Source organism: Haemaphysalis longicornis, unplaced genomic scaffold (genome assembly GCF_048455015.1).
Source record: "Haemaphysalis longicornis isolate Haplotype H1 unplaced genomic scaffold, Haemaphysalis longicornis Haplotype H1 scaffold_7, whole genome shotgun sequence".
NCBI classification, from domain to species: Eukaryota; Metazoa; Arthropoda; class Arachnida; order Ixodida; family Ixodidae; genus Haemaphysalis; species Haemaphysalis longicornis.
Window position 1 is genome coordinate 25,892,648 of NW_027526422.1, and position 121,896 is coordinate 26,014,543.

A 121,896-nucleotide genomic window follows, 5' to 3' on the forward strand; every position below is an offset into this window, starting at 1 on the left:
GGAAGAACGCAACTCTCGTCCGGCTAGGAAAACAAGTTGGTGGTGAATTCCCTCCCCCCTTCCCTCCCCCATCAGGAACCTCCACGGGAAAGCGAAGCAAGGCTCGCCTCCTGTCCAGAAGGCGATGTCTGCTACGAAGTTATACTGATCTGGCGGTGGACATAGCTTTTCTTATTCCAACCAGGTTCTTAAGGATGTCTTGTCTAGCCTAGAAACCTTTGACTAAATAAATAACAGTGTACGGCTTAATGCGGTAGGTGGTTCTCTTTCGACTGAGGCAATGTTGCGACAAGCAACAGTGGCCAAAATATAGACGATCAAGGTGAGTTGAAGTGCAGTTACATCGTCACCGCGAGCGAAGGGCACATACATTTTGCATCACCACGGCAAGCGAAGTTTTGGAAGTGCGCGCGAACTGTATTTAGGCCGCACATTTTAAAACTGGTCTTTTTGCCTTATGGGATTTTTAATCCTTATGCACTTTGTTTTGGCCTTGAGAAGAGGCTCCGAGTCGACTGTAACCGTCATGGCCAAAAGAAATATGCTGTAAAACCAATTCACTAATCAATTAGCCATTTCAAGTCACATATTTACATCCGAATAAAGAACAAGAATTGTTAAGGACATTGTTGGAAGTACCTAGGTGCTGTTGACTCGTACCATTTTTAAACAAATACGCAAACCTAGAAGTATGTAAACTTAAAATTCAGTCTTTACAATTCGTCTTTTATGAGCACATTAGCCGATGAAATGCTGCTATTTTGATAAATCGTGTGGCTTAATTTGAGCAAATTACGCTTCATAAGTTATATTTCGTGCAGCGCCAATATTCGGAATTTATTGGCTTTTCCAAAGCCCATTAGGCACAATGCTTCACGTAGACGATACTTCACTCACCAGTCTGTCCAATTTATATTGTATTATTGCTCATATTTGCAATAATTTGATGTATTAATGTGGTTCATGACGTACAAATTTAAGTATCAAACTTACATTTAGTTTTTTTTTCTATTCCGTGCAACTTCTGGCGCCCTGTTAAAAAGTCGAAGGTGTAAGCCATATTCTGGTTCCACAACCCATTAAATTCTTTTCTTTTTCATTCGAACGATAAATACGCATATAAAGACACGTTTATCCCTATCAGAAATATTCTTACCCGCTGTATTTTAGCTGACACTTTCTCTTCGAGCAATCTGCAATGTAGGCGATAGCCAAGGTATGTATTGTAACATTACGGGAAGTTTGGGCTTACGCGAACACCAGAGTAACTTAAAAAATGATGGCGACATTTTGTACAAACACAAAGACCATCTGACACGCGAAGTGTCGGGTGCTATCATATAAGAAAGAACGTGGGCACGTGCGCAAGTAAGCCCTCTCTGACGCTGTATGAACAGGAAAAAATCTAACGCCCTTTCTGGAAGTAAGATAGTTAAAACGCAAAGCTTTCTCCGATACAAATACAAAGTCCATAATGCCATCAACCAAAGCCTATACCTAGGATAACGCTGAGCCAACCGAATGTGATGTTATGATTTTGTATCTATTAGTTTGTGACTGGGCCATCTTGATGGGCTGCTTCGGTAAGCTCAGCGTTGTCGTTGATTTGGGCTTCCCATTGGTTATGCGTGTGGCGTGATCAATGTGCCATCTGTGCGCCTATTAGAGAATGCTTTTATGACCATCATCGCTCAACCGTATGACGCTAAACTGTGTTCGTCTACTACAATGGAACCCTTATGCATTTGAAGATATCACATTGTTTATGCGGCGTGTGATTCATGTGCCCTATGTGGAGACCAATTGTGTAAAGTTGGCTTTCCTGCAGTAACGTTGACTTCTCTGCAGTGCGTTTCTCACACCGGCACAATTAAGACATAGAAAGCTTCGCTTTAAACAACTTTTCTAGATACGTCCTAGCCATGTGCTCTGTGCTGATGCCTTTTATTCTGGTTTCGTGCGTCAATTTTTGTTTTTGTTTCCACTACGCGAAATTGTACGTGTAGGTTTATATTTGTGCTCCTTTCACTAAATACTAGTTCCCAGTCAGCGCCCGTCCTGTGCTACCCCGCTATGCCCTGTGTATTTTTGCGCTGTGCCACATCATCAAAGTGTGTGTGAAGCAAAAGAGGTAATTGGTTTACGTCCGAGCCGGGCACGGCGGAGCGCACGAAGCGCGCGAGCACTCCCACGCCCGTGGCCTCCGTGGGCAGCAGCAGCCGGTACTCCATGCCCCAGGGAGTCAGCGTCCAGCACACGCTACGGTGGTGCGACGGGCCGCGGACCTCCATCGCGAACTCCAATGCCGCATCCTGTTAACCACCAATAAGAGCAATTCATAGTTTATATCACGAAACGATACGCATGACAAAACTCGGCCGTTTGCCTCGCACATAATGACGTCGAAAGAGGATAGCGTTTCTGCCACCCCTGCCAGGTAGCGCCTAGTTCTTTCTCCCTGCTACCTCCTACACTCTTCCTCTTCCCTCTTCATCCTCTCATTCACTTCCCCTCTGTCCCCGTCCGCCCCTGCGTTTACTATTGCTGACTGAAACCTACCCTCCCCCCTAAAGATTCAGTTCTCTTCTATGCTCGACTTCCCCAGTTATCTGTACCCGCTTCCTTCCTCCAAACTCCTCCCACTCCTAATTTTTTCAGCCTCCCAAACCTATATTTCCCCTCCGACCCTAAATCTTGTCCACCTACCACTCCCTCTCATTTTCCACTCCTCTTCCTGTCTCCCTTCTATTCCTTTCACCCTCTTCTATTGTCCTCCTTCTTTCCTCCTTTTTTTTCCTTTCCTCCTCCACCTATTTCCTTTCTCTCCTTTAATTCCCTCCACCACCACCACTAGTTCTCCTTTCTCTTCCTCTTACATTTCTCATCATGGAGCACACTGTAAATAACGCGGCGAATTTACTCAGCGTTCCCCGCGCGGAGGTGCCTGTCGCCGGTGGGCGCGTCGGCGGTACGGTTTTGTCGTCTGCTTTAGCGACGGTTGTTCTGGGCCTGTTTAGGCGTAGCTTCGCGTCCATTACGCGCTTCCTTCGCGCGGCTTGATTAACTTGTTCGACAGCACCTCCTTCGTAACCCGGACCCGACGGAATTAAGTGGTCGTGCGGCAAAGATACGTTAAGGATTGGTTTTCAGGGAGGGAAAACAAAGTTTAGAGACCACGTAAACAAACGTCTGGCGCTAGAGAAGCGCTACATTTTGGGCACTGCTTGCCATGAATGGGACTCCCGTTTTCTAAATTGGTGAATACCGATTCGGTTGTGTTTTAAGAGGTATTACAAAAGGCGAACGGAGCAACTGGTTCCCATAAATAGCGATTATAAAAGCTCCGTAGCTTTCTCGCAATTCTCAGACTTACTAAACTAAGTAGTTTTAATCTACCTAAATTTGGAATCACTAAGCTCACGTGCCGAATTGTTTCGGTGTCTGCGCTTGTGTCACGCGTTGGTGTAGCCCCGAGCTAGCACATCAGGATGGCTAGGTTCCAATGCCTCACCCTTCGAAAGACGCTCCTCTCCGGGTTTTTTTTTTTTTTTTTTTGCCAACGCACGGCCGGGCTAGAGCGGCGGACGCCGCCGCTCTAGCCCGGCCTTGGCCGATTCTGCTGCGTACGGGACGCCGGCCCCGCGAATTCCAGGTAACGGCGGGCAGAATCTCTGGTTTCACTCTTTTTAGAGCCACGTGCATAAATTAAAGAGACGTCGCATGGGCAACTGTTGTGGATGTCGTTTAAGGGACCCTTCAACACTTCCGATAAACGTTTTCACTCTTTCCTTCGCTTCTGGAAGCACTGCGAAAGCTACAGTTATCGCCAGCACGGAGCGGCACTGCGTGATTTGCTCGTCGCACCAGATACGCCTTCCATTTCTGGTTTGCTTTTGTGCCTTTATTTTTAAAGTTGCTATCGAAAAGCGTTCATTGCTGCAACTGAAGGAAAGCCGGCCAACAGTCGCTACATGGCCTCAGTGACGTAATTCGAGCCATAAAAAAACGTCAAGACCGGGAAAGCGAGAAAAATCTTTTGAGTGAGTTTACAAGTTATCTGATGGACATAGAGCAATAATTTTTGGCTGAGGTACTTTGCGAACCCCTCATCTAAGTACTGGGTGTGTTGAGTGACAACGTACTTCAAGCCTTTAAGATTTTTAAAAAAGTTGAAAGAGGTGTTGCAGGGTCCCTTTAAGGCTTTGCTTTCCAATCCCCTTCACAACATGGATTGGAACCAATTTTTTTCTAGTTCCTGCTCAAGCGTTGATGGGAAGGGGATGAGTTAGGTAATTCCCGTGTGTTAACTTTAGTGGTAAAATTTTTTTTTATCCGAAAGCATTTTAAAATTAGTTGTAAGACATTTCAACACACGCCCCTGAAGGTCAACTCGCACTTAGCTGCTACCTCTGACTGCCGCTTTTACGAAAAATGTCCTGGAATGTTCTCCGCACAGCTAGTAGGGAAAGAAGATGCTTGTAGTTTGTTAAACTGTGCGTTTAATAAAAGGTTTCGGTGTGCCGTTTCTCAAAAATTGCGGTGCATTTATTATGTTTCGCCGGCGCTGATGTGTAGAAGGTCGTCACGCCTTGAGAACCACAGCAGACAATCACGGGACGTACCAGTGAGTATTTCTTCTTGCTGAGGTGACGGAATGGGTTGGGTACTGACGTCTCCATCCTGGAAATGGATGGCACGCTCCGGTAGATCACGGTAGTGTTGAATATCCTGTGAGAGAAACGTCGTCCCACGCCACGCACGCAGGAAATGCATAAGAGATATGGCTAAATATAAAGTGTGGCTCGAAGCGGAGGCCAAGAGCAAAAGACACCCACCGCAAAACAGCTGTAGCTTCGCTACCATGCAAGCGCTAAATTTCCCCATGGGCAAGAGGGTTGTCAAAGAAAGCACCGACATGCACGTAATATGTAGCGCAAGGGGAGGCATTTGTAAATGTCTACGTTGCCTTACACGGCGTGTATACTAGGTTTCAAAATAAGTACTTAGGTGACAATGCCTCTCAGTGGCAGCTGAAGAGACACTTGTAATTTTGCCGGCTGTCACTTTCTAGTGTTGGGTACAGTCGAACCTCGTCATAGCGAACACTGATATAGCGAATTATTGGATATAGCGAACTAAATACGAAGTTTGTTTGGTCACGCTTCGTTTCAATGGCACCTATTCTTCATATCACGGAACCGAAACCTCGAGAGCAGCGCAATATCGGCTATAACGAAGAAATATTTGGTTCCCGAGAGACTCAAAACTCGACAGCTACACTAATAAAAGCACAATTAAAAAATTGGGGCAAAACAACCATCTTTTAGTAGCTTGAAAAACTCCATAAGTGGAAAAGGCCCTTTATCGCATGAGCACTCCGAAAAAACTTCATTCCGCTCAGACTGTGAAAAGCAACCAGGCAAAGGTCAGATCCTGCTTTAAGGGGGCCATGAAGACAAAACACAAGTTCGGTTCATTCTAAAGATTGCCTCGTTAGAATCAGCCTGACACCACTTATAACACACTCTGAATTCGTTCAAATAAGCTAAATAATTAGGAACAAGGGGAATAGCCTTGCGACTCACTATCTCATTTCCCGCAACAGATCCTATGATGTCATACCAGCCAGCTCTGCGATTGGCGGAGGCTGTAAAAAGCAAACGCCAATTAGGCAGAGCTTATAAGCTTGCCGAACGAACTATTAGCGCTTAAATTTAGGGCACATTCTATTTATAGTAGTAAGAATGGGGGGATAAACAGTGGAAGTTACGAAAGCACTTGTAGACATAGAAGTACCGATGCGTACTTTGTTAGTACTGCGAGCACTAGGCTTGTTTTAGCTGCACAGCAGTCCGCCGCTTCCGAGTTGTCTTACACGCACTGGCCGATTGGCGTAAGCAACGTTGTCTTACGTGATCCCGTTTGTCGAGGATATTCCATGTTCCACGAAACGATTACTTTCTACAGTAATAAAAACAAGCGAGGTGCAAATACGGTCAAAAAACAAAGCAACGACATACAACGGTTCATGCATGAGTACGGTAGCGCCATCTGGGAAAACTGACGGCAAGCAGCGCTGCGGCCGAACCACGCAGTGCAAGTTCGTTTGTATAAGCGCGCTTATGACTTCATTGCTGACGTCCCGAAAACGCATGATTTGGCGGGTGAATCAAAAATTTAACCTAAAATGATTAATTTCTCAGTGAATACGGCATCATTTGCTGCCAGACAAGCGCTAGGAGCTTTATAAAACACGAAATCTTTCGAATAAAAAAAACTTGTATTTTGTCTTCATGGCCTTTTTAAGTAAATAAGAACGCAGGCATGTCTTGCCGAACAAACTTTGTTCTGTTGTAATTTCACGTTCTCACGTTCCTGTCTGTTTAGTTTGAAATGCCGCAAAGGGACAGATAAGGATTACCTCGTTTATAGTGGGTTCTATGCCTAAAACAATGCGATTTTTATCTAGGATTGTTGCGCGAGCCAGATTGCCGATTTGTTAGAGACGGTTTTTACCTCTACGGTTACAACGAATATCGGATATAACGAACTAATTTACTGCCCCTATACTACTTTTTTATAACGAGGTTCGACTATACTGATATTGCCTGTTTCGTTATACATATTGTCGTGTCTGATCTTGTCGTGTCTGTCGTGTCTGATCTTGTCGTGTCTGATTATACATATTGTCGTGTCTGATCTATGCAAGAAGTTTGAAGACGACGACAACGAAGGGAACACCTCCAGCCACCTCTCTTCAGGCCGTGCTGACGGACTGACGACGACGACGATGAAGAAAGTGTCTCGGGCAGTTGTGCGCGACAGCACATCCGGGCGAGCAAGAACGCCAGGCTATCGCGTGGTGTGCCGAAGCAAGGGACTGCTTCGCTGAGTTGTTGGAGGCACAAGTTCGCCTTATTAAATTACCTTCAACCCCTTCACTCACCCGGACATTTCATCTCCATTCGTGCTACGTCTCAATATCGTTGTTTCAAATTAAGTGCTTGGATGGATTTTTTGCGGCCGGTATTCGCATGCAACCAAGATTTCCCGCCGCCGCGCTTACCTAAGCAAGGATAGCAGTTCATGGAATGAAGCCTTGTAGAGAACGTTGTAGTCGAAGAGGGAGCAGAGCAACTTCTCATCCATTAGATTCACTCTCATTTCCTGTAAAAATAACAAGATATGAACATCGCTAAAGCACATATTTTCATACTCCGGTGCATGACCTTAAGAACTCCTACGTCACAGTTCTGCGGTGGTCTGTCATAAAGCACATTCACAACCAACGAACGTGAACAACAGAAAATTTTGTTGTGTATATTATCAGTTCAAACTATCTGCACAGTAACAAACGATACAAAGCCACCTTAGTACAAATAATGGTCGCTGGAAGTTCCTAAGATGGCGTACAGCTGCGATCTATTGAAAAATTATTTTTAGCAGCGGAAGCCGCGCCCCGCTTACTTTTGTCCCAGGCTGTATATCATCTCAGAACGAGATTCGTACTCAGCCTCATCGCCGATCAGCTGAGACACTATTGGGGAAGAGAAGCCAATGTGGGAAAGGGATTTTGCGTCACGAAGATTGAAGCAGGAGGTGGAGGACGTTCTGCATCCCCTTTTCTACTCACGGAGCTTCGCGATAAAATAGGCGGTGTGTGGATTACATCGAATCATGGACAAAACCGCGGCAATACGCATCAAACCCTCGTGATAACATAATCGCTTTATTCAAATGCTCGCCTTATTCGAAGTTTTAGAGGCGAAGTCCCTTAGAAACTCGGGCTGTCGGCATCTCTTATTGCCGTCGCCGTTTCATGTTGTCACGGCACTAAAAAACCGAAACACTCGTTTTCCAATGTCTCGCGCTAGAACGACTAGTTCTTGAATGACACGAGACTTTTACAGCAAAGCTGTATACCTCTACCAACAACGGTTTCATCTCCGTGGGCAAAAACGCCAAGGCGCCAAGAATACACTTACACACTTCGCCCCCTCCCCAGGTTTCACGTTAGTGGAGATGGCCCAGGATTTTTTTGTATGGTCTCCGCTGCAGAGCATGAAGAGCAAATAATCCCTGCTTTCAGCGAAGTACCGCTTATAGCAATTCAGTTTCTTGTACCGAGGGCTGTGTTATAGTGAGTGTTTCGGTGCATCTAAAACCTCTACCGCATTTGACAATAGCGTCGCCAGAGATCGGCAGGTGGCGCCCCCGTACCCTGAGGATGTGCCGGTAGGCCATGATGTTTCCGCGCGTGACTCCAGCCAGGTCTACGCAGAGTCCGTCGAAGTTGATGCGCAGGAGCAGCCGCCTCACTTTGTCCACCAAGGCGTCGCTCGACGGCTCCTGCAACCGGAACTGCTCGATGTTGCGCCACGTCAGGAGGCCGGCGATCTTGAACGAGTGCCCGTACTGCAGAGCCTTGAGTGACAGGAACGCGTCTGCGAAGATCGAAGGACAAAGCTTTCGACGGACGCTTTCTCTAGCCTCGGACCCGTTCAGCAGCGTTGAGCAAATTCAGATGCCGGATGCTTGACGCATGGCTTGCCAAATCGTCTTTGCCCTTCCGACAAAGGCAGTGCCGCCTTTACAGTTTGTATACTGCAGCTTCCTTCGCCATTTCGTACAGTAAGTAGCTGTACAAATTCCAGAAAACAGTGTCTTGTCTGTTGGGCACAGCCCTGGACTAAAGCAAAAGCACATCTTGAAAGATCGCTTATTTTCATCTCCTGCGCCCATTGCCAGGCCGTGCACGCAAGGAACTTCCACAAGCCAAGTTGCCGCGTCTCAGTGTAACACGCCGGCATGGTGTCAATCTGAAACTAAAGCAGCTACCCAACAGACCGTTATTCAATTATTCAATGGCAATTTCTGTGGTAATTAAGGCGTCATTTGATGAAGGTTGATTTGCAGTTTCAAGTTCAAACGGCAATGATACTGGTTTCTCACGCTTTCGTAATTTCTTCGTTAGTAAATTGTTGCTGCTAGTATACGAATTTGGTATATTTATATTTACTGCAACGATAACCTACGGACCTAACTCGACTCGTTTTTACTCTGTAGTGTTCTTTTAATAAAGACCGTAAAAACTGAAGTAACATTTGAGTACTTGCCGTATGACCGGACCGTGAACATGACTCTCGTCTGGTCAAATTCAACAGCATCCTTGATAACAATCACGTTGCATAGGCTGACTGGATATGGGCCCTTGTAAGTGGTTGTCATGGAACAGACAACGTTCAGCCGCTCTGGCAAGGCGTGGCCTGCGTTTAAGATCAACAAAAAAGTGTTTCAAGGCCCCTTTAAAATACGAGCAACAGAGAGCAAGTATTTTAAGGCTAGCCTGTCCGCTCTAATATATTCAGGAATGGACACCTCCAACGGTTGCTCAAGTGGAACGAAGCACATGCAGTTCTACCTCGAGTGGTTTGTGACCCGCAAATTAATTCGTTGAATAGTCAACTTCGCGAAATCGAGGAATTATTAAGCCTATAGGCAACAGCAGGGGGACACAACTTTTTTTGTTAATCAATAAATTCATAAAACCAGATTTTGTAAAATCGAGGATCAAATGTATTCGCTAAAATGCGTAAAGAAAGCAACTCGCTGTGATGGATCCGTTCATTTGAATAGGGTCAAATGATTAACAGTAATTTAGTTCGTAGTTCTAACTGCGCGATTTCATTTAAATTATTCTATAGAGCAATTACAAAACACAGTTTGAGAACGACAAGCTATACGTGTCGGCGACCAAAAATTCTGTCACTGTGTCGAGCAGAAACGGCTGCAGTCGTTCAAGTGAAATTGCAATGCAACGAACTTCTCTTGCCAGCGAAATATTTACACGACAAAGCTAATAATAAAGCAGTGAGCAATAAAGCTATAGCATAGGTACGCGGCTGGGCAAAGGCCCAAAGAAGTGCGTCCACCGACACCCGCCAGTTGAGAATCCGAGTGATAAACCGCAACACTTTAAATAGCACGAAATCAATACTTAGGAAATCCTACAAAAGGCGACATTTCAGAAATAGTTTGTGTATTGCATTACTTGCATAGACGTGTCCGCAATGGCGTTGCTGCTTGCGTACGAATCCTTGGCATTTGGACCCCAATGAACAAACTTGTTTAGACGATTACGTTAAAATCAGGCCACGCAAAGCTGACCTCGTCAACACAATTTGTACCGTAAATAAACGAAGTCATTGCCTGTATCAACCGCTATTGCCCTCCTCTTTCATGTTTCTACTAGTCTTGAAAGAGCTACAGATTTACAGCGGCTTTTGGCGTATGTTCGCAGTAGACGTCACTGCTTTCGCGCGACTGAGATACTCTTTTTCCCATCATTCTCATTGCGTCACCTGCTGTCTCCCACAGCCCAAAGCGATGTTCTTTGCCGCTTATAATCACGGCAGTTTCCTGCGAACAGTAAACATCAATAAACTTGTTCCTTCTCATTTTCTCTGTGCGCACTTTCTATCTGTACATTTAGTCGTTTCCGTTACCTTACCTGACGCTTTTACCTTCACGTTGGCAGCCGGTGATGTCAGCCCGACGACATGCGGAACGGTGTCGTGCCCGGTTGTTTCGAACTTTATACGCTTCCTTCTCAACGTTCCTGCACTTGATGTACGAGGCGTATCTGCGCTGGACGGCGTGAACACGGCCGACGTCTTTGCAGTATCGTCAGAGCCCGGTTGTCCCGTGAGTGCATGCCCCTTCCTGTCTGAAAACAACTGGCCTGTCATGGTTTCTCCGCTGTCAGGTCTTTCCGGCGTACCGCTGTCCTTGGAGTTTACAGGAGTACTTGTAGATGGGCCGATAGTAGTTGTAGACGTGTGTGCTCTCAACTCGTCATTTCCGTATTTGTATCTGATTTCGATGGTCTGCTCATGAGTGCGTTCCTCTCCTGACACCTTAATTTCATGCGCTGTTGTCTTTTCTAGCGTTGACCTTGTTTGAGCAGGGTCGCCAGTTCGAACTTTCCCATTGCTTTCTTCAATTCCCCTTGGAGGCAGGTCTAATTTCTTAGGAAGAGATAATTGAGATTCGTTGGTGGGCGCATCAGCCGCGCCTGACATTGGTATTTTTCTCTCCGGTAGAATCTCGCCGAAGGAACTCTTTGAAGAGGGTTGGTGGGGTTGCCAGTAGGTGTTACTGCTACTGTCAGGATGCACTGTAGTTTGCCTTGATACGCTATTATTCTGGCTGCTGTCTACGTCATGCTTCCAAGACCCGTTGAAAGAACTTCCGAGGGACAATTCATTTCGTCCAAGACCATCTGGGGCCGAACGGCTAATTACCCTCGAGTCCAGTTTTCGAAGCTCGATATTTATTCTGGCTTCGGATTTCCGGTCAGAACTTCTGGTCGGTTGTCGGCTCGCCGTTTGTCGGTTGCCATTGTCAATTGCCGTTATCGACTGCCGGTTGCCGTTGGAGTTCGGGCTAATTTCTCGGCGGGATTCATCTGATGGTTTTTGAAGCCCCCTAGACGCTCGCAAACCTTCGTCTTTCAGCCAAAAGTGTTCTCTGTCCCGCTTTCCTGAGTGCCTCTCACTGCCGTTATTGTTAACCAAGTCCGCGTCGTCATCGTCATAATCGTCGTCATCGTCATCGTCGTCGTTAGAGTCGTCGTTGGCCCGCCTTCCTTCGTGAGCAACTATTCCGCCTCTCAAATTGACGCCAGTTGCCCTGTTTTCGCTTCCACCGTTTTTGAAAATCAATGCCGGCACAGTCGACTGAATTAATGTCGTTTTACCTTTTGGTGACGACCTGCTCGTTGCTAAAGAGGACTGAGGGTGCTTCAGCAGTGCGTTTGACTTCGAAGACATGCTCACCATGACGGTGACCGGCTCACTTGAGACTTGTCCCTGTTTGATTGTGCTTGCCTTATCTGTTGCTAACGGCACCTTCGATGAAAGATTGAATGACTTTACGGAAAGAGCTCCTGCCGAACTTGTTAGCGGAATCTTCCGTCCAGTTATGGCGCTAAAATATGGCGTGGTTCCCCTTTTTTCTATCAATTCTTCCCAGGACTTCCTGTCGCGCGCTCTGTGGGCGAACAGCCAGTCCAAAATGCCGATTTCATCGGTTCCATGTTCTATCTCAGACGTCCCGCTCCTGTCAAGAGCTTGGTCTTTCCCTCCGAATAACCGAGTCGAGTATCGCCCAGACTGGAAGAGACGCGCCTGGGAATCTTCCGGTAGTTTCGTCTCTTCTTTCAGCCACGCTGTGGGCAAGGCGCTTTTGTTTGAAGCCTCACAGTGCGAAGAGTTGAAACAAGATTCGTGCGTATGTACTGTGCCGATATTCAGCCCCAACGTGTCCGTAATTCTAGCGCCTTTAACCTTCTCAGTCACGCGAGCCGTGCTCGGCTGGATGGAAGTCGGATTTGCGCGGAACTCTTCGTCACGGCGGTGGAGACCACGCGCGACGGTGGACAACACGTCCTCGGCGAGTCCGCTCTCATCTCGCTTGCCGGCACTCGTACCGGCGGAGTCGAACGCCGATGGCACAGTGCGCGCAGACCCTGTTGATGCACCTCCGGCAACGTCCCGCACTGTTGCCCCGGTGATTTTGAGTCGTCTGCGGAGCACACGTCGCACTCGGCGCCGGCCAATGTGCCCTTTGGCCATAGGTCCTTGTGGCGAACTGCTCGCCTGAAGAGGCTGCGGTGGTGGTTGCTGGACCATTGGCGGCACATGCGGCTCAGGTCCAGCTCTCTTTGCCTTCCCAGGAGTCTCCTGGGCTTTCCCTGTAAAAGGTTTATTTCGAGATCACCAAACAGGGCAAGCATATGGCGTTCGCGTGCTAAGAACCGACGTATATGCAAAGGGTCCCACGGAAACTTTCCATCTGAGGCGGTATTGTCGTGTTTGTCCGTTTTGAAAACGTGCGTTTTGCGTCCGTTTTGTTGTGACGTACTTCCAGTTGTACGAGGGCTTTGGGTTGACTTTTGCGCAACTGTTCTTGTAAACACATTTTAAACGAATAAGTCTATTCTAAGCTATCTTTTATGCGTTTATCATTTCGCCGGCGAACCAACAACAAGGCGACGAAAAATCGTCTGCTCCGTGAAGCCGCGGCTCAGCTCCGCCGTGCTTGTATGGCGTCACATGCGGGTGTTCGCTTTTAGCCAATCAGGGCTTGCTCAAAACAGACACTTTTGAAACGGACACAAAACGGGCAAAACACAAGAATACCGCTTCTGGTGACAGGGGGAAGCCATGAAGAGGCGACGCCTGCTGACAACGTAATAAATAGTCAATACTGTATTCGTTTGCATAACTTAATGACTCAATCGAAAATCTTACAACCACACTCTACCATATTTCTTACGCGTCGTGATGAACAGATCCGAATAGTTCCGATTCCTTTTAGTGTCAAACACTCGTATATACCTAGTTCTTCCGACTCGAAACGTCAACGACACGCTACCTGCGAACCGTTTTCTTTCAAGCCGCGACGCTGTAGCTGAGATTCTACGTCTAACAACGTGCTTTCGGCTTGCCCCGTGCCGTACAATTAGGAGAGAAACGAAATGAGGAAGTGGCGCAGTAAGCGCACCGCGGTAAAAAAAAAAAAAAAGAAATCTTTTGCATCTGCTAAAGCTTTTGTATCTCTTACGGATGGGAAATGGCTCGCTTTGTACGCGCCCAAAGTAACCAAACCTTGCTTCGGCATGGTGCTCGGCTGTCCTTCGCGCAGCATCCGCTTTGACTTAGTCTTCGACCGCAATCGTGCTAGCGTCGTCGTCGAGCGGTGCGTGCGACGTGTCACGACGCGAACTCTTCGCACGGAGCCTTTGGTGGCGGGGACGCGGCTCCCGGGATCGTGCGGGGAGGGCTGCGTTACTCCCGCATCCTCATCCGGGGCGGCTTCGGCGGCAGGCGGCGCTGACGGCTGCGACTCCCGTTGTTCCGCTTCATTGTATGGCGTAGACTGCGCGATGTGCGAGCTCGCTGCGGGTGCATTCGAAGGTCCCGAAGAGGGAAAGAACGATATTACAAGTGCCCAGTATTCATCAAGTGTAGCTCATATTTATTATGTGAACAGCCCGCGAACACGTGGGGCTTGAGCTTCAATGTTTGCCTGAACAAACATTCTATTCTAATGTAGTTACTGGCGCCGGCGGAGTACAGTCGCCCAAATCTTTAACTAGCGCGCGCGAGCGACGACCTTTCTCTGCATGAGCGCCATATGACGGGGCCAAGTTGCAAGGGTGTTGAGGCTAAGCGCTTGCTCAGAAAGCGCGCTCAGCTGGGCCCATCGTCTGCTAGGCTGTTAACGTCACCCCATACAATCGTGCTCCAAACGAACAGGCAGCGTGAGTAAGCGAATACTTTTTCGCAAAGTTTATGCTCCGAAGGTCAACGTTGCCGCAACAAATCGAGAAAAGTAGATCTGAAGATACCCCGAAGACGCCCAACCATGAAGCCGAAGAACATAAATTATTCATGTGCTACTTCCTGGCGTAAATGCTTTTTTCATCTGTAGGAAGGTCAGTTATTATCAATTTATCAATCATGTGTGCTGCAACGCTGATCTTCGAAACATAAAATACTAGCAAAATCATTCGCTTACTCACGCTGCCTGTTCGTTTCCAGCGTGCTTGTATGGGGAGACCTTCTTTAGAAGGAACAGCCTAGCAGACCATGGGACCAGGTGAGCGCGTTTTCCGAGCATCCGCTTACACCCACAACCTCTTCGCAACTTGACCTCGTCATATGGCGCTCAGGCACAGAAAAGTGGTCGCTCGCGCACGCAGTTAAAGACTGGAGCGACTGTAATATCGGATGCTGCATAAGAAACTGACAATACTTCAAAGAACATGGTATACCCTCGTGTGAAACATATTAATTGTTCTTTTTATGAATACTCTATCTGTGGTGAGAACTCTAGAAAACAGACGAGACACGGTAATTGAAAATGCTGATTAGAATTTCTAACTAATACTCTGCCTTATTTCTTCATTTAGGCCTGTGATTGCTGATAAGCAACCTGAAATTTGAAGTCTAGAACGAGTGTATAAGCGTTCCATTTCGTATTTCAGCGAATTCGTAATGTTCGCAATACAAGTTATAAAACTGGTGATCTATCCGACGGTAATATATGGCTGCGGCTTCTCGAACAGAATATATTCTGCCTTCTATCCTTAAAGGGGACATAACACAAAAGACAAGGTTCGCTCGTTCTAGATTAGATAATAGAGAAAACGGCGGCGGCTCGCCAGCCACTTCTTCACAGTCTCCTTATGACGTCACAGCGAATAGTCTCTGTGATTTGCAGCTGCCGACAAAACGTACCAACAGTCTTTATTACGCTGTTGTAATGGCTTCTGTGGTTCTATTTCGTGGAGCCGCCTTAATGCTATAACGGATTTGCAACTATTATTCTCTTACTTCCCCTATGACCTCAGTGATGGCGTTCTGTGGCGGGAGATTTGAAAGTTTGTTCGCTCCTGTCCCCACTTCTGTTCAACTTGGCTCCCCTGCCGTTGCCCAAGCTTTCCGAGTCAATAGATGGTCTGGGCCGCGCATTGTATGCCGACGACATTACCGTCTTGAATGCGAGGGCAGGGTCGAATGGCTGGATGGAAGACACACTTCAAAAAGATGCCGACACGGTCAACAGCTATGAGAAGGCCTGTGGCCTTTTCTGTTCGCTTCAAAAGTCGAAGCTGACCATTTGTCAGACCACGTTCATCAGGGAAGCGAGCAGAAGACATAGTAATCGCTCTGGGGGGGATCTGTATCCACCCGGTACCTCAATTCAGGATCCTGGGCCTCCTGATCAAGGCAGACGGCAAGGCAACGCCCATGATCAGAAAAAGCAAGCTGGCGTCAGACCGGATCTTGAACATGATCAGATGCGTGGCACACAGGTGGAGGGGTCTGAAGGAATCGGACACGTTGCGCCTCGTTAAGGCCTTGGTTATCTCACGAACTGTCTACGCAGCACCGTACAAGCAACTCCGCCAAAAGGACCTCATACAACTTGACACAATAATCAGGAAAGCCACGAAGCAGGCCCTCAGTATTCCCACAAATCCATCCACGACAAAACTACTTCAAATGAGTCTACAACACAGCAGCCGAGCTCGTAGAAGCCCCCCTATCCAATCAAATGGCCCGCCTTAGCCAGACCAAGGCGGTCAGAAACGTCCTCCGCAAGATGGGATTAAGAATCACACTACACCCGCCACGGCCAATTACCGGAAGAATGGACTGAGAAGCTGGAACGCAAACCACTACCGCACAACATGAACCCCAAAAGACACGCCGGACGACGCGACGCCCGGGCAAGAACCTTCTTCAGGACCCTGGAGGAAGACGAAATTGTCCTATACACAGACGCCTATCTACCCAGACACTCCACGAGGGCAACGTTCGCGGTCGCCGGGCTGGAAAAGCTGGTCACTTGCGCATCAATCAACACTCCGTCTTCGGAGGAAGCAGAAGAAGTGGCAATAGCCCTCGCACTCGTGCAACCTAACGTCACCAAGATCATTACGGACTCACAAGCTGCGTACGACTACATATGCGGCTGGGCGTCCTTTGCGGCACTAAAAATCCTCGAAAAAGCTACGCCTCCTAAAAAAAATGTAACTAGTTTGGATCCCAGCCGACTACTCAGTTGAGGGCAACGAATATGCTCAGCAATCGGGCCGAGTGCTAAACTCCCGGGCTATCGAGTAGGAGGCAAAGGGATGGAAACCCAATTACAGGGATGGTAGGGAGACATTCCAACACCACCACTATTCCTTGACCAGAGACAAACAAACGATACACAATTGAACCTCGTTGTAACGAACATTGATATAGTGAATTATCGGCTATAGCGAACTAACTAAATATGGACTTTGGTTGGTCACGCTTTTTTTCAGTGACACTTCTCCTTTTATAACGAAACCGAAAACGTGACAGCCGCGTGATATCGGATATAACAAAGAAATATTTGACCAGGAGGCTGAGAAGATAATTGTAAAAAGCCCGGTAGTCCTGAACTGAGGCCATTTTGTTCGTGGACATTGTGGAAAACTTCATCCTGTTCAGTGCTGTGAGAATCCACCAGACGCAGATCACATCCTTCATCAAATCAATAAGGACGCAGTCCTGTTTTGTCTAGTGAACTCTGTTCTGTTGTAATTTCACGTACTGATGTTCCGATTCATTGAGCTCCAAATGCAACAAGGAGAAATGTAAGGGTTACCTTGGGTATAATGGGTTCAAAGCCACAAAAAATGCATTTTTGTATTAAGTACTTTTGTGAGAGCCAGATTGTCGATTTGATTTGTTATAGCCGAGTTTTCATCTACTGTTATAACGAATGTCGGTTATAACAAACAAATTTGCTGTCCCGACACTACTTCTTTATTACGAGGTTCGAATGTACGGTTTTGAAGGTACGTTGCGCTTGCTGTGAACACAGAGACGGGCACGGAAAAAAAAACGTAGACTTTCACGAGAAACGTAGTACGGGCAAATCCAGGCAGGCTCCTTCCTCCATCCCTGCCTCCAGAGCAGAATATACCCAGAAAGATACGAGAACACATGCCCTCATGCAACGCACTAGGCACCCTCTGACGCGTTATGGCTTGTATTCACTGTAGAGGCGCGCATGCGGGCAACCATGTGAGTGCGCCGTCATTGGTTACGTCGTGCTCCGCGGGATGGCGGTACTTGTCCGTGCTAAGCATGTGATGTCTGTTGGACGTTCTAAACTCTACCAAAGCGAACGCAAAGTAATGCCTCGAGTCTATTGTGAGTGCGATTAAAAGCACCCGTGTTGACACCACCAACGTTACTTATTCTGGTAACGTTGGACACCACCGTTGAGAACCGGGTTGAAACAGAGCAGACGACGCACGCCGGTTTTTTTTTTTTTTTTTTCGGCGTGCGGGCGCAGTGGCACAAGCCGTGCCATGACTGGGGCGCAGCGGCCATGTCTGTTGCCGTTTCTAGTTTTGCCAAGCGAAGGAAGTGATAGCAAAACTTTTCAATGAATACTACCAATAGGAGAATGCAATTTCTTCAAAAACTACTCCTCCACCTTTACCCGTAACTAGTCCCCCTACTAACCCCCCTCCCCCTCTCCTTACGATCGAGCAATGGGAGATCTTGCTATCCAACCCCACCCTGGAAGACCAGGCTTTGACTGATCCACAAAGCCCTTGCAGCACTGGAAGCATATAGAACCCGTGAAGACGGAGCCACCCAATCGGGTGCTCAACGCGCTCGTTTTCATTATTGATCAATAAAGTTGTTTCTCTCTCTCCAAAAATTTAGGGTTCGTTTATTTTGCGCGGGAAAACAACCTCCTTCGGGGCCGGGGTGGAGTTTGGCGATTTATCGGAGGCTACTTATTTTAAATAAAACGTGTGTGTTGTCTTCACGGTAAATATTAGAGTTTTTGAATTTCCACCTTATGCTCACTTGTGGCGCCCGCCACCGCTGTTATACTGTTTCACCCGAAAGGAAAGTTTTACTTAACTATTTGCTGAAACACCTGAAGTGCATTTCGTGGCAGAAATGCCATGATACGCTTTTATATTGTCTGCTTATACGTGCTCTAGTGAGCTATAGAAAACAAACTGGGTATGTGGAGTGCAATGTGGAGTTTAAAGCTTCACGGTTTAACTGCTTTAGGAGCGCTCGTGTGCAATTAAATTACTCAGAAAGGCGATTTAATTCAGGAAACTATTGCTGCCTCAAGCGCTGTTACTGTCACATTACTATGTAACGACAATAAGTGGCTGCTGGTAAAATAATGAGGTTCGTTTAACCGGACAACAGTACGCAATTTTAGCGACAAGTTCCGAGAATCGTATACTAATGCGTCAGCAGTCCTACGCCGCTTCTCTTCTTTGTTTTTTTTCCTCCAACAAATGATGCACATTTACATTATTATAACGCTTGAAGGTGTTAATTTTGTCAATTGTACGTTTTTGCACAAATACAGGGATTTACGTGGCCGGTGTTTATTCACAATATTTTTTTTTTCCGTGTTTCAGTTTGTTTTTCAGAGAACCTTCTTTTCCCTTCGTCGTGTCAAGACGGTGTTAAAAAAACATTTCTGATTTGGTTAGTTCGTTAATAATGCTCCAGGATTTTTTTGTTTGCTTGTTTGTCTTTAAAAATAATTTTCGGCCAACTATTTTCATTTACGCACGATTAAATGTGTTAACTTTGCCAATTGTGCATTTATGTGCAAATGCAGGGCCTTGCTAATAAAACCAGACTGGCCGCTTCGAGAACGTATGTCAGTGACGTTCACAGCGTTCAAACGCGCGTTGAAGTCACGCTCCTTACCAGGCGGCTTGGTGGGGATCATCATGACGAAGAGCGGTAGGCAGCCGGCGACCAACAAAATGAGAGGTAGGTATGCAAAGATTATTCTGACAGTGGCCATGTGTGAAGGAAAAGAAACGGGAAACGGGGTCAGAGACTGCTCGATAATCCTGTTCTTTCAAAGGATGTGACGCACTCTACGAAAGCCACCACCTAATCCCAGAAATTTCCCCTCCATGCGTACATCCACAGGAGGGGAAAAGTCGAACAAGAAATAGGTCGTGTATCTGCCTGCTTCGCTGCAAATGTCGCTGACAGGCGATAGCCTTCCGCCGCCCCTGCCGTGCAACCCCCTCCCCCCTGTACGATCCCTCCTTCCAACCCCCTCGCTCTCCCTTCACCCTGGCTCCGCCCATGATGAATGCAGCGGAGGTTTGCTCAATTTAATTCAATTGACAATTAATTCAATTGTTCGCACTGCTCGCGTGCCATCAGTTGGGACGTTTTGTTTTCGTTGTGCTTGGAGCAGCTCAAGTCATCTTCATCTTTCGTTTTAGTGTTTGCTTTTGTATTATTTGCGCCACGCCGGTTCCACTGCTAAGCCTCATTATCAGGCTTGGCGGAGCGGACGCTTCCACGCCGCTTCGACGCGCCCCTAATCTCCAGCAGCGAGCTGTGGAGAGCCAGGAGATTCAGGAAACCGTGGCTCAAATAAAAGCTCTCTCTCTCTCTCTCTCTCTCTCTCTCTCTCTCTCTCTCTCTCTCTCTCTCTCTCTCTCTCTCTCTCTCTCTCTCTCTCTCTCTCTCTCTCTCTCTCTCTCTCTCTCTCTCTCTCTCGACAACATTAACCCGCGTCCTTGGGCTCAGCAGAGCAAAGCCTATAGTTACGGCGCCACCGCGGCGTGTTCACCCGTTTTTGGCCGGGCGGCTAAATTAAGTGACACACAGACAGACAGACAGACAGACAGACCCAATTTTCGTGTCTAATGAGAAAGTCTGTCTTCTATAAAAGTAACGTGTTGCGGTTAACACGGTTACTCGTAACACCTAACCGCCGACTCTGGTGTGTAACCAGCGAACGGATATATGAGCACGGAGCCTGCGTGGGCGGCACTGCCGCGCATGCAGTGATGAGTAATGACGGCATAGCGTAAATTTAGGCTCGTTCCCCCGGGTCTCCGTCACCCACCTCCCTCAGCAAGCGCGCTGTCGCCGTAGTCGTGGCGCGCTGATGAGAACGCGCGGCCTGCTGTAAGCAAGCGACGGGGAACATGGCCGCTTTGTCCCAAACCATGCAAGTTCACACGGCGGAGAAACTCAACACAAGTCATTTTCTTTGCGTTTTTAAATCAATAATTGCACATGGGCACCAACTAACGTCGGAGCCATTTTATCTTGTTGTTATACCACTCAAACTTGTCCAGGGGCGGTATTCTCGTAACTGTCCCTTTTGAAAACGTCCCTTTTGCGTCCCTTTCATCGTGACGTACTTCCGGTTAAGAAGTGGACGTGGGCAGCATGAAGGAAGGTTGGCAGTAGGTTTGCTGCGCTTGGGTTACGTCCCTTCCGGTTGTTTGCTGTTAGCCAATCAGGGCTCGCCAAAAGGGACACTTTTGAAAGGGACGCAAAAGGGACAAAACTCGAGAATACCGCCCCTGGTCAACGCTGACAAAGGTCCGCTTGAACAAAGCAGCTCGGGACTCGCTGGTTTTCTGCTCACTCGCCACACACCTGACTCAGTTTCATCGTTTAAGAATACATGTTAGCTGGTTTGACCAGCGACTATATCTCGCATTAGCTGACACTTGCCGCACATAAATGTCCGGCAAGAGTCAGCGAATGTTCATTCTAAGAGGAATGAACATTCGTTTATTCCTATAGGAATGAGTGTTCACTCCTATAGGAATGAACGCCCTTACTCTCCAGCGCAATGGTTGCAAAGTCAACGATGTATATGCAAAATGTCTAGATCGGACGGCACAAATTTCGGGACTCGGTAGCGGGGACATGGCCGAGAGCATTTTATTGGTCGTCGCAGGGCATGGTTACATGCGTACTGCATGCGAGGCGGCGACCACTTTCCTGCTCGACCCGCCGCGGTGGCTCAGTGGCTAAGGTGTTGTGCTGCTGAGCACGAGGTCACGGGTTCGATTCCCGGCCGCGGCGGCCGCCTTTCTGATGGAGGCGAAAATTAAAAAAATTAGCCCCATCTTCCCGAAGGGAACGCTGAGTAGATGCGGAGCATCTCGGAGTTCCGTTGTGTTTCCGTTGAGTTCGTAGAACTTCATCGGAAGAACGGAGTGAAGCGGAGTCAACCGCAGCAAGCGCTGAACTGAACGCGCGCAGCGCGCTACCCGATTTACATTCAAGGTTGAAGGAGAGGAGACGAGAGGAGGAGAGATGCGCAAGCGCCGAGCATTCGCACCGACGAAGCTCAGGGTCAGCCGCTCGCTTCAGGCGTTTGCGCTCAGCGCCGCGTGCCCTTCGCTGCGCAGCTTTGTCTTCAGTGGACGTAGCGTTGCTGTTAGTTCATGGGGTGGTGCTGACGCTTGCTTGCGCCAACCCACTAACTGACGGGACTGTTGCTTCCATCACACTTCATCGGAAGAACGGAGTGAAGTGGAGTCAACCGCAGCAAGCGCTGAACTGAACGCGCGCAGCGCGCTACCCGATTTACATTGAAGGTTGAAGGAGTGGAGACGAGAGCTAGAGGAGAGCTGCGCAAGCGCCGAGCATGCGCCAGAAAGCAGAAGCGAGAACGCGGGAGAAGCGAAAGCGAAGTGCACGCAGCTGGTACGAGAGAAGAAGTGGCGGGAGTATCGCGCAGCTGTGGGAGAGAGGGAAGGAGGAGAGTTGCGCATGCGCAGTGTGAGTGCGGACGCCGACGCGGGACATGCCCAGACTATAAGATGCTCCGCATCTAAAACGCCCGTGTGTGCGAGATTTCGGCGCACGTTAAAGATCCCCAGGTGGTCAAGATTAATTCGGAGCCCTCCACTACAGCGCGCCTCATCGCCGGCATTGCGTCGGCGCGTTAAACTCTACAATCAATCTACTTCCCTGGTCGACACACGCGCCTGCATATATACGAAATGTCGGCAAGTTGTTTCGTTTAACTCTGTCGCGATAAGCACATACTGTTTCTGCCGCAAAATGCTTCGTCATTAGCATAGCTATACGCTTCAGCGAAACCCTGCTGTTGATATTCCCCGTGGAAAGTTTCTTGGCCGCGGCACAGTGCCTCGAAAAAAAACTGTGATTGATTCCTCTGTCATATGAATCGGTGTGCAGCGAAATCTGCAGTTGAGCATGATTTGCGCGTCAGTGGCTGTCTTGTAGGTGTGCTTCGCGAGTGACGTCCTGCTGGCGGGTCGCTTCGGCAAAGGTGTACTGGCGTTATTTCTGTGACGGATATGACGTCAGTGAAATCTTGGGGTACCGCGGCATAAAACACTTTCGTGTTAAAATATACAACCCGAAAACGAACAACCCTAAGTATAACGAACTCTTTAGTACTAAAGGTTGATTGATTGATTGATTGATTGATTGATTGATTGATTGATTGATTGATTGATTGATTGATTGATTGATTGATTGATTGATTGATTGATTGTAGGGTTTAACGCGCCGACGCAACGCAGGCGATGAGGCGCGCCGTAGTGGAGGGCTCCGGATTAATTTTGACTGCCTGGGGGTCTTTAACGTGCGCCGAAATCTCGAACCCACGGGCGTTTTTGCTTTCCACCTCCATCAGAAAAGCGGCCGCCGCGGCCGGGAATCGAACCCGTGACCTCGTACTCAGCAGCACAACGCCTTAGCAACTAAGCCACCGCGGCGGGTTAGTACTAAAGGTTGCTTCCCCGCAAGAAGACCCTGTATGCAGGGGTGCACCCTTTACAGGCAGACCACTTGCTTTGTTGTACTGGCGTCACTTCCGTGACGGACATGACGTCAGCGAAATCTTTGTGTATCCGGGAATAAAACACTTTCGTGTTAATATTTTTAGGCGCAGTAGTGTGCGTGTTGTGCGTGCAGTGAGCACGAGCGTACGGTGGCTACACCACAGAGAAAGAACCTTCTCTATGGCTACACAATGGTGGGGATGACGTCAGCTGGAGAAACCGCGTGTAAATACACCTGTGCCCTAATAGCGTCCTCGATAAACACGCACCGGTGTTGCCCCCAAAACCACCGCGGTGCACAGTGCCCCACGACGATGCGTACCGGCATGGAGCGTTGATCGAGGACAAAGGGGGCGGTTCTACCCAAGCACCATTTCTTAATCTAAGAAATCAACTCATAAAAATGTTCGCAAGTGGCAATACATCACTGTAATGAGAGACAGCGCTATTAGAAAGTGATATTTATTGAAGGACAATGGTTATATGTACGCACAACTTAAATCCGTCACACATGCGGGACAACGTACCGCCACCGCTTCCACTAAACAGCTACATACAAGCTTTTCTTTCCTCCATGCTGCTTCTCATCTTCGTTTGAGCCATAATGCGAGTGCCTGTTTTGTTCCGCCCTTCCGATACAGCAAAACAAGTAGGTCTTCATGGTCTAGGCACTCCAGTGACAGTTCATGATAATTCGATCGAACGAAACGAATGCCAATCCCCAATTGGCTGGCAATGCATGCAGCCTTCTTTGAAACATGGTTAAGTAGCGCGGTAAGGACGGGACAAAAGTAGAGACCACACAGGACTAGCGCTAGCATTTCACAGTTCGAACCAACTAGCCCACATTTACGCGTTGACAAGCCTTCTTTGAAGTACTTGAAGTTTGCGTCCTCATTTACAATCTCTGGCCGCTGTTACCGCCCTTTCGGAGCCTGTCGCATCGTTGCCCGATGAATTCACAGGCACGTCATCCTTGTCAGCAACAGTACAAAGCTCCTTCCGCCTTGACACGAGTGTGTCGATGCGCTGTCGCTGCAGCAGACGGCGGAGGAAGCCGCTTCGCCGACGTCGTCCGCGATTCATCTCGGGATTGCTCCCCGGCGCACCGTCGACTCTCTGTGCCCCGGTGTGCACCGGTGCGGTTTATCGAAGATGCTCTTAAGCCTTGTTAAGCTTTCCGTGGACAATAGAGCTCATGGAGTGTAGTGGAGGGAAAAACGTTTTATTATTATTATTATTATTATTATTATTATTATTATTATTATTATTATTATTATTATTATTATTATTATCGCAATGAGTGCTACTGTAAGCGGTGGTTGGACATCCTAGACCGGTAGTCTACCCTCTGCTGCGGCGATCCGTGCGCGCGTCACAAGAAACTCCTGATCCGCGAGCTGGCCACTGAGCAGCAAGCCCTCCCACTGCTTGCAAGGGTGTGTGGTTGTGGGGGGGAAGGGTTGGCAGGGCACATCCAAACCAAATGAGTTGTTGACGAAATGAAGTCAATGAGCTCTTGTGTGCTTGCAACGAGGTTCAGGAAAACGAAATCCACCTCACAATTTGTCATTAAGTATTTAGAGCAGAAATAATTGTAAAAAGCCTGTTAAAATAGACTTGGAAACCAACAGCACACTAGTCACCACAAAAAAAAAAAACATTGCGCATGCATTTTTTTTTTTTTTTGCATTAGAGTTTGCGCCCGTTGCGAAACTTAAAGGAGTACTGACACGAAAGTTTCGTGTTACGTTTGTTTCGCTGCTATGGGTGCCTATTACCCCACTAACCATAGAATGGCACATTAGACGGTCCATCGCAGCGTAAACAATCATTTAGGGCGTCGTTTATTCGCGTCAGTTTCGGTTTCGACAAAACGAACGCCGAGCGGTTGCCATCACAGGAGGTAGCACCTGACGTCACCATTCTTGTTGCACCGCTGCCGGTCTGGACCTGTCTGGACGCGCGCGAGAGAGAGCGCACACGCTCGCCCAGACCGGCCGAGGTCTTCACGCACCAGCGCGCGCCAACCGCAGCCAGCGCGTCGGCTTTGTCACGGGAGCCCCGACGTCGGCAGTTTGGGGAACGCAGCAGATGATGCATGCTGGCCCGCTCTGGGCTTCCTCGTGCGGGCAGAGTTTAAAATTGATTTTAAATATGTTATACTGAACGGCTACTATTGAAACTTGCTTGGAGATATCTCCTGATACAAAGGAAGCATTTTAACTAAGTTATCTCAGCTTTGAAATTTCGTGTCACTACTCCTTTAAAGCTGCCCCCCCACCCCCCCTCTTTTTTTCCTCCTCCTCATGCGGCAACACTGCCGTCCGCATATCCGTGGGTCGCAATCAGCAAGGCGTATCCTCTCAGTCGCATTTTTACCGCTAAACCACGCTGCCGAACTCAGGGTAATGACGGTAACGAAACCACACGTATCATGCTTCAACAGTTACACAACCGAGAAACAAATGGCTTCCCGAATTTTCGTGTAGGGGCTTCACGGAATACTTACTTTCTTATACAGGCCCTGTTACATAAAGATTCTGCATGCAATGAAGAAGAAATTAAATTTAATCAGCACACAGGAGACAGGAAACCTGGCATTTACTGTTTGCAATGCAAAAAAAAATTGGAAACAAAACAAAACGATCATGTTCTCTTATCAAAATGATGGATATTACACCCACTCGCCTGCCGAATCTTTAATTACAGCGTCGAGAAAGTCTTTGTCGTCTTAGTTGCCATCGTTGCCTTAGTTGCTATAGTTTCTGAGTGCTACCAATTACCTGCACTAATTAACGTCCATAATCTCAATATCTTTTCCCGCGCTTCTGCTATTGGCCTGATCCTGTCCGCTTGTTTGACACCTTCATGTCGCTGGCCACGCGTGCGTAACGTAATCGACATCAAATGAAATTCAAGCGCGTAAATGTGCACAATGAAGAGAATATTACCAGAATTACCAGAAGCAAACGATGCTTTATTCACTGCGAAATTATTCAATGTAAGTCAAAATTTTCATTCTCGCGCTAAATCGTGCGTTTGGTGTGTTTCGACAACGCTTGCAGTGTTATCATAAGAACAGGTATTTCAGCTAAGCTTGGTGAGGAGCGGAGACTTGTTTATTGTTAGTCTACCTAGATGGCTCCACCACACCGCGGCAAACTGTTTTCTGACTTTGGTTTGTTTGCTACCGTATTTAAACCTGGCTTGTTTTTGTTCATGGAGAAAATAATCGTTTCGTGAAACATGGTGCTCGCTCGAAAAATATGGTCACGTAAGAAACCGTCGCTTGCGTCAATCGGCCAGTGTAGCCTGAGACAACCCCAAAGCCCCGCAGTCCTGTGCAGCTAAACTAAGCATAGCGCGCAGTACCAACAGCAGTACGCATCAGTACTATGCTTACGCGTGCTTTCGTAACTTCCACTGTTTGTCCCACCATTCTTACTGATATAAAAAGAATGTGCCCTAAATTTAACCCTTTCAGTCACCGTGTCTCCATATGGAGACGCGACTTCCTTCGCCGTTTTCCTCGTGAAAACGAAAAGCGTTCATGCTGCAAAGCGGTGCGGCTGATGTTCGTAACCTACGGAAGTGAAAGGTAGCACCTGTGATGCGGAATGGCGGAACCGCACTCATAAACATCGTTTCAAGACGGACGCCACCAAGTTTTGTGGGAGCTCCGGTGTGTTGCCATCCAAAGTTCTCTTTTACTGCGGTGTAAATCATTTATAAAGGCTAAAAACACATCTTTCATGTGCAGAAATTATTATTTCACCTGCTTGTTTTTGTAAACTGCGTAGGAATATTTATTATTTATATAGGGAAAAGCAACATTGAGTAATGGTGTCTCCGTATGAGCCTGGACGCGACGCCATTTGCGTATTAAGTAGTCTAGAGAGACTGAACTTTTTTTTATTACCTCTATGCTATTTTTCTTACCTCTAGACGCTTGACAATGCTAAACCTCCATGTATAGAATTTTTATGCAGTAAATATAATAATTCCTGACCGAAAGGGTTAAGCGCAAACAGCTCGTTCGGCAAGCTTATAAGCTCTTCCTAATTTGCGTTTTCTTTTTCCGGCCTCCACGTGCGTGCGTGCGTGCGTGCGTGCATGTGTGTGTGTGTGTGTGTGTGTGTGTGTGTGTGCGATTGTGTGTGCGTGTGTGCGTGTGAGTGTGTGCGTGTTCATGTGCGCGTGCGTGCGTTCGTGCGTGTGTGTGCGTGGGCGCACGTGCGCGCGTGTGAGTGTGTGCTTGCGCGAGCGAGCGTGCGTGCGTGCGAGTGCACGTGCGCGAAATAAGCTCTCATGTATTGTTTATAGGCAGGCGACTACGATAGTCAAGTAATCTGTTAGGCTTCGACGGGTACGAATCAATCTTTGAATCAATCTTTTTTTTTGCGTTTTATTTTAATATGTTTAGGGGTCTCAAGCACCTACTGCAATCTCGCTACCAAATAATTTGCCGTGAGTGATAAGGTCACGGTTTTCTGCGATGCGTTTCACACCGCTGTGAATGAATCTACGCGTATTTTTTTTTTTTTTCGAAACACTTTCTGAATTTCTAGATTTGCTGGGGTAATATTCTGCACATAACTCGTTGGCATGACATATTAAGGGTATTATTTTTTCGGTGAGCAGTTAAGGTGATCCTAATATCTGTGTGCGCAACATCGGCCGTAAGTAAGTTGTTCGGGATATTAGTAATAAACATCAAGTAGAGAACTACCAATCGTAACTTTGGTAAAGATTTCTATGACATTACTTAGACCACGTAAATTTATGGTAGACTAAAAGGAACACACCGAACATGCGTTCCAAGCTTTCCGAACAACATGTACGAGATTTTCAGAAATAAAGCCGGAAAACGTGTTGTGTTTTGGAACCATGCGTGACTACAAAAAAGAATACTGCTGTGCAATGGATTCACTCATGCGTCATAGTCTACGTCGAAATTCAAAAGGCACCAGAAACTACGTACCTAATGGCACCAGTAACTACTTCTACCTCTCTCCTGCATTGGTGTGCGGTAACTTTTCTATTATTAAACATCGCACACAGGCTGCACGCGAAGGCCGAGTTTTCGTCGTCTGGCCCCGCCCGCGACAGGGAAAGCCGGGAAAGCGACCCTGGGCTACGTGCGCTGGGGCGAAAAACGCGGTCACGCCCCCTTTTCAACTTACGCTCTCTCCGGACGATTGGGACGGCCGGAGCAACGGCGCGCCGCACGTCGCCGATCGCGGAGGCCACGTCCCAATCGGCTGCATAGCGGTCGGTTCCTGTGAGATCATTGCAGGCCACGAAAATGCACGATTTAGCGGGAAAATCAAAATTTTAACTTCAATTCATCAATTTCTTAGTGAATAAAGCATCGTTTGCATTCGGACAAGCGCTGGGGCCACTATAAAACACGAAATCTTTCGAATAACACAAACTTGCATTTCGGCTGAAAATAGAAAAAACTTGGTCTTAGTTCTCTTCAAAGTTCAACAAATGAGGCTCCTTGTGGAGGACAAGAAAACTGCGCAATGAGTCACGAGACGCCTATCCGTGCCATGCACTCACTGTGTTCTCGTCGCTGCTTTCCTTACTTTGCGTTTCTTGCTCATTTTCTGGTAGCCGGTGGCTTGGCCAGGCTTGGCTCTTGGCTATCATTGTCTCATTACCTCGGACAGGGCGCTAGTTCTCACGATCACTGAATTGCGCGAACGGTAGCTGTGACCACGGGCGGGTTCAGGTTCTTTCTGAGGGGGTGGTCAGCTTCCATCATCGGTTACGATAATGGGGTGTAATGAGGATAGTATCAAGATAGCAGCCTTTTTATTCACCCAAATTTCGCGAAACCAGACATGCAAGAATACAAAAAAATCATCCGCTAGACTTTTTCTACGACCTGTGGGGGGGGGGGGGGGGGGGGGGGGAAGGGTCATCTTCTTGAGGGTTGTCATCAAATTCCAAAATTAGAGGGGGGTGTCAGGACATCCGGACGCCCCTCCCCTCTCCCCCTCCTCCTGGATCCGCCAACGGCTCTGACTAACACTGGATATGCACTGCCCCAGAAGGACGTCCTTAGCCATCATGACGGGTAAGATGACACTGCCTTCGGGGTGACGAACAAGTATACACTCTTGTGAATTTCCCGGACGCGAAAACCCTGCGAAGGGCCGACGCATGTCTTAAACACTTGTACTAGCGTGTGGGTCCGTGCTAGTTGGTTCATCTTTACGAAAAAGCATCTCTAAGAAACGGGTAAAAGGACGAGGGAAATGACGGACACGGGCTCGTCACTGGATTGTCACTTGATTGAAAACGAAGCTACGCGGCTGCCGCAGTCATTTCGGAGCGTAACGTAGTTGGCTGTTTCCTATCCCACAAGACTGTTAGCTAGTGCACGCTTCAAACGTATGCTGTCTCGACGTGCTACACATGCAGGGGCGCAAACGCCTTTTTCTTTTTTTCCTTTTTTTTTTTTTTTTGCGGGTTACACATATAGGAGCGTCGTAACGGGTATGACGATCCGGGAGGAGGCAGTTGATTACGCACTGACCCACCCTCCTATCTCGGCGTCTTCGCTCCCGCTCCCAATTTTCACTAGCCCCCAAAGACTTTCAGCGTCATGTAATCAGATGTAACCTGCACTTATAACTTATAACTATAACCTGCCGCGGTTCGTATCCACTGTGCGTCAGATACTTATTTCTACCAAACCGACATGATTGCTCCCAGAAATTGGCGGTCTGCGCTCCCATTCCCTCGTTTCTACAGCAGTTACTGGGAGAGAAAAAAATCTTACTTTCGGATGGCTCGGGCGCTAGAAAGGAGATAAATCAAACATCAATAAATCAAACAAAGAATTATGAGCTGCAAACGCCCTGAAGACGGGTTGCGTTAACTACACACACGCTAGTTAACAGGCTTCGCTTGCAGAAAAGACAAACACTTGCAGGAGATCTCGCAGTCGCGAATTATCATCAGCAGTGCACGTATGTATTACGCCCGGACGCTAGCCAATGTCTACGTTTACAGTGATATATGTACATCGATTATGTGTGCCATTTGTGTTATCTGGATGTAAACCAGATAACCAAACTATAACTGTCACCTTTCCCACGTATACTCTGCTAGAACAGAGTGAACCTGCCATTATTTATGTTCTTGCGAGGCCACACGCCCATATAACTACAGCGATGTGCACGCCGAATCGACAGCAAAAGCTGACAGGCTCGCGATGCGCAATTACCAAAGTTAATTACCAGGCCACCTGGCCCTCGGCATCTCGTTCTATATATGCAGTCTATCGTTACGTGTAGTTTATCGCTATGTCAACTGAGGTAAGAAAAAAAAAATAACGAGAACGTTCTGCAACGTACGAGATCCGATACAACCAAATTTCGCGATCTCGGAAAAATCAGGAGCTGCACTTTAAGATTATTGTTTGTTTAGCAATAAAAGCCAGTTATTGGGGCGCACGGTAAAGCATTTTCACTGATTCTGCCGGCCCTATTAAGTTAGGAAGTGTCAACCATAACAATTACCGTCAGAAATTTCTTACGGCAGTCGCCTCTCATTGGCTAAGCACGCTACCCCGGAGATTCTATGGGGCAAGTATTCCCTAAAAAGACGTGCCTGCCGCTGCCCCTGTAGCGCTGCGGTATAGTACTGGCTTTTAAAAGAAAAGGCCCAAGAGTCCTTTCTTCTTCTTCTTCTTCTTCTTCTGCTCCTGCTTCTTATTTTGTCAATGTTTTTTTTACTCTGGTTTTTACTATACCAAGAGATCGACGCTTAGGGCTTCTAGAATGGGTTGGATCACGTTTAATATAGGCTGTGTTCTGTGTCGTTGGGCTGAGTTAGATTAGGTTTGTTGCAGTTGGGCTGAATTTTGGTAGGTTATGATGCGTTCAGTTAGGTTACGTAAGGTTCGGTGAGGTTATCTTATGTTAGGTTACGCTGGGATGTAGTATTATTCAGCGAATTTTAGGCCAGCCAGTTTTTATGGAAACTGCCGTGAGAATTTCTCGGAGGTAATTCTCACGGCTGCCGTGAGATTAGACGTAGCCATTAATTTATTTTAGTTTGCATAGGTTTTAACCAGGCTCCCGACGGCGGAACTAGAAGGAGCCAAAAGAAATACAACTCTGTTCTCTTTGAAAGTACATTTGGTAACTCACTCAGCTATTTCTAGCCACGAAAGGCGCTTTTAACCCCACAAAAAGCAAAACATAAAACAAAAACATGCAAATTTGAGCTAGTGACGTAATAAGGGCATAAGTGACGTAATATGGGCCAGCACAAAAAAGCGTAGTTATCAGTGTGCTAACTGCGCGTTAGCATCCAAGTGATGCGATCATAACCCAAGCAACCACCGGACGTCCATCGGTCGTCCAACGAACGTCCATTCCGGCTGTAAAGGACGTCCGTACGACGTCCGTTTCAGGGCCGATGGATGTACCATGTACGTTTGTTTGTTTTTGTATATTTTGGGCATGATACACGTACATCACACAGTACATTACAATTTTGATCTTCTGTCGAAGTGAACGGGGCTATAGGCGTTCGAGACGTTATGTCGAGGACGTCCGGATTTAACACTTCCGTACGTCCAGTCGGACGTCCGAAATTGGACGTATTTCGGATGTTCAGTGAAAATTTCCAGAATCACATGACGGGAAGGTTATGTTCCTACAACAAATACCCCACTACACAAGACCAAGGCACACCCGGGCAAACAGGCATACATAAACACAGTGAACTTGCTTCACGTGTTTCGTTAGTGGGTTTCAATTCTTATATATCCTTCCCCAAAGATATCAATCATCATTAGAGTCGGTGAGGTGCTTCAATGAAGTAAAAAAATTAGGCTTAATTTTATAAATATGCAAATGAAACTTGCGATGTACAAGTCCGGGTGTTGTTGTACAAAATCTTTTTAATTGAAAAGCAAAGTAGCTTTTTTGTTTTTGCTTTTATTTCAGTTTAAGGCATTATTTTATGGTCGGTAGTAATTTTGTGCGTTCGCTGGCGGATGTCATTCGGACTTGTACATCCGTTTCTGGATGTCCGCTGTACGTCCGAAAATGTACATCCAAACATGGACGTACAGTGGCCGTCCAATCTGGGCATTGGATGTTCGGCTGTATTTCAGATGTCCCACGGACGTCCGTGGTTGCTTGGGAAGAGGCCCCATTACAGTCGCCCAGTCATGCTGCTTGGCGGCCGCCAATCGCACAAACAAGATGCTGTGAATTCGTCACTGCTTCATCTGTTTCATTTAAGGGTGTGGATATTGCGCCGGCAGCTGGAAATTTATCGGTCGCGCGCCGCGGCAGCCGGCATTTCATTTTTCACGGATATTGTGCCGGCAGCGGGAAATTGATCTCTCCCAGATATTGGTACGGCTGTGTTGCACTTAGTTATTAATGTGTTCAAAGAACAACGAACGCGATATTTTGCGCCACCATTGACTGGTCGTGACTGTTACCGCATCCTGCCGGCATTTTTTTGCCGGAAGTCGGCAGTCGCGCCGACGCATTTATTCTTACGCATATGCTTTTTTCGCGTATGTATTTTAAGAAAATATCTAACCTAACCCATACTAACCAATAAAGGCAGGTCCTACTCCATTTAACCTAACCTAACCTAACCCAACCCAACACACAAAGGCAGGTCTCGAATAAATAATGAAGGCAGAATTTCGCAAAAAAAAAAAAAAAACGAGTTTCTGAACAGTGAATAAGGGGAAGGAAATCACAAGTAACAAAGTTTTAAAAAATCAAAACAAAACATTGAACAATGCTGATTCGAACGTGACCACCTCGCGATCAGAAACCAGAGCACAACCACTGCGTCACACTGACCATGGCGGATCCGGCGCCTAGCAGACGCAGACATGTCAGTCACAATGACATAAGCTTGAACAACCAATCAGAAGACAGTGCCGGCAAAATATTCCTACCGGCCAAAGTGCCGGATGCCGGCAATAACCCACTTCCTTCATTTAACTTGTATTTTGTCTACATGGCCCCTTTAAGCGCGCAGCTTTCCAAACGACGTAAGGCTCTGCACTCCTTCCGCTGTCTTTGTCTCAGGCAAACCCGAATGTAATCTGGTTCGGGCGCAGCAAAAAAATCGCGCTACACCGATCATTGCTAACGCAATGGCGGAAGGGGAGAGAGTGCACGGATACCATAAAAGGCATGGCTAGATATCCACATACGATCCACCCAATAAGGCCCGGTGATAATTTAGGCTGGCTCAGACATGTTACTAGAACGCCGTTGTACACTGGTCGTTGCGATCATTTTGCAGCGGGATATCTCGACGGCGTCTTCCAAACTACACAGCGTCACTTAGAAGTTAGACTGTGCTCCAGAACCACACATGTTATCGGCGCGAGTAGGCATGTATTTGTTAAAAGTATATGGTACTTACAGTCCGATTTCATATTTAAAATGAACCGGGTGACCTTGTGCCACGGAGCGAGGGGGCTGGTACGCGCGCTGGGAGCCGGCTTGTTCTTCTTCTTGTTCTTCTTCTTCTTTGCCTTCTTTTACCACCTTCCGTTGCCTTTGTATACATGTACTGCGCGCATGTACAAACGGAAGGTGTGGCCCAGAGGGTTTGACTCCGTTTGGCACAGCTCAGCAGCGCTACCTGAGCAATCCCTACGCCTGTGGTGGCAATGGTGACGCGGGAAAAATTAATTTATCTAAGAGCCAAAGACATCAGGTATATTGCGTATTGGTTCGCTCAGTATCAACATGTCGGATTTTTATCGTGAAACGATCTTTGCCCTATTTCGCCGTCGTCTGGCGGAGCGCGAGTAGGGAAGGGGGAGAAGGATAGAGCCGAGGTAAGGGAGGACTGGAAGTAATTGGATTTGATTAGATTGGATTTGTTTCTGTGAGTGTTGGAGCGAGTGACTAAAATATGCAATATCAACCGAAGAAAGCAAAAGAGAAAAAAAAAAAGAGGAAAGATGAGTATTAACTCTATGGATGGGGGGCCTTTTTTTAGTTCGAAAAAAAATCCGCCTGCTGCCGCCGCTGCTCGGACCCGTGCTATCAGGTGTTCTTGCCCCTCAGGCCACGAGCGTCTCAGCTCGCACCACCACTCCTCCAAGCAAGAGGAACAAAGAAGCGCTGGGTGGCCTATAGTTGCGTCTAGTTCAGAGTGCTCTTTCGGCTTTAGCTGGACGTGGGGAACAGCGCATACTATGCTGAAGGTCGTGTATCCCTCTGCACCCATCGTACTTTTTAGGTGATGTTCCCATGATTTTCTAACAAGCGCACTGTCCATTTTCTCTACGACATCAATTTTTTACACCTTATCTCTTATCGTGCACACTGATCCCCTGGCCCTTTACACCAGTCATCTCCACTGCCTTTTAATTCATTTGACGAATATTTTAACTGCAATGCTTTAGTATTTGCTTTCACACCAATCTCATGAAGTACCTTGTTTTTGGCGCTCTTTGCCCCTAGTCGGCCTTGCACCATAAAAACCAATCATCATCATCATCATGAAGGTCGTGTATGAGACGGAAAGTGTCTTGTTCTTTGAGTCTGTGACGTTGAGTACAGATGCGGCGGATGATATGCGTTAGCTGGGTGATGTGCAGTCGAGAGAGGAGAGTGGCCCCTGAGCCGTCGGCTTGGAGTCGGACAGCAAGTAACCGGAGTGTGGTCACTTGTGGAGTAGGTGTGGAGGCGACAATGACTAATGGTTCTGGGCTTGCTTGTGGGGATCCACCATGGTAGCAGCTAGGAGGAGGGCAAGCAAAATCTCGGAATAACCGCGTTACGCCAGAGCGCAGTGAGGGAGGGAAAGCGAGAGTGATGGAGCACTGACTTCACTACAGAGAAGGCAAGCGCAGCATGCAGATGGCATGATTTGCAGAGCACTGACGCCATACGCCAGACATAGCTGGCACAGTGAACTAGAATAGCTGCAGGAGCACGCGCCTCACCGCTCAGCTTTTCATAACAGCCGAAGGATCTCATTGTCATGCAAACCGTAAACAATGAAACGACCCCATAAAATAAAAATAGAACAATAGGAAACAAAGAGAAGATAAAACATTATTTTTATTGCTTAATTTTTTTTGTCACCGGGTGCCGTAGCAGCCTGCATTTTGGTTGGCCATACAGAGAGTGAGATAGAGAAAGAAGGAGTGGAAGAGAGAGAATGACGTTTTTATCGAAGAGGAGTGGTTTGTTAGCATATGCAACTAACATCGCTGGCGTATAGCCTGGTGTAGAATCGTTCTGCTACCTTTATTATCTCGTCCGAGTTGTGCGTAATGTTACCCTGCTCGTCTCTGAGTGCGTACATCCTGTCTTTGCCGATGGCTAGCTTCCTCTTAGTAGCTTTCAAGCTTCCCCCATTTGCAGAGGTTCCTCGATCACTGCCATGTTATACGCACGAATGACGTTTGTTTTATTCTGTTAATCAGTTTCCAAGGCTCGGATAATTGAATCCGATCTGCCGCACTTTACACTTTCAGGCTGCAGAGGTGAGGGGTGGATGACCTACAAACGTACAAAAAGAGAGAGATAGCGAAAGAAAATTAAAAGGAAAACTAGAGAACAAAGGCAATACGAGCTCTGGCGGGGCGTGCGCAAAAAATGAAAGCCAATGATCCTCGTACAGTTTCTCAATGATACCGATGTCGTCCGAAGAAGAGCGCAGTACCTGGGAATATTCGCGTTGCTACAATTTATTAACCCCAGGAACAATGACTAACTTTTTCTTGCGACTCTGAATCCCGACGACTCTCATTTCATGCGGTGGCAAACTGGTTAACCCATCAATGGAAAATGAAGCCGCGATGGTGTGCTTGCTTGCGGTATGCCAACATGCATACAAGGCAACACACAGAAGCACAATTAAAATAAATCAGGTGGAATGCTGGTTTTGCCAAACGCTTCATAAGGCGTACTGCTCGATGAGGTGTTTGAGCACTCTTAATATGGCCACTCATATATTACCGTTAGTATAGGGAACTTTCTTGCAAGTACATGCATATTTATGAGCTATTTCACTCTGTGAAGGTGGGTGCACTGGGTGGCCAGCGCAACTGAAGCGACACAGAATTCTAAACAAGGGTACGAACTCTTCACGGAGAGAGAGAGAGAGAGAGAGAGAGAGAGAGAGAGAGAGAGAGAGAGAGAGAGAGAGAGAGAGAGAGAGAGAGAGAGAGAGAGAGAGAGAGAGAGAGAGAGAAGTTAATTCGGCTGTGAAGGTAGGAGTGGATCCTTATTCCAAGAAGGCATGTGTCGCCGGCGCCGCCGTAGCCCAGGTTACAAGGAGTGCTTGGTCCTCCAGGTGACCGCAGGTCAACAGTATTTTGACCTTGGAAAGTGTGCAAGGAAGTCGACTATCCGTTTGGCGACATCATTCAAGCTCGGTAGATGGCCTGGAATCGGGGTGCAGACGTACTCATTTCGTGGTGGAGAATCGGGGCGCGGCAGAGTTGTACACGTCTCGCGCACTTGCAAATTTCGACGTCCCCGGACCTCGGCGTCTAACGTTGACGGGGGAAAAGTGAAATTCAAAATGGAAAGCGGCAACTTGTGCGCGTAGCCAAATAAACGAAACAAACAAACAAGCAATTGCACGCACACGCACTGCACGCACTGTTAGCGCTATGGAATGCCTCGCGCTTTTGCATCATATTCAGGTTCTTAGTTTTAGCATGGCCCCATTTGCCGGTGAGCACAAAAAATCCACGTAACTATACCCTAGCTATAAACAGAGATTCGCCGTAAAAAGAAGCCCTGCACGAAGTTTCACATTTGGCGCCAAATAGTAGTTCTCGTTCTCCGACTTCAGGCGGCGCAAACGTATCGCTCGCTTCCTGTTTCCTGTTGTACGTAAATTTGGTAAATGAGCGGCATAGAAGGATGGTGATGAACGAGAGGGGATGTCTGACTGCAGGTTGAGGCATGTTCAGCTCAAAAGCACAATCACTGGCCAGTCGCAGGGCCGATTGCTAGCGCGAAACTTGGAGGATGACCGACTGGCCCCGATGAGTGAAACCCGGTGATGGCAGCGATGGGTACACGGTCGAGGCGACGGCGATTCCGACCCACGGGGTTTGAGGAATTCGTAAGTCCCACATTTGTTTACTCGTCAGCGATCTATATTTTAAAGCGTTAGACTGTCCGGAAGTGTCTGCGCTTCTTACCGCATCTCGATATGTCACCTCTCCTGGCTCGTGCATTTCAGGGAGGGTATATGTCCGCAAAAGTTCAGAAGTTGGAGCAGCAGTTCATCAACAGTGCCCACAACGAAGTCGACTCGAGTCAGGAGAGATCAGATGGTATATTCAGCGGAATCAGCGTGTTCGTGAATGGCTACACAGGTAGGCTGCTCGGTCGCCTCACATTTGGGGTCACCGTGGGACGCGGTTCGCTAAAAGAACTCGGCGGGAAAAAAAAGAAAGAAAAAAATCGCATACACTTCGCCGTAAAACCGGTTGGTTTATGAATTATTTTGCTTTTGATGTGCGCTTTTCGCAGACCCTACCGCGGAGGAGATCAAACGGATAATGATGACTCACGGCGGCACATACCAGCATTACTACAAACGCCAGCCCAACTGCTACATGATCGCCACGAATCTCCCGCCAGCCAAGCTAATACATCTGAGGGACTACGTCGTCAAGCCGAGCTGGATTTCTGATAGGTCTGTAAGATTTCTCATGTGTTCGCTTCTTGTGAGTGCTGCTTGACTTTCTGGCCTAATTTTCTTTTTTCATCATTGTCTTGCACTTTCAGCGTCCAGGCTGGCAAGTTGCTTCCTGTCCAAGACTACCTCCTTCATGCACCTGATTTGAAGAATGGCCAGCAGAAGCTCAATGTCATTCGTTATGACAAACCCTCAACCTCCTCTGCAGCGGCACCAGAAGACACGGCTCAAAGCAACCATCAGGACAGCTGGCTCTCCCCCGAAAACAGCCATGATGAAGATGAGTGCGCGGAACATCACAGTGAGAACAGTGCACGCGAGGAACCGAGGAAGCTGAATTCGCAGCGGTACAAAGTGGGGGATCCCAGGTTCCTGGAGGAGTTCTACGGAAGGTCGCGGCTCCACCACATATCGACGGCCAGCATCAAGCTTAGGGACTACATTTCTCAAAAGCGCGCCGCTTGCAATGGCACCTTCAGTGGCATTGAAGAGCTAAAGCAGTACCTGGAATCAAAAAGCTCGCGGGAACAAGTGCCTCTCGGTGGAGATGTGGTCTTGATGCATATTGATATGGACTGCTTTTTTGTGTCGGTTGGCCTCCGTACAAGGCCACACCTGAAAGGTGAGATTGCGTTTGAATGGAAACATCTGCGCTTTTGTGGTGTTTGCCCCTAGTTTGTAACGTGCTGTTCTCCACGTATGGCTTCCCGTTATCCAGCGCTCTGTTTCCACAGAAGTGTTGCATAGGAGGGGGAGGAGGGAATAAGGAGCGTCCTGTTTCCTCCTCCTCCAAGGAGTGTCTCCTCCCCTTGCTCCTCATCTACCCTCACTTCATCACACTTTTAGGCACTTGCACCCGCTGCGGGGCTCAGTGGCTAAGGCGTGCTGCTGAGCATGAACAAGGACGCTGGTTTCATTCCTGGCTGCGGCGGTCGCTTTTCTGGTGGAGGCAAAAAGCAAAAACGCCCGTGTGTACAAGATTTTGGCGGACGTTAGAGATCCCCAGGTGGTCAAAATTAATCCGGAGCCCTCCACTGTGGCAAGCCTCATTGCCTGTGATGCGTCGGCGCGTTAAACCCCACAATCAATCAACCAATCAATTTTTGGGGGGGCTCCCTTGGTTGGGGATGGAGATTGCAAGCAGGCTGGTTGCAGAAAGAATGTGCAACTTTGGTGGCAGCAAGTGCAACTAATTTTGCCGTTAAACCTGATGTATGCCTCGCACCAAGCAAACCTCTCAAAACTTCACCCATTCGTACATCACAGTGTCCTTATAGCCGTAGTTATCATCACTGTGATCTACCTGCTCGTCACTGACTCAGGAAGCAGAATTGTGAATGTAATCTCAGTCCTGCTGTTAGTAAGGTATGATGCCAGTTTATCCTGCTGCTTATGAGAAGCGGTGTGGGGGAGTTGCACGTGAATGATGGGCTTGTCTTATGTGGGGCAGTAATGTATCATTCAGCAGGATGAAAGGTCCTCAAGCAGAAAGAATAATGGATGTGTGCAGGGTTGCCACTGGCAAGCCTGAACAAGCCGAAAGGAGCCAAAAGGAGCCATGAGATTTATTGTGGCACCAAATTTGTAGCGAACGTGAGAAATAAGCAGTAAATCATGCGAGCATATGGGCCTCTGCTTTGAAGATCCGCGTTGCGGGTGTATGTATGAAGCCTGCCATCAAAGGTGTGTGCCATTGGAAAATGAATCTGCCCCATGTAAAAAGCCATCGGCATTCATTGGCGGCAGCCAATATAGAGTGCTGTGTAGCAACACTGTTCTGTTGGAGTATGAAGCCTGTCACGCGAGGTCATAGAGAGAATGAATGCCACGCAAGCATGGAAACGTGCTGCTAGGAAACACCCAGGATTGTCTGCGTGTTGCACTGCAAGTGATAGTGTCTTGGAGCACGTCGTCTGCTACCGGGTGTAACCCAAGCGATGGTCTCCCGCTCATGCGCTGCCACTCACATTCATCTTAGTGAAAAGATTTTCAGTTTTTAAAGACAAATCAATCGTAAGCAATAAAATACCGGAACAGCACTTGGCAGAATAAAGAGCTTGGAATCTAGGCCCTCTTTCTCGATCTTGAAGCCAGCAGTACTTTATGAATAAAACAAAAAATGGTTAAAAGTTCAGTGTATTCGCATGCACATGGAATTATCTGGAATAGGTACTGGTATGGTCAAAGTAATTATTGCACATTCTTTTCCACAGCTTGCTAGGCAAGTTGTTTTTTGTTGAAGCCGCATCCCAAATTAGAAACAACGCAAGCTTCATTTTGCTTCTGAGCTTGTTTTTCTTTTTTATCAAGTTCACAGGAGAATAAACTTGCTTGGAATCAGCATTAGAGACGGGGAGCATCGAGGCCTTCAATGCATCTTGTGCCAGATGCAGGAAAACACATTATTCACTAGTGTCCACAGAAGCTCAAGCATGATGACCAATCAAAGGCATTGGGCACCATCTAGAATTGCCAGATTTGTGATTCCAGCTCAGTGGAGGCTACCTGCATTTGTTGGATTTGTTATTATAGTGTGATTGAGAAAATTTTCAGAAAATGAAATGGCAGCTTCAGTTAATCGTTCTGGATCTTTGTGCAGCTTCAGCACATCCTCCTGGCTCTTCACAGAACTTACACCTTACGCTTCGTCTCAGCATGGTTAATATATTAAGCACAAGTTCGGGCTCCGGTAGTTTGCACTAGAGCGCATAATAGTTTGTACACAGTGCAAACTGTAGTGAACTTCTCTAACTTAGGCAGCGATACTGGTAGTACAGTATGTCTGCGATACTGCTCTTCCATTTACATGGCGATAGTTTGGATGCAGCTACGCATGTGCGGCGAGACACAAGGGAAATGATATCATGTGCATGTTACATCCCCCACAAGTGTAACGGGTCTGGTGGGAACTTGTGCAATGTTTTTTCCATGGCTTGCCTTAACGCCATCCTCTTAAAAACATGGCTGCAAAAGGTAGAGCGGCTCCAACACATGTCGGAAAAAGTGTCCTCGGAGCAGCACTGTCGAAACACCACGCAGGAAGGCTTGGAAGTACTGACTGGTGCTCTTGAATACATGTTGCCATGTACACCAAACTGGGTCAAAAGAATTCAGAAAGGAGCCATAAAGTGTTACTATAATGATTATGTATTATCTTAATTTATTTAGATATTTTATTGTGTACAGTAATCAAACCTCAAGTTTATTGCCTTTCCATGGTGGGCAGCATAGTAACGATTCTCAGTTAGTGTGCGTGGAGGTTCCTAGAGCATGACGACAAATTTTTTTTTTCAACTGGAAGAGAAATGGTGCCTGATTGCAGGACATAATATCTGGATGCACATCAAAGTCTTGGGGGAGTTATCAGGCCTTGTCCACCTGATGGGGAGCAAGTGGGCTGGTTGGTGCTTTAGTAGAATGTGAAAAGCACTAAAAACGGGACGTAAATTTAAGTGGCACACACAGTGCACACAAATGGCTCAAAACACAGTACGGTGTTTGTGCCAGTAATGAGTGCAGTCGTCTTTGTGTCTATTAATAAGTGCACCTATATGACATGGAAACAGTAGCCCAGGCTGAATCATTGAGTTTGGTCTATCCTTGCATTTATCCGCTTTCATCCTGGCTGAGCTCTCACCCTTCAGTGGTTGCATCTGTGCATATGATGGAATGAAAAAAAATACTGGCCTCTTTCCACTGCCAAGTGATCCTCTCCCAAGCTTGTAATCTACTTCCCACGCCCTTGCCCACAGCCACCACTTCTCTGCTTCTTGCATCCCCGTCATTTTGTGCACCTGCCTTCATCTGGGCTCGCTTCATAGGTGGGGGACTGTACAGTTTCGTTTCTCTTGCTCAGGTAAACCGGTAGCCGTGTGCCACGGCAAAACCTCTGCCAGTGCCGCTAAGAGCTCCTCGCAGGCCGGTCCGTCCTGGGCGGACTCTCAAGGGGGGAGTAGTGAGCTGATGTCTCGGTCAGAGGTCGCAAGCTGCAGTTACGAAGCCCGGAAGGCCGGCGTCAAGGGCGGCATGTACCTGGGACAAGCGAGGAAGCTGTGCCCGGGCCTCATGGCCATACCGTACGAGTTCGAGAGCTACGACGAAGTCTCCAGGCTTCTGTACGACATTGTGGCAAGGTGGGCCTCACACTTGTTGCTTTGACTGCACCGGTGTCTGAAAAAAAATTTTTAAATGAAGTACCACTTGTAGTTTGTAGCTGCTGTAGTTTTGTGGTGTATGGCTGTCATTTGTGGTCGGATACCCCCTGTTACAGTCCTTAGCCTGGTTGTTGAGGAACGGTGGAGAAGGGGACCAAGCATTTCCCTTCAATCATTCATGCACGTGATTAACTTTGTTAGGAGCTTTTTGAACGGCTAGACTTTTTAAATTAGAATGAATCTCAACAGTCCATGTGTCTCCTATAGAGAAATACTTGATCATTACAGAAAAGGCAGGCTTTATAATGCGGAAGTGCATAAAACCCTCAACAAGCAGCAGGCCACAGCTTGGAGACGAATTCAAACTGGGATTTACGCAAATCCAGTCTTACATAGCTATTACTACCTACGTATACAAGACGACAAGTGCAAACACTGCAAGCAGAGAGTGGATTTAGAACACATCATCTGGTCCTGCTCCAAAATAGGTAAAACTGATCAGAGAACACTCATTATAAACACTCGAGCAGTGGGAGGCAGCCTTGGTCAGCTCGGAAGCTGACATCCAGCTACAAGTAGTACGGATGACCAAAGCTGCCGCCAGGGACCAAGGACTATTGGCTGATGGCTGAGGGGGAATGGGTGGGGACTCTCACCTCTTCTACTCCCAACCCCTTACTGGGCAACAATAAAAGTTTTTCCTCCTCCTCCACCAATATCACTGGTGTACCGCATTGAGCCACCCTCTCGCCCATGCTGTTTAACGTGGTGACGCAAAATATTGCAGAATGTCGCGAAGTTCTTGTGGCGAACAAACCTTGAAGGAATGTTGCAAACAAACCACTATGTATGCTGATGACATCACTTTCTGGGTTGACCCTCAATGTACCGTGCTCACCATGCGTGATGTAATCGACACAATTCAGCAAGGACTTGATGCTTTTTTTTTTCTTTTTTTTTTATTTACTCATACTGTTGGCCGGTGAGGCCGATACAGGGTGGGGTTACAAAATTCTTACAAAATAAGCACGCACAAAAGCAAACACATACCGTATTTACCCGATTCTAACGCGCACTTTTTTTCCGAAAAAATAGGCCGAAAAATCGCATGCGCATTAGAATCGGATACAAAACCGAAACTGCCGAAACAGCGGAAATTTTGTCCCACCCATCGCCATCGCCATCTCAAGATGGCGCCAAAGCTTTTAGCAACGATTTTTCGGACGCAGCAAGCCTAGGCGCCTAGGCTTTTCTGTCGGAGTTCACACAAATCGTCAAATCATTTCACTTACGCGCTTGATAACAGCAATGGCAGCAGCGGCTCCCACGTGTTCAAAATGAGCGGTCGGCTGAAGCGTGCACCTCTGGAGAAGCTCTCGGGATGGGCGTGCGAGGCGTGGGCCACGATCCGATAGACCATGGTTGAACGTCCATTCAGAAGTGTGGCATCCCGAACGCGCTTGAAGGCACCGAGGCCGAGATGTTGTGGTCAGCGGAGAGCGACGAGGAGTGATATGAGTGAGATTACTTCGGGAATAAATCGCCCATTTCTCCCGCATTCGTTTGTCTGGGTCACAAAGTCCCGTGCGCGTTACAATCGGAGGTGCAAGTTTTTTCGGTTTTTTTGCCAGGAAAATCGGGTGCGCGTTAGAATCGGGTAAATACGGTAATCGTGCATGCCTATATTATTGCACAAACAATGCAAACAAATAATGCCAAACAAACGCAAAAAAATGCAGACAAGCGAATGAGTACAATAAAGAAATCTATACATATACATATACATATACATATACATATACATATACATATACACACACATGTGTGCAACCATTCATTCTGCACTGCTAACAACGTAGATTAGGTCCATTTGTACTTGGGCTCGCAAGAAGGCGGTTCTCAAATTCCGAAGCAGTCCGAGATAGAACGACAGATTCTGGTAATGCGTTCCAGTGACGTATTGTACGTGGAAAAAAAGAATATGCGTAAAGTGTTGATGCGGAGTTGTGGGACCATGAAAGCGCGGCTATTTGTATTTCGCATGTCTCTACCTTGTCTCGGAATTAGGTATTGGGTTGTTTGTATTTTAAAGGCATTCTGGGTAAGTAGAAAGAAAAACTTCAGGCGCGCATGAGTGCGGCGATCTGCTAGTGTTGGCAAGTTAAGAATTTCAAGCATATCTGAGACGGACTCAGTGTATGAGTAATGTGATAATATGAACCGAGCCTTCTTTTTTTGCACTTTTTCAAGCTTATCAATCAAACCTTTGTGATGCGGATCCCAGATGATGCTAGCGTATTCTAATGTTGGCCTGACAATTGGTAGATAGGCAGATAGCTTCACCGATGGGGGTGCCAGTTTTAGTTTTCTACGCAGAAACCGGAGCTTTTTTTTCGGCAGCTGAACAAACATTGACAGGTGTCTTCCCGCAACTGTAATGTGTTCGTCTCCAGAAAAAGACAAAATGCCTCATCATTGGAGGCCTCGACCACCTGCAGGCACAAATACAATTTATGCTGAATGGCCAACCCATCAAGCGGGCTGCCGAAAAGTGGCTCCGGATACTTGGCGTGCCACTCCATGAAGACGGAGCAGCTACAGAGTGGATCTGGCAGATCAAATATGTTTGGAAGCAGCAGCCTCACATCAGTATGAGAGTTTGAGGCCACTTCGGAGGAGCAACAATGCAGGTCCTGCACACACTTATGAGCAACAACGCAGGTCCTGCACACACTTATGCAGGCCGTGCTGACTTCCAAGGCTATGGTGCTACGTGCTCTGCCCTAACGAAGGCACAATATGGCCGATTGGAGACATTACGCCGCGAAAGCCTGAGGCTTATTAGTGGTTTACCTAGGCACCCCCACGCGGAAGAACTCTACCACTATGCCCAGCTAACCCCACTCCTCGCTATTAGAATGGAGAGGATGGCTGCCCCGTCATGGAGAGGATGCGCTGTGTGGATGGCTGCACTATTGTGGCTGAAGGCCATAATAGCGCAGCCATTTGCAGGGGGAGCTCATGCACAACTTTGCTTCTGGTCGTCGCCTTGCTTTCCCTGCAACCGCAACCTGTCAGAGCCCCTTGGGAAGACATCTTGGTTCGTGTGCCAAAGCCTCTCACACCTGCGTGGCCACTGCTGCACGCATTTATCTCCGAGACGGCGCCATCTTCACTGCAGCGGTCCTTAACGAAACAACCCTGTGTGCATCACTGTTGTGTATTGACGGCCAGATGTGCATGTCCCGCACAATTCAGTTTCTTTGTCCACCAAGCCCGTGTCATGCATGCCTCGAAGCAGTTCTTCTCGGTGCGTAGCACATTGAGGCATCTTATGGTGCTGGTGACAACCAGCAATTTACCGCATTCACGGACAGCCATGAAGCTCTTGATCAACTTGGCCAGACCCCATTTGTTGGAACTACACGTGATCTCATAAAGACAATTTGTCGCAGACTGCGGGACGCACACATTACAGTCGTTTGGGTAGACTGGGTACCGGGACACGCAGGCGGGATCTGGAATGAGACCACTTACGCGTGCCCGAACGAGCTTGTTGAACTCCGCTCCCACCCTGCGTTACCCGTCCCATTTGCCTGATACGACCCCGACCCCACAGAAGCCAAGGCTGCAGCCAGGCACGTGTCCGAGCAGTCGCTGCAGAATTAAATCCCACCAGACCCCGCTCCCCTGCCGGTTGGATTGTCCTGCGGCACAGAAGTGCTTTTCTACACAAGGCACGAGCTTGGGCCGTGCTCACCAACGATGTGCTGGCCAAATGGCGTGCCTATATGCCAAAGCGCCACCACCATGCGTCGAGGATCAGCAACCTGTGGCTGCTGTTGCCTGCGCCTCCTGCTCCACGGAAGCCACGCCCAGTGTACACCACATGTTGTGGGAGTGTCCCAACCTCCAAACACTTCGTTTAAAGTGTTGTCCACCCAGAGTCCAGCGGCTTGAAGACTGGACAACGCCGCTGCAACCTGCCAATACACGGCAGAGGCTGCTTTCTCTGTAATAGTTTGCATGCTCCTCAGGCGTCGACCATTGAATGTACTGGGCTGAGTGGAACCACTTACCTGCTTCCATCACATCAATCACCGACACGACTAACTTCAAGACGACCATACATGCGTATCTTTTTTTATATTGCTCCATTTCGTTGTTGTTTGTAAAATGTTTTCATCACTTCTCTCGGAAATGCATTGCCTTGAGAGTAAAGTAAATAAATTAAGTAAGTAATGATTTAATAAATCATAAACCTTTACGCCCCCCCCCCCATTTTTCTCAATACCCCAGCTGACCGACCGTGTCCACCTTTTCTAAAACAAACCTCTGTTATAGTTGTTGTTATTTTAAAAAGTAGTTTATAAATATGCTACATCCCAAACTTGCTAGATTCCAACTTCCTTTTTTTTTAAATTCAACAAGCTTGCTTCATATGAACTCGGAAGTTGCTAAAAACATTTACCAGTCTTCTGTGTAGATTTTTTATGAGGTACTGGGCTGAGCCCTGCTTTAGTCTACTTTTGATGTATATTGATGATTTGCACCATCAAGAAGTCAGGGGTCATGCGTGGTTCTCATACTGAAAAGTTTATCGGAACAAACTTGCGCTCTGCTTATTGCAGAGCACAAGTTTGCTCCGATAAACTTCGATAAACTCGAATACTCGAAGCTTTGATAAACTTCAAAACTTCGAGCTTATTGAATGCTCGATAAAATCAAAACTGCGATAAACTTCAATAAACACCGATGAACTGTAAAAAAACGAACATTGAAGGAGCAGTCAAACAGAATGGCGTACACAGCTAGGAGTTTATGAATTGGATGCTGCAGTGTTTGGCCTGCTTGTACTTGTCTTGGAGCAGAGTCCTTCTAGAAACATCAGATTCAGAACATAGACGACCAGACCAGAACAATAAAAGTTGCCAGGCGCTGGCAACAAAACATAAAGAAACCAGTAACAAAGTGTGTTTTGCTGCAGCACTAATGAATTTCCACATTTTTTAAGTGCAGACCACTTTAGGGGCTCGCCTTGTCGTCGTAGCTCGCTCACTGGAGCCAAGTAGAGCCACACGGCGTTCCGTCATCGTGGCGTAACCCAGAGGCTTCGAAAGCCAAGCGGCTTATATAGTCATAAGTGTTCGAAACTCGTGAACCACTGGTGCTTGTCATAGATCTCCCTGTTGTTTAGCGCAAAGAAAACTGCAGGTATATTTGAGGCAAAATATATGTAATTAACAGGCAGCGTCTGCGTTTATTTAGTGGGGAACGCTTGTTGGGTTGGTTTTTATGATAGTAAGGGGGAAAAAAATAGAATAGCAGTGCAATGCCAGCATGTGCGGAGGGGGGGGGGGCAAGCACAAAAAGAATAGAACTCCTGCTGGCAGAGTTTCAGGCAGAGGGCACGCGAGCACTGGGAAGGTTGGAAATTTGACTTGCATTGGGTGGTAGCAGTGAGCAGATAACGGCGCTACAGCCCATTATAGCGAATCACTTCTCTGCACTTCCGGCAGCTTTCACATTGAGTGGAACGGCTTTAATTTTTTGTCTTAGTTTGCATAAATGTAAATATTGTTGTATTTTTGCTGAGGCTTTAGGACAGTTAATGAAAATGCATTTGATCAGTTTTTCTCTGCACTTAGTGTGCAAGACATACTCCATAATAATGCACGGTAATAATTCAATCTCTGCTGTGCGGGTACGTTTGTTATCGATGACTATGTCAACTGATTGTCTTTAATAACAAAGCTTAACTGGCAGATGCAATACTAACTCTCTAGTCTTCAAGCATATAAATGTTGGGCATGCCAAAACCTGCGGCACCTTGTCAAACAAATAGGGAGGCATCACTTAATTTTCACATGTAGGGAAGAGCTTGTTTTGTAGCTACATTCCCACAACTGTCTCTAACATTGTTTTCATTCAACCAAAATTACCTGGGGCACTATGAATAAAGTTAGCTCCAACATTTTACTTCTTCAGGCTGTGCACATTGAACAAGGCAAACTCTGCAAATTGTCGTTCTTCCGTCAGGAAACCTGCATGTCTTGAATTTATTCGTGCGATATAACTCCTGTACAGCTTGGAATTTTGAAGCACAAATTAAATAAATAGAAATTATGTCCGTGTTCAGTGTTTCTATTTCTATTTTTTCAGCTTCACCCTGGACATAGAAGCTATCAGCTGTGATGAGCTGTATGCCGACGTCACCAAGGTCCTGCGTGAAGCCAGCTGCACACCGACTGAATTTGCTGAGTTTTTACGAAAAAGGATCGAAGAGAGAACCCTCTGTACAGCGTCTGTAGGTTTAGGTAGGTGCAGTGCTATACGCATTTGCTTCATGCCTAGCTACTCAACCTCTCGCAACAGTAGGGGTTGAGTCCAGTCACATTTGGCTTAGTTTGATGAGTGCAGTTTGCATTAATGATTAAGCATTACATTGCACTTATGCTGGCTAGACTCAATTTCAGGGTTCAATGTATAAAACCTCAATCAAAAAGAAATTGAAGTGCATTGCACTTCATCTGACATCTATTAACACAATTGCAGACTTGCTTTTTATCCTTGAAAACAAAAAAGACTTCACAGATTCATAAACACAATCGTTTTAAGGCCTAATTACACTGTATGCGTCATTAAAACTTCTTAAAAATTTGGTTTTGTAATAAAGTTAAAGGACGAATAATGTGTTTCTCTGGCTCAGTCAGCCATTTTGAACTCAAAACTCTCACATGCATCAAAAGTGGAACCCCATCAGTTTTCCTCATCATTTCACTGTAAACATAGCTTGAAGGTTTCAATGCTAGCACTATGCTTGTAGTGCAGTGTGTGTTGTTTGTGCAATCACAGTGCAACATGCATAAAGTGCGGCGGCCGCTTTTCTGATGGAGGCGAAAAGCGAAAACGCCCGTGTGTTCTAGATTTCGGCGCCTGTTAAAGATCCCCAGGTGGCCAAAATTAATCCAGAGCCCTCCACCATGGCACGCCTCATCACCTGTGAAGTGTCGCCACGTTAAACCCTACAATCAGTTAATCAATCAATCATTCAAAATCAATCAACATGTATAAAGTGGTCAGGTTGTGGAAAATTGTCTTGGTGATTACACCCACATTTCTTTCAAGCTGTACAGGCTTCAGGTATAATTTGCCAGCCTATTGCAACCTCAAACTACGACAAGCTCTCTTTTATTGCCTTTTGATGTACCTCTTCATTCATACTCAGTTTTATTATCGTTATTCATCCCTTTTTAATGCTTTTGTTGACAGCTTACAGCTTTCAATAGTTTACTACGGCACTAAGTGCATTTATTTGTCTAAAATTGTAGCTTAGACAAAGTTTAGTTGCATGAATGCTGGGCAGTGCCCATGCAACTTTTTTATGTCGAGTTGAGCAGTTCATGACTTCATAATGAAAACCATTTGTTCTGATGGCATTCATTGTTTATCTTAGATAAACTAAAAACTGAATTACTTTTTATTTGAACTGATCGTACATTTGCTCTCTGCTTTTTCTCAACAACCAAGGATGCCTTGTTATCTGCATGGTTAGTGCTTACATTCACCTGCTTGCGTGCATCTTTCGATTTGTTTGTACACAATGCAAACCATTTCAAGGAAATCGAAAATGAAATGAAGCCTACTGTTTAGTCTTCAGGACCATGTTTTGTAATGTTTGCTAGCTGAGGTATCTGTCCTTTAAAAAGCACGTAATGCGTGAAAGTTCCTGTATGCACTTATACAGTGTGTCACACCGAAAAATACTTGTCAGAAAAAAAAAGATTTTCTCAGCAGACCCGAAGGTCAAATTTTGTGGTCTATTGCGTTTAACACTAAGAACAAGAACAACACTTACCTGCTTATTTATAAAACCGATAAAAGTTATTTTTGCCTGTGAGAAACCCGGGGGCATCTTGGTGATCTTGAATGCCGTTGTAATGTGGCGCCACCTCGGGTATCCAGAACAAAACACGCGATGCCTTGTGAACCTGCGCAAACCGGCATCGCATGTTTTGTTCTGAATACCCTAGGTTGTGCTACACTACAACAGTGGTCAAGATCTCCAAGATGGGCCCCCAGGTTTCCCACAGGCAAAAATAATTTTCAATTGTTTTCTAAATATGCAGGTAAGTGTTATTCTTGTTCTTTATGGCAAACAAAATAGACCATAAAATGCGACCTTTGGGTAAAGTTTGAGCGCAAATGGAGAAGGAGTTTGCTTAGAAAAAATTCTTACAGGCGGGCACTTATCGATTACCCACTTTTTACGTGTTCCTACTGCCTCAGTGGTTGTTCCAAAAAGATGCTTAGGCAAGCTCCACCACTCCCGCACTTCACCCGTCAATATTTGTGATGTCACAAAATGTAGTGCGGGAAATGTAGTGTACAGGGCGCCGATAGCTGTTAGTCTGCTTTTGGCAATTTCTGTGTTAATGAGCCAATGTGCTGCTGCGTGGTATATTTGTATTCAGGACACTCTAGTCTACCAGTATCGGCCAACTTGCTTTTACACTTTGATTGTCATCTTACCTTTAGTGTTCCTTTAATAAGGGTTGATGCACATCTGCCCATCTGCTAATGTAGCAGCATGGCCAATTCTGCTGCTGTAATCGGTTTAGCTTCTACAACTGCCCTGTGTCTCAAGTGATACAGTGTTTCACTGACACTGATTTGTGGTAGCTGCAAACGGACCGTTCCAAACAAGTTGACTTTATTACTGTAAATAGGTATAAATATCTACATTATGTTTATCTTCTTATTTTGTATTAGGCTTGTACATGCTTCTGCGTGTGCTCTAACTGCTACTGCCTGTTCCTTGTCTCTAACTTTCATCAAGGCCCCAACATGCTGGCTGCCAGGGTTGCCAACCGGTTCGCCAAGCCCAACGGCCACCATTTCGTTGACAGCAGCCACCTGCTCAAGTTTTTCGAGGCTGTCAACGTGAAGGACCTGCCAGGTAAGCAGCTCAAAGTGCAAGCTCCGAATTCGCGACGGGCCTTTAGCTCATTGCCTGTTGTGGCACCGCGTGAAATGGCAATGGCTTTAACCCTTTGAGGGTTGAATTTTTTCGCCAAATGCGACCCCCCAGGGTCGATTTTTTCGGATGAATCTGTTTCGAAAAAAATTATCGTAATTTTTTTATGGTGACCATAAAGGGACAAAAAAATCGTTTGTGTTGTTATATATATGTGGTTTATTCATGAGTAATGCAAGAAAAATTCTAAATAAAAATGAGAGAGCAACAGGCTGGTACCTTTTGAGTGAATCAAAATCAGATAGACATCAGTTTCACGGGTGCAAAAAGTGGGAAGCGCCCGGAGGACGATACCAAAACCAGCCGCTGTGCGTGCGGGTGCGCACGGCCGGATGTGGAAGCGATAGACGGTGCACCACCCATACAATACAGAAAAAGGAGAAAAGAGCCTCAGAAGTTTCGCAGGCGACCTTGGTCTGTGGCAGGCAAAAAGCGAGAGGTGCTCAGGCGCCCGGTGGGCGATACCCAGCGCGCCCCCTCGTTAGCGGATGCGCAAGCGATAGCCGACGCGCCGCCGAAGTAAATCATAAAAAAAAATAAAAAAAGGAGTCATTGGCGGAAGACAAAAATTTGACGTATTTCCGAAGTGTGGCAGCACATGCCAAGCAAGGGAAGTTGGCGAAAAAGGCGCGCTTTTTAAAGATACAAGCAATGCCGTACATGTACGTCATTGACCATTTTGAAAGTGTTTGTCGATGCCGTACATGTACGGCCGTGACCCTCAAAGGGTTAAGGGTAAATAAATGACAAATGGGATGATTGATTGCATTGTGGCTTCTTGTTCTTATCCACACAGGTGTGGGCTACCGGCTACAGAGCCAGCTGGCAGAGATGGGTGTTTCAACGTGCAAGCAGCTTCAGGCGGTGTCGATGGAAACACTCAAGGCCAAGTTTGGAATGAAGACGTCCTCGCTCCTGTACAACTATGCCAGAGGCATCGACAGCAGGAGCCTGCAGTTCGACAAGCTGCGCAAGTCCGTGTCCGCTGAGGTCAACTACGGCATTCGCTTCAAGGAGGTGATCATTGCACTTTGCATTTGCAAACATAGAACGATGCACAGAGGGAATTCAAGTCCTGCTGTGTGGAGCAGCGTTAAATTATAAGCGTGTTTGCTGAATATACTTATTTAAGGGGGCACATGGGTCTCTGGGACAGAAAAATTCCCAAAAAAGCATTTTTTTTTTAGGTATCACTTTTCTTTTACTTCTCACAGTTTTTTCTACAAAAATTCCGTACTTGGAACAGTACCAGGTACAGTAGACTCTCGATAAACGGAACTTCAAGGGACCGGAAAAATTAGTTCCATTTAACAGGAACTAATGAACGTTTACTGAGAGAGATGTTCTAAGGTGCAAATTTATGTGCATACACACTTCTAAGGGCATTTCATGGAACTCTAACCACTAGAAAGTGACTGTAGCTGATAGTTTTCAGAAAGCAAGAAAACTACAAGAAGCGTAGGCACAGCATTCACAAAGTTGATTTGGCAACAATGAGTCGCTGTGCACTACAAAATGCGTCAATTATTTTTGTTTGAGTCCTTGCAACTGCATCTTCACGGAGGCTAGAGGCCTCAACTTCACGAGTGCTGACGAGCCACCGAATTTAGAAGACGGCAACGTGGTAATGAAGGACGAATAGCACAACGATGGCACGAACGAGGCGACAGGAGGTGAGCCCTGTAGCCTCGGCGTCTAGAATCGATACCGAACGACTGGAACAAGAACTGCAATGTTGCATTCGTTGCGCTAACACGGCTAACCACTTACGAGACGAGGCTTACGAGGCCAACAAGGCTAAAAAAGCATGGAGGAAGAAAAAACAAAACAAGAATGAAACAGCCGGAACCGTAAAAAGCTGATTCTCATGCCAGTGGATTTCACAAGAAGTTCCATTGTTTACATGGTGATGCGGAAATTTTAGTTCCGATTACCGAGAGTTTATTTACATTATCTGAATACAAAACCAACCAAATTCCAGGCAACTGTTCCGTTTAAGTGGCAATTCCGTTTAAGCGATTTCCATTTATCGAAATTCTACTGTACTTATAAAAGCTATAGAGGCCCAATTTCAACAAAAAAATAACAATTTTTCCATAATTCCCCCTCTTCGCCACGTGTGCTGTCGTGGTGATAGGAAATATTTGAGAGGTACATCCCAGCATTCAGTACAGCTAGGAAGATTATTTCTTTTGCACTTTAAACCTGAATGTTTAAACCATCCAATAAGGGAAGCCGATTTTGCATTTTGTGTTTCAGTAGTTTAATTAGCATTATTTTTAATTGGTTTTCAGGAGTACTTCAAAGCTAAAAGCTAGAATTGATGTAAACTTGTATGTGATTGCAAAACAAAAAACTGCTTCCCACATTTCATTTGCCCCAACTTCTGACATCTATTCATGCTTTTCTGGTCATTTTTTGTTGTATAGCTTTGAATTTTTGATTAACTCGGAAACTAGTTACCTCACATCAAAGCTGATTGGATATTTGAAATCAGCTAAAAAAACTGAACAAGCCCATGAAGTTTCATCTAAATTGATTGTAAAGCAAGAAAAAAGTTTTGAAGACCAACGTGCCCCTTTAAATAACCAGATATATTCCAGTTGCCTGGCAAAAGAAATAAAACTGGAAGTGTTTGTATTCTGATGACTAAGCTTTGGGATCGTATATTACTAGCTGTTGTAATTGTAAAGGCTTCTGTGGAATGTGTCCAGCTATGGCATCTCATCTGCCAAGCCTCTTGTCACGGTGGGTAATTCTAATTCATTGGTACTGGGAATATCTTGGGACCCTTTCGTGTTCATGCCATTACCCCCAGTGCCTCTTTAAGGAGATGGTCCCCCATAGTAGGCCATTTTTTCTGTCATGTTAATAAAATACAGAACAACCTACTGCAGTAAAATGAAGATTTTAATAGATGCTCTTCCACTGTGTTGCTACTGTCTACTGGGTGGCTCATGCTCAGCTTCAGAACTGTGATATAATAGCACGTCACGGCGACAATCCGTGCCGGGCTTGCTTGCGTCAGTGTTGCCATGGCGTGCTATAATATTTCGATTCCGAACCTGAGTGCTGTGGGAATTTTGCAGCACAGCAGTTGAAATTTGTTGTACCCGTTATACCTCGGTGGAACGGGAAGGGTTTCAGTTCATGAGCCCGTTTAATAAAGTCAAGTCCGAAAGATTATTGCTTCAACCACTGGCACCAAATGAGCTTTGGCATTTTTAATGCTTCAGGTGCTCCTGAGGAGCGATGCCATCTTTTATGACACTAAATTCACTCTCTCTGGGTTGTTTTTTTTTCTTGTTGTCGTTAAGGCTTAAGCCTTGCAGATTTATACCAGTATGGCCACGCACAAGAAGCATGCTTCTGAAATAGCGGTAAAGCTGTTCTGTAAATTTGAGTGTAAAAAGAAAATAAATATAACACCTTTTTCCTTCCAGGCTCCTGACATGCTAAAGTTCATTGGCCAGCTGTCGGCAGAAGTTGAGAAGAGACTGACGGAAGCTGGAGTTCAAGGCCGTTCAATTACGCTAAAAATCAAGGTGAGGTTCTGCTCACAATGCTTTTTTTTTTTTACCTAAAGAACATCTACTGATACCTGGTGCAAATTTTGATAGAAGTGCTTGCCTTCATCTTTTTGAATTTACTTTATACCTGGTAGTCTGATAAGAAATATGGGCTGTAACGAAGATTCATTCCTAGACCGTGGGAGACCATGAAATCAGCTCACGAAGTCAGGAGCGCGAAGTCCGCTCTGTCGTGTTCACCGAGAGCAAAAGCGAGAAACGGCTTCTTCTTCGTTTTAAGCGTTCGCGATGCGGCTGCCGTGGGTTGTTGCCACTTGACTATGATGATGATGACGCTCCCGCGTTTCGGCACGTACCCTCTCAAGGCAGGTGGACAGTGCTGCCTACACTCCGGTTGCTCATTCGTGAATGGCGCTGGCGACGGACATCTTCCTTACAGGGCACACAAATGCCCATGCTGTGAAGTAAATATGCTGTGTCAGCGCAAAATTGATGGGGCAATCTGATTGCAGGATTTTTATGAAAGGCGATTGTCTTTCTTGGGCTACTGAAATACGAAAATATTAGTCTGCCTGTATGTATGCGTCTGTCTGTCCCTCGATTCAGCCGCCCGGCCAAATTTGAAAGAATTCTTGAGCAAGATGTTTGTTTAGGCAAAACAGTTACAGTCTAATAAATCTAGAGATATGCTGTATACCGTATTTACTCGAATCTCAGCTGCCGTTGATTCTAGGCTGACCCCCGAAATTTGGAAGGTAAGAAAATAAAAACAGCTTACCCCGAATGTAAGCCGAATGAAAAAAGGTGTTGGCCTGGAACAGAACTGGAACATGCACTTTAATAGGCTTGCGGCGCTCGTTGTAGCATGTTCAATGCTCACTCGTCGTCGTCGTCGTCGATATCCCTGTCCTCTTTTTCACTATCCTCTTCCCACAGCGCACTGTCCTCATTTCCATCCAGCGCGTTCGAGATGCTGCACTTACAAAAGGGCCACACAATTAGCTCAGCTGGAATTTCGTCCCATGCCGCGGCAACCCAGCTCGCCACTTGGCTGGGTGAAACGCACTTGATGTGGCTTTGTTACTACGATGTATTTGTTACTATACTCGGTTACAACTCAAGAACGGCACCACCTCATGTAGTGTATCACTCCGCCAAAGCGCCGGAACCGTGACGTCAGTGCGCGCGCGTTTTGAAAGGGGTTTGCTATGAATGCGTGATATCGTCTGCCTTGTCTCACGCAGTTTGTTTGTCGTCACTGGTGTCGTTTATAAGCATATTAAGTCCAAAAAATCACGGGAACGGCTCACGCCATGTTCAAAATATTCCCAGCAATGCCCTACTTGCGCCGTGCGGAGAAACATCCGACTACGGTGATAAGGCACACCGGCAACTTCCGGTGCCGTTCTTATTAAGTTGTCACCGAGTATATGAGAAAGGCTGATTTTGGTTCACTTAGCGAGTGAGGAAAAAGTCGCACAATTGTTTATAGCCACGTGTACAACAACTCTATTTAGGTCGTCAAACTTTTGGAAAGGTCTAAAGGATGGAGGTGGCGTTGGGCCAGCCCAAATATGGCCAATATTGGATGCAGGAGTGCAAGTGGTCAAGAATTTATAAAATATCTTTTTTTTTTCTGTGGCTGTGGTATAAATGCAATAGAAATGACAAATTTAAGGCAAGTTATCGTTTCGTGCTATTTTTTTCGTGGAGTAAAAATATTATTTTCAAGTAAAAAGAGTTTTGCTAACTCCAAGACGTTCGCAAGTGCGTGAATAGTTTGCAAGCTTCTAATTTTTTTTTTTATTGAAAAAAATGGCGAATATTACTGCCTATGCAGTTAGTTTAAACATGGGATGGCAACAGCGGTACAGCGCGCTGGTGTAGCAGAGAAACCCCAGGCGAATGCAACCCTGCGCCCGCCGAGCGCCCAGCAAGTTGCCGGAGAAGCGCGAGCTTCACAGGACAGGTTTCCCAACCTCCGTCACAGGCCGCTCGTAACTTGTTTCGGTGACTCTCCGCCAGGTGCAAACGTCGTCTGCTCGGAAGTACTTTGAACGGCGGTACCTAGCGCTCTCTGTGATTACGAAGCTAAGGATTTCGCCATGGTGATTTTAAGGGCATAGACTACTTATCTGGACAAAGAAAAATTTGAGTGCAGTTGGCCTTTAACCCAATCTTCGACGAGGGCACCACTCATCCAGCCGTTGTCGTTGGCTCGTATGACGACGTTTTTAGGGAAAACTTCCTTGGCTGGAAGAGCCTTCCGCCTAAAAATGATGTAGGGTGGCAGCTTTCACCCATCTGCTGTGCAACACAACATCATGGTCGTGTGCTGCTTCTCATAGCCTGCAGTTTTGACTTTCACTTGTTTCGAGCCCTTCTCATTCACTGTGTAGGCCACAGGCATGTCAAAATGCATTGGAGTCTGATCGACGTTACTGATCTGGCCCAGTCTGTACTCCTTTTCCAGCCGCTTTTTGCTAACAAAGCACTGGAATGCAACTAGCTTCTCCTCGAAGTCAGGGGGTAGGTTTTGGCACACAGAAGTCCACCGTTGCAGGCTGAACCTGAACAGCTTCATAAAACAAATGACCCAGCCCCTGCTGGCCTTGAATTGAGTCCACGTGGCGTCTTGAATGTTTGCAGTCTCCCTCGCCTTGGCCTGTATCACCTTCGTCGTCACAGGCATTCCACCTTCTCTTTGCTTCCGGATAAAGTCACCGACATCCTTCTCCACTTCGTGGTGTTGACCTCTCTTGGGATTTGTGAAGACCACTCGCTTGACAGCGCAGTTTAAAAGTTCATTCCACTGCTTCCGCCATCGGCTAACGTTCTTCTCATCGACGCCAAAATTGCGCTGTGCTTGGAGGTTTGAAGTTCTCTCGGCCTCCAAAACTGCCTTCCGCTTGAAAGCCACGGAGTAGTGGCACCGCCTGGTGGGCACAATTGTGCCGCGAACATGGGTGCTTCTCAAGTTCACGCAACAACGTAAGTAAGCAAGCACGGAACGCTGAGAGCTGGGTTCACAACATTCGAACAAGCAAAATGGAGCCTGCAAACCTGCAAGCTTCAAGCCTGTGGCTGCAAGATGGCGTTGAGTGTCTGGCGGTGACAGGAAAGTCGCATCCTCAAATCTAGGCCAACCCCCAAATTTCGTAAACGACCTTTTCAAAAAAAGTAATGCCCTGGATTCGAGTAAATACGGTATTTGTCAACATTGCTCAGAAAGAAAAAGTATTAGTATCAGGCTTATTTGAGAAAGAACGGCAATACATAACTGGTGTTTGCAGTGTTCTTTTAATTAAAATTAGACGTGTGCTTTATAGAAAATTTTTTTAAAAATGCATTGAAAAACAATGTTTAGCTACAAAACACAAACAAGGCTGGTGCCTGAGGCTTGCGCTTGTGGCTCAAGCGCCAAGTCCCAACAGTCCCAACAGATTTCCCGCCAGCAACGCAGATGTGGCAATTTGAACTCTGCAAACCTCCAATGGGATGGGAACCAAGACAGGATGGGAACAGCGTGAGAGGTGGGCAGATAACACAGGAGGCGCGGTTACGTGGTAGAAGTGGCAGAAGACCATCCTCTTTCGATGACATTTGCAGCGACGCGAGCAAGTACATGGCCACTTTCTTTAGAAGTCCACCTTAGCTTCTTCAATGTTGTGGCATCTAGAACCATGTGACATGTCAGTTGCTTGGAATAGCCCAGATGCATTCTCCAAACAAGGTTTCTAGCACAGTGTTTTTGGACTGCGCTAAAATTCCAGTTATAGTACGAACTGCCGGATAACACGTTGGTGCTTTTCGAGACTCAATTTTTTGGACTGCTTGATCATTCAAACATCCTCACACCCTCGTCAGGTCGTTAAAGTAGGCTGTCAGTCGTAGCTGTGCTTTACTCCACCTAGAGAGATTTTGTATTTTTTGAAATGTGTAGCAAGTGGCGTAAAAATGCACTCCCACCAAGGCTAGATTGGTCGCGCCCTCGCAGGTGAGGCAGAAAGATGCCCCTGAGAACCCGTCCAAGTACATGGGCCACGGCCTGTGCGACAACCTGGCCAAGTCTTCTCACCTGCTGGCAGCCACCGCGAGCAAGGCGGTCATCTCCAAGGAGTGCTGGAGCCTGGCCATGCAGATGCACCTCGTGGCCTCGGACATCCGAGGGGTGAGTGAGGGGGGGCAGGAAGAGGAGGGAAGCTCGCTCTCACCTTTCCCTCAGTTATGGCATGGACACTGGGAACGGGCTGGAAGGCAAGATGTTGGTGGGAGTGCTGGTGTAGGGGAGCAGAAATTGGTGCCGGGAAATTGTTTTGTGCGTAGAGTATACGTTGTATTCATTGGCAAGGCACGCATGCAGGCAGGCATGCGGGCTCCGCGGGATGTCGGTACTTGTTCATGCTAAGCACATGATTTATGTTGGACGTTCCAAACTCTACCCCATCGAACACAGAGTAATGCCTTGACTCCAATGTGAGTGCGATTAAGAACATCTCTGTTGACACCAACGTTCAGAATCAGGTTGAAACGGAGCAGACAATACGCCGGTGTTTTTTTTTTTTTTTTTTTTTTTTTCTGTGGCATGCGAGCACAGTGGCACAAGTCGCACCATGTTCATGGCGCTTCGGCCATCTCTGTGGCCGTTTCCAGTGTTGCCAAGCAAATAAATTGACAGCTAAACTTTTCAGTAAATACCATCATAATGGTATTGGTATGCAAAAAGAGAAATTCGATATCCACCTGAAACATACCTGCCAACTCTTCCAAATTTTCCTTAAAACGTACGAATTTTGACCCGTCTTCGATTTTGCATATCGGGCCTGAAATTTTACGAATTTTCGAAAAAAAAAGTAGGAGCATCTATCAAAACGACACTGTAGTACCTTGTGTCGCCACGAAAGGGCAATACCTAGTCTTGTTATCACCGTTTGCAGAAGCTGCAATTTCTGTCGTCTTCTCGGGGGTGGGCTACACATTTATATCCAGAATTCGGGGCTACCTCGGCAAGCCTTTTTATAGCACGTTGTTCGGGGGCCAGTTAGGACTTTTGTGTTAGCATCGCTCTTTGTATGACTGCTGCGTCCGATGCAGTACGACCGCGGCAGTTGCTTTGCAGTGCGATGGCGGGCTCAAAGCTGCGACAGTACTACCAAGTGTTTTTGAAATCGTACATGTCAGAATTTGCTTCCCCTGCCCAACGGAGTTTTTGCTCATTACTCTTCAAGGCTGATAGTCTTCACGTATGGTTGTGAAGACGTGACAACGCTTGTCACGAAATGTTAATCCTTTAAAGTGAAAAATTAAAGCATGCCCTCCCCGTTTCGCGGGTTTCACAAATTTCTAAGTCACCAGGTTGGCAGGTATGCTGAAATACTGGGGAACTGCTACAGGGAAAAGCTACACAGCTTTCTTGGAATCTTCGCGGTTGAAGAAAAGTTCATCCTTATCCAGGATTGTAACCCGTGACAACCGCCTATCCAGGGCAATCACTCTAGATAGGGCAGTTGGTCAGCCGTGCAAGTTTAGTAACGTTGCCTCGAGCCTTTTTGAAGACGAAATAAGTGTCTGGGTGATGTTTAGAAATGTGAGTCTTCGTTTTCCGGCAGGTTGGCATCCAGGTCAGTAGGCTAGAGCCACTGCAGCCCGGCCAGGGCAGCGGTGTGAAGACCATGCTGGACTTCCTCACCACAAGTAGGTCGACCGAGAACCAGTCAACTGAAAACCAGAGCACCTCCCCGGTGGCGGGGCCCAGCACGAGCACAGCACACGTATTGACGACCAACGGCGTGTCAGAATCGCTTCCAAGGGCTGTCAGTCTCCCCGCCTTTTCAGAGGTAGGCGACTGCTTGTGCTTTCCGTTTCGGGTTTGTGCAGTGATGCTTTTAAAGACCTGTACTTTAAGGTAGGTAGCTGTGACACAGCTGGTGACCAGTTTTAAGCAAGCTGATGTAATTAGGAATGCATTACACTTTACATCTTTCAGGGATCATTCCAAAAGCGCAGTAAGTATTGGCCACTTACGACAAACATAATAATTAAGAAAGAAAATTTGTCTTCCTATTGCCATTTCATGTACGTGAAATACAACTTGGGTGAAAAAAAAGAAACTCGATAGCCTGTGCAGGTATGGTGTGAAAATTTGTCTATACAGTCTACGCTCATTACAGCAGATCTGGCAACAATGAACTTCCGGTTACAACAGACCATTTCTGTTGGTTTGTCTGGTCCCCATGCATTTTAAATAGAGTCCACTCCGCTTATAACGGACCTGGCTAGAGCAGATTATCGGCTACAACAGACTAAATTTTAGGCGAAAATTGTTTCGACGGAATGTTTATAGTGGACTTCCACGGGGCCGGCACCTGATATGGTTTTTCTTTGTTTAGTTTGGCAAGAAAACTGTTATGTCTGGCAACATTGTGGGTCGTTGGCGCAGCCAAGCCAAGCAAGTGCCAGTGCCCCCCCCCCCCCCCCCCTTTTTTTTTTTTTGTGCGACCAGCACCATGAGCGGCAGGGTAGCTGATTTCACATTCGGGTAAATAAAGCATGGGGAAAAACAGGCCGACATCACCAGAAGTACAGGCCTGTCTAAGCAGACGTTCTGCTCGACCATCAAAAACAAGACCTGTGGTGATAAACGCGACCCCGGTGAGATTGAACAACAGCGCCATTGAATACGTGAAGTTGTGCACCCAGAGTCGAGGCTGCCCTTGTCAGGCTTTTTGTGTAATAAAGAACTCGGGTTCAGTGAAGTTTGGTCTTTATTATTCCCACCCATGCATCGTTCCCGTTTCGTTCGGTGCAATCTGCCGCTGGCTGTGCGCAGTCCAACTTGTCTAACTTTGGACTTCACAGCTGTCCTTCATCAGATTACTTCATATCAGCTGTTTCAATGACCATACTAAAATCATAAAAAATGTGGAAGCTGCCTTGGAGGAACATCGGGCAGCGATCCGATTTGTCTGACGAATGGTTTCGGGTAAACGCCTTGTTACGAAGGGATTTAAAAGAGCCTAGCTAATTCTGATGGCCATGACTGATTTTATAGCTGGTTAATGATTGCTTTTAGTTATATTCTTGCTTTATTTGCTCAGCTTATCATGCGTCTTTACACACTTGACCGTATGCGCTAGGCCTTTTCCAAGTGCCGGTGCTAAGCGTTGGAAACGGTGTTTAGGCGATTCTTTGCCCTCGCGCGAACACTGTGCAGAGGTGCTGCAGGCATCTAGAAAGAACAAAGTGTCTGTACTATGCATATGCAATATTGGTCAAATGGCCCACTTTTGCGCTCTTACCCCTGGCCGGATACTGCATACTTAGGCTTCAGCGGATGTTTTTTTCTGGATTAAGAGGGTCCGTTGTAACAGGCGTAGACTGTACTAGATAATACAGGGATAAAATAGCTGCGCACATTTCACAGTTTTGACGCAGTTACGTTTTCCTGTGCCAAGCTGCTCCAAAAACGTGAAAATTGCATCAAACTGCTACAAAGCACCCTCAAAAGCAATTAATTTAGATTACAATCTAGTTGTATGTGTGCCTTGAGAACTGAAATAGGAGGGCTGGTAGGGTACAACGACCATCTCCTTGCTTTGTGCAACTTTTTCCATGGCTCTACAGTCATTTGTGCAACGCAATCTGGGATTACAGCAAATAATTTTAGTCTTCCAATGGTAAAAGAAACACCTTACGATTGCAGTGTTTTTCAATGTGATATTTTTAATGGCACTTTACATTGTCTATGCATACAGCTTCATCACAATTTCAAAAAGTTTCTAAGAAGGTTGTTTCAGTAAAGGTAATAAGGGTAGTAAAGGCTGTTTCAGTGTTGTGTGTATACAAAATTGATTCAAAGGTGTACTTGGCCCCCTGGGGTTGCTACAAACTTGATTATTTGAGCTCCTGAGACGGCGTATCCATGCATCGTTAATTTCTCCAGATCAAGGTTGTTCTGATCCAAAATTGAGATTATGCTGCTCCGAAAGCTGCTCCATAATCTGTTTCAGCTGTCTCACCCCTAATAATAGAGTATACACATAAGCTTATGCATAAGCTTGCATTATCTTGTATATGCAAAAGCTTATGCATAAGCTTATGCACATATGCATGTAATAATGCCATGTATTTTTTCTGAGTTTCAGCATGTTAAGTTTGCATTCCATACTGCACGTACATCCAAACAATTTTCTGCTGAAGTAACATGTGTTTAAACGTGTGCAGTAGAACCCCGTTGATGCGTTCTCAGTTCATACGATTTCCCGATTAGCATGCTCTCAATCGTATACGCTAAAACGCTAAAAATTTCCCGTGGTGCGTTTCTTAGCGGATAGTACGTTTTCCTCGATAATACGTTTCTCCCTCGCGTTTTTTTTTTTTTTTTTTTTTTTAATGTATCGACGAGGTTCTACTGTATTTTCTTAGTGTTGGTTTTCAATATGTAACCAAGAAGCCATCAGGTTTTCTAGTGCAGTGGTTGTGCTGACTAGGAGTGGCATGGGTTTGTCGAGTTGTGGAACTCTCATGACTCTTGTCAGCATCGCTGCTACTATAGCCTTCGGGAGCATGCACACACAACATCCATAGGGTCTACAATCTCGGGGTTGCAAAAGAGTGGCAGAGCACTCCGTTGTTTTCAAATGAAAAGCTGTATTACAGTTTTTACCGGACTGGGAAAATAAAGCGTAACAACCAAGAAAACGCAGCAGTGAGGAAACATTCGAAAATGAACGAAAACAGTGTAGCTTTGACTTGCAACCATGTATTTCTGAAACTGGCTTTCGAACCGTAAAAAACACTCGAGAATCTAGGGTTGCCGCTTTTTGCGATCTCTGGAAAACGCCACGCGTAGCAACACAAGGTCCCTAGCGATGCCAACTCTCTTCCAGGCTGGCTGCTTGTCTACTGCGTTCAGTACGTCAAGCTTTCCCTGAAGGGAAAGCGCCTCCTGTGTTCGCGACGCCATCAAGGCATCACAAAGTTTGCAGTTGCAAGTTCAACGGTGTTCTCAAAGCTTGACTTGCACGATAATGACAAGAGCACATGCTATTCTTGCGGTAGTGCTTTTATGGCAAACACGCACTTCCGGCATTCTGAAGTGAAACTTCCATTGTAAGCGCAGTGATGATAGTGATAGCATAGAGTGACATAGGACATTATAGTGGTGACGAATCGCACCCGCTTTCGGCTTAATGCAGTCCGTTCCCTAGCCAAGCCTGGCCAAGGCTCGTCAAACATCAAAATGGCGGTCCGCGCGTGTTGCCCGGGCGGCTTCAGAGTGTCAGATTGCGACGAATGATCCCGGAACGTACTCTGAGCCACGACGTAACAGTGAGAAGTTTAATACATGGCACCTTATGTGAGCTGTGCCGGGACTAGACAAAAACAACGTAGCAGCTGGAAAAATGCAGCACTGAGGAACGTAAGAGTGGGGTTCCACTGTGTTTTTCAAGTGCATCGGGAACTGTGCTGCCAGGCACAAGTCCGGATAAGTGAAAGTCTGTGGTTAGCGAGGACGGAGGCAAACCTTTCTTGCTTGCAACGGCACAAGAACTTTCTAGGAGCCAAAGAATGGAGTGGCAACAACGTGGTTTTGTAAGGTGATTTCATGTCTGCAGAAATGTGCATGTCTATTTGAGAATAGAAGAGTAGTCCTCTCCAATGTCAATCATGGAGCTTTATGCTTACAAACTCTATTTCAGGCCCTTTTTTTGATGCTCGGGGAAGCGCATGGGTGGAAAAGAATTTATGGGAATTTTAACTGGCACCGAGTTTATGCGCAGCAGTGTGTTGGGAAATTTGAATTTATACTGTTCTCTTGCATAAAATTACATAACTTAATACGAGGGCACAGTCGAAGCCACCTATACCAGCCTGTAAAAATAGTGGAAAAGGTATTGTTGTGCTAACCATTGTTTTAACCAAGCTAGGTAGGAAAAAAAGATACAACAAGCTTTACAGTGTTTAATACTGTAGCAGCTAAACAAGCACAGTACTATAGGCATGGCATCTCACTGAAAAATCAAATAGTCTGTTAATATTGCTTGCTTTTGACAAAATTAACTCGGGTATTTCTGGAGACCATGTACATTGAGTGCATCTGAATGTATAGCATAATGGAACAATCAATCACTCATCTGCGCTGTTTGAAAACGGCACCCATAGACAAATAGCGCGGGTTGAAAGAGTGTTGGTTTTTTTTTGTGTGTCCTCCTGAAACTTTGGGATTCTTTGATGCTGAATTCTGAGGCAAACGTACTGGTCGTGCTAGTCACATACAATTGTTATAACCAACACTATGACGGGACAGCTGCTTTCTAGTAAGCGCTTTCCTTGGCCTGGAAACACATCAGATGGTTAAACAATGCCACGCTCGCGATGGATTGTTATGTCTGGTGTACACAACAGGCCCGCGTTAAAATGAACCCAAAGGGGGGACGCAGAAATTCTCAATGGAAATTCATCTTCAGCAGATGTCTTTTGTTGCATTGTGTCTGAAGTTTGCCTTCAGCAGATGTCTTTTCGGCTGCATTGTGTCTCCTGCAGGACAGCACGAATGCTTGTTCCTCATAACCATAAAGTTCACTCAACGTTTTGGTGGGAGCTGGCTGAATTCTTGCATGCCACACTGGCATAGGTGTGTTTACATAACATATTGCCCCCGGGGACTCGCAGATTGACCCAGCTGTTTTGGATAGCCTACCCCCCGACATCAAGGATGAGGTCCTGACTATGTACAGGGAAAGCCGGCGAAACCCCCTCCGCTCAAAGTAAGCACTGCTGCTGCTACTGCTGTAGTGCTTGTAACATTACGGATGAGTGTTTTGTGCCCTTGTGAAACCACACGTCTTTGACACCTGCTTGCCCTGAAAATTGTGGCTGTAATGTGTGGCGAATTGCCAACATTTGATTTCCTGCTTCTGTCCGCTTGCTCGCTTGGTTGGTGGGCTAATAGGAAGGCTGTCGCGTTTTGCTCAGTAGAAAAGTTGTGATCCATTTGTGAAGGTTCGGAATAAGTATATGCGCCTAACGCTGGAAATTTTTTTAGACTCAATTTAATGGTAACTACAATGCAAGCTTCTTGAACCATACATTGTGAGAGGCAGAGGATGTTTGTCATGGTGTTAGCTGGGGCAACTCATAAAAGTGCTCTCCAAATATGAATGCATGCCATACAAACGTGAAGGGGCTTGCAGTGCCATGAATGCTGTAAATGTGCAAAATGTGTTCCATGCACTTTGAAGCACCTGGTGGCATGGTGGACTGACAAAGTTTTCCCCGTGTCTTGCACATTGCACCCAATAGTTCACCAACTTGAGTTATTTGTGAGAATTTTCCAATCGTATGACATAGGTACGACGATACCTTGCCTTGGTGTACCGTAGTGGGCATGGCAGCACCAATTTAAGTAGTTTTAGCGTACACTACCCCTTATGGGGTGCTACGTTGCTTTGCTGTAAGGCATCTAGCAGGAACACCAACATTAGCATCTTAAACTGTTTTGAACGAAATCCAGTTGGTATTCGTCATTTGACCTTCCTAAAAGTACGTAATAGTTTACCCAAGTTTCCTACATCTGATATTATCTTGTGAACCAACACACAACCACACAACACAAACAACCAACAACCAACACACCAATTTCTCATTGGCACTTGGTGGTTATGCCAGTAACCTGCACGTTCTCAGAGGGCTTTCAAGAAAGCTGCTGACCACTTTTGATGACAGGACATGTCCAATGGTCTCTTTTATTTGCTTGCACAGAGCAGTTTTCAGCAGTTCTTTGGCTGTACAAAATTGCTCTCACAATAGGAAATCTATGGGCAAATAATGTACAGAGCTGCTCTGGGCAGTCCAGAAGGACAAATAAAAGAAATTTCATGTTAGTCTTGCGAACCCGTGGAATGTGGTTCTCTTCCCGTTGCACTCAGGGACAGTGCAGCCAGCACGAGTGGTGTGAAGGGCACCAAGAGTTCAAGCAGCAACCACCGTGGCCCTCAGTCGGCAGCCTCAACGAAGCCCAAGGCACCGCCCACGGGGAAGAGAAGAGGTCGACCGCCCAAGAACGCCATCAGCCCGCAGAAAGCACGACTGCTCGCGTGCCACTCTCTCAAGGAGTACATGGCAAGTGGGGACCCTGTGCTTCGTTGTCGGACGGATGGCTGGTGCTAGTAGTAGCCGCGTTCGTGTTCAGCAAAGCTTTCTACAGTGAAGCTGTCTTGCGCTAGGTTCTAACCAACACTGCGTGTGTCTATTGGGTCGCATTGACAAAGAATCACACACGCTCGCTCAAGAGCTAGCGTAAAATGATCTGTAGCTCTCAGTCTAATATAGGTATCTTAGAAAAAATTATACTTAAATTAGCCACTAAGATGACTGCATCATTACACTGAACTTCATTTACTTGTTACGATTACGTAGTACTACTAGTTCGCAGTTAAGTTGTAACTGTTTCAGAATTACCACGTGCTGTCGAAACATGGCCATCTATGGAGGGAATATGGTTACAGAAAACTGCTGAAACTCTTGTTTTATTGAAACTATCTGAAACAGATTGTGACAGTTAGTTTAAAATTAATTCTAAACATGCTATGTGTATGTGTCTTTATTTGATCGATACAGTAAGTCACCATACATGACAATGCAACTGCTTAAATGGATAGTGGACGTAGGTGTCAAACTATGTCTGCGGCTAATTTCGCTTGTTTTTGATCAGTAAACTTACAATGTTGGAGGGTATGTATACTAAATATCTACTAACCATGTGCGAAATTTCATACAGAAATATTTATTAGTTTTTAAAATAAAATTCTAGATTTCGTTAGCTTTTTTTCTCAGGTTAAGGAATATTTTCAGAAATATTTTTACAGACACAGGTCTGAAACACTTGCCATATGTGGTAAATGCCTAAGGCTTCCTTCTGAACCAGATTAATGATGATGCCAATAACCGTTGATTTAAAAAAATATATATAGTATTTACATACCACAAACTCAAATGTCAATCTTTTTTGAGCGAAAAAAGTGTGAATAAAAACAACATTTGGTGAGAACACACTCATTCTACTTCAGGATCTGCATATAGCACTGATAAACAACTCACAAAAAAAAATGATTTTAGAAACCTGAATAGTTGAAGAGAAAATGTTCCTTTTCTCAGCAGAAATGGTGTTTTGAGAAATCCCGCTTCAAAACTTTTGTTTCGTTTTTTTTTTTTTCTTCATTTTTTTCTTTTTCAAATTGCTGTTTTTTGCATGGATTCTGAGAAAAGCGAGTCAATGCTACTAGCACAGGGGACTTCAGCTATGAAAACTCCTTCTAATCTGTCGAGAATGAAATCATTTATTTGCGGGAAAACGGAATGACCGACGACCTATCCGACATAAACAAGCGTTTCGCAATGCATCCGCAATGCAGTTCCAACTAAAGCAGCGCCTTTGTGGCATGTACTGAACTACAGAAAAATTCAAGTAACTATGGGCTATATTTGTAAGAAATTATAAAAATAAATATTATTACGTATTTTTAAAGGAATATTAACAATCTAAATACCACTGTGCGTCACACGAAACTTGCAGTGACTAGGCTTGGTGCCATTTTTAAATGACTTCAGGTGCGCATCTGAGGATGCCACTTCATGGGGATTTTTTTGAAAATGTTAGCATATTTTGGCACTGTATAAAAAAAATCCAATTTTTAGTCAGTCTTGCCCTTCATTCCCCCTTAAGTGTTGTGTAGTCTCTGCTTTTAGTCTTGATATTGCTAGTCTGTTTAAAGAGTGCTAAATATGACGAATGGCGAAGAAGGCAGTACTACTACATAGGACATGCATTTCCTGCATGCACTCTATTTCCTTATTCATCATTTTTTGTGCTGTTTGAAAAATCGGTGATCTTTTATGCTGTATGAATAGACTAAACTGCTACCAGCTAGCTCAACTGGCAGTTCTTCTAAAATTCCAGGTTTGTTATTTGAAAGGTATTTCAGAAGCCTCAAAAATAACACTTTTTTTTTTCTTTACTTTTGAGCAATGAGTTGCTGAGCCACATTAAACCCTTTTTCGAATTCCTCGCTTGTGCCATTTCAGACGAAACCTGTGCAGGCCGCGGTGGAGATGTTTGAGACTGTAATAGACTCCGAGAAGAAGATGGGACAGGTGAAAGCCTTGTTACAGCAATGGATAAGCACCACAAATGGTGGGTTTTTACCCCTTGGCTCTACACCTCAAATTAAGCGTAAGAACAAAGATCTGGAGACAGAACAGACTTGTGGATAGAATGGGGGCCAGGGTCTACTTAGCACAAAATGAACTTCAGCTCAGTGAGGAACGAAGCTTCGAGTGGAAAAGTTCATGTCTTGTACCAGCATAACTAACACAGGGCATTGTGGTCAACATTGTGATTTTTTTGTGTGTGGAATTGCTCTTTTTTTTTTGTTCTCTTGAATACAGCCCACTTTGCTGGCACTTTGCAATGCCTCTTGTAAGAATGTATCGTACCTTTGCACGTTACACAAATACCGTATTTACTCGATTCTAAGCACCCCCTTTTTTCCACGCTCGCGATGCCCAAAGTGGGTGCTTAGATTCGAAAAACATGGATTACCCTCATTTCTGCCATTTTTTTCGCGGCCATATCTCGACGAGACGGGTGCAACGAATAATGTTTTATTTGGCAAACATTCAAAAGAAAAATAGCAGAGACAGTGAACCCACCACTTACGTATGATACTTAGTCAACCTCGCTACCATTGTGCCGTTGGGAGCCGCTGCTCTCAGTGCTTCCAGCAGGTCATCTTTTCCGTTGTAGTGGTTTGTAATTGAAAACATCACAAATGACTTCGCCACAGCCTCAACTCGGGCTCACTTCCACACTCCGAAATCTACCTTGCAACTGTTGCTTAGAAAAGGAGGTGCTTATGCAAACTTTTTTTTTTTCTCTCTGAAGTAGGGGAGGGTGCTTAGAATCGCAAAAATATGTTACTTCAAACACGGAGACGGTACTGTATGATGGAATAAGGACGTTGGAAAAAAGGGATGGGATCAGAAAAATTTGGGAAGGGAGCTCTGAGCTGTTGGAGGGAGAGTTGCGACCTAGCCCTACTAATCCTCAGTCGATGGGTTTTTAGGCAAGTTTGAGAGCGGCGCCTACTAAGGGGTGCAAAGAGATGTATCAGTGAACTGATGCTGCATGTTTCCATGCGTTATAACTGCACATTAACACTACGCATGCATTTTTGTCGCTTCTTCAACGCTGCCGTGCAGATACTGTCCTCAATTCGGATGTGGTAGCCTGGACCAACGTCCTCTGCAGTATTGTTCACGAAAGGAACCTGGAAATGCTCGACGTTCTCCTCAAGTTTTTCCACCGGTGAGCCCCATTTGGAAAGTTCGGACGTACTACCTTGAATGAGCCTACAGAGGACTGATCAAGCATCAATGTTAATAGTTTAAGCAACTAGCTTTTTTTTTATGGAGAGGGCCATTTCCGTATCTTTTATGCTTAATCGTTGCCACTTATAGTGGCTGCCTTCCCTTAGTGCTTTGCAATTTTTTCTGGTCAAAACTTGCCTCGAATTGCTGTTCCTGTAAAGGTACACTAAAAGCAACATCAAAATGTCTTGCTGTTAACCGATTAATTAATATAACCTGCTTTCAGCTACATAGTAGCATATAGTATGAACAGCACTAAGGGCAAGAATTTTTGTAAAAACCTCCATTGCTTCCCTAGACAATTTTCCACACAGTTTGGGAAAGCTAAAATTGTGCAGTTAGACTTTTGCGAAGCTCGTTAAAAAGCCTGTGGTAAAAACATTAACATGCAGGTTAACAGAAGTGCAGGAAACACATGCGGCTAGTATAAGCTTGCCACTAGGATGCATTTGCTTTTGTTGTTGCTTCTAATGTCTTACCCTCAGTCATAAAAATTTGTGCTTTGGCTGTTCACTCTTTTTCAAGAGAGTGCCTCTCAGACAAATGCTGAGAAAAGTGTTAAAAGTCAAGTCTTTGTGTTAAAATAAACCTTAACTGACCTTTAGTGGCCCTTGAAGCTAATTCTGTACAAAGTGGCATGGGTGTTTTGCTGGACTAGCTGGATTAAAACTAAAGAAAATTTTGTAAAACGACCGCTCAGGGGTGCAATGAAGTTCAGCGTTAGGTGATGTGACATTACCGAAATTACTGGTCGATTAAATTTTATAAATTGAAATTGTTACTCAGTTGCAATTTAAGTATCGAAATAACTTCATCAGCCACTTTTTCTCACATCTTGGCCAATCCCCCTTGTGAGCATGCGGTGCTGCGTATGTGTTGTCATGAGGTGTTGGGCAATGTGCCCTGCCAGGCAGGTTCAGTGCGATAATGGTTGGAGCTATGTGCGGGCTGGTTTAGGTATGTTGGTCACCCGTATGGCTATGTACCATTAGGCATTGAGGAAAAGTGTGGGAGCCAGGTACATTCCCTGGTATTGGTCTAGTGTGCACCGAACTGGTATAGCATGCATCGCCGGCTCCGCCCACACCAGCTGTACACCTTCCAATAGCATGAACATCCTGATACGGCAGTCACCCCTGTTTCACCGTGACGTCTTGGTGGCACTCGGATAGTCATGAGTACAGTCATAAGCAAAAAATTACAGCCCACTTAGGAGGAATCTTGCTTCCGTGTGGCAGCTTAGTAGATAACGCTTGCATTTTTCTGATACTTTATGAGTTGTGTAAACACTCACATGCACATAACAGTATTTGGGTGGCAAGGAGGAGAGAAGCTCCCTGGAATTGGCAGTTGCTTACGTGGTCCACAAACTTTTGCTCTTGACTGTACCCTGGGCACACCCAGCTCAGGCATGCATTGGCCTTCAGTGAAATTGGCAGTTGCTTACATGGTCCACAAACTTTTGCTCATGACTGTACCCTGGGCACACCCAGCTCAGGCATGCATTGGCTTTCACTGGAATTGGCAGTTGCTTACATGGTCCACAAACTTTTGCTCATGACTGTACCCTGGGCACACCCAGCTCACGCATGCATTGGCGTTAAGTGGAATGGGCAGTTGCTTACATGGTCCACAAACTTTTGCTCATGACTGTACCCTGGGCACACTTAGCTCAGGCATGCAAAAAGCAGCCATGCTTGGCCTGTGTGCTGTTACGCCATAATAAAAACGCCATCTGCCCCCCTCTCCCCCTCTTCTTTTCCACCTCTCTCCACCACAGGATTGTCGAGAAAAATGGGGCCCAGCTGTGGCAAGACGCGTACATGAAAGTGGTGAACACCGTGCAAGGGGAGGTTTTGCAGGTGTTTGGACATTTCATGAAGGTGCCCATATTTTAGGAAAAACAAATCTCTATTTATCTCAGCCTGGCTGCGCCCAGCCGTGTCGCAAGGCACCCTTTTTTTTTTTTCTTTTTTCTACGCAGTTTTGCATTTTTGCAGATGTTATATTGTGAAAGAAAGAAATGTTGCTCTTTAAAGTGCCGTAACCGTTTGTGTTGAAGGCCTGGCAGCAATTTAGGAAACTTGTTATATACTACCAACTTTTTATGAAACTTTTTTTAGCAGCAGTTGTTGAGCTTTGTGGCCATGCAGTCTTGCGGGACAAGCTTTGTTTCTAGAGGAAGAAGCATGCACTTTTTGCGATTGTTTTAACATTAGGAGCGTAAGTGTTCTTGTGCGAGTTGCATTTGGCTCGATCTAATCTGTTACTTTGCCGCTCACGTGCTGCCAATGACTGCGCAAACAACTCTGCTCTGGTTGTGCAGCCAGCATCAGAAAGGTGCATAGAAATACTTCTAAAATAACTGCAAGTGACTCCTAGCAAATCCAGTGCTAATAATGCTTGCTTGACAGTCTAGACTTATGGAACACATTTCAGATAATTGTTGCGACTGTTACGTTTTAATGATAAGCAACAGAAATATTACAGGATGTGGAGTAATGATGGCGAGGGCTTTGTAGGACGGTCAGTATATTTTTTCGTTAAGTAAAGCTACAGGCATTGTCTGCTGTACTACAAGACTGCATGCCGCAAGTCCAGCATCGAGTTTGTTTTTTTTATATTGAATTTTTGTTCAAAGCATTTTTCTTGCAGTTAATTAAAAAGCTTCACTTCTGGCAGCCTTGGTGGTGATAAGTTACGTGCACACTGTTATATTTATTGCTGAAAAAGCTTTATTGACGAAGACTTTATTTATGTATATATTTTACTGTACACGCACTTCAAATGCACTCTGTATTCACGTCTGTACAGAACTCCCCTTCCCTGTTTTTTTTTTTTTTTTTTCTTTGCAAAATAAAATGACACTGATTTATGCAGGATCTGGAGGCACTTTGCCAAAGTTGTAGTGAATGCTCTGTGCGGACTTGTTGTTGCTTTTTTTCCAGCAACTTGTCTGCAAAACCGTTTGAGCCATACACAGGGTGAACATTCTTCCATTGCAAACAAACGCATCGCAGCCCCCATCACAGGTTACTTTTGTGAACAGACATTTTTTAAGGTTTAGCTTGAGCAGAACAGCAGTAACAAGTTGCTACACATGCTGCTCTGATCCCTTGAAATGTTTTTAAAGTCCTTAAATTAACCTGGAAACGTTGGCTCTTAAGCCTCAATGTGCAGTCCATGGGGGAATTACCACAACGTATGTCCTTGTGTTCAGCAGGTCACCTTTCGTTGCCAGCCAATTGTGCATACAGTCAGACACCACAAAGATTGTATGAGACGAATGGGGCATTAACAATGACGTCTGTACATGGTGTGATCAAATGAAACCCGTTTGTGTACCTTTATCACGACCAAAAAGAAATTAGGAGCCATCGCACTCCAGTCCATTACAGGTGGATGACATAGCATGCACATGGTTATAGAGGTACACGCATTTATTTTTCTCGTCATTTGGTAATGGCATCGACTATGGCTTTGCAGTTACTTAATGAAATGAAAGGAATACAGCTTTATCCAAACAGACAAGCTCAGGACTGTCTATTTCACTCATAGAAGGCCATGTATTGGTAGCAGACTGAAATTCTGTAACATGTACACGAAGCTCGGTGTTATGACAGGGCCGTCTCAGCAGAAAATTGTCACATACTACTTTGTTGCAGGATGGTTTCGATAAAACCGGAGTTGCAGCCATTTGCTGTAACTATGATTCTCTTATAGATTCTCACGTAATTGACAGCAGATGGGAATTTTGTAACGTTTACAATTCACTGTGAACTAATTGTGACAATAAAACTTGTAGTAATGATATACATAATGTCGTGCAATGATATAATATCGTATAAACGTTTTTGGGAAAGATTTTACAAAAACAAGTGTTACAGCTGTTTCCTATTGAGAATTCATGATAAAGTTGGCTCTGGACATAAAAAATTTCCAAAGTCCCAGTTATTAACAGCTTCCTTATAAAAGTGTGTCAGTAGATGTGCTACACCAGGTTTTCTTCGAAGTTGCCAAACGCATTCGGATGTGCATCTCACTGCTTGGGAAGTGGATGGATACTGTCCAAAGATGGTGGTTGCTCTTAAACAGTTTGGTCACCACATCATTCATGTGCGAATCAAAGTAGAATCATCCGTTTAAATTTTTCTTTTTAAGCAACTCCAAGCAAGTGAAAGTCGCATGGCAACAAATGAAGCTATAAGCTGGACGGCACAGATCCTCCCAATCTTTCTGTGCTAACACATTCTGTACAATAATCACAATGTGTTTACAAGCATTGTGCTGCAGCTGCACCAAACGAATAAGCACCGGATTACTCACTCCTAATTGCTGTATACAGTCACTTCAATGTGTCCTTGTAGTGATCGGCACTAAACAATTGCAAGTGACATAGCCAACTCTTTCTCTAGTGGTGCTGGCTCCTACGGCTGTCTACATACTGCTGCATCTACCTTAGCAATGGCTTCGTCTATTGAAACATGCACCTGGCCCTGCTGCAGAAGACCTGTTGTTTCCTCTTTTCCTTTCCAAAAACAGTCGCTCCCATTCAGCCACCGTTGTTTTAAGTGCAGAGCACTTTAGGGGCGCGCCTTGTCATCGTAGCTCGCTTGCTGGAGCCAAGTAGATCTCACACGGCGTTCCAAAATATACGTAATTAACCGGCAGTGCCCACATGCATTTAGTTAGGAACGCTCATTGGGTTTGGTTTTTACAATATTAAGCGAAAAAAAGTGGCTGTGCTTCGCCAGCACGTGCAGGAGGAAAAGCAAGCACAAAAAAAGCATAACTCCCGCTGGCGCAGTTTCAGGCATGGAGCGTGCGACCACTGAGAAGGCGGGAAATTTGAGTTGCATTCAGTGGCAGCAGTGAGCGGATAAAGGCACTACAGCCCATTATGGCGAATCACTGCTCTGCACTCCCGACAGCTTTCACCTTGAGTACAACGGCTTTAATTTTTCTGGGACACACTTGTCACCATAGACAGCCTGCATTCTGCGATGAATTTCCATTGGTCGACAATCTTCAGCTGTTAGGAACTAGATGGTCCCTCGCTCACCCACCCACCTTGGGGCGGGTTCTCTATCACGCCAGCCATGTTGCCGATGGTGTGTCCAGTCCAACACAAACCAGACATGTGAGGACAATTAACTCGCTTGTTTGTTACTGTAACGCATCTTAACACAGTAAGTGCAACATCATTGAGCTGATTGGGTGGAAACTAAGCAGTATGTTTCATTTGATCCCACCTTGTGTGTGTGTATTTGCACGTGCATGAGTGCGTTTGTGTATAAGCGAGTAACAAGCTAATTTTGACCCAAACTGCATCTTCACAACAATGTATGCCGCAATTCGTGCGTCATCACGGCATTCTTCCAAAAGCAAAATGAAAGTGAAGGTTTCTTGGGCACGGCGTTATGCCATCTTTATCGCGAGTGCACTGGCCATTCCAAGGTCAGGTGTTGCTGAGCAGGTGCGAGAGAATCAAGGATGAAGTTGAAGTGCTTTCACTACCTTGCAGGTGTCTGCTATATCTACAGATAGCTTGATAGAGGCAGCTACCTTGCAATATAATTTTGTCTTGCATTCTTGCAGGGAAGGGTGTCGACGCGAATTTTTAGGCGCGAGTAAAGAAGTTTAATGATCACTGGTACGTTCATTGCCCAAGTAAACATGACGCAATTGCACGACACACTTTCTATACAAAGCCTGGAAGATTGTATTATGCAGCCGATTGGGCAGGGTTATTTTGGTGTTTTCCTTTAGTGCGCAGCTTCGGGCTGTAGGTGACATGCAAGGTAACTTATATGCGTGTGATAGTACGGTATATAGTATATTCAATGTATTTTCATAGAGCCATTGAAATGGCAAAAGGCATTAAATTTACACCCTTGAGTAGCAAGGTAGTAGAATTCTTCACCATAGAAATGTACTAAAACATGAGCAAGGTTTGCTTTGCCTGTGTTAAACATTTGCACGGATGTTGCAGCAGTATTCGTCAGCCACTCAAGGAAGGGGATGCGAGGGTCTGTGTAGACTACAGGCTTCCAGCACTGCAACGCTATAGCAACTGCCAAGTCATTACTCAATTTGGGGCAGCACAGGCTCAAAAATGATGGATGCAGCACCACTTGAAAAGGATGGACAGCAGACTTTTCACTGCCGAGTGCATGCCTGGGCTGTTTAAAACCCGTTTGCCCTTTTTACCTCTAAACAAAGGCGCATTTACTGCATGTACAGCTTTTGAGTGCAGCACAGGTCCAACGCCGGAATTGTAGAATGCCACATTGGGAGAGGGCCTTGAAACTGCTCGTGCTACAAAATGCACGCGGCATGCCTGCATTTTAATGGCGAGAGCCGTCCTATTTGTTTTGCGACATCTGCAGCCGCCAATGGCAGCAGTGCAGTCGCATGCAAGGGGGAATTCTAAAAGAAGCTTCTGTTGTGCATTTCTGGCGGGTCTCCTTCCCGCTGCGCGACTGTGCACATCCAAGCTTCATTGCAGTCACTTCAGGAGTTGGTTCTACAGAGCATCTGGTGGCAACAAGCAATGAGGTAAGGTTCAGCCCAAGGAATTGTGCTAAACCAGAACTCTTAAGGCCATCGCTGCGCATCCTTTTCTATGCCATTGCGTAAGGGACCTACCAATTGCGTTCAGCCAAGTGCGGGCTATTGTTTTAGGATGGACGGATACCAACTAGCCCAGCTGTTGATTCTGTTTAGAAAATGCTGCTATGCCTAAGATCATGTGAATGCAGTGCTTATCTAGATTTAGGAGTTGGAAGGTGGTCATTGGCTAGACATGAGACATGCCTTCGAGGCGCTGTTGAAGAACAAGTGAAACTTCTTGGCTGCATGATGGCCGTGCCGAGGTCTTGCAGCTGAGCAAGTATATTTGCGCTGCTGTGAATTGGGCGGCAGTTCTTCATTCCAAGACAGCAAGCTGAAATGTGCAGGACGGCGTCCAAAACAAAAAACAAGCTCAAGATGACAGTGCAAGGCAGTGTTTGTCAGAGTGAGACCACAGGGAACACTGTTTTGGTAACTGCAACAAGTGCCACAGGTTTGGTGCTTTAGTATGCGTGTTTTATAAAAATCCAGCAGCTACAAATTTCAGGTCAAAAAAAAAAAAAAAGTCTTGTATGACAGCAACTTTTATAACAAGTGTAAACTAAAGAAAATTTGCCATCCACTTGAGGCATCTTTGAACACCATCGCCTCCAGATGCGCTGCCATTGCAGTAATCTCCAAGAGTAATGTTTTGAATCCACAAACTGCACTTTCCGGTCATTCATTGGCACCACACAGAAACAAGCACGCCGCACAAGCTTGGAAACCAAATGTACACGATTCACCTTTCGCCAAGACAAAGCAATACAAAAAGACACCCCCAGCTAAGAGCTGCGAATTTCAGATCATTGAGTGCAAAACTAACACAATGTAAAGTATGCTTAAACAATTTGCAGTTTTCGAAGATTTCTTTCATGGTTAACATGTCCAACATCATGTCACATTTTCCTGCCCTGGATAGTCTCCCCCTCTTCTTTTACCACAAGGGAAACATACTTTCCACATTTCCAGTTGGACATTGCAGAATAAGGCCTACTGGTAAAGCAAACAATCCCAGCGCTCATACAGCGTATGCACATCCTTATATTTAGCTACATTCACTGAGCCAACATGCTGTAACACTCAAAAGCAAAAAAGCATTTTCCACGTACTCGACAACCACTCGCACAGCTGTCAAAGGGATGTCGCCCGTTTGACAGGAAACATGCACGCTTCGAATTTAAACATTGACGAAATGCTCCTGGATTTTATTTAAGCATTAAAAACGCTGCTATAAGCTTTCAAAGGAACAAAAAGCAAAAGGAATGAGAACGGCCGCATTGTAGCGCATTCCTTTCACACCTGCAAGGTGCATTTGCAGACTTTGCTCGAAACAGTGTCATTTTATTTTCCTGTTCGGAACACAGTGTTGCTTCGAGCTTTCACACAAGTTGATAAAACCCAAGCAGTTTTTCGTAGCTACAAGCCAGCAGTCGGTGAGAGAACAGGGTGAACACAGGCAGACATTACTCAACTCAAGACCTGAGCACAAAAAAAAAAAAAAAAAAAGTTTTTTCAAACGGTTGCATGGTGCAGGCACCAGCAGCAACAAACTGCTGGCTCCACCGTCTAGGACGACACTCTCCTGTAGAAATATGCACACACACACACACACTTTTATGTACAGTAGTTACCTATAGACAACAGTGGCACATCAGGAAGAGCACTCCCCCTCTCACTCCCCCGTCCCCAACCCTCCCCCGCAATTTTGTTGAGTCCCAAACTGTCCGCAGCACGCACAACGTCCAGAGGGCTTGTGGGCGCGCGGCGGCTCCAGTCACTTGGCGCTGAACGTCAGCACGTACTTCACGGTGTAGGCAAACGCCGCAAAGCCGACGATGACGAAGATGTTGGCCAACGTGCTGCCCAGAAGGCCGTAGCCCTGGTCGCCAAGGCTGGTGCCAGATATGCTCCGTTCGGCCAGGTAGGCGTTCTGGGCCTCCACCTCTGTGTTGCGCTTCTGGATTTGCTCCCTGATCTCCTGCAACGGCACAGGGAGCACACACTCGCTCACTCCACACCACAACCACCACCAAAACAGCCAGTAAGACGATAGCACTACAGCACGATTCAAAGTTCCCCGCCAACACCCAACTGATAGGCAAGCTGATGGCTATAGCTTTGACATGTGAGCCATTCTCAAGCAACGTGTGATGCTGGCGATACGGTAATTCCAAGTTGCGTGCGTTACTCAATCCTTTGGATTCCCAAGGCCAGCAATGCCAATTTGGCCAGCAAAGCCACCCCGTTTGTTTGTTTTTGAGTTTCACCTGCACAGCACTTGCTACAGTACGACAACCAATGGCAAGAAAAAATTATGCTGCCGAGTCTCCTTCAATTAACCATTGCTCTAAATGACTAAAGAAAAATGAGGAATTTAAATGGGTGCTGAGAAGAGAAAGGGCCAAGAAGGTTTGAAAACTCTACTGGCTAGACCTACTGGCTGAACATTTACATTTACCACTAGTAATCACAGGAGAGAAAAGTTGTTTATCTGTGTCAATGGTTTCGAAAGCACACATTGCATGTGCCAGTACTGTTGATCCGAATTCAGCCAATGTTCAGAGTGAAATTCTTGTTATTCTTGGATGAAACTGTTATTCTTGGATGAACAGGATAATCAGGCGGAGCTTAGACAAGCAAGTCATCAACAAGCATGGCGAGAACAACAGTGTAAAGACTGGACATGCAAACAGCAAAAATGACACTGCCAAATTCAGGTTTATTTTGCCAGTTCTGAATACGTAAGAAGGGAAAGAAGGAAACTCCACAAACAAGCCCAATGCAATGCAGAAGTGTGGGCCCTAAGTCTTCCGAGTCCCTTTTAGAAAGGCGAAGTTTCCTTTGAGACGACATAAATGTGCCAGGCCAACCAGAGCTTGAGAGAGCTGCCAGTAGCAGCTGGAACTCTTGCTGGTTAATGTAAAAACCTTGGGAGAGATTGCACAAGGCAAACTTGAAGTGGTCTGCTTTCTTTTTTTGATAGAAACGGACTTGCACAAGTTGAACTGCTCCCCAGTGTTTGGGCACATATCTCAGCTCGCAAGCAATAAAGCTTAGAATAGAGAAAACTATAGTGTTGCTTCAATCTCTAGGCGTTAAGGACTGTGCCATCACCAAGTTACACTGCGTGGTCCAAGTTTCAAGGTAGACCCGAAGTGTTGTTGAACCCATGAAATGCTTTTTGAATGCAGTCAACAAGTGCGTTCTGTGTTTACATTACGCGACTGCAAAACATCTGAGCCAAATATTGTGGAGCGGCGCACTTTTTCACGCAACTGTCTTCCCAAAAGCAAACGCCTAAACCCAAGCACGACCATTTTCTGTAGGGCGCTCACAGGCAGCAAGTGAAAAAAATTAAAGCTGTTTCACTCAATGTGAAAGCTGTCGGAAGTGCAGAGCAGTGATTCGCCATAATGAGCTTTAGTGCCGTTATCCACTCACTGCTACCACTCAATGCAATTCAAATTTCTCGCCTTCGCAGTGCTCGTGCGTCCCCTGCCTGAAACTGCGCCAGTGGGAGTTCTATTCTTTTTGTGCTTGCTTTTCCTTTCGCACGTGCCGGCATTGCACTGCCACATCAACCCAACGAGCATTCCTAACTAAATGAACGACGTCGCTGGTGGTTAATTACGTATCTTTTGCCTCAAATCTACCTGGAGTTTTCTTTGCGCTAAGCAACGTGGAGATGTATGACAAGCACCAGCGGTTCACAAGTTTAAAACGCTTATGGCTATATAAACAGCTTGGCTTTCGAAGCCTCTTGGGATGCCACGACGACAGAATGCCGTGTGGCCCTACTTGGGTCCAGCAAGTGAGCTAAGTGCTCTGCAATTAAAACACCCGCAGCGCACATGTGGTTGTCCATACAGCACATTAGAGAGCGGGCAGTGTTAAGCGCCATTACATCGATTCCTGCCCTAATACTTTTAGGAATAACTTTCCTTTAACACCTGACGTATCGTTGTAGCCACTCGAGTATCACCGAATTTTTATATCACGATTGCCAAACGATTACACTACGCAGCGCTATAGGACAACCAGCACATTCAGACTGTCGTTGAAATGTGTCGGCATGCTTGGGCGTGAAAGGTTAAACCGGCGTCAAAAAAGATGAGTTTTATTTTTTCAGCTTGCCTTAAGTCATGTTTGCCAGCAATCTGAGATTCAAAGGAGGCAAGCTGACTTCAGCTGCACAAGCAGACAATTTTTTCTTTTTTTTCGCACACACGAAGGCAGCATTAGCGATGCGGACAACTTGACGGCAGACGAGTAAGCTACTGAGATTTTCGACTTGGCCAGAGCCTGCAGCAGCGGAGTGGAGTCAGGAGCTCCCACCAGCGCCCAAAGCAGCTTCCGTCTTGACTTGGTCGTTTTTTTGCCCCCTGCACCGAGATTCTCCATTCACCGGTGGATCCTCTGGCTGCAAACTCTTGCGAAGGCATGCATCAACAGGCCCTTGAAGGTAACTAAGAAGACACTAGTGAATCTTGGGCTAAGAGCACTTCGTAGGCTACTGTGACACAGCACAGGGGGCAATACAAATCGTGCAAAGAAAAACTGTGGGGCTCGTCGGTTATATCGGTCCTGTGCTGCCTGATACACAATTTGGTATTCGTTTCTCACGTATAACTATCATCTGACACAAGCCTAAAACTGATATTCAAGGAGTAGTTGTATACGCCCACATTTGTTCCCTGTGCTGTTTCACAGTAGTTTTTTTGGCGCTTGCGTGGTGATTGAGGATGCGTTTTTTGCCGATAAATTGACAACAAAGGTAGGAAATTCTCCCGTTTGCCTTCTAGAACTTGCTTTTACACAAAAATATACCGGGCACATTCTCGGAGCAACTGAATAATTAGCCTAGAAAAAGCCGCCTGACGCCAGTATTCATGCATTTACAAGAACAGAGATGCTTTAGTAGCCTGTCTGGCATTTCGACAAGCTCTGCACGTTCATTTTCAAATTCAGATCAACAGAAAGAGCGAGAAAAATGCGAACAGCAATGCCTGGCTTTTTGTACTAGCCCTTTTATAGTCAATTGAGAAGTTGATGTTGCTAAGTAAGTATGGCTGCAGCAGAAGAGCTCATTTAGGGCAACATGACTCCAATGTTCAAGGAATAGTTGATGTTGCTAAGTACCTAAGTATGGCTGCAGCAGAAGAGCTCATTTAGGGCAACATGACTCCAATGTTCAAGGAATAGTTGATGTTGCTAAGTAAGTATGGCTGCAGCAAATGAGCTCATTTAGGGCAACATGACTCCAATGTTCAAGGAATAGTGCTGCCCGCTCAGCTAAGCATTACAAGAACTGCAATGTGTGCCAGCTTACAGTGTACAGCGGTAAAGAGAAGCAAATGAGGTTGCTTAAATTGCCTGGTTAAGAGGTGATTGCACAACAGCATCATCTAATCTCTTGCCAAGAAAACAAAAAAAATGAAGGAAGCTCACAGTAACGCGCAAGGTTTAAGTCCACAATTGTAGCCAATTCGATTTTTTTTCGCTGCAGCAATGACCTTTACTCCATCATTGTTGCTACAAGTGGGAGCTTCTTACATTTCTTTTTGGAAGCGATAATCACTGGACATCACCTTGGAGGGGCGTATGCTATGATGTGTTTTTTTTCGTTCCGAGCAAATGTTGCCACGATTATGGCGATCACTAAAGTTTTTTTTTTTTTTGTTTTCAATCTTGGCCAATCCCCCTAAGTGGGTATGCTTGTCTTGACAAACATGCACCGGGGACGCTGGGAGGTCGCCACAAGGCACGCACACACGAGCGCTTGGCATTTCCTTGGTTTTTTTTTTAACTGCCGAGTGGTTGCCGCAATCTTGCCCAATCTCCCTAAGTGGGTATGCCTGGCTTGACAAATGTGCGCAGGGGACGATGGGTGGGCGGGCGGTCGTGGTGAGGCAGGCACACACGAGCGCTCGGCATATTTTTGGTTTTGTTAACTGCCAGGCTTTGGTAGTTTAACAGCGGACACAAAAAAGTGTGATTTGCTAAAGAGTTTCGCTCTTAAAAGTAGGGATTAATTTTTTTCTCACGCACCATAACAGATACTTCGGAGAGTGCATTTCTGAAAATTACGCTTGCGCCAACTGCACTGATTTTTTGCACGAGGCATTCAACGTAGGGTTATTCAAGATGGCCTTGACCTCACCTACAAAGGTAGTATGAGCAAACTTGGGGGCTAGAATAACGACCTTCATCATGCACCCTCACATATTTCGGCTATTACAGGCTCTAAACTTACACCAGCCTTGAACACTGTAGCACACAAGTGCAGCTACACGGCTTGCTTTTTACAGCACAGCTCTGACCACCTGTCATTATTTGCATAAGGACTCAGTCTGTGGCACCTCTTGAAATCACCTGATTTCCTCCTTTCATTCCCCATTGATTAGATGAGGTACCTCTCTGTCCTGTTTCATCTTTCCGTATTAAGTGCAAAGATTCTATTCGTGTATCCCCGACATGATTAGCCAAGGAGATAAATGTAACTCAAAACAGTCTACTGCAAAAAAAAAAAAAAAAAAAATCGCCCACCTCCCCACGAGGGGAACCCTGTGTAGATGTGACGCATCGTGGGGTTCACTTGGTGTTTCTGTTGGATTGATTCTGAAATCGCGTGAAAAGTGTCGGGAACGCGTATGATTATTATGTTTTATGATTATTATTATGTTTTATTGGCCAATTTTGGTCAATCTCTCTAAGTGGTATGCTTGGAGCTTCGCTGTTGCAACGACCTTCACTCCATCATTGTTGCTGTAAGTGGGAGCTTCTTTTCTTTTATTGCAAGTGTTAATCATTGCCCCATCATGCGTTGTATCAGCAGCTTCTTGACGCAGTTTGAATGAGTCAAGGATATAAGGCTCGTTCGAAGCATTTGATTCTGTCTCGGTTTTGTGACGCAGTGGGAAGAGCACCATGTACCTCGCGTTCCGCCCACAGGGTCGTGGGATCGAAACCGGGCGCCGCTATTATTTTTTAGGGGCGAAGCTCCTTAAGGCGTGGGTCTGTGCATCCTCGACGTATGTATGTAGCCACCTCTAGTTTAGTTCTTGGATTGTTTACTAGATGGCGTGGCTACCTCTAGTTTAGTTCTTGGATTGTTTACTAGATGGCGGTACTTGTATATGATGAAAAGATGCGCTTGGATTGTTTACTAGATGGCGTGGCTAGCTCTAGTTTAGTTCTTGGATTGTTTACTAGATGGCGGGGAGCGTTGTAATAAAATCCGTTCGCTGTTGGTGCGCGCTCGGAGTCGCCCGATGGATAAGGCTGCAGATGTGCGAGCCCGCGAGGCAGAAGCGCTCCGTGAAGCTGCGCGACGCCGCCGCCAAGATCCTGCCTAGAGCCACTAAATAAGCTAGTGGCTCTAATCCTGCCGTACGAGAGCGGGAGGCCGAAGCGTGTCGTCTGGCTGCGCGACGACGCCGCCAAGATTCCAGCGTTCGAGAACGAGAGGCCCAAGCGTCACGGCAACGGCGCGAGGACCCTGCCGTACGCGAAGCGGCACGGCTGCGGCGCGTAGAGGATCTCCAAAACGTCAGAGAACGGGAAGCGGCGAGAAAGCGCGCGTATCGGCAGGCAGACCCCGATGCAGTGAGAGCTCGTGAGGCGTCTGCAAAACGCATCAGGCGAGCTCAGCCCCAAGGTGCCGACGCGCGGTTTAAGCGAGACTTTCTAGACGTTACGTTCGGACACAGATGTAGTGGGCGAACTTTCACTGAAGAGTCACGGTTTTACCGATGATTTCCCCTCAGGAGCTTCGCCCACTCATCATCATTCACCCCGTGGATATGCTGTGAATTTTTTTTTTATAGGGCAGGGTGAGGGGTGTGGACGGACAACGCCGTATGGAGGGACAAGGCGAGTGAATGAGATGCAGTCGCATCTAAAAAGGAAAGCACAAGTAACCTAATAATTTTGAGAACGATCATGTGAAGGTAGCAAGATGTCCAGTGTCAACTGTAAGCGCTACCATGTAATGTGCCAGCGCTCTTCTTACGGCTTTGGCAAACGGAAGCATGCTCTTTATGACGCACATAACTGTGATTCTGAGGCGAGAGGGGAAAAGGAAGACGTTGCGTGCACCACGGGTCCCTCATAGGTTGGTCTGTCCCATGCCGTACTTGCATGTGGCCAGTTCTGCCACTAATTTTGCATCAAGCTTCACGAAATCGCCCGGAATTTTTTCCCCTTTTTGTTTTTATTCCAAATTTATTTGTTTCTTCAACACTTTGCATATCTCAAGCTGTGGACCATGAGCCCTCAGCTAATGTTATTTTGGCCCACCCCATTTTGCAGTAGCACACGTTTAGACCAGTACTTATCAAGCCTTATCATTTATGGATCCAAGACTTATCATTTATGGATCTAACGACATCCATTGTACTAAAATCTCAGTTGCCAACACTACCCCAAAGCCTACATAAATGTTCCCCCTTAAACACACATGGGCGAGTTGTGATCAGCACAACAAAATCTAGGGATGAGCGTTGCAGGCTAGATGGTTGTTCTCAAATAGTAGCATGCACTCTTAAATACCGTGCTTTTGAGCGTATAACCCGCTTCAAAAATGTCAAAATTTCAGGGGTAAAGCAGAGGTGCAGATTTCCTTCGAGGTACTTTCCTTCGAGAGGTGCGGATTACGTGCGAGGTATTTCCTTCGGTGCAGCTTCACGGCAATGCGCGTTGTGCTGTGATGCCCCTACAGCATCATTGGCTAAGCCACTATTATCTCACGGACAGTGCTCATTTTGCACACACAGCTCAAGGATATAACTTGAGAAAAAAATATTTGGCAAGTCAGCTAGAGTTCTCCACAAAGGAAAAGCGCCATTGAAGAGTGCGAGTGCCAATACTAAAAAACAATAAAAACACCGCTATGCTATGTACTATGATAGCTACGAATTGAATTTTGTTTGAAATGAGGCGATGGCTTTCGCTGCCATACTGGTCTGTTTTTGGATGCTTAGTTTAAAGTAAACTGTTTCTAACTTTTAGCTTTTTGCTGTACCATAATTGTATTCTTAAGTCATACAAAAATGGTAGGTGGTAACTCCTCTTAATGTTTCATTGAATAGACCATTCAAGGCACACATCAAGCATCTTTATGTTGAATGGATGGCTGAAGGTCTCTATGACTTAATGCCAACAGGCCGCGTCCGTAGGCCTGATGCTGCACTGTTTTGTAAGCGGATCGTCAAGGCATGGAAGGAGATTCCAGGAGAGATGGTTCACAAGAGCTTTAAGAAATGCTGCGTTACAAAAACCATAGATGAAACGGCCAAGCAATAGCTCTAGCGAGAGCAGTGACTGTGTGCTTGTGGCTTAAACTGTGCACAAAATGTATGAAATATTCAAAACATGAGCTTTCTTTCATCGTCAAATGTGCCACATTGCTTTAGTAGCTTTAGCCCAGCCTTTCCTGTATGAAATGTGCAGGCAATACGTGGAGATATTTGTTTTTTTTTTTTTATTTGTAGACTGAAAGTGTGGGTGCAGGTTATATGCAGATGTGGGTTATACGTGCAAAAATACGGTAGCCACAGTAGTCGAATTCCCACAAGACAACCCTGCAGTGCTTGTGGGGTTTATCACGTGGCCTTAAAGGCCAACTGCACTCAAAATTTCGACTTCTTGAAAACCCTATTTCCGTATAGTCTGCTTAAAAAGAAAGCAACATGCAAAATACAACAGCTGAAATACGCACGTGGACGCCGCAAGCGGCCAGCAAAAATCGGCGATTTTGAAACCGAAACCGAGGAGAGCGCGGCCATTGCAGTGATGTTGCAGCCGTCCAGCGAGCGGCCGGACGGTCACCAGTTCGGGAGAATGTCTGCGCGCAAGCTCTACGCGCGCACAGGGCAGCAGAGCTCGACCGGTTCTCCCGCTGCGTGGCTGGCCAGAGGAAAAAGCCACCGTCGGCTGGAACGTCACAGGCGCGTCATGGCTGTTTACGCGATCCGCCGGCAGGTGCAGAGTGGTCTGCGGCGGAGCCTTTTTAAACGCTTCTGACTGATTAACGAGGCGTTTCACGGGGCTACCACTTGTGTCTCAGCTTATTTGGGGGTACTTACTACGCATTAAAAACAAATTTGGCCGAGGTGAAATTTGAGTGCAGTTGGCCTTTAAGCATGCATATAGTTCTCTTACCTCAACCAACTCCGGGAAGAGCTCACAAAAGACTTCGTCCTTCAGGTTGAACTCTAGGCTTTCTCTCGCAAGCTGCCTTTTCTGTGGGGACAAGAATGGCAAAGCCACATTTCTATCACACGTGCAAGTACAAGCGGATGACGTGTGCACACTCAGCCATGCTCTTCCTACCCGGTAAAGTGGACACAGCAGGCCACCCTTCAACTCACCTCTCTGTCAGTTGTGTCAATGCTCCCCAATGTCGGATTCTTCTCCACCTGGAAGGATGACAAAGTTCCATGTAGAGCTTTCAATTTCCCCCCCAAAAGACAAGCAGATTTCTCAAAAGCAGGCTGCGGACATTGCGCTAGTTAACATGATTCGTAAATCCTGGTAAATCTTATCTTTTGTTTTAAATTTAAACTACACTAGAATTAACCCCCGCTCAACGCTGCACAGGCAAAGGCATGGAGACAACTCCAAACTAACACCTACCTGAACCCGGTGTCCTATACAGTAAAAGCTCGTTAATTTAAACTCGAAGGGGACTATAAAATTGTTAGAATAAAGTGTAGCTTGATTTAGCAGGCAGGTGCTAGAATGAATGGAAATCGCGCCACACTGCGTGGGCAGAACACAAGGAAGTCACCTCTGGACTCGTTATCGCGAATTAGGCGCTACTACACGTCTGTGGCAGGTGATTTCGTAAATAATGTTCTGTAAATAATAATGGCATGAGCCGGAGCACTGGCGTCGGTGCCCTCTCTAGAAGCGAAATAAGCTGTTGCAGGAGCGTAGTGTGCGCGCCACGCTGTTGTTTTTCTGTTTCATTGCTTCGCTTCTCTAGTAAATTTGGTTTGGTTTGGATTTGCAACACATTGTAATCACTCTGGGCCGACTTTTACTGCGAGGAGCATGAAAACCAGGGGATCATAGTTCGAATTAACCGTTCTGGATACCGACACGTTCGAATTATCGGTAGTTTTCCCCCATCGAAATATACAGGGCTGTGCCAGGACAAGGGCTTGAGTTCGAATTAACGAGCTTTTACTGTACGGCCCCATCCACCAGAAATATCCTCAGGTAAATGCAAACACTGCAGCCACTGCACAAACCTTACGCACATATGTGTAAATGCCAGAAGAAACCACGCAACAAGACCCTCCTAACCCCCTCCCATACACAGCAAAACACACCAAGCACTGGGAGACCCTGGCTCACAGCTCCAATCCCCTAATGCTGCTATGCCTTGTCCATATGGCCGAAGAAAGTACCATGAAGCAAAATCTTCTGCCTGACTAATGTGGCAGAGAGAGCCCAAAGCTCTTGTCTTCTGGCCAAATAAAATTATCTCTCACTCTTTCTCTTATGCTATAACTATACTATTTGGGCCTCCTTCAGTTTTTCAATGCCGCGATAAGTGCCATGCGCACATGCAGTTTTTTTGTTCCGCCGTCAAAAAGCAGCAATCACAACCAGCAATCGGATTTATGACCTCAGGCCCTGCAGGGTCAAGTTAACGAAGTAACAGAACACAAGCCACAAAAGTGACAGTCACCGATCCATTGCGCTCCCGCACCACCCCCTGGTTCCATTCCCCGAAGGACAAGGGCCTTGAATGGCTGCCAGTCGCATGTGCTGGAGACAATGGGTCAGCTTTCCATAGTCTTTGGGGACAATGGGTCGGCTTACCATAGTCTTCTAAAGACAATGGGTTGCCTCACCATAGTCATCTAGGGACAATTGGTCGGCTTACCATGAAGCTCAACAGGCCAGTCAGGATGGTAGCAACCGACCAAGCAGGATTCCAGCTGTCTGGATGGAAGTCCGAGATGCTGAGACATAGGCGCGTGTTGCACTTGAACCGGCCACTCGGTGTGATCATCAGGATGCTCGGTGGTTTGAAGGGGAACTCGGCCGGAAACAGCAACTTCCCGTGGTAGATGCCATCTGCACCAGGGGTGTCCGTCCCTCGCACCTCACAACGACGCTTTCCGTTCACACAACCGTGGATTTCTAGTCACGCTACCACTGCCAGGCCAGTTAATGTAACTACTCAACAGTTACCAAAACTTCCGGTTCCGTTTTTCAAGGAAAAAAGAAAGTGATGCAAGAACAAGAAGCAGCACTGCCAATCAAAAGTGAAACCAGTATAGTGGCACCCTACTGCAATCACTATTACAAGATAAAGGTGTAATGCAACCTATCATAAACATTATGGCAAAATGATAATCGTTACTCACTTAATTGGTACTTGTGTAACTAGCAAGCTCAAATTATACTATGCAGGTGTCTCTAACACACGTTTTTAAGTGAAAGGCTGCAACAATTCCCTAGTTCTACATTTATTTTCCCCTTTACAGTGTTTCATGCTCTACATCACTATGTCTTGGAACACATCCGCGTTTGCATCAGCGAGTAGAGGGAACCCTTAGCGAGAACGTACTTTTCTGCTCGCATCTAACTGCTGCTTTTGTGAATGCATGCTCAAATCACTCATGTAGACCTCAGCACACGTCCTTAGCTTTACTTGTTTGCCCTCCTGCTTGGGCCTGATTTGTGACCTGGAGTACCAACAAATAACTTAAATTTTTAGCCCAAGGCCACAGCACATACACTTGGTCAGCCCAAATCACCAAGTTGTGGTGGAGTAAGGGATGCACTCTTGAATCCCATTCGGACCCAAACTGGCCTAACTGTCTTCTTAACTCAACTACTGTGTTTGTTACGCCTTCAGCTGTTGGCCACTTCATGTGCTGCTTGTGCACCAAGTACATTAGCTTTCCAACCTGCTGAGTTAACTAATGCTTTCGCTTTAAAATCAGGCTGCGCAGTTTATGAGTAGACATTTTTTCACGCTTCAACCGGTTCCCACACATGATCCGACCCTGCTTTGAACTTCTTTACAATGTTCCCTGCGCTCTATATTTTGAATGCGAGAACACTTAGAGAGATAGGGTCCCCCCAGTTTCGTGGCCCTGCACTGTCCTCGAAATAAAAGCTATCACGAGAAAAAGTAGAGTAGAGACAAGGTCAACATCTTCACCCACTCTGTATCTTTGTTCCTCCACAGATTCCCCTTCCCAGACAGGCACCTCCAAAACAGCCGTAGATCAAAATCTGACAAAAGAGGACAGGGAGCCTAGTGCCTTCTTATCTCCCCTACATTTCCAGATATCTCTTTACCCCCTCCACCCTCTCCAATGAGTGTAAGAACTCAGTATCCAAAAGTAGACACTATGATTTTGATTAGAACTATACATTTAGAATCAAACATGCAGTCACATTTTCCCATACATACACATATATTGAGAAAAACTGTACAGTAATATAATGACAGCTCTTTAAGAACACGTGCAGCATGTTCATCACAGTCATTTAACGGAAAAGGGAGATCGCTTCTTCAAAACATTAATTATAGCAAATACACCACGAATTCCAGGCTCAGTTGGGAAAGAACAGAAAGATGCTGAAACGATCATACCTTCGTAGGGTGTGTTCTCTGGCCCTCGTACAACATAATGCCTGAAAGAAAAGATTAGAGTATTACCTTGCTACCACCACAAAAACTTGCTACTGGCCTCGCATCTGCGACTTAATCATCAGTTCACCAAAGCAATTAAGTGGCTACAGGCGTCACCTAAACTTAAACGAGCCCGCAAATTACCGACTGCGTGATCGAAACGTAATGGCCCACATCACCAACATGTTTAAGGTTACTTCCACAAAGGATACAAAGCAAAGGATACCTATTCTTGCAGTCGGACAAAATTGTCTGACGTGGAGGTTTTCAGGCAGTACAGTTCGCGCACCCGCGGGCCGACTGCGCTTCATTTGAGTGCCGAACAAGCATTTAACGTTTGCATGCATGCGCCATCAGAATATAATCCGGAGAAATGAACTTACCATTCAAGGATGTTAGACGGCAATGGATGAGCGACAATGTACGGTACCGGGTCCCTGACCAGCCTTAGGTAGTCTTGCCGAAGTCTTTGCGCGGCTGTGTTGTACTTCTTATTCATCCCAGCTGTCTGAACCTGCGCAACGCAGAAGAGACGTTAGCGCCATACGAAATGCACAACACGAAGCCTACATCGTAAACGTTGCTCTGTCAAGGTTTTTGTTTCTTCCGCAAAAAAAAAACAATAATTACACCGCGCGTTTCCTCATCACAGCGTTAGCGAGAACTTCGCGCTTTCAAAGGAAGAACCATATTGGTACGCACCCGCGCCAAACACGAGCACGAATTTGAGGCGTTACGCTGCGTTTGGCGCACTTTAAGAATATAGCTGGAGTAAATTAATCGGCATGCCCTCGTTATGTTCGCAAAGCGACCTCGGTGAGCGGTTTCACAAGTCTTCCGCAAAAGCGCAATGTAGCAGTCCCGCTTCCGCCAATGGAACCAGCCAAACCTCCCCCAACACCGCCGCTCCCTCCACAACAGTGCCTCTGTTGAAACCCTCCATTCTGTGCCGACAACACGAAGGACTGTTTCATCGCGTAAAAGCACGCCATTTAAGCAACTCTAAACGGGGGCAAAGAGAAAAGGCATTGCAATACCTTGTAATTGGTACTAGGTGTAACCTTAGGTGAAAGCCGTTGTCACTGAACACTGCATCCGACGTTAGCGAACTGCACAAGTCTGCACATCGAAGATGTTTCCGTGCTGCTTCAGAACCAAGAACAAACGATTTACACGTCATGAAGTTTGACAAACGCACAGCCACAGAAACACGGTGCACCGTTCGCCATGTTCTGCAGCAATCATCAAAAGGTGGTATCGCCAAAACGCGAAGTAACATAAAAATGTTGCAATGTTTTTGAAATTATAAATTAATTTTTTAGTAAAAAAACATTTTTGCTTGTCATTAGCCATTCTTTATTTGTTTTCAGACACACATTTGAGTATTTATTTTTTGAAGGTCCTGCTTTGTTTGTTTCGCCTTTTAACAAATTTCCGCTTCCGCATTGCTGCTTTGAATAGAAAGCGATCCGGCAAAGCAAAGTAAACAGCTTTTAAATTCTGTGTCTGGACGCAATCGCGTACACAAATTAGACCGAGTGTTGGCATTTACCGATAGTCGCGAATGGTAGTGTTTGGTGCATATAAATGCATTGGCTGCAGAGTTTCTTGGGCTGAATGTTTCGCTGTAGGGCACGGTGATGAGGTCTGCTCAAAAACTTTTCGCACTTTCATCAAAGTTTCGATACCAGACATCCCATTTCTTCCGATATTTTAGACCCTTTTGGTTTCTCTTTGGAGTGTTTGGTGCACTCTTCCTTGGTTGGTGTTTCAATAGTGCGCCAGCTTCGATATCAGTAGCGCCCAAGAACGGCAGTGAATGCACGTCTCGAGGAGGGTGGATTTACCTCTTCGTTGCTATACTGTCCTCCCATGACAACGAATCACTGCGCAATGCCGCGCGCCGAACGTGGCTCAAGTTCGAAAACAGGTCTGTGCTCGACGTCAGTCACCGTTTTTTCGTGGGCATGGTCGGCATTCCAGTGGACCGGCGGGCCGCCTTGGAGCGCGAAGCGTCCCTGAATCGTGATTTGGTGCTCCTGCATGACGTCCCCGACGAAAACCGGACGTACAAGCTCCTGCGAACTCTCGCGTGGATTAGCCATAAATGCGAGGCTCGATACGTTCTCAAGCTTGACGACGACTCGTTTGCAAGGCCGGATGCGATCGCCTGGGAACTTAGCGTCGCAGAGCGGAATGTGGCTCACGAACCGCGCCTTTACTGGGGTTTCTTCGCGGGCGACTCGCCAGTGGTAACAAGCGGCGAACGAGCCGAACCCTCCTGGTACCTGAGCGAGCGGTACCTACCCTACGCCTGCAGTGGCGGCTACGTCTTATCGGCGGCTGTGATGCGGTACATCTACGACCACCGTTCGCTGCTGGAAAGGTACGCGAACGAAGACGTTTCTATGGGTGTCTGGCTGGCGGCGTTGAAGATGAACCGCACCCACGACAGGCGCTTTGACACCGAGCACCGTTCGCGGGGTTGCTTCAACTCGTACCTGGTGACCGGCAAGCAGACCGAGGCCATGATGGAAGAGAAGTACAGGAGCCTAGAAAGGAACGGCATCCTGTGCCCGCAAGAGGTGCAGCTACGTCCTTCGTACATCTATGACTGGGGAGTTCGCCCATCTCGCTGCTGCATCCGCAATGCGAGCGACATATCTTTGCCCAGGTCTCAAGAACTGGGAAAAGGGAACGAAATGCTTGTAGGTCGTTAGACTGATGCGGGTAGCGTTTTGTAGTGTTGGGGGCAAAAGGCCGCAGGGTAAGCAAATGGCTGCTGAAATACACCGGCGCACTTTGGTGACGGGACCATGAAGACAGCAAGCTACCTTGCTTAATTCGAGAGATTGGGCTTTTCATACCTCACTACTACACTCTTGTTTGATGTTATCTAAACGGTACGTAAGCCCACCACTAGCCATCAGCCACTGCCATTTCACGTCCTCAGGTGCCAAACCACCATCTTGGTGATAAGTCTCAGTTCTGCCTGCAGAAATTACTTCGTTGACAATGTGCATCGGCTCTGCTGGCCCACTGTCACTGCCCCATCGACTCGCGAGTTGCATTACCTGTATCCATGTGCCCAACAATACCTGCCACTACGGACTTGTCTGACGTAGGACTCCCCCCTATCTAGCCTCAGCCGATCTTTGGCAGTTCATGCACTTCTATGTACATAGTCCCTTCTTGTTCCACTTCCCGTTCCTAGGCTTCTATCTGGTTCTTTTATTTGTGCATTTGCATAACAGTAATGCAGGCCTTGTGACTTTCTAAGAGATCATTGAAGGGGCCATGCAAACAAAATACAAGTTTGTTTTATTCGAAAGATTTAGTGTTTTATAGTGTCTCCAGCGCTTGACCAGCAGCAAACGATGCCCAATTCACTGCGAAATTAATCAATTTACGTTAAAATTTTGATTCTCCCGCCCAACCGTGTGTTTTCGGGACGTCTGCCGTAAAGTCACAAGGGCAGGTATTCAAACGTACTTCCAGTGCATCCTTAGGCTCTGCAGCCTTGCTTACTGTCGGTCCTCCCAGATGGCACTGCCATACTTAGCCGCGGACCGTTGTCCGCCCTTGCTCTGATTTTGACCTTATTTGCACCTGGCTTGTTTTTGTTAGGGTAGAAAGTAATCGTTTCGTGAAACATGGGGTATACTCGACAAACAAGGCCACGTTGAGACAATGTCGCTTATGCAAATCGGCCAGTGTCATGTGAGACAACTCCAAAGCGGCGGACTGCTGTGCAGCTAAAACAAGCATAGTGCGTGCAGTACCAACAGCAGTGTGCATCGGTACTTCTATGTTTGCGTGTATTTTCATAACTGTCATTGTTTACCCCACCGTTATTACTGCTGTGAAGTGAATATGCATTATTACACTTAAGGGAAAATAGCTCGTTCTGCAAGCTTATAAGCCCTGCCTAATTTATGTTTGCTTTTGCCAGCCTCAGCTAATTGCACAGCTGGGCATATGACATCATAGGTTCTGTTGTGGGAACGCATGGCCATTTTCTTTTTCCCTAATTATATAGCTTATTTGAGCAAAGTGTGCGTTAAAAGTGGTGTAAGTATGATTTTCACAAGGCAATCTTTCAAAAGAACCAAACTTGCGTTTTGTCTGCATGGCCCCTTTAACCCATTCGTGGCACTGTAATATTGCGCATCTTGTGTGGATGCAGGGGTTGCTGTTAAGCAGCACTTCATCATTCGTGGGAAGGAGCATTCTGTCCTATTAAACAGGCATGTTGCAAGCGCAGAGGCACCTGTGAACATCATGCCAGGTCTCAACCCCGTGCATCAACCCATCGTGTAGCAATGCATTTCTGTCATCACTTCTGCATTTTGCATACTTTCATTAACAGTAAATTTCAGTTTCAAATTTATTCAGAAAAATATGAAAGTAATGTATACATTGGGCAGATTATGCAGGAGGAGTTGTCAAGGTTGCCAAACTGCAATGACCCACTTTCGAGGATGCTGGCTGTCAAAATATTCTGCATGTTGAAACGTGTTGAAACGTTTTCTATTGTTCGCTCCTCTTCGTACTCAAGTAATCTGTCATTTACTGTTGTGCATAATTGCCATGAACATTGCCTACTGTTGTGTGCATCCTCCATTTGTACAAATGAATGTGCAGATGGGATACAAGGTCACTCATATTTGTTTGCAGGGTTAAGATTGTCTTCGTTGACAGATAGAAGCATGGTGACCAACTAGTCATTTCTTCGCAGTGTTGAATTTTCTGTATGACTTTAGAGGCCTGACAGCCGTGAATTGTGTTGAAATCTACAATTTAGCCGTGTGTGATATGCAGCACACTCTACGTGGCATTGATGAGCTCTGTGGAAAATGCCCAGCACTTGAAGACAGCCTCTGAGTGTCGCAACGTAAGAGTAACAGCTGCCTACATTATTTGTGCTCTTCAGAGAATGCAAGGCTGCCGCTATCAATACTATATTCAGGCAAAACTTGTGGCCAATAGCTTGATATACTTTCCTTAAACACCTTCGGTGATGCCCGGTGGAAGCTTTTGGACCACATTTTCTGTTGTGTTGAGCTCGTGAGAAAGATAACTTCTCAGTCAACTCAACCTTTGATTCTTCTGATCAACTGCTCTCATGTTCCCATTCACGCTGCCAGTACGTCGTACAATTTGCGCAGATTGATGCATGGTGCTTGTTCCCAACATGTGATGCCAGCTCTCTGAAAAATGAGGCTGGCTGGTATTTTATGTGCTGGAAGTGTTGGAAGTCTCTGCACAGCTTAGTGGAAGGCACAATGGAAGTTTAGCTTACTGGCAATCTCCCTTGCTCTTCACTTTGTGGGATCACTGTCAGCCTGTTGATTCCACATCGGGGTCAAGGTCCCCTCCAGTAGATTAGGATTACATACTTGTATCATGAATCTTCTCGGACGTTACTTTTGAATGAAAATTTTTCTATTGCATTTTTTTCAGAGTTTGGGAACATATACCCTTGTGTAAATTTCTAATGGTAGCAAAGTTCTGTTGTTTTTGCTCATGATGCCTCCTCGCAATAGAGCATGAAGAAATAAAATGCTGACTGTTTCACATGCAGGCTGTGCACTGGCTTCACTCGTGTAGATACATGAAGTTCATTAACACATTTTATGTAGACATTCATGGTTTTTGTCGTTGTTTTTCCAAGCATTTAATTTTCTTTTGAGTTCTTCCAAAATGTCTCAAGCAGCTGGTAGAATCACCAACCTGCCGAAAACCTGTAATGTTTATGTCAAAGAATCTTCCTCAGTTGCCGTACCTTTAGGACCTTTTAAGACGGAACTGTGTTGATGTACATAATTATATGTTTGATGTTAATATATGTATGTTGCGACACCCAATGTCTATAAAGAAGCTCATTTTAAGGGAAATGCTCAAGTTGGAGTAACAGAGCTTAATAAATGGTGACGTTTTCTCATGTGCGTGGGCATGCTCATTTGTCTGTTCTCATTTGTGTGGTTGTTAGTACTTCTGTTCACATTACAGGTAGGCACGGGAAACCCAATTATGTTGTCTTTTTTGCGTCCTCGTTCGTTTTTCTGCTCTACGCAGATGAAAATGTCTGTAAAAAGTTGTCTGTATAATGTGGTTTTAGCATAGCGGCAAGTGTACGCTACGCTAAGGACGGCGGGTACCAGGACCGGACTGCACGTGCGCGTGCGGGCACGGCGACGAGGACCTATATGCATCAAGGTGTATGCATTTTCTAGTAAGCACAGCCAGCCGTCACATGGAAGAGGCGGAGCCACAAAAACGCTCAACAAACAGTAGCTGAAACTGACCTAAAGCTAATGGAACTGCCGAAAATCCCATTTACAATGCATAAAGTGTCGTAAATATACTATATGTGCAATAAATCTGTTAATCTTCAAGTATGACAAACCATTAGAAATGAAAAGAAAACAGCACTGACGATCGGGTTGGGATGTTTGATATGCGAGAGTGAGAAACCACTAGACTACCAGACCAAGCAATTTTGAGCAACTCAATTGAGTGCCAGAAGCACGTGGATATGGCTTGAAACATGCCCCTAGATGGCGCTATGCGTCACTTGGCTGTAGATTTCCTGTATGCCGCGCAGCGCAAGAGTTGTGCGTCTGATTGCCACATGCCGCGAGTTCCACCTTTCGACAGCAAAGCCCCCTTTCAGTGCTGCGCACAAGACGCCGTTTTCAGTCAGTTTTGCTCAACGTTACTGTTTTGCTCAAGTGACCGGCGCTGCAGTGGTTGCGGTGCCGACGGAAGCGGCGGCCGCTCAGCTGATAAGCAGCCGACTATCCGCGCAGTCTCGCTGTCCTGCCCGTGCTGGCGCACGCATGCGCCGACTCCGCAATATATACCTCATATTCACCAGCGCTGCAGAGAGCAACGAGCCCAAGCCTTAAGCAACCAGCGGGCGTCCGTAGGCCGTCCACTGTATACGTCCATTCCGTCTCTAGGGACATCTGCAGGCCGTCCGTTGCAGGGCCAATGGGCATCCCATGTTCATCCGTGGGACGTCCGAAGTTGGATGTATTTCGGATGTTCAGTAAAAATTTTCAGAATCAGCTGTTTTATTATCGAGAACCGTATGTTCCTACAACCGATACTACACCGCACAAGCATTACCAGGCAGACAACCGTGACGGCACCCGGTAGGCGACCGGCACTACCACGCGTGCGCAGAGGCAAAAAAACTGGTGCGCATGCGCAGTTGTATCGGGGATCGTACCGGAACCGGTTCTCCGCTCTGCTATAACTCTGTAAGGATACATGAACACGGTAAACTTGCTTCACACGTTTAGTTGCTCTGACCTGACGACGCAACAAGCCCTGACGGACAGAGCAGCCAAGGTCGCCCCGAGCAGCTGCGGCTGCTGGCAACCCACCCCGCCAGGCCCGATTTGAATAAAGTGTTTCTCTCTCTCTCTCTCTCTCTCTCTCTCTCCACGCCGCTGCCACTCGCGGCGGCGGAATGGCGGCGGCTCCTACACGCGTGACGGGTGGCTTTCCCGCACGACTTTACAACTCAAGATGGCGGATGAACGCGCAACTCTGCTCCCAACGTCTGCTCCTCTAGGGGAGTTATCATCATCGTCATCACCAGCCTGTCTACGCCCACTGCAGGGCAAAGGCCTCTCCCATTAATCTTCAAATATCCCGGTCCTGTGCTAACTGCGACCAATTTATCCCCGCAAACTTCTTGATCTCATCTGCCCATCTAACTTTCTGCGGCGCCCTGCCCCGCTTGCCTTGAAGGGGAGCTATACACAGGAACTCTACTTGGCTGTGCTGCCTGGGGGATCGGCGAGGCGGGCCGCCCGTCCCTGCGGAACGAATGCGCACATGCCCAGTCGGGTGCCGGTACCCGCCGACCGTAGCGTAGCGTACGTTAGCCGCTATGCTGCCAGCGAACAACGTCAATGATAGCATACAAAAACATGCATGCCCTTCAGGAAGCGCAATTACCTGTGTCCAGGTGCGTAGCCAGAAATTTTGGTCGGTCGGGGGCTGAGATTGCACTTCGACCTCCTTCATATGATTTTTCAAGGGATTAAAATATGTATAATAAATACGTAACTACTAATAGATAATATGCATAATTATTAGTTGAAATTTATAACTATTAACTGATAATACATTACTATATTACTACAAAGAACACGGAAAATAAAATACTTCATAAAAAATTTATTCGCATGTTCCGAGAATTCTGGCGCCAGAATTGCTATCACTGCTCGCACTTTTCTGTTTGTCTACATAAGAAGAAATAACACAAAAGAAATGTGGAAATGTAAAACAAATAAAACATGTATGCTTAACAAATATAGAGGTAAATAACTTACATTCACCTAAGCGTAACAAAGAAATGCATGCAGCGGATATTACAAACGTGGAAAGCACAAAACACAACTTGGACGATTTATTTTAATGTCGCTTTGTCATCCAACTGTCCGGTACTGCGTTTATATATAATTTCACCAAGACTAGTCACACAAAAATACGTTAAAATGTCCAGTTGTGGTGACAAAAGCGAGAAGATTATATTTTGATCAGGGCAACAAAAGTGTCACTGGCAACAAAATGTACATTTATACAGAAAACCCGTTCTCCATTGGGCGAATTTACGTGCGAATTCACTGCTGCGGCCGCGTCGAACGACATAGCAGCAAATTAGCGGATAAATTTGCAACATGTACAGGGAGGGGGAGGGGAGTGGGGGCGAAGTCCGAAGTCGTTAGCGCACTGCTTTCCAGCGGCGGCCCTTGTTGCATAGAGGTACTGAAGCAGCCAGGCCTAAGGTTTCGCCAGTGGTTTCGCCCTCGAATCTCCCCTAACTTGTTCTGACTACTCTCCGTCGCGCTGCAGAGCGCACGCTCGCAGAACCCCCCCATGAAAGTCTGCCAGGAGGGGAACGAGCACCAAGGGAGAGTAGGTTCGCTTTCCGGACAGGATTCCTGGGGTTTTACGTATACGTAGTTGCCTTAGCTCCATACCCCCTCCCCCTTCCCTATGCCCCTACCTGTGTCATTTTGGCAAACCTCGGATGTAGCACTACGGAAGGTATCATGAATATATTAACAAAAATTTGGTTTAAATGAACGCAGAAATACTTGTCACTCCGTATGCTTCACGTTTGAAACGAGGCCGACGAATGCTCGCCGTCGATCGGGATGTTTTGTGCCGGGAAGCCATGAGTCGTAAATAATACATATTTGTAAATACATTCTGCGTTCTACGCTTCTTGCCGTGAGGCTGAAGGAATTACCACATCAGCGTGCCTTCATTTTTTGCCAGGTTTATCCTTCTTAAGTTTAGTTCGTTATCCTCGGGTGGTGATCATCAACGTCGAGTTCGACATTCTTGAATGTTGTACTACAAAGTTATTCTAGGTTGTTGTAAGAAAGTGCTCGTAACAGTTGGAGCGGATAACATTTCGGTGAATTTTAACGGCTAACCGGAGGAAAACTCGGGTTACACCTTGAACAAATGTTGGCGCGTTTAAAAAAACCGCCACAACCCAGACACAGCAGACTAGCGCATGCGCAGTGTGGCCAATCGTGGCGAACTCTCGACGTCTCATCCTCTATGTTCTGTTACGGGCTTGATTTGTGCCAGCAACGCCGCTATTCCATTCTAGTCTGCCACTTTCGTTGGGGTAGAGTGCATACATACCATAGAGTAACATAAAACTGTATGAACTTCCGTTTCGGACACGAAGCCAACGCTGGTTCTCCTCACATCGTTCCCTGGCATCTTTCACCGAATGCCTCTCTGTGCTCTACTACTTGAACGACTGGCTCGTCTGATGCATCGAGGACGAGTGCAAAGCTTCGCGTGATGTGAGCGTGCCCGTGAATGCGGTGTGCCGGGTTTGCCTGGGTGAAGGAACATCCTGGGATCTCATAAACATGTTTGGTACAGCCAGCCACGACGGCCTCCTATGCTTATCGCAGGCTCGGATGAGGACCCAGCCAAGGGGACGTCACATGAGGCCCCCAAAAGAGAGATGATGCGCCACAGGCGTGCGGGTAGACTGGAAGAAACACCAGGAGTACGCCACCACTTCTGACCTGATCACTGAGGTGTAAAAAACTTGTTTTGGCTACCAGGTTTCTGCAATTAGTTAAAAGTGACCCCGCGCAAGCTTCAGCCGACCTTTCTCTGCCAGTCATGGGACGGCGGTACACATCATCGCCTTTTCGCATGGCTCCGCGCAGGCGCGCCTGCTTGGTCTGTTTTGTGTGGTCAGTTCTCGGCTTCATTTTCGGGCTGTGGCTTCATTTCCGCTTCCTGACCTACCGCGCGGATGACGTGCCAAAACTGTCGCTCGGGCCCCTCGACAAGGGAGGCGATGCATTTCTTTTCGTGGCGGTACTGTCATCGCACAAAAACGAAGTGTTGCGTAACGCGGCGCGTGAAACGTGGGTTAAATTGGGCGCCAAAAGTAAGCAGCGCGTCGCTTACAGGTTCTTCGTGGGCTCACTGGGACTTCCGGCCCAAACTATAGCGGATCTTCTGCAGGAATCGCGCACATTTAACGACACAGTAGTGCTCGCAAACACTCCCGATTCGTATGGCCGATTGACTGAAAAGGTGTTGATGATGTTCACATGGGCGGCAGAGCACTACGACTTTCAGTACCTGCTGAAACTCGACGACGACTCCTTTGCCAGAATTGACCTCATTGCCGATGAGCTGGGGATGTTGCAACAACACAAGCCAGTACGAGAACTCTACTGGGGCTTCTTTTCCGGAAGAGCGCCAGTGTTTAAGATGGGCAAGTGGGCTGAGCCCTTCTGGTATCTTAGGGATTATTATTACCTGCCCTATGCACGTGGAGGTGGCTATGTGCTGTCATATCAGCTTGTGGTATCTATCCAGAAACATAGAACGGATCTTGAGAGGTACTTTAGTGAGGATGTCTCAGTCGGCGTTTGGCTTGCGCCGATGAACATAGAGCGGAAGCATGACAGGCGTTTTAACACCGAGTACCGTTCTCGTGGGTGCTTTAATTCGTACCTAGTCACGCACAAGCAGGACGGTTTCATGATGAACGAGATATACGGTAGTCTCGAAGAGCACGGTGTCTTGTGCGAAAGGGAAGTGCGGTCAGCGTTGTCCTACGACTACAACTGGAATGTGGCCCCGTCTAAATGCTGTGTACGGAACCTGACTGATGCAGACCTAAAACATCATTCCTTGCACCATGCTAGTAGTTCCCTGTTCCGACGGAATGGTCTGTGATACGAATTTCATGTGCACCTTCACCACATGGATTTTGTACTACTGGACTGTGAACTTAGTGTCTACGATGGTGACATTTCCAGTATTGAATGCTACAGCTCCAACTCTAGACTCGTTTTGCATACCATCGATCCGTTTGCATGGGGATCCAGGCGCTCTGTAAACTGCAAGCTCTGCAAATACTGTTGTGTCGAAACAAATTTTGGCTCGGTGACTAGCTAATTTGTGCAAAGAATTTACTTGTGCTTCACGTTTAAATGTCGTGTTCAACAGGGTTAGGACGTACACAGTTTGTCCACAAAAGTTCAAAGTGCAGCTCTGTGCATCATGTTGCTACCATTTGAGCTTCCTTGAGCTGCCATTGCTACCATTTTCTGGCAAGACATTTAGAACTGCAACTTTGTGTTAACCATGCCGAAGAGTTCAGGTAGCTGTTGGCACTAATACAAATTGCATCCTGCACTTGTACTGTGCAGCACAGTCTGTGCTATCACACATCGCTGAGTGCGAGCATTTAAAGGGACACTGGAGTGAATTAGCCAGTCTTATTTCCAGCTGCATTGTGCCATTTAAAGGGACCCTGCAACACTCTTTGAACAGTGCAAGTAAACCTGCGCGACGTTTAGATTACACTGCCAGTAATACGTGAGCCAAATATTACACGTGCACGTGAAGCGGTGAGCGCGCAAATCGCTGTGAGACGCGGCAAAACCAACCGCGCTCTCTTCAGTTCTCGTTATGCACCCCTGGCATGGCCTAAGCGACGTCATTGAGGCCATGGCTGCCCGATCGGCTGTCACTGGTAAACTTCGCGGCTAATTTCTCTTATCTCCGCCGTTGTCATTGCTGTGTACGAACCTCTTCAATGCCTGAACCTGTAGGCACAGTTTTGCCATTTCTTTTGTGTTTTGAGTGCGCGTGGAGTTTGAGTGGTGAGCTCAATACTTCCCTTTCAACGGGACCACTCGACTACAAATGTTTATTGCTTCAAAAATGCCCTACCAGCTTGAGCGCGTGCTTGCGAGCAGGCACCCATGCCTGCTTTTTTGTGGCACCAGACTGGAAATAGGCGCCTCCCTATTGCGGAGAAAAGGGGAAAACTCCTCGGCCTGTGATATATCGAAGGCTGCCGAAGAGAACGCCGCGAGCCGCCCTCCTCTCCGGGAGAGACCGCGTTGTCCGTGGTCGAGTTGAGAGGGATTGATTATGCGCGATTTCTTATCGCGCGTAGTTTCGGTGATAGTGAACGGATTTTCATAATTCTTGCAGGACGAGATTTCTTGGACAATAGACTTTTCCCCAAAATACATTCCAAGCAGTCGATGGTAACCGTTGCGGGGTACCTTTAACACATGTAATCCATTATTTGACTTAAGTGAGAGCCTAAAGACTGTTTACCTGTAATGGGCGGCAGAAAAGAGAACACCATGTATGTACCATCTGTGGAAGCCACTTCAACAACTGTGCTAACTTCGCACCGGTTTTCAATGCATTTTCATGCTATCTGAACCTCCATAAAAGTTTTCAGCTTCACCATTGTCATGGTTAACATCGGCTTTTTGATTGTTCATGTACAGGTTGTACAGATTAAACATGCTAGAAAACCGCCAGATTGAGAACTGCATGCCAGCCAGTATGTTATTGCAGCCAATGTCGTATGGTGCAAGATGAACGCCAATTTTGAACCAATTTTCTTGTTAAAAATGCGTGTAAAGCGGCCGAGAAATTAAGATCATTCTAGAGTTTAATCTTGTTAGGTAACTGATTGATTGATTGTAGGGTTTAACGCGCCGACACAACGCAGGCGATGAGGTGCGCCGTAGTGGAGGGCTCCAGATTAATTTTGACCACCTGGGGATCTTTATCGCGCGCCGAAATCTCGTACACACGGGCGTTATTGCTTTTCGCCTACATCAGAAAAGCAGCCGCCGCAGCCGGGAATCGAACCCGCGACCTCTAGCTCAGCAGCGCAACGCCTTAGCCACTGAGGTTAGGTAACTCAACATTCTTTACAGTTCACTTCAGTGTCCCTTTAAAATGTTTGTTTATGGCTGCATGTAGTCAAAAAAAAACACACGGCACCCTTTGTGACGGCCTTGCAAACAACACCGTAACATTCACACGGGTTTTGGAATGTAGGGCGACGATGCCGTAGTTACCGAAATTTTCACGGTAACCAATGTGTGGTCATTGATGACTGTTTTTATTAGGACACAATGCATGCAGGAAATGTGTGCTCAATAGCCGTTTATTGAAGGCTGGTGGGCTTAAGTGTGGTCACTGCTAATTTCGTAAAATACTGTTTTGAAGATTGTGAAATCAATGCATCTTTCTTCAGTGCCCATTCAAGGCTATAATATGTGCTGCCAGTTTTTTTTTTTTTTTTGCTGGTTAAGACAACTGTGATTGCAGGCTTTGACCTGCACTTATAACTGAACAAATTTTGTCCTTGGAGACCAGGATACAACAAATTCTGTTCTAAAACATAGTACACTTTTTTTTGCTTTCAAACTGGATATGCATACACAACTTGCCTAATGGCATTGAAAGGGACTTTTTTTTTTTTTTTTTTGAGCTGTGAACAAACTTTGTCACTACGATAAACATGGTTCCAGTAGCTACCTGGATGTGTTCCGTATGTGCTGTTCTGGTCCAATTCTGCTGTGCCACGGAGTATCTGTTGTGTTGTTAGCACTGTTGACAAACCAGTTTTTTTACCTTTGTACCACTGTAAAATGTAATATTTCAACGGTGTCTATGTACCGACATGTTTGTGGCTGTTTCTGGCTTCAATAGGGCAACTGCTTACAATCCAGTTTAACTGAACTGAAATTTTGACATTGATATGCAAGTTCATTATTGCCTTATAAATGGATCTCAATCTACTTAACCAAAAATACAACATATAGTCTAATCAGGCCAATGGCAATGACGCTTTCCTGAAAAGCATAGCATTGCCACTTCATCTACAAAGTGAATAAACAAGCCTCACTCATTATGACAAGCAGATTTGCCAACCTATTGCACAGCTCGAAACCAAACCCTCCACGTCTCTGCAATTTGTGGTGCCTTACAGCACCTCAAACCTATTCTTACCTACCGCAGAGCATAGCCTGTGGGAAAGTTGGCACGTTCAAGTGCAATCCTCACTTTTTTCAAATGGATCTTCACCCTGAAAGCGTACAACCACGATCAAAAGTTTATAAACCACAAAAGCAGCAATTTTGGGGTTATGCGTGGCATCCCATATTTTTCATTACTTCAGTAACTATACGACATCTCACATGCACGTTTGTCGGGCTGCTAACGGAAAAGAAATAAACTAAAATTTCCATTTTCTTGGTCCGTAAACTTCGATTGTTAACGGAAAAGAAATAAACTAAAATTGCCATTTTCTTGGTCCGTAAACTTCGATTGTGGCTGTACATCCAATGTGGACTGAATTTGTACCTTTCCAAGACTTCTACTTCTTCCAAGAACTTCCAACCTACTTCCAAGACTTCTTTGTTGTGCAGCATTACTCTGATGCTGTGGCTAAGTTTTGGTGTGTCCTATTAGTTTTCATGAATCTGGAAGCCACTCAGCTGACTGCTTTTATAAAACAAGGATTTCTACATGACACTGTTTCTAACTTGAAATAAATGCCATTCAGAACAAAGAAAAATGAAATCGTATGCTTGCAAAATGCTGTTTCTGACAATGTTTTGTCCCACCTATTCTTAGGGGTGCGTAAATGTTCAGAACCAAACTACATAGAGCAATCTGTGTCTGCACACTGCACGTCACCACACTCCAGTCCTTTGTGTTATATTAAGGGTCCTTGCATTACTTAGCATTCCATTACGTTTTCTTCATCATGCTATAGCTAAAATAATTCAAATAAGGTAATTTTGCATACCAATGTCTTGTTGAAAATGCTGCTCTTGACTTGTTGCACAGTTCTTAAATTACTCTCCTGCGAGTTGCCTCGTCCACCCCATCTAATTTTCAATCATTGCAAATTGTTGCCATTGTGGAGGCAACGACTTTGGGCAGCACATCCAAGTTAAAACCCGAAAGCTTTAGACTTCTGAAGCTGCGTCTGTGAAAAGCAACCAGAGCCATTGTGGGCTGCACACCAACATTCTGAGGCATTTGCACCTTTTGTGATGCACTGAATTATGTATTAAACTGTGTGTGTGCGAGTGTGTGCATGCCTGTGCAGAAAAAAAAAAAAAAATCTAGCAGAATGCAAACACCACCATCTCAAAATGAGTTCACTACCTACAAACTTTAAAGACGAATAAAATAACTTCTACTGATGACTGTGAGATCGAATAATTGGCCAAGAATTGCCATCTAGCCCTCTATCAAGTGGGCTGTGTTTGATAACACAGCAGAAAAATAGCTGAAAATTCACTGCTACTGCAAAGCATCGTTAGCATGTACCCAATCAAGCTGTAGTTAGTGGTAAATGGTTAAGTTGTATAGTGTTGAATTCAAGCATTCACCATGTTTAACCAGTTAATTCGTACCACAGTCCTGTGCAGAGTACTTTCACACACTCATACCTGCCAACCTTGAGGCTAGGATTTCGTAAAGCCCGCGGACAGCGGGGTAGGGCAGCACACATCAATTGTTTTAAGTTCAAAGGGATTACCGTTCTGTGAAAAGCGTACTAACGTTTTCACAACCATAACTGAGGACCGCCACTCTTGAAGCGTAATGAGCAACAACTCCACTGGGCAGGAGGAGCAAATTCTGACGCGTACGATTTCAAAAACACATTGTAGTAAGTACTGTGGTGGCTTCGAGCTTGCCATTGCACTGCAAAGCAACTACCACGGTCGTACCTCAGGTCATACTGCATTGGACGCGACAGCCATACAAAGAGTGACGCGAACACGGAAGTCCTAAGTGGCCCGCGAACAACGTGCTATAAACAGGCTCGCCGATGTGGTAACGAGTTCTGGATATGGATGCGTAGCCAAGGCCAAGAGGACTGTTCATTATGATAACAAGAGTACCTATTGCCCTCTCGTGCACGCGGCGCATAGTACCACAGTGTCGTTTTAACAGATTTTCCTTTTATCGAAAATTTTTTAAAATTTCAGGCAAGGTTTGTATGACTGAAAGTGGGTCAAAATTCGTACATTTTACGGAAAATTCCGAAGAGTTAGCAGGTATGCACACCCCTTGGTGCGACTTAATGTTGTACAGCCCATGCAAAACAATAATAGTTATAACTGTAGTATAACGCTAATTAAAGCTGACAGGCTGTCACGTACCAATATTTGTTTGGATTATGAAAGTAAACAGGTCTTAAGGTTAACACTGATACGAAGATCTTTACTGTCGACAAGCACGCAATGAACACACCAGACATTCGCTTGGAAACATTTACTTTTTTTTTTTTTTCCACATAAACACGCATGGAGGCTGGGCACCAACCATGCCTTTCTCCCATAGCAACAGCCTCAACATTTCCTAAGCCAGGCACAGGCATCAATTCCATCCTCTAACAAGCAGCACACCTACCTAAATACACGACACGCCCTCTAAGCGACGGGGACAGGGAACAAGAGCCAGAAACATGCACAAACTCCATTTACCTTCCGTGAAAAGAAAGAAAGCACAAAAAGGAAAAGCACATCGTTCTGGAAAGAGCTAGCTATCTCACAGCCACCTTTCCAGGCAATATCACATTTTATTTTCTTTCGAAAATAAAACTAGGAAAATAACTCCTAAACCTAGTCCTCAAGGAAAAGTGCGAGCTTAAGCACACGAGCATACCCACACTTATATATATTATAAATATTTATAACTTATGTACAAAACACTGCCACCTGTAGGAAGATGGAGCTCATGGGGCTCTTTTTTTTTTCCGTTCTTTCCTTAGCTGAACACTGGGGGAGGAGGGGGTTGGGGAGTACAGAGAGGAAGGGGAAAAAAAATGGAATGTGCAATGTAACATCTTCAGTATTCTCTAGAGGTATGCAGGAGAGCTTGGAATGACTCAGAACTGAATCCATGCGCCTTGGCTTGGAGGCTGCTGTGACAGTGTGTTGCTTGCTGGTGGTTGCCTGCATGAGCATGAGAGATTGACAGTTAGGAACGCGAACCTTCGGCAGCTCACGGAAGAAAAACTTCAGCACTTTCTTTCAAGTTTAAAGGCCAACTGCACTCAAATTTCACATCAGCCAAATTTACTTTGAACGTACAGTACGTGACACCAAACAAACTGGGACATGACTGGTAGCCCCGTGAAATGTGTTGTTAAGGGGGCCCTAAACAGGGTTCCAACGGTTACGATTTTACGTGCGCAATCGTTGGAGTACTATTCAAAGAACGTCCTGCCGCAAAAAATGATTTAAAAGCGTGCAGTATTAGCTGAGTTATCGTTCATTAAAAAGGACCTGCAATAAGGCCTGGCGCCTTTACTCTTTCACCGCGCCTCCAAAGCACTGTGGAAGCAGTGACATCACCGACCAGGCGCAAGACCACCTAGAGAAACAGGGTTGGTTAGAGATGCGGGCCGCCATTGGCTCCGCTCAGTGGTACGTCATGCTTCTTTTTTTAGCAGACTACGGCCAAGCTCCGCCTACTACATCCACTGCCGCTCAGCAGGGCCGGTCAGTGGTCGGCTTGCATTGAACTGCTCCTCGCGCCGAGCGTTTGAAGGCCAGCTAGTGGGCTTCCAAACACAACATGTTCGCTCACGACAATAATTCAAGATTGCCACCGACGACTTTAGTGGCCCGCTAGCGTTTCTGCATGCGGCGCTGTCGCGGTGAACTGGTCCCACTGAGGTAGGAGAAAAGGCTTAGCATTGCCGCAGTTATCCAGACACCGCTTTGCGAGGCCGCGCCAACGACGATCTCCCACGCAATCTTTCACTGCACTATCACCCCCTTTCACACATTTATAAACTGATTTTCAGCAATAGTCCCGCTCGGGCGGGTGGTGACAAGTTTAAGCTGCTGCGGTGTATGCCGTATCGTGCATACACTGCATAGTGGGCTCCTTGTCAACCAAGCAGGCGGATGCTTGCCGCGGTCGCGCGTGTAGCGGGCGTTTTTGCCCACAGAGACACTCCGTGTTTTTCAGCGTTATTCATACCTTGTAAACGACGCGCTATATCTACAAACTCAGCTAAGCTTGTGTAGCGGATGGTGAGGATCGACATTCGTTCATGCCACCGGTGCAGGACGAATACGCCGTGCCGCCGGTGCAGGAGCGCCGCGTGCAACCGCGTTTCTCCCAGAGCCGGGCATGCTGATTGGCTACAGCATTTAATGGGGGCCACCAATAGCGCAGCCGTACCGTCCAGTGCTTCGTGCATCACAGGCTGCGTCACAAGCAGTCTGACGCACATCAGAGCGCAACAGTGTGGCGGCGAGGAAGCGGTAGCTGAGCAAGGAAAGAAAGAAAGGATCTTTGTAGCGTGCTTGTGCGGCCCCTGCTTTATGCAGAGGTGTAATATTTGGTATACGTTGTCGTGAAGGGGTATTCTAGCGATTGCGCAATTGAAATGGCAACCTTCAGAAGCCTATTTAGGGCCCCTTTAATTAGTTAGAAATGTATAAAATAGCTCTGTCGCAGGTGATGCTGCACCTGCCAGCGGATTGCGCAAACAGCCATGGAGAGGAAGTGAAAGTAAGGCTGGCCCTGCGCTTTTCCCTACAGCCAGCCAGGAGAACCGGCCGAGCTCCGCTGGGTGCACTTCTCCTAGGGCTGAGGCGAGGGCGATGCGTTGCGCGCAGGAATGTTCTGGCCAGCCGGCGGTGTGTGGCTGCTCGCACAATGGCCGCACAATGCTATTAAGACTCCCCAGAATTTGTTCCCGTGTCTACGCACTTTAACTCCAAAAATGGCAGAAAGATGCCTGGAGTAAGCAACACAAACTTGAGTTGCTTTGGTTTTACACAAAGTAGGCGCACCACCACAGCTTTATGCAAGGCCACCACTAAAAGCTGCCACTAGTGTCTACAAGCAAAACAACAAAAGTGCACGGGAAGAAACGGCGACAAGTCAAGACAAGCCACGCGGGTGGCCGCCCTCACCCCGTGGCAGCAGGAGCAACCGGAGCACTGGCAAAGTCGCCCCAGGGGTCGACCGAGGCGGCGGCTGCTGCCGATGCCGCTGGCACTGCGCTGCCCACCAGGCCATCGCCCGACAGGGGGGGCGGCACCTCCTTCGGGGGGCTCAGGTCCAGCAGGTTGGCCACTCCCCCTCCTCCCACTGGAGCAGGCTGCTGGGGGGCAGGCGAGGGTGTTGAGGAGGCGGAGGAGTGGCCGTTGCCAGCGCCCTCGGCAGCCGCCTGCGATGTGGCAGGGCTGGAAGGGGGCGGCCGCAGGCCACTGTTGGACAGCTGCGAGGAGCAGGAGGCCGGTGGGGGCAGTTTCACCCCTCCCGGAGGGGGCGGCAGCAGGCCCAGCCCTCCCCCACTGCTGCTGGAAGACCTCGGCTTGCTCTTGCTCGAACCAGACTTCTGCGGGAGACAGGAGAGAAGGGGGCTCTGTACAGTCAGCCTGTTGTACTCTCTGGAGCACTGTGGGTACTCCAGAGCCAACAGGCACATGGCCAACACTTACTCCAATGTTCATGTTGATCTTGATGGTCTGGCCCTCCTTGAAGCTGAGGTCCAGCTGCGGGTGGCTGGGATCGCTGCCGCCCTTCTCCAGCTCCTCGCTCTTCTCGAGCCACCTGGGTCGAGGAGCAAGGTTGCCGCCGTACCTTAGTCGCGACATGCTTTCGGTAACACATACACAAAAGTACCTAGTTTTGTGGAGCAAAATGGGACTAAACGGCAGTGTTTAAAGGGACCCTGAAGCCCTTATTTTCGGGCGAACCCCCCAGGGGAACACCCCTACCCTGCACTGTTTTCTCCTAGCCAGACATTGATATTGATAAAGATTTCTTTGCAGCACACATACATAACTGCAAAAGGCTTACGAAGAAGGCTAAAATGAACAGCTCTGGGAAAAGAGATGCGAGTTCCCCTTTAGCGTTAGTAGCAAACTTGAGAACTCAGAAGGAGACTGCCCACACTAGGATTTCAAAAAGTTGGGAACTGTGTAGCCATGTGCTACATCCACTTGCAAGGGCATTTGCAGTGGCTAAGAAATGTGGTGTTGCATCATGTAGCGACACCCTCATGGGCATTTCAGCACTATTTCAAATGTCCTGACTCCGGTGAACAAAAATTTCAATTTGCGTCCTTTTTTCAAGTTTGCTCATTGCTGTCTTACAATGTCACAATGTTATGTGAAATCAGAACTCTGTAAACAAAACTTCTTTTCATGCTTTTGTGCCATGTAACTTTTTCTGGGCAACACAGTTTTGCACTTGAGCCGTCAGTAATCTCAGAGAACTTGTGCATGATGGTCGAGATCACCTACTTGAAGTGGTCCTGCAGGGCAACGTTCAGATCGAAGGAATCGCCCCGGTCGGCAAACCCAATGCCAATGAAAGCTGCCCGGCCTGCAGAGAGGAATGGCATCCAAATGTCAGTGGCAACAAACAGATAGGCAGCGTGAATTCACAGTGGGGAGCTATTGCTCGTTCTTTTCAAGCCCTTAGTTGCTTTAAAATAATCTTAAATCAGCAGCCTTTTATTGCAAGCAACCTTCTGTCCAAACTTGTGCAAGTGAAGTGGTGCGGCATTGCATATTGGCTTCTTGTTAAAATAAAATTACACTTGCGAACGTGAGGTGAGCCATTATATTGCAAAAAACAATGCATGGCAAAGCACTGTGCTTTTCATGTCGACACAGCCACTGTAAATTTTTTTTTTAATACCATAAGCTATCTTTCTTACTCATTCATTTTTGGTTTCTGATTATATTGTTTCTTTAGCATAATAAGACAAGGTGTGCGTCACTAAACAAACATTTATTTGAAGCAAAATAAAAAAAAATGAGTGTAATACACCAAATAAGAAATGCTTAGCAGATTAACACAAACATGAAAGGCGTTAAGTGGAAGAAAGAAGCAATGTTGTCAGAGGGCCTCAATCCTTGCAAGTCTGCTGTCCTGTAGAACCGATGAAGAAATGGTATTACACACAAGGCTACGCTGTCCCCAACATTTTATTTGCAACTGATGTGTTGTTTTAATTATTACTCCAAAACACGTAGGAGCCAGATGTCAGTTACACATCAGCTCCACTAGAAGAAAATGAGAGCTTCGAACCTGCCCAGTTCTTTCTTTTAGTTAGCATACCTTGTAGGAACTGCTCTTTACAGCGCAGCTAGCGAAAAGAAAAGAAAAAAAGTAAGATGCACGAACTGTAGAACGAATACGTTCTTCTGCGATCTCCATGTTGCTGGTGTTGCTTTCTAACAAGGACCAAGTATTCATGTACATTCAATATTTGATCGCCAAGCAACTTGTGCACCTGCAGTATTTATTTTTTGCAAGTGAATGCTTGATGAGCCAAGCTTGTTTTCTCGCAACCACCGATATAGCTCAAGTACTGAAGAAGACCGACGTAAGACGTACACTAATCAGTTACAGAAAGAAAAAACTGCGCAAATGGACGGGACGGATGAAGAAGGACAACAAGACAGGCGCAGTCTTGTTGTCCTGTCTTGTCTTGTTGCCCTTCATCCGTACCGTCCATTTGCGCAGTTTTTTTGCCTGTAACTATGCAACAACAACTAGCCCAACAACATGCTTTACTAAACGTACACTAATCCCACTCTAAGTACGTAAGCAGTGGAGACAAAGTACAGATTAGAGTGCACCCCTTAGGGCTGAGTCATTTAGCATAGCACTTAATAAGGAACTCTTCCGTAACGTAATTACAATGTCGTGCAAATACCAGAGTCATCCTGCAGCCTGATGACGAAGTAGCGGCTTGAATCCACCACGGCTTCAACTGCAATGCCTGGGTACTTGTCGATGGGGCACTTGGCAAACAGTTCACCTGAAATTGAGGTGGCAGCTGCGTCACACGGTTGCCGACACCCCTGAAAGCTACAGCGTAGAGTGACGCTATCAGTTGCTGGCGACCAGCTAGCAGCTACGTCGTGAGCACAGCTCTCATAATGCACACTCGTGTTTCAGGAGTTTCTTTTAACTCAAGAAAAAAAAAAAAGAAAGGATCACTTGGCTATGTAATCTGATGCTTGATGCACTGAATTACACATTGGATTTGAACATAGTGGATTGACCCCATAAGAGGCAATGGGAGGGAACAAGCTACTTTTGGCTCGATTACTGGTGTAAAGGTAATATAACGAGGAGAGAACAGTGACAAACAAACACGACCACTGAAGTCCAAGTGAAGTTTTTTAACGCCTTGGGCAGTAACATATTCCTGCTACAAGGCACTCACTGCACCCAAAATATCAACTGAAATTAAAAAAAAAATATGAAAGGAAAAGCAAAAAACAAGAGAAAACGATCACCCAGATTTATGCTTTTGGTGCACGTAAGTGATTTGTTCACCCCAGTGATGATACAGACTGTGTTCACACAAATGTGGGCTTCCTGTACTCAGTTGCCCACCCCTCTTTGCCACTCCAAGCCTGCAATTGCTGCTTAATGGCTTGCATGAGCAACTGGCCAATCAGGTCCTGCCTCTTTTCTTTTTTTTTTTCGTGACCCACCGCAGTTCGCTGCGCCTGCCTGTTTCTAATCACAACACTGCAACTTCGAAGTTGTAATGCCACCACGCAAAGTCTTGCAGACCGTATTTTCACGCATATAACACACCCCACCAGTTGAAAAATCTTGAGGGTAAGGTAAGGTAGGGGTGTGGGTAATACAGGAATGCTGCCTTGCAGTGCTGCTTCACTTCAATGCTGTAATGCATGCGTCATCACAGTGCGTCACTGCATTGTTTCCCTTGTTCTATCGGAGCCGGCCTATTGTCACAAGCAAAAAGAAAGTGAAGTGTTGCTAATCACTCTTTGACACGAAGTTATCTCATCTTTATCACAAGGTCAGAAGCTGCCGCACAACAGCAAGCATGTCAAAAAGGACTAGATAACAAGTGCTGCCCCTGACAACAAAGGAGAAAGGGAGCTCTTTACAACTTAGCAGCTATCTACAAGTATCCAGCTCGGCAGCAGTGCCTTGCCCTAGAGAAATGTAATTTTGGCTGCCACTGAAATTGTTTCTTTGGTGCCATTTGCATTCTCACTAATTTACCTAAAGTTTCTCACATTTCTCGTACAGCACTATTACCCCCCCCCACAAATCTTTCAATATCCTCAAGCTTATGCAAAAGGCATTTTACAGTGATAATCCACCAAATTTGCCTCTCCCCTAAATCCTTTCAGTGATTGTACTTTCAATGCACATAAGAGCACAAACGTTTTTACGATAGGCAATGAAAGTAACAAATCACTGCAATTCTGTTGCACCTTTCCCTTTTCCTTGGGATGCTTGATTTGATTGATTGATTGATTGTAGGGTTTAACGCGCCGACGCAACGCAGGCGATGAGGCGCGCCGTAGTGGAGGGCTCCGGATTAATTTTGACCACCTGGGGATCTTTATCGTGCGCCGAAATCTCGCACACACGGGCGTTTTTGCTTTTCGCCTCCATCAGAAAAGCGGCCGCCGCGGCCGGGAATTGAACCCGCGACCTCGTGCTCAGTTCCTTGGGATGCTACCTCTTTGCATCCATTACATGTCGAAATATTTTCAGCCACTGAGGTATCAGCATTTGCAGTTAGCTTGCGGACTACTATTAGGTGATTTGCGACCCAAAGCTCCTAGTCCTAAGATATTTACATGTTTGATGGCGTTACCAAGGCAAGGTTGTATTTAGGCCACCCTTTGCAGAGATTAGAATGTCTTTAATAGTAAGTTAGAACTGGTTTTCTATTGTAAGATCCGTATTTTTAGCATGTGTTTGATATGCTAAATATAAACGCAAAGTCTACCAAGAAACGGGAATGTCTTCACTATAACAACTAATTGGTTAACGACCATCTGGAACATGGTAATGTTTTGCAAATCTTGATTCTAACAGTCGCATGTACCATGCACACAACCAGAAAGCTGTTTGTGTGTCGAGGAATACACAAAATGTTTGCATTCCCGTCTACTAGTGAAAAATCTTGTGTCACTGCCCAAGGAGGTCACCGACAAATAAATGCATAAACTAGTTAATAAACACATCTTGAATTTGTTGGTGCATATTTCAGCCCAATTATGTGTTCCTGGAACTCAGAGAGAGTGCACTCACACTGGCTGTATTTTGGAAATATATTAGGCCATGTTGTTCTACCAATGCTAGCAGTTCATCATGCAGCAATATTTACTGCATCTATACAAGAATTCTCCTCACAAAATGTTTACCACAGCATTCAGGAAACCAACAGCACCATTTAAATTTTCTATGAATAAGGGATCGTTGATCTTTAAAAGCTTTATGTTCATAACCACGGGTAGCACTTGTTTTTTTTGTCAAACCGTCAGATAACTACCTGGAAAGGCCAGTCCAGCCTGTCTCTTCACTTGAAACAATTTCAGCTCCTGTGGCTCGCTTGTACCACCCTTCATTATGTCCAGATTTGCACAAAGAGCTTTCTAGGGCTGAACTGCTTATTCCCTCCACACTGTTTATTTCTAAGAAAAATTGGCACTTTCCACTGAACAAATCCGAGCTCAAGTAAACTTGTAAACTTTTCTTGTTGAAGCAATGTTTGCCGTTTTTGTCCCTTTAAAGCTATGCAGCATAGGCATAAAGTTTAGGAAAAAAAAAAAAAAAAGGGCAAATGTGAGTGCTCAGATGGTTGAACCCAACTAGCCACCAGCAAACGTTACAAGCTTTCACATTATCCCTGCACTGCATTGCTCTTATGCTTTTATCCAAACCACAAATGCATTACTAAAATGATCACATAGAAAAACTAAAACTTTTCTTCAATTTTTAAGAGAATTAGCCTCTGGTAACTCACTCAGCTTTACTCCAGACAAAAAAGACATTTTTTTAACAACAAACAAAGCAAGATATATTTAAAAAAAAATTGAACATTTCATGCTCAGGTGAGTGACATTATATAGACCAGTGACATCATACGGACCAACACTAAAGACATACTTATCAGTGCGTTAACTACACATAAGCATTCAAGTGATATCACCAAATGGAATTACTAGACGTCCCACTACAATCACCCAGTCATGTCTTTTGGTGGTGGCTTAGTTTGGCGACTGCCAAACTAAGCCACCACCAAAAGCCACCACCAAACTGCACAAACAAGATCCTGTGGTGTCAGAGAAATCGCCAGAGTGTGGCTGGGGAGTCACCACTGCTTCATATGTTTTCTTTAATTGAAGTTTGCTTAAAAAACCGCCACTAATGATGCCAAGTCAAAGCAGTCTTTTGAATGAACCAAACTTGCATTTTGTCTTCATATATCCTTTATCATATTTAATTGAAGTTTGCTTAAAAAACCGCCACTAATGATGCCAAGTCAAAGCAGTCTTTTGAATGAACCAAACTTGCATTTTGTCTTCATATATCCTTTATCATATATCATATACCCTGGTAAGTGCAATAAGAAATCGTTTTTTAAGCACCGCTTGGAACTAATTCTACAGCTCATTAAACTTTGGTGTTTGAAACGGGCATTTGAAATGGTTCCTTGTCACTGTTGCCATGAGCTGTAAAATTAGTTCCAAGCGGTGCATCAAAACCAAATATTTTATAGCACTCACAGGGATCATATTATTAGAAAATATAGAGATTACAGTTTTATGACTAACACTGTTTTGTCCATTGTTCCTCCAAAAATGACTGATTATCTCTAATTATCTCCATAACTAATTGAATGAAAAAGGGCACAAATGGCTGACTTGCTTCTTGTTTCAACAGAAAGATCACGTTTCAAACGTGTTTCGGTAGCTGTTTGGTGGCAAATGATGCATGGTCAAATTGGAAATAAATAATTCAGCTGGTACTCCTCTCTTGTTTCTGTTTCATTTTCCTCTAACACAGCCTAACAGAAGGTGTAGAGACTACTTGCACGATTCCCCAGCGTAGGAACTCACACAGCCAGAAAGGTAGTTTTGCTGACTGAACCAGTAACCTCAGAGTTTTGCCATTGGCTTCTGCATACAGACACAGACATTCGAAAGAAGTAGTAGCTCCCATGCTCACTCGCCATTTCTGACTGCACTTGTTTGGCTATGCAAAAACCCTGCATTCAAACAAGCCAACTTTACCACCAGTTGTGGTAACGGAACCTGATGATGATATTTTAAACACAATAGCTTGCATACATTCACTTCAAATTTTCTTGTACCTGCCTCAACGTTTCTTAAAAAAAAAAAAAAAGCCTAGACAAGCTGCACCATTCCCTTTTCACAATTTATGCTTGGCGACGTCACAAATTGCAAGTTCAGTGTACCGCAAGTGTACCGTGAGCGCTACCTTTGCATTCAGGACACTGTCATCAACCGATAGAAGTCAACTTTTTTCTGCACTTTAGTGCCCCTTTAAACAAATACTTTACAACAGCTTCATTGAATGCGTAAAATTACTTGGTTATCTCTCCCTTATTCACCCTAAACTTGAATATGCCTGCACTGTATGGGATCCATTCACTGATTCCAACATTAAAATACCCGAAAGGATTCAAAAGAAAACCGTCAGATTTATTTACTCATTTTTTTTTGTTCGATTCACCTCTGACCTTATGCAAGCCAGCAATATTCCAACCCTTCAACTATGCAGGAAAAAATTCTGCCTGGATTTTCTCGTGCAACTTGTTAACAACCAATTAAACATTGACATCACACCACATCTATTCCATTTAATGACTCGACAAACGCGTCATCACCACTCTCATTCCCTCACACCTTATTTCGGAATTGATACATTTAAACTCTCTCTTCCCTCCCACAATAGCTAAATGGAATTCCCTTACAGAGCCCATGTATCATTACCAGTGATGTCTGTTGTTTTGTTTCACTGTTCATGTTCGCATTGTATTCCTTGCTTTGATTACTATGTAAATACCCCCCCTCCCCCTGCATGAACCTTCAATGGTCTGCAATATGTAAAAAATAAAAATAAAAAATACTGCAGAAACACAGCCTTAAAAACAATATAAAGGAAATGTTCCCCTGCCCCTCCCCAAGCCCCAGATGCTTTTATTTTAAGCATATTCTCATCCCTGTTAGCAAAAGGCAACTTATCCCAGCTGGTCGAACAGCAGTCAATCAAATGTTTCACAGCGAAATACAGAGCGAGTGCTCAAAAAAGTGCCCACCTGACACCTTGTCCTCCAGCTTCATTATGCATTCTTTGCCCTTCGTGACCAGCCTCATTCGCCCCTTCCATTCAGGGGCATCGAGCTTCCAGTCAGCGGCTCTGCATACAAGGAGATGCAACTCCTAAGCACCAACATCTGGTACTTCCACCATCAGCGATACGAGCGCTCAGGGTTGCAACCATTTGGCATGTCCCCAACAAACTTGGAGGGGCACTACTGGCGGTGTAACATTTTTGTTTTAAACTGAAAGATGACACCTTTCATATCTCTTCCAGCGTTTTCTTGACGACGAATGGTGATATGTTTGGTTAGAAACAAACGGCATTTCTGCCTCCCATTCTCATACAACTTTTTTGGAATGCAAATGAGCGTGCCACAAAGCGCGCCGTCTTTTATGGAGCTGGCAGACCACCAAGCAAACTATAGGCCATTGGCTAATACGCCAACAGGGACCTGCACAATGCCTGCCACCTAGAAGGGCACGTTGGAGATACCTGAACTGGTCAACAGAAAAGCTGCCGCGGCGGCCGCTTTTCTGATGGAGGGGAAAAGCAAAAACGCCCGTGTGTTCGAGATTTCGGCGCACGTTAAAGATCCCCAGGTGGTCAAAATTAATCCGGAGCCCTCCACTACGGCGCGCCTCATCGCCTGCGTTGCGTCGGCGCGTTAAACCCCACAATCAATCAATCAACAGAAAAGCTGACTATCAGCTTAGTGCCGCAGTCATTTGTGCTATTAATCTGACTTTTACATTTTTTGTCATACTATGTGCATGCTGTTGCCATAGTTGCAGAAATGAAGTCCCACCAATGTTAAAAACAGAACAAAGATTCGTGACTGCTTTTTCTACTAGCAATACCACGCACGTGAAAAAAAATGGAATCTTCAGAATTTTTTTTTTTTGTGCCAGCTATGTGCTGTCTGTAGTTTGCCGCAGTCATTTGTGCTATTAATCTGACTTTTACATTTTTTGTCATACTATGTGCATGCTGTTGCCATAGTTGCAGAAATGAAGTCCCACCAATGTTAAAAACAGAACAAAGATTCGTGACTGCTTTTTCTACTAGCAATACCACGCACGTGAAAAAAAATGGAATCTTCAGAATTTTTTTTTTTTTGTGCCAGCTATGTGCTGTCTGTAGTTCGTTCCCACGATCAAAGAATTCAACGAGTGCAATGGCACTACAAGAGTACACTATCTCATTCATTTACACAAATCACTTGACCGCACTTGTGTACAAAGGCAAAACATTGGACCAAAATAAAAACTACAACGTGGCTAGCCACTTGTGGGAGTGAGGCACCTTATTCAGTATTTCGCAGCTGAAAGTTCTTTTAGCAAACACATGTTTGGTAAAAGTTGTCAGATAAAAAAAAAAAAAGACGTAAGTGAAATAATTAGATTTCACTTACGTGTCACTTAAATATATATAAAAACGCTTAAACAAGCTCTGCCAGTCCCATTTCACCATTCACATTTTGGGGTCACAAATTTTAGGGCAGAGAAGTGTGCTGGCTGCGATACTTGCCTCCCTCATTCTGCCATTTTATTAGTTATTAGGAAACAGCTACTACAGTACGTGGTATATTTGTTTTCGTGGCAGTGTAATCTACCTATGCCAACTTTCTTCAAACATCACTGTAGATTAAATTGAATGTTTTCAGCTGTACTAGGAGCTGCATCTATTTTAAATGGGTGCTCTCATCTTTTTTTCTCCCAGGCCAAGTAAATTGTGTACGTCTGATAACAACGAACAACACGTGAAAACGTGGTTGATGGACAGCAGGCACATCCTAGGCTTCTTGCAAATGATTAGCTCAGGTAATTGTGACCCGTGGGCAATGTTGGGAGGCAGGGTACACATTTTTCTTGCATATGCAACAGGTGGAACTGGGCAAACAAGCATAACAGTTGGTACCATTTTTACAATTTTACGTTTGCGTCCATTTCGAGGGCAACGCAAAAGCACAACGACCGCGCGAAAAAAGAAAAAGAAAAACACTTCCTTTTCCAGCGGATGACGGTCCCGGCAGCAATGTCCGCTTTGTGTTCTAGCCCAAGCGCGGACGATAAAAGCGTAGACAAGACAGCCGATCTGTGAACACAACTTGGACCTTTTTGTTCTCAATTAAAAACGGTCAATTAACTGCCACCCCGTACTGCGGGTGAACGAATCAAATAAGTAGACTATTTAAGTAGGTTATTCTTTAGCGAAGCTACGTTGTAATTCGGCTTTTTAAGTTATAAGGGATGCGTTTTGTACGGTTCCTTCACAAAACAGGTTAACCTTCACATGGTTTAAATCAGAATACGAGCGCCCTGCTGCTTCTGTGCTGTCCCCTCCTCCACTTTCACCGACGATAACGAACGCTGAGCGAAGTACGGAGCATCGGAACTCCCGGAACACTACAAATGTAGTCTTCCATTGAGCAATACAGCGAGCATAAACATATAACAACGGCGCGGCCTCGGCAATAACGCCGGAGGGTGGTACCACTGCGGCAACTGAGTAGCACAAGCGTCCGGTGGGCGGATCGCGAATGTCCGCATGCTACTGGGCTGTGTCGGGCTTTTGTTCGCGAACCGTTTTAACTGCGGCGCGATTATGAGCGAGGCGAAACAAGTACGCTGCCAAAAGAAACAAACGAGCAACCGACAAACAACATTAGCCGGGACAAGGAAATACGTGCTCAAGGATTTCTCCGCTGTAAAAGAGTGCGCGAACGACATACAAGCAGATCCGACGTAATGTAGGCGGCAGTCTGCTGCGTCGGCTGCCAGCGGCATTTCGCACCCATGCAGGGTTGATTCATTTAAAACCTCGACAGTCTTGTGAGCTGCGTAAGAACTTCAAAGAAAGAAGAATGATTCCTGGCGATGTGATCAGAACCGCAAACGCAAAACATCTGCACACGCAAGAGAAAAAGACAGCACCCCCACGAGCTCGTCGCTGCTGGCATGTAAAACGCGCTCAGTGCCCGCAAAACCTTTTGCAGCATTTTACCCGAGCGCTCTGGATGTGGGACTCACCTATAGCCTCTATTCGTTGTCCTCGGAGGAATTTTGTAGACGAATATTTCGTTTTTAACGAGTAAAATGCTCTCGTAGTCTTCCATACTGTCAACGATGGCAGTGACTCCTGGCGAGAAGATCGGCGCAGCTTGTCTTGGCTCGGCTCAGTAAACTAAACCAGCTCCATAAGGTTAATTTTGTTTTGACGTTTTTTCTTCTTTACAGATGCGGGAAATTTGAGTGACTTCGAGAGAGCACGCCTTGCGACAAATGCCAGCAAATAAATACACGGGAATGGACGGCACGACGGACGAGACTGCAGATGGTGAACTGTTCAGTGTTGCGAGATAGTCATTCGTTTTCAATAAATACTTCATTGATCTATTGATTCATGAAAAAAAAAAAAAGAAAAGAATTCGTTCGTAGACGACTACCACTCATGCGGCGAGTAGAAAGTAACAAAAAAAAGCAAATTCGCACAACAACAAACTACATATATAATGTGCCTAGGGCTATTTATAGGTGCACAAACACTTCATCAGATGATTAAACAAACGCTGGCTGTGAAATCACCGCTTGATAACAAAGTTAATCTTCACCGATCTCCCGGATGAATTTATTAGTACGCCTAAGTAAGGCTTCCATGGTGTCCATTTTTGGCCGGTTACCGGTATGGTTACAGCATTTCTTTTTTGAACTTGAAGGCAAGCTTGTTGGTGCCCGCATTTGATAACTGGAAAACAGCGCAATCGGACGAGTAAACAAGAGGTGCTGACTCACAAGTGAATATTTATTGTTTGGCCACGAGGTATAAATATTGACGTTATCAACGACAGCTAGCGAACCATGAAAAGTGGCGAAAAGCAGCCACCCCATATTAAAAATCTGACATAAGCCCCACGATAATATAGAAACAGTGCAATGCACTCTGGTTGCCCCTTCGTGACCGCACACCTAGTAAATATGTAGTCCCTTCGGGGAGAATGAAATCATACGCCGACAGGGTCTAGTTTTGGGCCTGTTGGTGATGCATGAATGACATCAAAAGCGCTTAATGAAAAACAAGACGAAAACACAAGAATACACTGCGAACGCTCGTGG

The 121,896-nt window shown here is 46.0% G+C and overlaps 6 protein-coding genes across 7 annotated transcripts in view; 3 read left to right on the forward strand and 3 right to left on the reverse strand.

Moving 5' to 3' along the window:
- The window catches only part of LOC144146206 (uncharacterized), a 20,504-nt gene extending 1,169 nt beyond the window's left edge, over positions 1–19,335 (reverse strand). The window contains exons 1-8 of the mRNA XM_077678170.1: positions 19,311–19,335; positions 13,798–13,961; positions 12,529–12,754; positions 9,117–9,266; positions 8,221–8,444; positions 7,067–7,167; positions 4,623–4,728; positions 2,145–2,312 (exon numbers count right to left, since the gene is read on the reverse strand). Coding sequence (XP_077534296.1) covers positions 2,145–2,312; positions 4,623–4,728; positions 7,067–7,167; positions 8,221–8,444; positions 9,117–9,266; positions 12,529–12,754; positions 13,798–13,961; positions 19,311–19,335 — 1,164 coding nt within the window. The remainder of the gene's footprint in view (positions 1–2,144; positions 2,313–4,622; positions 4,729–7,066; positions 7,168–8,220; positions 8,445–9,116; positions 9,267–12,528; positions 12,755–13,797; positions 13,962–19,310) is intronic.
- Positions 19,336–37,043: 17,708 nt separating this feature from the next.
- Positions 37,044–73,462, forward strand: Rev1 (Rev1 DNA directed polymerase). The gene is made up of 16 exons (XM_077676355.1): positions 37,044–37,300; positions 37,421–37,556; positions 37,714–37,879; positions 37,972–38,504; positions 41,739–42,015; positions 48,199–48,353; positions 50,876–50,995; positions 51,870–52,090; positions 54,517–54,618; positions 58,601–58,774; positions 60,213–60,440; positions 65,278–65,372; positions 66,534–66,726; positions 68,689–68,797; positions 69,865–69,970; positions 71,813–73,462. Exons 1-16 carry the CDS (start codon positions 37,238–37,240, stop codon positions 71,928–71,930), a joined length of 2,796 nt encoding a protein of 931 aa, XP_077532481.1. The 5' UTR covers positions 37,044–37,237; the 3' UTR covers positions 71,931–73,462.
- A 3,637-nt stretch (positions 73,463–77,099) lies between these two features.
- On the reverse strand, positions 77,100–91,563 carry LOC144144869 (ubiquitin-conjugating enzyme E2 J2-like). Of its 2 annotated transcripts, none has more exons than XM_077676356.1 (7): positions 91,348–91,563; positions 90,694–90,824; positions 90,272–90,312; positions 88,544–88,737; positions 87,018–87,065; positions 86,809–86,889; positions 77,100–78,625 (listed from the first exon to the last, which is right to left on the reverse strand). In XM_077676356.1, the coding sequence occupies exons 2-7, from the start codon at positions 90,807–90,809 to the stop codon at positions 78,422–78,424; spliced, it is 684 nt and encodes a 227-aa protein (XP_077532482.1). In that variant the 5' UTR covers positions 90,810–90,824; positions 91,348–91,563; the 3' UTR covers positions 77,100–78,421. The 2 variants fall into 2 exon arrangements, with proteins under 2 accessions (XP_077532482.1, XP_077532483.1); XM_077676357.1 differs by lacking the exon at positions 77,100–78,625 and adding an exon at positions 80,851–81,029.
- A 195-nt stretch (positions 91,564–91,758) lies between these two features.
- Positions 91,759–96,258, forward strand: LOC144144870 (beta-1,3-galactosyltransferase 6-like). Its single transcript, XM_077676358.1, has one exon. The coding sequence runs from the start codon at positions 91,951–91,953 to the stop codon at positions 93,028–93,030; it is 1,080 nt and encodes a 359-aa protein (XP_077532484.1). The 5' UTR covers positions 91,759–91,950; the 3' UTR covers positions 93,031–96,258.
- Positions 96,259–99,865: 3,607 nt separating this feature from the next.
- LOC144144871 (beta-1,3-galactosyltransferase 6-like) lies at positions 99,866–105,863 on the forward strand. The gene has a single exon (XM_077676359.1). The coding sequence runs from the start codon at positions 100,490–100,492 to the stop codon at positions 101,561–101,563; it is 1,074 nt and encodes a 357-aa protein (XP_077532485.1). The 5' UTR covers positions 99,866–100,489; the 3' UTR covers positions 101,564–105,863.
- A 1,064-nt stretch (positions 105,864–106,927) lies between these two features.
- LOC144144872 (NECAP-like protein CG9132) lies at positions 106,928–120,971 on the reverse strand. Its single transcript, XM_077676361.1, has 7 exons — positions 120,814–120,971; positions 117,780–117,880; positions 112,368–112,472; positions 110,944–111,025; positions 110,137–110,248; positions 109,606–110,033; positions 106,928–107,625 (listed from the first exon to the last, which is right to left on the reverse strand). The coding sequence occupies exons 1-7, from the start codon at positions 120,897–120,899 to the stop codon at positions 107,559–107,561; spliced, it is 981 nt and encodes a 326-aa protein (XP_077532487.1). The 5' UTR covers positions 120,900–120,971; the 3' UTR covers positions 106,928–107,558.
- Positions 120,972–121,896: the final 925 nt, after the last annotated feature.

Excerpts from the sequence above, each read along its gene's own strand:
- Rev1 (XM_077676355.1), top strand. The coding sequence starts at position 37,238 with ATGGCAGCGATGGGTACACGGTCGAGGCGACGGCGATTCCGACCCACG. Across the intron at positions 37,880-37,971 it reads CCGAGCTGGATTTCTGATAG|CGTCCAGGCTGGCAAGTTGC; the intron begins GTCTGTAAGATT and ends TTGCACTTTCAG. Across the intron at positions 68,798-69,864 it reads ATGGATAAGCACCACAAATG|ATACTGTCCTCAATTCGGAT; the intron begins GTGGGTTTTTAC and ends GCTGCCGTGCAG.
- LOC144144869 (XM_077676356.1), bottom strand. The coding sequence starts at position 90,809 with ATGAATAAGAAGTACAACACAGCCGCGCAAAGACTTCGGCAAGACTAC. Across the intron at positions 90,313-90,693 it reads CCGTCTAACATCCTTGAATG|GCATTATGTTGTACGAGGGC; the intron begins GTAAGTTCATTT and ends CTTTTCTTTCAG. Across the intron at positions 87,066-88,543 it reads CTGGCCTGTTGAGCTTCATG|GTGGAGAAGAATCCGACATT; the intron begins GTAAGCCGACCA and ends TCATCCTTCCAG.
- LOC144144870 (XM_077676358.1), top strand. The coding sequence starts at position 91,951 with ATGAGGTCTGCTCAAAAACTTTTCGCACTTTCATCAAAGTTTCGATAC.
- LOC144144871 (XM_077676359.1), top strand. The coding sequence starts at position 100,490 with ATGGGACGGCGGTACACATCATCGCCTTTTCGCATGGCTCCGCGCAGG.
- LOC144144872 (XM_077676361.1), bottom strand. The coding sequence starts at position 120,899 with ATGGAAGACTACGAGAGCATTTTACTCGTTAAAAACGAAATATTCGTC. Across the intron at positions 117,881-120,813 it reads ACAACGAATAGAGGCTATAG|AGCCGCTGACTGGAAGCTCG; the intron begins GTGAGTCCCACA and ends CCTTGTATGCAG. Across the intron at positions 110,034-110,136 it reads AGATCAACATGAACATTGGA|AAGTCTGGTTCGAGCAAGAG; the intron begins GTAAGTGTTGGC and ends TGTCTCCCGCAG.